Source organism: Anas platyrhynchos, chromosome 1 (genome assembly GCF_047663525.1).
Source record: "Anas platyrhynchos isolate ZD024472 breed Pekin duck chromosome 1, IASCAAS_PekinDuck_T2T, whole genome shotgun sequence".
NCBI classification, from domain to species: domain Eukaryota; kingdom Metazoa; phylum Chordata; class Aves; order Anseriformes; family Anatidae; genus Anas; species Anas platyrhynchos.
Window position 1 is genome coordinate 72067631 of NC_092587.1, and position 144179 is coordinate 72211809.

At 40.5% G+C, this 144179-nt stretch overlaps 2 protein-coding genes across 8 annotated transcripts; one reads left to right on the top strand and one right to left on the bottom strand.

Moving 5' to 3' along the window:
- Positions 1 to 18314: 18314 nt before the first annotated feature.
- Positions 18315 to 93460, top strand: KIAA0930 (KIAA0930 ortholog). 6 transcript variants are annotated; one of them, XM_072041369.1, is made up of 14 exons: positions 18494 to 18635; positions 44450 to 44569; positions 45460 to 45600; positions 50132 to 50254; positions 52204 to 52352; positions 74789 to 74896; positions 76216 to 76293; positions 78192 to 78293; positions 78726 to 78866; positions 79969 to 80076; positions 80582 to 80776; positions 82917 to 83079; positions 85115 to 85270; positions 88482 to 93460. In XM_072041369.1, the coding sequence occupies exons 5-14, from the start codon at positions 52242 to 52244 to the stop codon at positions 88520 to 88522; spliced, it is 1203 nt and encodes a 400-aa protein (XP_071897470.1). In that variant the 5' UTR covers positions 18494 to 18635; positions 44450 to 44569; positions 45460 to 45600; positions 50132 to 50254; positions 52204 to 52241; the 3' UTR covers positions 88523 to 93460. The 6 variants fall into 6 exon arrangements, with proteins under 6 accessions (XP_071897459.1, XP_071897454.1, XP_027306963.1 ...); XM_072041371.1 differs by lacking the exons at positions 44450 to 44569; positions 45460 to 45600 and having other exon boundaries at positions 18496 to 18635; XM_072041358.1 differs by lacking the exons at positions 44450 to 44569; positions 45460 to 45600; positions 50132 to 50254 and having other exon boundaries at positions 18315 to 18635; positions 74792 to 74896.
- Positions 93461 to 98335: 4875 nt separating this feature from the next.
- NUP50 (nucleoporin 50) lies at positions 98336 to 114512 on the bottom strand. 2 transcript variants are annotated; one of them, XR_003495308.3, is made up of 9 exons: positions 114231 to 114512; positions 111430 to 111508; positions 110184 to 110267; positions 107929 to 108124; positions 106807 to 107466; positions 105768 to 105846; positions 104021 to 104139; positions 101232 to 102260; positions 98336 to 99543 (listed from the first exon to the last, which is right to left on the bottom strand). XR_003495308.3 is itself a non-coding variant. In XM_027451054.3 (8 exons), the coding sequence occupies exons 2-8, from the start codon at positions 111496 to 111498 to the stop codon at positions 102058 to 102060; spliced, it is 1410 nt and encodes a 469-aa protein (XP_027306855.1). In that variant the 5' UTR covers positions 111499 to 111508; positions 114231 to 114512; the 3' UTR covers positions 98336 to 102057. The 2 variants fall into 2 exon arrangements, 1 of the variants encoding a protein (XP_027306855.1); XM_027451054.3 differs by having other exon boundaries at positions 98336 to 102260.
- Positions 114513 to 144179: the final 29667 nt, after the last annotated feature.

Sequence of the window (144179 nt, forward strand, 5' to 3'; positions counted from 1 at the left end):
TCATAACAGGCTAGCTGAACTGCTTCAGAGCTATGTACTGTAATTCCTTTAAAGCCATGCCTAGAATGCAGCATGGATGCTATTAGGCAATTATATACCGCTCTGGGCTGCTTATCATACCAGTGATATCAGAGCAGGAAGAGAGCACTTCCTGCACTGCCCACAGGTTAGGCTTACATTACAATATCCTGTTCAGATGCAAGAGAAGTGCTGAACCATCACTGGAAGGCAGCCATGGCTTGAATCTGGATACAGATGACAGGGGAGGAGTTCTCACTTCAACCTCAGCACCAGAAGAGCACATTAAATTTCAGTTTTCTTTGAAACAGTATGAAAAGATGGACATTATCCCTTTCAAATGTATTTATTTAGACAATACTCAGTCAAGACCTGATCTCACTTGTTGTTGATCTCATCACATTTCAAGTTGTAATTTTATAAGCAGCTAATAAGAGAAAACATGCAGAGCTATCGTCCTCTTTAATAAACTAAATGCTGAGTCTGGACTGCTCTTCGTTGTATAGGTCTCGCTACGTTTTTCAGAGAAATGCGTGGCAGAGCAATTTCCAACCTAGCATAAAGTTTGGGTGAACTTGCTCAGGCAGAGTTTCCTGCCAATGCAGCAAAGTCTGGACTAGCTTATTTCAGGCTACTTGTGGTATATGTGCACCATTATACATTGAAGATAAATCATAAAAATCTTGGAGCTAAGCCAGATTGAGCACTGCTTTTATACATTTATTCTACATTGGTTAAATAACAGACATTTTGATTTGTTGCTATTTGTCAAACTTTCATAATGAAAAATTGTGCACAGAGCTGATAAATCCTTTTTTTTTTTTTTTTTTTTTCAGCTGTATGTGAACCAGAAACCATCATGCATTTCTTTCTCAGCATATAGAAAATTAATGTTTCACAAAGAGACAAAATTCAGAGTTCCAGGTTTATTTCTATGTGAATCAAGTATTGATGTCATAAGGAATGTATATTTGAGGAATCTTGTTTATGCACAATCTCAAAGTCTGTAAAGGGATATTAGACTTAACGATTTCTTTGAGCAGGAAGAACAAAGGTGTTTCTCCATGTTTCACGCAGCTTTCTTTTGATTTTCATAGCATCTTTCACATACACTGTGCTTAAAATATGTTAACTTTAACTACAATCCACAAAACACAGAACTATCTTCAGCAGACATTTCAGGGTTTGCAATTCTCTACCATGGGGAGGGAAATTTTTCTTCTGTCTCAGTGTGTCCATTTATTTTGATCAGGTTTGCTATAACATTTGCCTCAGATTTATCTGACAGCAGCTATCAGCATCTAATTTATTATATGATTTATTTCATTACAGTAAAGAAATACATGAATGTATTACATCAGATTAAAGAAAAGCATATATCTACTGTAACATTTAAGAACCAAAAATGCATTATTCCATATTTTTGCACACAGGATATTTACTTCTGTGGAAAGTTTCTTGTTATGTCTACAAACCAATAAAAGCATAAGAGCACATAAGCCCTTCAAAATTCAACTAGATTTTTAAAAAGGCTGAGAATCAGAGCTTTAGCTGACCAACACCAGCAACTTCTTAAGCTTTTCAGAGTTCAGTGACAACAAGTAACATGCTTGCCACTGCTTTTTCCAGATGAAATTACTGTATATATATTCCATATATATATATATATATATATATAAAAACTCAGCTTAGCTGTGGGCAGTTACTTTGAATGTCCTAGCCAAACAATGGTTTAAGCAGTGTGCTGGGTCTCTGTACTGATGTTAACTTCGCGCACTAGTCACAGCAAGTCAAATTTGATTTCTTTCCGGGTTTAGGATGTTGTTTGTCTTTCTTACTTGATTTTTCCTTCTCCTTCCATGCCTTATATTTCTACTGAAATATACTGGACAGGCACAGAAATCCATAACCCAGACTAACTGGAACAAAAATAGTGTTTGTAGGTACAATGAGAATACATGGTGAGGACATAGCCCTGAGTACTGGCACACAATTGTCCCTAAATTAAACTGTTAGTGCAGTCAAATACACACTTCCAGTGCAGGGCAGCAGCATTCTCTCAGACATCACAAGCAAGTCAACACAGCTCAGACCATTACTAGTAAGGGAATTTGGAAGTGTCCATATTTGAAAGACAATTGTTTAGCTTTATTAGTGCAGGCCATGACATAATGACCCTCTAATCCAAAAAGTAGTCCCTGGCCCATATTCTTTGCCAGTACGGATGTAACCAGTAAGCCCTTCAAATCCATAGAACTTGGCTTATGAAAAAAACTCAAAATTGTCAGAGCCTAGGTTCTAAATCTGGGGTGTCTCAGCTGTTAAACCATCTTGACCCATCACATTTGTTTTTTTCCCCATACCTAAGTAGCTTCAGGCAATCTTTTTTGATACTACATAGATCAAATAACTTTAGGAAGGAAATACAGACAAATTCAGAACTTCACAAAATACTCTTGAACATAGACAAGTATTACATGTATGTCTGTTTTTCCTGATACAACACAAGTATTAGACATCGGAACCACCTGGGATTTTTGCTAATTTTCAACTGTTATATTATGGCATTGCATATATTCTGTCCATTTTCACAAGAAAGCCACGTGTATGAATATGGATAAATTCACAGGTGTCTTAATGGTAATTGTGCATTTGCTCATTAGTGGCTTTATTCAGATTCTGTCACTTACTGCAGGTTGGATCTACAGAAGATGAAAGCTCTGCTTTGCTTTTCTTTGGTTATGGCAAGGTGAGATCTAGCCTTTGCTGTTCACTAAAAAATAGTTTAGTTATATGATGGTGTGTGGAGTTGGTGTTGTAGATAGCCCGCTACATGCACCCTGGTAATAAAGTATATAACAATATTAAATATCGAATGATGATTTGCTTAAAAAGGTATCATATGCCTGTTCCCGTAGGGGAGGAAATAAGTGGCTGCTCAGCATTGAGTTTGTCATTTTCTCCAAACAATTCCTGTCTTCCTAGTCATGTATTCAAGCCACTCAGTTTTTGTTTTCATATTCATAGAGCCAGTGAGCTCTCCTGCTCTTAGCCTGACCCTGTCCATTGAACATGTCATGGAAAACACTACAGTGTCACCATCAAAAGGTCTTATCTAGCACCATTCCACCAAAGCTAATCAATAAGAGCAAGGTAACGTCTGGGGACCAGTTCTATCTACAGAACTTCATAAAGGGAAAACCTACTCAAGATCCATATGAAGTTCTCAGTTGTTTAATCTCACCTTTAAAGAAATCCTATGACTGACTGACTTCCTTAAATACAGTAAATACTGTGGGATAAAGATGCAGCATCTTCATAAGCCTGCTAGGACAAATTAATTTCATTATTGCTATGATTTCTGAATTTTACCATGCCAGAATTTCCAATACTTTCTCTGCTCTAAAATTAGTTGTATTAGGTAGCAGGCCAACATGGGAAAACTGAATAGTCAAGCACAATGGATTGTCCTTGCATACCTGTCCCTATCATTCAGTAGCTATCAACAGAAATGCTGTGCTCATTTCTTCTGTTTCTAAAGTCTCTTTTCTAAACTCTAAGGTCTTCAAGCTCAGAATGGCACTTCCTGTCAACTGTTTGGGTGTTTCAAAACCAAGCAGAAAACATCATTATGATGTGAGGCATTCTTGACTCCAAACACACAAGACATATGGATGAAGTTGCTTCACTAATATCAAGTGTCATTTTGATCACTTCATAAAGGCCAAATATAAGGCAGGACTACTTTCTATACGGTTTAGATGGTACAGTTTCAGATCATGCTCTTTCCGGCAGTGGAAGGAGCTGAAAGCAGAGGCACATGGGTGTGAACTGACTCATGTAAGATTGCCCAACAGGTCAGCTGCACAGCCAGTAGTGGAGTCTAGAATTTCTGCATTCCTAGCTTGAGACGGTATCTTCTGATCTTTGCCACATACAGAGTGTTGAGCCTCATTAGTTGCTATAACGCAAAAATCATTACATGCCCAGCAGAACAGCAAATGCTGCTAGGTAGCCAGTAATACCTCGTGAAGACTAGAAAGTTCTCTATTGCTGCAACGAGCACCAACACCAGGTACATTTGCATAGAAGGTGAAATTTCTGTTCCTCATTAGATCTGTGAATGGATCTGCCCTGAATGTTTGTTCAGCCTATGCTAATAACCAGGCTATTAGGTTACCTAATAGCAACTTCAAGTTCTTGTGTAGACACTTGTGGATGGATTGCAAGTGTTTTGGAATGGCCACGCAATTGTTTTGCGCGTGTTCATTTTTTCATGTTATGACTAGATTGCACATTCAGTGTGCTTAGGTGGCCAAGAAGGCCAACAGCATCCTGGCTTGTGTAAGAAGCAGTGTGGCCAGCAGGACTAGGGAAGTGATTGTCACCCTGTACTCGGCTCTGGTGAGGCTGCATCTTCAGTATTGTGCTCAGTTTTGGGCCCCTCACTACAAGAAGGACATGGAAGTGCTTGAGCGAGTCCAGAGAAGGGCAACGAAGCTGGTGAGGGGTCTGGAGAACAAGTTTTATGAGCAGCGGCTGAAGGAGCTGGGCTTGTTCATCCTGGAGAAGAGGAGGCTCAGGGGTGACCTTATCACTCTCTATAGGTACCTTAAAGGAGGCTGTAGTGAGGTGGGGATTGGTCTATTCTCCCATGTGCCTGGTGACAGGATGAGGGGGAACAGGCTAAAGTTGTGCCAGGGGAGGTTTCGGTTGGATGTTAGGAAGAACTTCTTTACTGATAGGGTTGTTAGGCATTGGAATGGGCTGCCCAGAGAAGTGGTTGAGTCACCATCCCTGGAGGTCTTTAAAAGACATTGAGATTTAGAGCTTAGCGATATGGTTTAGTGGAGGACGTGTTAGTGTTAGGTCAGAGGTAGGACTAGATGATCTTGGAGGTCTCTTCCAACCTAGATGATTCTGTGATTCTTTGAGGAAGACATTGCATTGCTGTTCTATTTGTACAACACCTGGCAAAGAACATTTCTGTGAATAATCACCATTAATGGTAACAATCCCCCCCTCCCCCTCCATTACAGCCAGGGAATTACCTGGTATCTCTCAAAACCATCTTTTTGTTCTTTTTCCATTTCTTCACCATGTCATTTTCATTACATATGCACCATCTTTAGTTGCTTATAAAAGACCTTAGGCACTCTCATCCAATTATTTCAAGAAGTATCTCAATCTGTGAGATGACAGCACATTTTCAGAGCACTCCTTAACCCCTGGACACTTTCAGGGTGTATCAAATACCATGTTATGAAGCCACCACCATGGCAGAAAGTGTTGAATGGTTCTGTGACAAAGTTGATTCTCATTATGAAGAGTGGAGAGTGATAAGGGATTTTCTGTGAAAGTGTCAGCTGTCCAGAATAGTCCACTGCAGCCATATTTAAAATCAACATCTCTTGGTAACTAAAAAGAAATATATTAATTTCAAACCAAAACTTTCTGATGAATTAGTAACAAATATTTCAAGTAGGCCACATAGTCACAGCACTGTCTCAGTGCTGGACCATTTGAGAATCAGACTCCTACACCTCTATACCACACTGTTAGTTCCAAACTAAAGTATGACACTTTTAGGCTGATGTATTTTAGTGTTAGAAAAAAAACATTTACTGTGCAACCCCATGTCATTATCCATCCGGCAGTATTAGACTGTTACATATAACCACCACTTGCAATAATAGCTCTTATGATGCAAGATTATGACATGTTGCAATGACATCAGGCCTGTGTGCTCCTTAGGGCTCTAAGGGGACACTCCAGCATTGCATCAGAAATTTACATTGGCTGGTGTTCTTCATGACTGAAAACATCTCCAGGGCCACATGCTATTGAAAGACTCCCACAAGTAGCTCCTGTGGGTGGGTGCAAGAGGAGAGCCATGAGCCATGGGGAAACTCCATGGGGCTGTCAAGGCTGGGTCCTCACCAGCCAGAGCCTGTCCCACCAACCCCAAACAGTGAGCAGAACACGTCGGGGGGCGCCCTGGGCCAACACCAACACAGGGTTTCGAGTAGATTTGTGGTGACAGGCTAGGAAGTCAAGACTGCATGCCTGGGCCCTGATCAGTAGGGTATGTGGTCAAGCACAGCTGCCACAGGGTTGCAACAGAGCACAGACTACTAACTGCAACAGTCTCAGCTTAAAAGAAGCTCACACCAAAAAAACAAGGGACAGCCCTTGCTAAGGCTACTTAGAGGAGATGTTCAGAGGAGCATCTCCTGAGGCTGCTTCCATCCTTTTCTTTCAAGACTACCACCTACATTAGCTTTAAGCTCAGGCACCAAAAACTCCTAGGTCCCAAGAGCTCTGTTGAAGCTTTTCAATACTTCTATGCCGTGTCAGCTCTCTGACAAGAGATACTTTGGTCCCTTGTGGTCTTATGTCTGTTTACATTTTTGATTTTTTACTGTTTGCTGTGATACACAGTGCTTGAATCCAACTTCAGCGAGTTCCCCCGTCTATAAGTGATTCCATGATATTTTCTTGATTAAATTTCAGTGTTCTCCTGTCACTGGTTCTGTTGGTAGACATATTCAGTAAGTCTTACTGCTCACAACTTCGAACTTCCCCCATTGAACTATTTACCCCAAATTCTTTCCAAACTCTCTGCAGCTTCAGACATGCTAATGTATCAAACAGGACAGACATCCTGCTGTCCCCAATACAAACTGGCAGAGCTGACATCCAGGCAGCTAAACTCCTTTATCCTCTACGACAAATCACCAGCCCATGCAATTACCTGGACCACAGCTGGGAATTATTTCCCTGGAGTAAAGCACCACCAGCACAGAAGAGTTGTGGGCCACATTTCAGGACCAACCTTGTGTTTGGTTTGTTTGCTGGTACAGAGGTAATGAAACATCCCAAAAGTGATTAGACAGAGCCATAAAGGGGTTTCTTCTCTCCTGGGCTGCAGGATTCAGCTAGGTTTGAGAAACAAGTTGGAGAATGGACAAAAAGGCAAAAATAACATGGAAATGAGGCCTGTAGCCAGCTGTAGGGAAGGCAGACTTTGGTGGATGAAATGTCAGGTCACATCCAAGTTACAGCAGAGCATCCCAAAGACACTTTCATTATAACAATTTCTTTCTGATTTCTGTCAAGCCTAGTCTTTGAAAACCTTCAAAAGACATCTGACATCTATTTCCAAAGCTTTATGCATAAGATATTACTGTTTAATCTCCCCAGGACAGGAACTCTTGTGTATGCATAATAAATAGACCCCAGCATCATTTAGAGACTGTAGGTATTGCATGCAAGACTGAAACATTCAAAGCTATATACATGGTGTTTTTCCTTTAGTTTAATTTGGAGAAAAAAAAATGTACTTTTTCCATAGAGCCTAACAAAAGAATATGGTCTTCCAGAGTGAAATAGCCTCTTCACCTATTGCAAACTTCTACAGATGCACTTACATTTCTGAACATATCAGTCATACAGTGGAAGTCTTTACCTGAGCTTGTCTATAAAGGTGCAGGCAAGCTACCAATACAGCAACTGACATCAGACCACATCATCAAGAGAAACTCTGGCAGTTATCAATTACTGCTGAATGAAAACATTTATCTAAACTAATATACAAGCAGGCATCCATGAACAGACAATGAAGCATGAGCTAATTGCCTACCAAGTCTTTCCATCTACTTGATTGAGTTTGGCAAGTAGATTCAGCATGGAAAGTCACCGTTCTGCAGGGACTTAATGCTTGCATTTAGAGACATTAGCTCTTCCTGATGGGAAACTACTTTTCTCTCAATGTTTCCACAAAGAGTTAGGAAGATGCAGGAAATACTTCTGCACGTTTGGTATCTGATGTTCACAAAACTTCAGTCGCTATAAGTAGCTAGGAGTCTATGTAAGAGTGGGCAATGCACAGCAAAATCTTCCACTCAGCAGCCATAGCAGCACCCCTTGGCATTCCTGACCTGTAACACTGATTAGATCAAGGATTTCCCAGGAGATAAGTTGATAGCTACAGTATTTGTTGGATGGATTGGAAAGACATCCATAACACACTTCCTTTTGGCTTTAGGAGACAAATTTACTTTTCAAGAGCAAAAAGCTTCTGCCTAACTTCATGACTTCAAGTAATCACTCCACGCTCTATGAATAATTAGGACTGTGAAATGCATTTTTTTTTCTTCAGCTTGTGTTGGTGCTATGAAAAGCATTATTTCCTCCAGTGTAGAAAGGCATCTCACTTCCTGTTTTTTCTGTTACAGTGCATCAGGAAAAAGAAATCCCATAGCCTTCTGTCCAAGATAAGCACATAAGCTCCCTAAACCTAACAGATGTCACTGCATTTAAACTGATTCAAAGAGCACTTTTGTCTAAAACATTTGGCTAAGGAAGAACAATACTGTATGGAGTTCTTTGCTTGGGGGAAGCCCCAGAAACTATGCCTTAGACTCTAAGCCATCTCTTCCCCTTCTGACTCCTTCAGCCTTACATCAGCCTCACTCCTCAGTACCCACAGTAGGCAGAGATGGGCAAGTAGTCACAGCTGTGACAAAGCAGGTTACCTCAACTCAGTTATTTAACCTGTACTTATTTTGCTTTTACTATTAATCCTGGCAAGAAAAACCTTAACATGCAATTCACAGACTAGGATAACTCATCCAAGCTCAGCATTCCCTGGTGTGTGGGAGGGCGTGCAACTGGATGGAAAACAACCTGCTGATGTGACCCAGTTTCCTTACAGAGGGAAATCTTGTCTATGTAAAAGAAAAGCTTATTTCCCTAGAATAGCCTTTGGAAAAGAAGCTACAAGCCCAGTTAAGATTAACGTGTTATTTAATTTTACCAGGAGACTGTCTAAACAACAAGACAAACCATATACACCCTTCAGAAATGAAGTCACAGTGTTCAACCACATAAAGAAGATCTACTGTATTTCAAGTAATTTGGAGTTATTTGAAACTGCATGAAGTGTAATGGCTCAAAATATATAGACAATTAAACATGAATTATTGGCCTGTTTTCTCCTAAACTTCTATATATCATTAAACCTGTGACTACAGAACAGCAAGGTGAACAAATAAAAGAGCAAACTGCTTGATCAGCAGATGCCAGTTGTATATATTTCTAGTGTTAGCCTTTATCCTTCAAAGAATCCTTATCGTAAACATGTTCAATGAAATGAGCATGTCGATGTTCATCCTAAGTAGATGAAATAAGCTGATACAAAAGATTGGTCCACTTAAACCTGGTCACTGTTTAATATTTGGTGATTAAAGTTGAACACCTGGGCAAGTGTATGCAGAACATGGGTCTAGGGCAAAATGACTCAAGACAATCAAGTCCAGGAAGGGGGAGTGAGAAAAGAACAGTGACTTGGAAAGCAACAATTCCTTGCTAGAGGACGTGGGTTTTCAGGAGTTGGAAGCAACTGTCATTCAAAAGAGGGAGCCGTATGGACATAAAGAGTAAAAGTGACAGGGCAAAAGGCGTAAAATGTTGATCAGAAGATTGTTTCAAAGAGGGCTTGAGAAGCATAGGAAGTGAGAGGAAGAAATTAAACCAAATATATTATTTTAATATTTAAAAGTACTCTCCTATAGGTTCCCCAAGAAACATCAGTAGACAGGTGGCAAGACAAAGCAGCCATTAATTTGATTACTTGTTTGCACAATTTACAGTAACAATTAAGAAGTCTTAATGTAGATATTTACTGAATGAAAATGTTGAAAAGCAGGTTTTGTAATAAGACTAGTTCCACTTTCTCCAGCTTTCCCAAGAAGTGCAGCATACACTAAACTGGTCCAGAAAAAATAAATAAATAAATAAATAAATCAGATATTATCATCCCCAACTGAAATACAAGGCTGACAGGAAACACTAAGAACTTAGCTTAGCTCTGTTCATATCAATAGGCTGGGTAAAGGGAAAAGTTACAGGTGAGAACAGGTCATGAAAATCTAGTTCAGTTCATATTGACTGTGCTTCTGGGAAATACAGAAACATTTTTTAAAAGTGTTTGAAATGTTTCCTTCCTCAATAGCCTGCTTCTGCTGAGAATTTGAAAATATCAGCAACCAGTAATGAAGTACTTGATTAGTAATGATACCACATACTTTTACATGGATAAGGAACCCAGAGCTCCCCAAAAGGCAGGCAGCACCAAATACCCTTGTTATTATGATTTATAAAGACATAGTCTATCAGTGTCAAAATGTAGAAGAGTTTATGCTTTGTTTGCCCACCAGTTCTGTTTTCTAGCTCTCTAAAAACACGTCCTTTGCTGTCACAGATTACAGATGTGTAATTCCAGATTCCTTTCATTGTATGCAGATGGTCTTAATGAAGGCTACCGACTTTATTCTATTTTTTTATAGTCATTACTAGAACTTCAGATTATTTTATTCCAGCAAAATAAGTGATATGTGTCACACCAAGCTAAACTGATAGGCATTTTGTGCCATTGATACCATGCTTTGTGCCATTGATACAATGCTTCTTGCATATCCACCTGAAGGATTTGGTGCCAACCACTGAAGTAAAATATTGGTCTAAAGCAATCCAGATTAAAGAGTGCAAGTGACATTTCAATGCCTGTGTCCTTGTTAAAAAAAAAAAAAAAAAAAAAAAGGAATTACACCAGCTAGAGACTTGTCCAGGTAAGAATTTAAGAACTAGGGCATGATATTAGTACATCTGACAAAGGTACTTGTCTCGGAAGCTAGGTCCTAGCCTGGCAGAGATTTCTTGGTTCTTGACTTTTCCCTACCTCAAGGTCACTGTCCTTCCCTTTGCCTCATTAAGGATTGCATAGCAAGGACTAATTTTTTGCTGGTGAGTCCTCTGCTTGAGCAAATAAGGTCCCAGGCTTCTTGAATCATCCAGCTGTTACATTTTTCATCCAGCTTATATTTCACTTACCGGGGATGAAATTACTTTATTTTATAGATGTTCATTTTCATGGAGATAAAATTTAAATAAACATTTTCCAGTCACTGATGGCTGCACATAAAATATTATGCTTCTTTTGTATTATGCAGTAAAACTGCCATAAAATATTGTCTGAAGCTTATGGAGCAATTGTTCATAAACAAACTGGTTGAACAAAAGTTGTTTTGAAATTATCATACATTGTTATTGAGCTCACTAGAAGAATCCCAGTTAGGAAATTATACCTGTATTTCTGAAGTGGCAAGTTTCTCCAAGAATAGCTAATTCCATGTCTTATAAAAACTTATTAAAAAGAGTACTGCTAAGAGCTCTCAGAAGTCACTTGGCACTACACACTGAACAAGCCACTGAATAACAATTGATGTCATTTTTACAGCTTATATCTATAGCTACACTAGCTAATCACATCTTCAGTTTACTGCTGGTATCAACAAAGTCTCATGTAGCCAACTGTGTGGGCCTTATACTTTAACATCTAAGCTTTAAGTGTAGACAAAATGCATACCATCATGAATACAATGCTCAAAAGCATCAACCTAGCATAACAGTTGATGCCCTGTCTTCATAAAGTTCCTAATGTTTAATAGGTTTCTTTCCCTCCTTCACCCTCTTGACCAAAAGAGATTGTTGCCTTTCCTCTCAAATATTTCAAATGCTTTCCTCTAAGCATGTTTATGCTCAACTAAAGTGAGCCTCCAGTTTGTTTTGCTTTAATAGAAATAGAAAATTAGATTAAGCTCTTCATATATAAGTGACTTCATCTTCATAAAAGACATTAATTTCTCTATGACTCTGCAGAACTTTGATAGTAAAGTACTGAATAATTTTCAATATCATGAGATTAAGTCCTGACCTCACTGGCACCTTTCTGCTACGAACTTGAGTCAGTAAGGCCAAGTTTCACCCAAGATCACCTAGTCACATACAGTCTCCTGACTTTGAAGTTCTCTTCTAAGGAGAGAATTCCTCTAAACTTGAAGCATGATTGCCATTATCCATGAAGTATATAAATTTTAGATTATACATATTTGTCTGAGTACCGGCATATTTCACAAACGTGAAGAAATATCCTGATTAGATGTCATTGAAAGAGAATCTGAGCAGAGTTCAGCCATGCAATCTAGGGAAAACTTTTGCCCTAGAGGTAAAAATTAGAGAAAATTAACTGAATTTTCTTGAATGTAGTTGAATTAATCTGAATGGTTACTTAAATATGAATCCAAAGGAAACTCACTGTAATGAGTTCTTTATCTACAGATGCCATTTATGCCGTTTGTTAGAGCAGTCCAGCCTATAAAAGTCTTTTGCAGATTATATTTTGCTCTCTACTCACACATTTTACCTATTTTAAATATTAACTAATGTTATTAAACAATGAAATACTAATATAACTACACAATATAGCATATTTAATATAACTCATTGTAATAAAAATAAAAAGACGTTACAAAAGAGTTTTGCTTAAGATATCCTGCAATGGAATTTTAAAAATAAAATTAAGTATTTAACCATTACTAGATGTATTCATACAATTATTATCCATTTTGCTCCTACATTTCTAGAAGTCTTGAATATCTGTGTGTATACTTCAAAACCACATTTCCAAATTCCTATATATTTTGGAATTTACTGCTGAAATACTGCTGAAAGCTCAGTTTAGAAGCTTATTGCAACATTTCCCAAGAGAACTTAACCATTATATCCTTTATAAACTGTCCATGATTTGTAAGTAAGTCATTTCTTTTACACCCTCTATTACTGTCTGCTAGGATTTAGCTTTCTTCTTAAAGCAGGCTGAAACTTGTTCGGTTGTTATGAACAGATTTCACAGGTCTTAAACATCATTAAATGCCAACAGCAAGCACAAGATCCCAGTAGCAGTAACCGGATAGGTGCAGTCCAGTGTTACACATGGGGTCAGTTCACAGCTCTGACTTATCTTCTCAAACTACTACAGACTTACCATCCAGTTCTGTCTAACCAGACTTGTCATCACACAGGACATAAGCAATACAATTCAGAAATCCAGCACCACTGTATTATCTCTACAAGCTGGACAATTCCTTATCTATTGCTGACCTTGTGATCAGAGTCTACAATATAGTAATATAGGCTAAAAGAACACAGATTCATTGAAACAAGACAGACAATTTAAACACTTCAAGGAGCTTGACAGTACATTAACATCAATTAACACTTCAGTGCTAAGCAATGCTAAGTTTATCACTGCTTTGGACAGACTTCTAAGCAGATAACATGGAGCTTGCACAGGTCAGCTATCTCTGCTGTCTAAAGCAACTTCCCAGCTAGTTCAACTCTTTCAGCAAAGCCCTGTAGTCTGACCACAAAGCCATATTCAGACTGGCAGGAATTACCTTCACTAAGGGACTGCCCATTTCCTCCCAGGAGATAGGAAGCTATGTAACCCCAGAAATTACTATATAACCACAAAATTTAATCATTTCCTACTGGGACTTCAAATTTGCTGAACCAAGGGAAGGTTAGAGAGGGTTTGTAAGTAGTGAGGTATTCCTAGATACAATGCAAATACAGTTCAGGGAGAACAATGAAACAGGGATACTGTGCAAGTGGCTTATAAAACCCAGAAACCTATTACCACAAAGTCTATGGTTCACACCTCAATCCAATTAAGATAATTGCACTCTCAGGAGCAGCACAGGAGCTACCTAGGATACAAGGCTCAGGCACAGAAGACTCGGTTTTGGATAAAGAATAGATGGTTCAAACTTGTTTGAAAATATTCGTATGAGTTTAGAGAAGTTTCCACTCCTATACTGCAAGGCTGAACACCTCTGGCTTCTATTCAGCATATCCCAGGGCAGTTAACTAGTGAAAACAGAGACAGGTATGACAAGAGGACACAAAAGGTCACAAGAAAGCTGAACAGGTCGAACCCTTCTAACTTCAGAAATAAAATGGCCTTAATGCTCTGGTGTACATTCAGGGGATTATCTAGAGTATAATTTTAAGCTGGAAGTTTTGTAACATTCTATAGTGTTTTGTTTTGTGTTTTTTGTTTTTGTTTTTTCTCCCAGAAGCTTTAATTGTAGGCTTGATCTTGGGAACAGAATTAATCTTGCACTTAACATTGGAAAGTTCCAAAAGTAATTTTGAAGCATCTTGCAAGCCACCCAACTTAACACATTTCATTGTGCCAGTCCCCATACTGCTGTTTCCTGAGTGTATATGCCTTGATGCAGTTAGGGAGGCAAGTAAAAGCTGCAGAATTCATGCTTACATATAAACTCACCTAACGGCCCACTGAATCATGTGCATGCCTCCAGCAGAAGACAGCAAAATGTTAAGGATAAGGATATTGCTATATATGATTAAGATATCAGGATTTTCAAGCAAGTTATTTAATTTCTTCATAGTCTATTACCAATAATAACCAGTCCAGAAAGATAGTAAAATGAAGGCACTTTGCATGTTCATAACAGGTTAAGTAGTACTTTCAAAACTTCAGAGTTTCAAGGGAACATTATTTTCCTGCAAAAGTGCTTGCACATACTTAGCTTGAAGTACATGAGGAACTCAGATTTTTGACAGGCTGCAAGTAGGTACACAAGTCTTGATACAGTCAGCACTGCAAGGCATATATAGCATTGACTCACCCACTAGAAATACACGTACATCTAAGTGTTATTAGATAAGCCCATATCTGCTAACTGCCAAGGCCATTTTAATTGTTTTTTGTTTGTTTGTTTGTTTTTTAAACTCACACACCTTGCAAGCTTATTAACATATAGCATAGACTATCACTATTAGCTGCTGACTATCACTATTAGTTGCTAGTAAAGTAAATGCAGTAAGAAAAGCATAGCTGTGCACAGAACTGGAACAAATTATTTATGAAAATGCAGCAAAACTTGACTGTTGACTAATTCAAAAGACATAACTCACGTTAAAACAGCTGATTACTTACAGCAAACTTGCCTATTGTTTTATACTTCTACTGTATAACACATATATCTTAAATCCAAGCCATGCATCCAGCCTACCCGTGTTGTTGAGCAGTACACAGTTTTTACATCAGGGCACAAAGTACATTACAACACCATTAACCACAAGAACCCATTATTGAGACATAGTGCAGGGAACACAGAAGGACAGAGTCCAGTTCATTAGGTACTTCCATAGTGATGGGGGAGGTCTACAGCTAAGCTGAGAAATCAGCCTAGACCAGCAGCAGCAGCCATAGCCCAAAACTCCTCGATTATAAGTCAGAGCCCCCGGCCCACGGGTGGAGGCTGCAGGTCAGTCTGGTCAGGGCCATCAAGGCCTGTTTATTAGTGCTCCCCGGGTCTTAGTATCCTGTTGTAGGATATACAACTTTTTGTTGTGTGTATAAGTGTTCTCAATGGGAGACTGTTTAAAAATAACTTTTTTTTTTCACAACTGAGGATTTTGTCCGTGGGCCTGTTTTGACAGAAGCCAAGAAAAGTTGAAGGTAGGGATATGAACTGTTTAGAGACATGAACACCATTTCTTTATACAGAATGCCTAGGTGAGGGAGCAACAGGTTCACTTAATTGCTGTTGTTAAACTGGGTTGCTGGAACCATAGGGTAAATGGTAAAGGCTCAGCAGAGGGGCTTAAGGGACCACAGGAACAGCAGAAAAGTTGTCTGCTGGCTGGTGATACAACAACTGAAAAGTATTTCCATGCATCTCTAACGTGATATTGGTACCGGAATCAAGCAGTAATTTACAGAGGGGAAATACCTGATCCTTAGGTATCAGGTAGATCCTGATCCTAGATCCTTAGATCCTGTTATAAATGAAGTCTCAACTCAATCTGAATTTAGTAATATTTATAAAATAAATATTTATAAAAGGTATAAAAGGCAAGTAAACAGCACTGGGTGTGCAGGGAGTCTACGCTCCACCAACATGCACACACAAACATCAAACATTCTAAATATATCATCAATATATCATCAAACATTCTAAATATATCACAGAATCACAGAATCACAGAATTTCTAGGTTGGAAGAGACCTCAAGATCATCGAGTCCAACCTCTAACCTAACACTAACAGTCCCCACTAAACCATATCCCTAAGCTCTACATCTAAACGTCTTTTGAAGACTTCCAGGGATGGTGACTCCACCACCTCCCTGGGCAGCCCGTTCCAGTGCCCAACAACCCTTTCAGTAAAGAAATTCTTCCTAACATCTAACCTAAAACTCCCCTGGCGCAAAGAATCCTTTAAATTCCATGACTTAATAGTCTCCATTTTCCATTCCTTTTCTTGACTACAAACAAGTCTCCATCAAGCAACTCGGTCTTCGGGCCTTATGTATCCTAATCTTCCCGGATCGAAGAAAAGCATATCCATCTCCTTTTCAAAGCCAATAGGGCCTGGGTCAAAAGGCACGTCCAGATCAGCAGGGGGCGGAACAACAAAGGCCTGCGATGGCAATAGCGGTGGGGGGCCGATGGTGTAGCAGAAGGGTCAGTAAACGAGCCCGCAGCTCCCTCACTGTCTGGCAAACCACACGTTTCTGACTGTGGTCCCACAGGGCTCTTTAAGGCCTCAGAGACTGCTCGCCAGGTGCCGAGCAATCCCACTGCAACCTTGACGTTTTTAGTTGCAGAGTCCCACACCTTGACCTCAATTTGGTCCCATATTTCAGGATCATAAAGTGTCTGATTGTTAATAAGGAGAATAAGACGTAAGGTTACCAGGATGGTCTTTGTTTCTAAGGACATATGATTCCCCATAATGCACAACTGCTTACCAGCGAGGGGCAGTTGTGTGCGCAGGTCTGCTTCTCTCAGCTTGAGCTTCTTTCCAGCTCCAGTGTGCCATTTTCAGCGACTTTCAGTACAAGCTTCTCTGAGAAGTTTGCTGAGTCTGGCCAAACCTATCTTCACAAGACAATCAATGTGCCTGTTCCCGTCCTGGTCTCCGTTGTGCCAGCCAGTTCCTTTTCATTCCTTCTTTCTGCTTCTTTATTGATGACATAACTTCATTATATCGTGTTGCCTTTTATTATCTTGAGGACAGGCTCCCCTCTTCTCCCCACAGCAGTCGTTTTCAAAAACAACTTTTCATTGGTCAAACAACTTTGCAAATAACAACAACAGCAAACACCCAGAAGCTTTCATGCCTTAACAGCTGGAGAACAAGAAACCCCAGACTGCATGGAGTCTCCTGAATCACCCTTCTTTGTTCCCTCTAAACTCTTTTACATTCCTGATGGCCTCATCGTTAAGAGTCTAATGTTATCTTCAACCACGGGGCTTTCTGACCCCCATGGCCATACTCCCACATCTCCCCCTTCTTTATTAATATCAACCATTTTCTCGACACGATTACCACTCCATATATAAAAACACAATGGCATGAGGTAAAGGATACTGTAAATTCCTCTGGCAGCAGAGAGATTTCGTTTTCCTGTCGGAAGGGTCTCATCTTGGCCACGTCAGGAGCAACCTGGAATCTAAGAGCACAGGATAGTCTTCTGCTCTTCTCCCCTTTGTAAACCCAGGGGATAAATAACTCTAAAGCGTGCATTTGTGGAGCCAGTATGGGACTGTAAACCTTTGTTCTTGAAAAGCTGAGAAACGGAACGACCAGATACAACAATAGCAGAGGTCTTTAAGTCCCTTAATTGTATGTCCACGCTGCCCATTGCATTGTAAAAACTAAATATTTTGCTGAAAAACATGCAGTGACTGCAAATTTCTCTCGTGTCCATTTCAGCATGTGGGCCTTCCACAGAAAGCGTTCTTGTCTATGCCCCTGTAATAGGAAATAAGTATATAGTTGTAAAAAGCTATCATTGATAGCATTGATAACTTATTTGTCTCAGAAGCTGGCTTGAAATTGAAACTAGCAATGCGGCATAAATGTCTGCTATTTTGGAGAGCAATCATTCATCATTTGGAAGCTTTTTTTTTTTTTTTTTTCCTTATTAAGCTCTAGCAGAAAGCCAAGCTCTAAGGTGATGTCTAGCTTAAGTTCTCTGACCTCTTTTCTCCTCCGAATTATCACCTTCAGGACTAAGTTTCAAATGGGACTTTGGAAAGGGGGGAGGGGACGGAATGTTGCACAAGCCTCGTTATGTTTTTAGGAAGTGAGGAGGGAATAAAACAATATCGTTCAGTGACTGGTTTGCAAAAGAAAGGCGATTGTGTTGCTCTCCAGCTGCAGCCACAAACTGAGGAGGGCCTGGCTACAGCTAGGGAGCAGGACGTGCGGGTGCTAAGCTGCCTGTGGGGCAGGCTGGTGACCAAAGCGCCCCGGAACCCACCCCCCGGGCGCTTCTTCTCGAGGGCCGCAGTCCCCGTAGGGTCGGGCGGCCGGAGGCGGAAGGGCTGGGGCTAGGGCTGGGGCTGCGGGGCCGAGCGGCTCCGCAGGGGGAGCCCGGGAGCTGCGGTGGGCCGGGCCGGGCCGAGCCGAGCCGAGCCGAGCCGGGCTGGGCTGGGCTGGGCTGGGCTGGGCTCTCCGCTCCCTCAGCGCCGCCACGGGGCGGCCTCGGCTCCGCCCGGCGGCGGCTGAGGCTGACATGAGAGCGTGGCCGGCGGCACCATGGCTTCTGCCGGCAGCGGGCCGCAGGACGAGCGGGCGGGCGGCGAGCCGGGCCGCTCCCTGCAGCACATGCTGCGGGCGATAGCGGAGGAGCGCAGCCGCGCCGGGCTCCGCCAGGAGATCAGCGGCCTCGGTGAGTGGTGGCACGGCACGGCTCGGCCCAGCACGGCCCGGCGGCGGTGGAAGCGCAAGCCCGGCCTGAGGGCTCCGGGGGTGCCGGCGGGCGCAGCCCTGGGCGGCTCCATTGTGTGCGCTGCCCTTGCGGCCAGCAGGCATCGCGTAACAACTATATATATATATAAATACTTTTTTTTTTTTTTTTCAGCGAAAAGTATATTTTTTTTCAATACGAGTGTTTTGTTGTTCTGCTAGCCTGGTTCCTTGTGAATTTCTTCCCCACCCGGGAGTCCCCCGGGTGAGTGGGTGGCTGCTCGCTGTGGTCGGGGTGTGGAGGCTTCCAGCCCGGTTGCGTACGGCTCAGCCCGTGTTGTAGCCTAACACGCCCCCGTTTAGCTGAGGGTGAAAACAGAGTTATGAAATGGGAGCTCGAAGCAGAGGTTTGGTTGGCCTTCGGCACATGGTACGTACAACAGCTGCCTTAACCCAGGTCCTTCGCTAAGGGAAACTCTCCCAGGCCAGGTAATGCTTGGAAATGGCTCGCTATTACATGCAACGGTGGAGATTGTAACTCTGGGAGACAAGAGACACTGACGTGAGGACAGCTTTCTGCCTTATTCGGGACTCTTGTGTATCCTGTGCTGTGAGGGTTGGATGCCCGAGAGTGTTTGAAGAGGCAGGGCTCTCAGTAGCGCGTCTGTGAAACCAAGCTGTTATTTTTTTCCATGTGGCCTCTGTTAATTACTCAGCCTTCGTCAGCTTGCTTTTCCCAAATGTCTGTTTCCAAGTCTTTCTTCGGTCTCTGTAATGTGGGTTGGCATGGGAAATCCTGCTGGTTCTCCTGGGGCCCCATAGGGAGGAATGGGCTCTCCCCTCTTTATTTTTGTCTTGCATGTTGTGAAAGCTTGTGCAAATAGAATGAAATGATGAGTCTTTCTTGTTTCTTTACACTTTTCCTAGAAGAATTGCATCCCCAGATTATATTGGGGTATAAAAATGTTATAGGGCCAAATAAAGTGTTGTGGCAAAGACCCTGTAAGCAAAAGGGGGAGAAAATGACTGTGAGATCACATTTGTTGAAAAGATGTTGTCAGCTCATGTTTGGCCATACCAAATTTGAATAAGAATAAAAGCTCACTGGAATAGAAATTCTGCCACTGGTTTCTTTTACTGGAATCAGCTGGTAAGAACACAGAAGTGCTTCCTCACCGCTTGTGTTTGAACATGTATCCACAGCTACTTATCCTGAGAAGCCCTACTGTGTTGCTTCGGGATGGCCGTGCGAGCTGTGGGACAGTACTGCACTTCTGTCCTGCCAGCTGGAGACTTGTAAGGAAAAACCCTGGAGAACTGCTCAGCTTGGCGTGCTGAGAGCCTTATCTCAGCTGTGCAGGATCTCTCCTGTGCCCGTGCTGTGTGAGCATAGGTTATACATCACCACAGGAGCGTCTTGGGCGTTCAGTTTTTACATCCAGGGAATGGAGCTGAACTTCCACCTGCAGGCACCACAGCTGCTTGACGGGCTGTAGCTGTTGTGCATTTCCCACCATTGTGGTGTCCTGCAGGCAGAGAAGCGCTGTTGATACGGAGTGGGACCTCTCTTGGGATCAGAAATGCAGGCTCAGATTGTCATGTGAAAACTTACGTTGTCGCAACATCTGACCAGTTTTTTTCTTTTTTAATTTGTACCTACTATTCCTTATGGTTTGGGAGGGATGTATTGGAAAGTTTTGGTAAGGCCTAGCAGGTAAAGCTCTTAGTGCTATGAATTGCCACACTTGTATATCAAAGGGTTTTCCAAGAGTTCCATTTCATAGTCTGTTGCACATTGGTACATAACGTTGTCACTCCCTGTGAATTTGTCCTTTTTCCTTACTCTGTGGTTTGTTACTAGGACAATGGTTTAAGTACTTCTCTTAGGTAAAAATACTGAGCTTTTGGAGTTGGGCTCAGCAGACACTGCAAATGGAAAGGCCATCAGGTGAAACCACATGGCTGAAATTCACACACGTCTGGACCGCAATAGCAAGTGCAAAGCATGAAAGGGAGCCAAAGTAGCCATAAGCTGGCTACATTTGGCCTTGGTAACACTGCAGGCATAAAGGCACAAGCTTTCCCTTGAGCTCAGTGCTCTTGCAACTGGTTGTGGTCCCCTGTGGGTTCACACAGCTGACGCAGAAGCTTTCTTCTGCATGCTATTGTCCAAAACAGCCCTGATGGCTGTATGCTTACCTGGGCCAGGTCACATGCTGGGCTGCAGGACCAGCACAACTGTGGCTGATTTTATGTGGGTGGTTTGTCTTCTTATAGTGGCCAAATCCTTTTCAGCTGTGTCCAGAATCACGTTAGGCCAAATCTGTTGGGAGTTCTATTTGCTCTTGAAATCAGCTGGCAAAGGCCTTGATCCCTTAAAAAAAAAAATCTGGATTTTCCTGAGTGTTGTTAACCCCTTTACAGTAAACAGGGACTCAGGGGTCAAATATGTGAAGCCTCTTCCTTTTTATGTGTTTCCTTTAAGTGATCCATTTCCCCACTTTAGGGAGAAAACTTATTTTTGCTGATGTTGGGTTTTGGTGAGAATTGCTTTTTCTCAAGAATATCATGTGAGTGGTTAGAAAAATATTGTCCAAAGCTGTGTAAATCCCCTCATATGGGATTTTCTGTGTTTTGCTGTTTGTGCAGTGTAGAAAATACAGCAAATCCCCTGACATCATGCTTCAGAATAATGACTCATACATGACTCTGTACCAAACTGCTTAGAGGGAAGGATGATGCCACTGAGAGAGGTCTGGGCTGTGCATCAGTTTCATCCAGTTGTGTGGAGCATTACGCCAGCATTGCAGTCAAAGCTGGCTCTGAAATGCAGTTTGGTACAGCATTTAAAGTTGTTCTTGTTCAGGGGGAGTTATGGGCTTGCTTTGTCTTTTATCATAAAGTTGTAGATGCTGACAGGTTCATTGGCTGTCTGTGAGTACTGCACCTTTCCTTTTAGGACCTGCTTGATAAGAACATAAATAATGTTAACTGTGGACTTTCCAGCTGCTGATTTTCTGTCTGGAATCCCTTCCTGTGCTATATTTGCTCTCCTCAACTTTGTTGAACATAAAGCTCTGAGGGTATTTTGGCCAAAGCCCTGAACTGGGAGGGGTTTGTTTATGCCTGAAATGGCTGTGTAGTGTTCTAAGATGCTTAATTTCTTTGTGTCCTTCTGCCCTCCAGGGATGAATTGCCCTGTCTTCAGCATGGCATAATGTGCTTGGATGGAGGTGTGACTTGCTACATACTGGAATTTATAATTAAAAAGGAGGAAAAAAGCAGTAGGTAGGTCTGAATAATGTCTTGAACTGTGGCTGATTGTTAATGGAGCTGTAGTGAGGCTCCTGGGAGGCAGCTGGTTCAGGAATAGGTGAGCTGTCAAAAACTGCTGTCTGTAGGCACTGGGGATCTGCAATTCTAGTGTTTACAGGTGCAAGTCAAGAGGCCAGACCCCACAGAAAGCCTGATAGTCCTATCTGTAATGAAGTGCTTCCCTTTGGCTTCCTGTCAGTAGAGGAGATGCTTTGTGTCTCTGACCCACTGTTGATAAGGGGAGGGCAGAGGGATGTGTTGTTGGCAGAGGGACAGCAGAAAGAGGAACCTTTATCCTTAAAGCCTGAGGATTGCATGGACTTGTTTGTGCAGCATTGCTCCTCAGAGCTTGTCATGTGAGTAAAGGCAGTGGGATGATTCATGTGCCAAATGATCTTAATGAGTAAATCCTGGAAATACATAGGTTGCTGGCCTTCCAGAGAGAAGGAAAGGACGGGGGCATATGTTCAGTGCTCATGCACATGAGCCTTGTGAAAATATGACAGGAATGTGAAGACCTCAGTGGGAAAATGTAGGCAGAAGGATGAAGCATAGCAAAATAAGTGTTTGGAAAGCCAACTGGGTTAAAACAATAATTAAAAAGAATTACAAATAATTCAGACTTGGAAGTACTAAATTCAGGCCTTAACTTCACCATAGTGTGGTAACTATTTTAATTAAATTATAATATTCAAAAAGGATGCATTTGTTTTTGCAACTGAAGAAAGTGTAACTGCTGAGTAGGTGGAAATATCTTCTGAGGATTTGCTGCACTACAGAACTAGTTTGACAGGAGTAACTTGGATGCAGAAAGAAAATACATTCTTCATTCATATTTGTAACTGGGGCTAGTTGGGTGACTTGTCCCCTCAGAGCTGAGAGATTACAAAAGCTGAGAAGCTTTTTCTTTTGATGTGTGAATAACAAGAAGGTATGAAAATTGCTTCTGTTCTTCTGAAAGCTTGCAAACAGTCAAATTCACTAACTTATCTATAAGTTCCACTGTAATGGGTTAATTTATTATACTTATGTATTGCTAAACTTTCCTTTTATTCAACACATTTAGAAGTTTTTTTCAGTTTAAAATATTCTTTTATTAATTGTACCTTAATATTTGTACAAGTGCTTTTGTCCTGTTGACAAAACCTTTTGCAGCTAAGAATGGGAAATGTTCAATAAGGATGAATATTCAAATTCTGCAAACGTATGTTACTGTAAGTAACTTAAAAATAGTAAAATAAAAAAAAAATAAAGAAGTGCATGAAGTAGCTTCCTAATGAATAAAAATATCGCAGTGTTCCAGCCAGGAAGAATGTTTTTCCTTCTAGGAAATGTTCTAGGAAGTATGAATCCAATGCAAGATAAAACAGATTATTTGGATCTGAGTTAAGTAAGTATATTTTGAAGTCAGTGATGTAACCAGCTTACCCAGGGTATTGAACCTCAGATCCACTGGAGAAATTTGAGCAAACAGCAAGCATATTTCAATGAGACAACATATACAATTTTTTTTAAGGCAGAAGGGGAAGATAAGTTTAAAGCTGCCTTTTTTTTTTCTTTCTCATGTGGGAAATCTAGCTAGGAGAAAATTCTGAAGTCAGGCGTGTCTGTGTACATGTGACCTGACCTGTAGTACTGCTTGGACATGGATGCTGGTGGAGAAGCTGTAGACGATGCTGGAACCCCTTCTGAGACCCCATCGTGTTGGTGCTGGGGTGGGAAGGGGTGTCTGTTTGTCCAGCAGCCCTGTGTGCAGGACCAATGAGGATGTACTCCCTAGATCCTGTGAGGGATCCCCTTGCTCTGTATTGCAGCGAGGAGCAGGGCCAGCCACGTAAGAGGAGCCTGCAGTGCTCATCTGCAACAGACCTCAGCAACCAGCATCTGTGCAAGGAGTTCTGTTTATACTTCCAGTACATTAGGCATGCGAAAATCTGGTGGAGGATAGCTCTGTGTGCTTGCTTCAGGGCTGGAGTGAGTAATCTTATAAACCAGGGTGTAGCACTGGTCTTTAAGGTAGCACCTCTTGCTGTAATGCATCAGTGAGGACAAAGTGGGGAAAGGCAGGTGCAGGGAAGCTTACTTTCATTGAAGGACAGGATATTTAAGAATATTAACTTAGGATCAAGCCTGTAATGTCTGCTTCCTTCTCATCTACTTTTTAAAATATCACCTCATGGCAGCCATATAAGACAGCTTCTGGACTCTCAGGAAGCTGATTGCATCTGTTTCCTACTGACTACTGTGCTGTGGAGAGTGGCAGTCTGGGGTACAATCCCAGGGCTGCAGCCCCCCAGAGTTTTTTTTAAAAAAAAAAAAAAAAAGAAAATTATTATTTAGTTATTCATTAAAATTTCTCTTTTGCTGGTTTATTAGAACCCTGCTCACACTGTTGGAGCTAATAGCCTGTCAGGCTTTCCATTACACACCGGTGTTTTCAAGGGATTTGTAACTTGGCTATGAAAGCTAGTGTCTGGCAGGAGCTTGGCAGACATCATCTCAGATCAATAATATAATGTGGTCTTTCTATTACGGCTTTTACATGTTTTTGACCAGCTAGGTTATTAGTTTATTTTTGTTTTAATGGAGATGGTTTAGGGATTTCCATGTCCTGCTCAAGAATATAAATGTTCAATTTATAAGAGTCAGCCTGGAGATGTTGCAGTAAGGAGGGCAGATTGAAACAACAACAAAAGAAATCAACAGCTAAAACCAAAATATCCTTTAGATCTCTGTTACCCCCAATTAAATAGGCAGTTTAGTTCTTAAAACAAGGCATGCTGGAGTAGTTTTAAAATCCCAATCTGTATGGATGTAGTTCTAGTTAATAACTCCTCAGTTTTGTTGTTCTAGCAGTGTACTGCATTAATCTTGAAAGGGACTACTAGTTGCAAATCTATTTTGAAGTCTGGGTTCCGTTTTGACCTTTAAAATGGATGGGAGGTCTGGTTTTGGGATTAAAGTACAGTTTGCCATTACAGTTCAGGATGGATCTTTTTCCTTTTCCTTTCTATTTTCCTTTTCAAACATGAAGTTAAACAAGGGTAGGAGAACTGTAACTTTCCAGGTGTTCCAGAACTATGTTTGAGGCCACCCAATCTATTGTACCGTCTGGTATCCTTCGTGGGAAATTGCATCATTGGACTCTGTCTTTCCCCTTTAACCATAACATGCTCACTCAGCCTTACTGAGACTGCCCCTGGCTTTGATGTCAATTTTTGGATGATGAAAATCTTTACAGCTCAATCGTGACCTAGCTTTTCAAGAGCTACCACACGGAGGAGAGAGGCCCTATATCGATAACTGCCAGAGGCCTCCTCCACGGCTGGATTCTCAGTTTCAGGAGGCTTGCGTTAAGCATTGCTGAAGCTTTATCACTCTGTTGTGGCTATGGAGTCAGGTCTTCTGTAGAAAGATGAGAAGTGCTAAGCTTTTGTATGCTTGGGTGGTGCTTCTCTTGATAAGATGGATGTGGAGGGTGCATTACTGCCAATTATCCATATTTGGAAATAATACAGGTAGTTTTAGCTCCGGTCTCTGTATATCTAACTACCAAGTATGGTGAAAAGAGGAAAAGTGTTGGGATGTGGCGTAATGACAACATGGACACCAGGGTTCTTTTAACATCAATGACTTGAACTTACTTTATTGATGGCAATAACTTCAACTTCTATCATTGAGGACATAACTTCAGCTCCTTATTGAGGACAGGCTCCCTTCTTATACCACTAGCTCTACAGCAGTACTTTCCCACTCACTATTCATTGGTTAACAACCTTGCCTGGCAACAGCAAACACTTAGCAACTTCCATGTCTTAACGGTTGGAGAACAAGTAGTTTGAGACAGCACGGCTTCTCCTGATTCACCCTTCCTTGTTCCTTCTAAACTCTACATTCCTCATGGCCTCATCATTAAGAATCCGATGTTATCACCAACCACGGGGCTTGCCCATCCCCATGGCAATACTCCCACGTTGGGACTTCTGGGGTCTGTCCCACAGAGCTCCATCTAATCAGCTGGTACTTGAGAGATGGATTAAAATGCCAGTGAAGCTAGAGCTGGTTTTGTACTGTGAAGAGTTTGATTTAATGGCATGTAGATGCTGAAACACCCTCGTGGTGAGGGAAATGTTTTGAAATGGATTTACAGTAGTCTAAGGGACGTGAAAGGTTTCACCGGGAATGTGTTTGTTTGCATGTCTGTCCAGAGAACAAATACAGCAGTTCTTGAATGCCTAACTGTTATATTTTTAGTAAAGAGCATGTTCACTAACCTGCTTTAAAGGGCCTTTGAAGATGGTTTTAAATTTCTGTAAATGGCAGTGATCTGCAATTCATGGGGTGTTTGGTTTGATTTAAGTGATCAGTTTTAAGGAGATGAATTTCTTCCCTCCTAAGTGCCGTTCCTGGTTGGTTGCTGCCTGCACCCATCTTTCCCAAAACAAAGCAGCAAGCTCATTGTGGCATGTCGTTGAGATAAAAGCTCTATGTAAACCCATGTGGCTTTCTAAATAATCATAATACAAAGCTTTATACACTTCATAGAAATGCTTAAATTCTTTTTTGCTTGGTTTTAGTGGGAAGCTTAATTCTGTGTAAATAATGAAGATCTGAATATATGACCTGTGTTTTCATAACAAGGGTAACTAAACTCTGTAGTCAAAGTACCGTTAATTGTTAACAGGCCATGTTTTACATGAATAAAGGGGAACTAATTTCATCCTCTTTATCTTTTGATCCTATAAGTACAGATTACATTGTGCTGCGTTCTTTGGTCTAACTAGTTAGATATTCATATGGGAATTGCTCATAGGCAGCTTTTTTTTTTTTTTTTTTTTTTTTTTTTTTTGCTTTCGATTAAAAATGTAATGGATGGAGAGGTGCTTGTGAATGAAGGTGTCTTTAAAATGTTCCAGGATCAGAATAACTGTTGTTGAATAGAAGTAAAATATTTCACAACTGTCAGGCCAGTTCATTTGTTGAGATGTATGTGTATACATATGTATAATTCTACACGTTGTTCCTATGACAAGATTTAAAAAAAACAAATTGCAGAAGGATGGATTTACTACCTGTTCTGTGTTTCCTTGCTCCTGGCTGCTCCTAGAAGTCATTGAAAAAGCAGTTGATCCTAATACTTGAAGAAAAAAAAAAAAGTGAGACCCAAAGTACATTCTTTGCTGTTTCTTAAATTTTGTGGGTTTGCATTTATTTAAAAATTAACAATACTAGGTGGCTCCAATATGAAGCTATTGAAAGCTTTGGTGTTGCTTGGAATCCTGACTGGTGGCTTACCGTGTTCTGCACTGAGACCTCCTGGTTTGGCTCTGTCAGTGATACTGGAAGGTAGGTATGGCACCCAGAGCAAGCATGTGTCCCTTCTCTGGGAGCTGTGGTGTGCTCTGTGCCACCCTGCCAGGAGCATCGTTTTCAGCCAGCAATATTTTACAGCCAGAAATGTTTTTCCAGTGTCACTACGGGTTTTCCAGTGTCACTACGGGCTGTCATCTACCTGATGTTTGCTTGGGACTCTGAGTCCTCAAGCAACCTGAGGTTTTATCATTATCTTTGTTTTTACTGGATGTTTCTGACCCTACCTAAAGAGGGGGAGGAGTGAGCCATTCTCTAGAACCTACTCGAGGTCTGTAACCCTGTAAAGAACGAGGCTGCACCAAAAATTAACACAGAGCTTCAGAGATACGGGTTTAGTTTCCATGCTTCTGTGGATTTTGCGTGTAATTTTTGGGAACTCTTTGTACTTGTGTTCCCCATCTGTTACGGGGTGATAAGTCATTGCCTCAGAGGGAAAACTCTCCTGTGGTTGACAGCTCTTCCAGAGTCTTAGGTTCAAAGCGTGGCTGGGATCTGAGAGCCCCCTCCATCAGCAGCGCCCTGGAGGAGGGGAATAGTGGTGGAGTATGCTGTTTGTCCGGCATGGATGGTCCTCTGCAGCTGCCTGGTGTGGCAGAAAGCAGAGGGCTAACAGGTTGTATACTGCAGCATTCAGGGATTTAAAGGCTTTATTTCCTGTCTGAGCAAGAACAATGCCTGTAAATAACACTTAATTTTGCTTTATTAACAAAACCCGCAAACATGAGGCTGTTGGTGTCTTGTTTTGTTGTTATTGGGTGGAGGTGTTTTCAAAACTTGAGTTGTGAGCTCTCTGACCTGAATTATTCTGTATTCCTATATGTACATGCCTGAGGTGAAGAAAACTACGGGTTCAAACTTTTGTCTTGAGGTATTTTGAATCAGGCAAAAGGGAAGCATAGGCATGTTCCTCTTCCTAGTTTCTCGGCCAGAAACTTTAAAATGAATCACAAATGTTTCTGCAGCAAAATGCTGTGAGAAACGCAGCAATTAAAAATGTAACACTGACCTTGTACTTGGTTGTCACCGTCTCTTAAGCCTGAGGTTTAGGGTATTTTCTAAAGCTTACAAAACACACAAGGGCTTGGGGGTGGAGTCTGGATTTCAGTGACTGCCTGAAGCCTTTATGCATCTCTTCAAATGTAAGGTCTATGCTGCAGTGCTATGATTGAGTGGAAGAGTATTAAGGTATATAATCTTTACTAGAGAACTGTTGTGACAACATAGAAAGGCAGTGAACTCTGATCAAAATCCCATGGCAGGGTGTTTGTAAGGTAGCTATTGGCTGGTGGTAGGGGAAAGCAGAAAAAGATACTGCCCTCTTGTGCTTTTGCTCAGGAATTTTCTAAATAAGACCTTTCTAGAAAGAAAGAACTCATGTACTCCTACTTGAGACCTTGTAACTGTCATGAGAGGGAGGTAGTGATTTCTCAACAGATAAACGTTGCAACTGCTCTTGGTTTTATAAACTGTGTTTCTTAACTATTTTTAAATCCAGCGAGAGTGGCTGTGTGGGTGCTAAGCAGATGTGATGGCTGGGAGAGAGACCCAGGGTGGGAGAAAAGGCAGAAGAAACAGAGCAGAAGTGTCTAACCACAGTCATGTTATGGGTCAGAGAAAAGGCTAGAAAGTCTCTTAACTGTTTAGTCCAGTATCATATTCCCTGGACTCCAGTTTTGTACACTCGTGCAGGCCTGCCAGTTCCACAGGAATTTGTAGTTGTGCAAAGGCCTGGAAGAGAAATTAGAATGGTGATGCTGGTTAGCAATGGAAAGAGATGGCATGTTTTCTGCAGCTAACTTGTGAATGGTAGGTTAAAATTCCATTCACAGTAGCAGCTATGAAAAAAAAATTCCATACCTAGTAGCAGCTTCATAGTAGCTGCTGTTTATCTGAGGTTGTAGGGTGCTGTACTCAGGGCTTTCAAGGAGCAATACTTTTCTTCATGCTCACAAGTTAGCTGTAGCACAACAGGCTGGTGTGCTGTCAAGGGGATTAATGGTTCACACATCTGCTCTTCTGCCAGTGCTGACAGGCCACCAAGAGGCTGATTTTTTTCCCTTTTGGGCAGTCTTACAGTGAAGTGATACGTTGGTGGAGGAAACCTTTTCCTTCTTTGTATGGATGTGGTGTGCTTAAAGAGGGGCCTACCTCTGCAGTCAGAGGAGGCTTCCTAGGGGGTGTAAGTGGCAGAGACCCTTCATTTTTATTTTTAGTTGAATAGGTAAAAGCGTTATCTGAGAAGTCTGTGTCAATAATAATAGGAAGGCTAAAGGCAGATCTGCCAAGTGAACTAAAATATCTAGGCATTAGCAAAGGCATTCAATTTGTTGGGCATAACATTCAATACCACTTTGCTTTATTATGAAGACTTTAGGAAAGCCACCCTAAGGAGGCTTGATTTTTTTTTAAAAATATTTTTTTCCCCACTGTTTTGCTCTTGGGTGTGGTTATTTGCCCTTTTTCCTCCCCCAGAAATATCAAGTTTCCTGCTTCTGTAAACTAGTTTTCCTACATATGTGTGCCAAGTTGACCACCCAGTTGACAGATCCAGTGTCAAAGAGGTTTTTGAAATCTTGGCTCCAGGATTGGGTGAAGCGTTGGTCATCAGCTTCTTGAAGTGAGCAGGCTTGTGGTTGGGAAGGCAAGTGAGAATTACAGCTTTTGGGATGAAATTACCAAGTGCTTACTCAGAAAGCTGCTGCCAATGTTTCTACTTAAAACCAAACTGAATTTGGATAATACCGGGTTTTGTGTGTTATCATGATTGTGGACAGGTGTAGGAAATTTCTATTTTCTTACAAACTGCTGTCGTAGTAATTCTTTCCTTCTGCCTTGATAGTGTGATGTTAACTAGAAGCATGCTGTAGGGAGAAGATGTTAGGGAAGGCAAGTACTTGAAAACATAAGAAACAAACATACTAGGTAGTTTTAGAAGACTGGAGTTCTTCTGAAACTTGATTTCCTGGTATTACCTCCTCTACCACAATAGTCTCTTAGATAGTGCAGGAATATTGATTATGAAAATGGAAACATTAGATGCCATAAATTACAGTACTGGCAGACTTTGACAGGCATGAATGATATGGCTTAGAACAAAAATGCTCTGTGTATGTATGTAGGATGTGCTTGTCCTGTTCCAGACAGGTTCCTGCAGTCAGTAGTGCCAGCATGCTTTGTAAGTTACCTGGTGGTCTTCAGAGACTTCTTAGGAAGCTTGAGACTGCTGCTGGCAGGTTCTGGAAAGCAGTGGTAGGAAGTATGTAACCAGTTGTCCCTCTTCCACCAGGTTTGAAGTGATTGATTGCTTCCAGTGGAATTGTGGTTGCCTCTGTTAAAGGAGGCCAGTCCTAATTGGTAGTTTTGCCACTTGTTCCCAATTAGGCTCACTTAGGCCTTCAATACACTGAGCTGTTGGGATCCCCCTGTTGCTCCAGAAACACAGATGGGTTCTGCCCTTTCATAGCGTATTGACGTCAGGGTGCACCAGTGTCCACTAGAGACTTCTGTGGGTCTGATGTGCCAGGCCATCGGATCCACGCAGTCCCGTAAATCCAATTGTTCCTTTCCTCTGCCTGGCCAGAGGCAAGGCCGTCTAGTCCTGATCACAGTATCCATCACTCAGTTCTTCCAAAAGCAAAGCAGAAGTCCCTTTGTTAGGGTCAGGAATAAGCCCTTCTAATGCCTCTGGGGGACTGCCCAACAGAAACTGGAGCAGTAGTTTTCCTAGGAGAACAACTTCAGGCTGCTAGTTTTCCCTGCATGTCATGTACCTGAGCAGCTAGGGTTGACATAGGTTTGCCATCCCAATTCCTTGTGTCCTCTCCGTGGTCACGTAGATAAAACCACAGGGTACTGTGTGCTGTGCATCCATGGTCCTCTCTCCCTTGAGTAGAAAAATGCTTACTCTTAATAACTGAGGTATTGGTCTGTATGAGTAAGGAGGAAGATGTGTTCTTCAAGCTGTTGGACTTGTTGTGACAGTTTCTCCCCAGCTGAGAAGCAGACCCATTGAGGAAGAGAGAGCTTTTCTTCATATTGCTGAAGCTGGCTAGTCATAAAATCCAGTGTTGGTTCCACTCCATCGCTCCAGTTCTTCGCTGCCAGCCTGCAGTGTTCCTTAAACCATCTGCCATGTGGACTGCTCGCACCGGACTTTTATCTGCATCCTTGGTTCTGCGCTCTCACTCTCCCTCCTCAAAGGTGTGTGTGGGGGAATATGATCAAAAAGAAAAAGGCTCACAGTTTGAGGTAAGGATAATTTAATTAGGGAAATTAAATTTAATTTAGGGAAAAGAAAGTAAAATGAAGCAAAGGCTCTGCAGATGTGAAGAGAGAACAATTATTCTCTACTTCCCTTCAGTGAGCAATGTCCAGCTGCATCTTGTGAAGCAGGGGCTCAGCACATGTAGGGGTTGTTGGGAAGACAGCCATTTTGATAATGAGCCTTCATCCCCTTCCCCAGCTTTTATTGCTGAATGTGACACCACACGGCATGAGATATCCCTTTGGTCAGCTTAGGTCATCTGCCATGGTGATGTCCCCTCCCCACCCCTTGCCCATTTCTGGCCTGCTGATACCTATACGGTCAGCCCTCTGGTTTAGCTACTGTGTTATGCTTGTCAGAGACCTCTTCCCTTTGAGGGTGCTGAATTGTGTTAACCAGCATTTGATAGGTGCAAGCCAGGTTCCAGCACAGCGCAGCATGGTGTAACTCTGTGGCATTGCCAGGGTCAGGCCATACATCTTTCCAACATTGTCAGGTTTTCAGGGTTCCACACTTGTTCAGGGATGAAGTTCAAAGCCATCCAAGGAGACCACTGTAACAGGTACCTGACCATACCCTCCCTGACACCTTTCCACTCACCACCATGCTGCCTTGGGGCAGAATCCTGGTGGTAATCTTATTCTTATCCTTAGGGGAAGAAGAAAAACAAAAAAAAAAAACAACAACAAAACATTCCGGAGGCCTAGCAATGGGACTATGTTGGTTACCTAAGGATGTTCAAAGTGCTGAAAAGCTGCTGTAATTAGCCCAGAGAGAAAGGAGGAGGTACCATTCCTCATATCCTTCACCACTTGATTCCTAAAGGAGGGAAAAAAGAGTGTAGCTGTTCATTCTCTCCAGGAGATGGTTCCCAAAATATGGAGATGGTAGCAATGCTGGGCATCAACACTGGACAAGGCTAAGGGCCAGTACTTTACAGCACAGTGAACTGAAGGAAACAAACAGCCTTCAACAAGCTCTCCGATGTGGTACATAGCAAAAGATAGAACATGGCACAGGTCACATCGAACAGGATCACAGAACAACATTAAGAGCAAACCAAAGCAGGGGCTCAGTACACATAGGGGTTGTTGGGGAAGACAGACATTTTGATAATGAGCCTCGTTCCCCTTCCTCAGCTTTTATTGCTGAGTGGGACACCACGCAGTATGGGATATCCCTTTGGTCAGTTTTGGTGATATCCCCTCCCCGCCCCTCTGGCCCATCCCTAGCCTTCTGGCTTTGGGTTTGGAGGGAGTCTCGGTGCTGTGGGGCACAGCTGAGCGATAGACAAAACACTGGTGCAATATTGGGGCTGTTTGAGCTGCAAGTGACTGCTGTATGGGATGCTGTGGGGGAAGTTAACTTCATCCCAGCCAGACCTAGCACAGGCATCTATCAGGAACTCTGTGTGTACGTGTTAGATTAGCGCTGGCTCTCCTGGTCTTTAATCATGAGGTTCTGGTAATTCAGTTCCGCAGCCAAACTCCTTGTTAAACAGTTCAGTGTTACACAAACGAGTCATAATGAAAACAGTGCCGTAATGATATCTAATACTGGGAGGCAGCCCAAGATCAGTGTTCCTCTTTGTGGCCTGAGACTGTTTGAGGAAGGAGATGGGGATAATGAGCACTGCGGGGTTCTTTCTTTCTCGGGAAATAAGGCATTGACAGCTCCTCTCCTGTTGCCTTCAGGGGGCAGTGGCGACCTGGTTCAGAACGGCACGGCGACCAACCCCAGGCCGCTTGGTCCATCGGCTCACAGACACCAATGTGGTGGATGGCAAATGGCATTTATTGTCGAGTCACATGGGGTTATATAGCTGAGGCCCATAGCGTCACTTCCGCTTGCTTACATCACAGGCCACACGCTACTGTCTATCAAGGGAGGGGCTCCACCTTTCCACAGAGCGCCACATCTTCCGGCCGCCAAACCCTAACTACCCACACCCTCCAGAGCCTGCTGAATCCCTTGTGGGAGTGGGTGCCCAGACCAGCTGTGCTGATCCCCCAGTGAAACCCCAGGTGTCTTCCAAAGGTTTGTTTCAAGAGTAGAAATGGTGTATGAAATTGTAGAAGGTACTTGTTCAAGGGCCGTGGCAGAAGTTGGGAAAACACAACTAAATGTGACAGCTTCTGGAGAGCAAAGACAACACTCATCTCCGAAGCCTTAGGGAGGTTTGTTTCATCTTTCCTCTTGTGTTTCTGCCTCTGTTTTTGGCAGTCATCACATGCAGATCAGCCAGGGGTATGTGTCAGGACAAGCTGTGCAGCGCTGGGAAGCGGACTGGGGCTGTGTCCCCATGGTGCGTCCCAGTAAGTACTGCTCCCCAGCATGTTGCTGTGGGGATGCTGTATCACAGTGGTGGGGGCTGGGAGGCACAGGCCATGACCCACACTCCTGTGACAACCACAGAGGTGACAGGAGGGACAGCTCTGTGGCTGCAGACTGTGAGTGGCAGAAGCACGTCCAGGCTTTGCACACTCCTCGAGTGCATGGTGGTGAGCAGCCCAGTGGCCATGCTGCACAGGGAAGGGAAGAGGAGTGGCCATGCCAAGTGTGTGCGGATCGTGCTGCCCACCAGGGACTGGCAGGAGGAACGCGAGTGGGAGTGGAGGGAGGCTATGGCCAAGCATCCCTGCCCGCCAGGGTGGAGGAGCCCCAACGGGGCTTGCGGGGCACCAAGGATGTCTGGCCATCCAGAAGATTTCCGTGGTGGAGGAAGACCCCTACATGAGGTAGGGTGGCTTGCGTACGGCCAAGGATGCCACCTATGTGACAAGGCACGGCTTGTATACTGCCAAGGATGACCCCTGCATGGCCAAGGTTAACCCCAAACCCTCATGTGGTGTGGGATTCTTCTCCTTAGGGCGGAACCTGCAGATGTTTAGGAAAAGATAGATAGGCTTCTTAGTTTGTGAACAAATGTCAGCTGTGTCTCTGGTGATGTGTTGTGGTGGCTCTGTAACCCCCATCACAACTACTGTGCAAAGTACTTGTGTCCAAATTGTGCACAAGCCTTCACACTGCACCTCACCCATCCACAACATGCTCAGGAGGGCTTCCTGAGGTGAAGCAGTTGAGCTTGAGAAGCTGAAGTTGTGTTCCTGGGCAAAGTGAAGCTGGAAGATTCCTGGCTGCGTTTTTGTTTTATTTTCAGCTTTTCCATAGTATTTGTTTGCTTGGTTTTCCTCACAGCACCTTTCCACAAGGCAAATTATCGCTATGGCCATGTAGCACACTGCTATGATGCAAGTTCATGCCCAGTGAGAGGGCAGCTCCTGTCCTTCCAACCCCCAAACCCCAAATTGAAAAGCTGCCCTTTATTGCACCAGTGGCATGCTGCAGCCCTGAAGCTGGGTTCCTGTCCATGGTGCTGAGCCTCTGTAGTTGGTTTACGTGGCAAGGTTTTGGTAGTGTAGGGTCATAGGGGTAGCTTCTGTGTGAATAATCTAGAAGCTGCCCCATGTTAGGTAAGGGCCCTGTGGCTGACCAGAACCGATTCAATAAGTGATGTTGTTTGTGCCTCTGTGAGAGCATATTTAAGAAAGGAAAACAAACAAACAAAAACATGCTGCTGCACAGCAGCTGGGAGAGAGAGAGGAGTGAGAAACAGTCTTGCAGGCATCAAAGTCAGTGAAGATGGAGGGGGAGAGGTGCTCCAGGCACCAGAGCAGAAGTCTCCTGTGGCCTGTGGTGAGGACCATGGTGAAGCAGGCTGTCCCCCTGCAGCCCATGGAGTACCACGGTGGAGCAGGGTTCCCTGCTGCAGCCTGTGGAGGAGCCCCCAGTGGAGCAGGTGGACCTGCATTGATGGAGGCTGCGGCCTGTGGAGGACCCCCACCAGAGCAGGCCCCATGCTGGAGCTGCAGCCCGTGGAGAAGAGCCTGAGCAGGTGACCTGGCAGGAGCTGCTGCTAGTGAGGGATCCGTGTTGGAGTAGCGTGCTCCTGATGGATGGACTCTGTGGTACGGACCCATATCTGGAGCAGTTTTTGAAGAGCTGATGCCTGTGGGAAGACCACGCAGGATCAGTTCGGGGAGGATGGCATCCCATAGGAGAGACCCCACTTTGGAGCAGGGGCAGAGAGCCACTGAGAAGGAGCGGTGGAGATGAAGGTCTATAGATTGACCTCAACCTCCCTTTCCCCGTTCCCCTGTGCCACTTGGGGTGGAGGAAGTGGAAGAGGGTGGATGGGGGGGAATGGTTTCTTTCCTTTCTTTTTCACTTCTCTAGTTTTTTAGTAATAGGCAATAAATCTTACTGTCTCCCTATGCTGAGTCTGTTTTGCCTGTCACAATAATTGTTGAGTGATTTCTATGTCCTTATCTCAACCCTTGAGCACTTTTCATCATGTTTTCTACCCCTTTCCCTTTGAGGAGGGGAAGTGGGAGAGTGACTGAGGTTGGGCTTGGCTGCCCACCCAAGTAAAACCACCATAGCCTTATATTTTGCTTTCCCAGCAATAAATTTGTCAGTGGGAATTGGCCAGCAAAGGAGAGAACTTTTTTTTTTTTTAACTATTTTCTTCTGGACAGGCAGTGATGGTAAATTTGCCTTAAACTTTGAGAGAACTTGTCTCCTTGTTCTGTTACTTGTGGTTTCTACAGTGACTTCGTTTATTTTGGAAGGCTTTGAGTGCAACTTATCTCAGGTTTTGAATGAATTTGTCGATTATGTTTAAGACCCAAAGTGCCTATGATCAAGAGGATTTGGCATCCTGAGCAGGATAAGATGTCTAAGGGATCATAGGGCACTGTACGATTCCTGTCTGGTGAGGCAGAGGTCTAGGTAATCTCCTGTGAGAGGCGAATGCATAGATCTTAGAAGACCGTATGTGCTGAAATGTGTCAGTCTATGGCTGTTATTTGAGGATGTTCAGGAGGTTGGAGGGAGTGTCAGGGCTTCTGATGCAATGCTGTTGTGGTGTTATCCCAGCTAAGCACCACACAACTGCTTGCTTACTCACCCCAGGTAGGATGGGAGAGAATTGGAAAGGCAGAAGTGCGAGAACTCATGGGTTGAGATGAGAGGAGTTTAATAGGTAAAGCAAAAGCTGCACGTGAAGCAAAGCAAAATAAGGAATTAATTCTTTGCTTCCCATCAGCAGACAGGACTTCAGCCACTTCCAGAAAGGAGGGCTTATCTGGTGGAACAGTTTCTTGAGTAGACCAATACCACCCCTCTGTTCTCCCCTTCCTCCTTGTTTACCCCAGCTTTAATTGCTGAGCATGACACCTTATGGTATGGATGTTCCTTTAGTCAGGCTGGGTCAGCTGTCCTGCCTGTGCCCCTTCCCAGCTCCTGGTGCACCCCCTGCCTCCTCACTGGCTGGGCAGCACAAGAAGTAGAAAAGTCTTTGGCTCTTTGTAAGCACTAAAACAGCAGGTTTTTATCACCAGTATTTTCATCAAAAATCCAAAGCACAGCATCACAGAGGCCTCTGCAAAGAGAATTAGCTCTATCCCAGCCAAAACCATGACAAATGCCTAGGGGGTGAATGATGGAATATGATCTCCATTGGTTGGAGACGGGGAGGACATGTTGAAAATTACCTGTTCGCTGAAGAAAAGACAAATGATCTGTTTTATTAGGCAATTTGTACTCTTTCAGCCTGTTTCCATTCAAATTAACTCAATAGTTTGGTTGGTATCAAGCCACAGACTTGGTTAAAGGGGACTGGCAGTGCGAGAGGACTTCCTGAATTTTAACTCCACAGGCTTGTAGCATTGTCTCTAGGCATGGATTGCCTTGAAATCAACACTTGCTTGGCTGCATTTAGATTTCGCGTACTTTTTAATGGGTGTCTTGTCTCTGTTTCTGGATGAGCATTAAGCTGGAGATGGTGTGCTTGCTGGGAAAAAATTTACTAGTCTAATTTACTAATTTAGTGCCTTTAATTGGTTGTCTTTCTTGTGAGCTCTAGAACACAGTTTTTGCCTGTAAGTACTACTAATCTATGTGATTATAGGTTCAGGCTGTTAGGGATATTTTGAATAAATGTGGAAAGACATGGTAGGTGATTAGCAGACTCATGCTGAGAGGATTTGAGAGGCTGCCATCCCCAGCTGTGTCCACCCCATTGTTTGCTGGAGGTGATTGCCTACACAGCACAGGTTGCAGCATGGTCACTGGGTCTGTTCCTCAGTTGCTTACAGCATGGCAGACTTACAGAAAGAAACCAATGTCAATTCACATCAATACTTAAAGTCTACAGCTGTTTTGGTGCAAATCCAACACTTGTTCTGTGTTCCTTTCTGCAAGGACAGTCATTTATGGTAGAAAAAGGAACTATCAGCCACAGATGACAACCTCTTTTTTTTTTTTTTTTCTCCAACAGCAAGCATCTAAGTGTATTGGAGTCACCCTTTTGTGCACCCATGGTGAAAAGGTGATACCTGTATGTGTTCCTTCCAATCCCAAGATTATCTGCACTGGTGCTTAGGAATTGAACCAGTTCAGAAGAAAATTTGTGATCCAGATACTGCACTAGGGTATTTTCTGTAGGTGTTGTACTAGAGGGAAGCTCCCCCAAGTTTTCTTCATTATATGTTTTAGTCAAGAGATTAACCTAGCTGTACAATTGTCTCTCAAATGGAAGTGTCTTCCTTATTGAAATTTATCATTCTGATGCTTCAGGTTTATGAATAATTTTGTCTTTATTCCAGGTATTAAAATTATTCTTAATAATACTAATAGGAGAGATAATTTCACTTTACTTTGTTTCTCTAGCAGGGAATCCTCGTTCATAATGATTTCTCCTATTTTCTTTCCCATATTTTAATTTTACAGAAAATGTCTGACAAATGCTTTCAGTGCTTAAACAGAACAACAGCAGTGATGTGGCAGTGATGTGAATGTTAGGCATCTTGACAACTGATACTCTATGAAGAAAGCTCAGCTTTTTTCCTGCAGAAAAAGATGCATGTGTCAAAGGTATTGAGATGTCAGATTTGCTATACAAAAGAAAGCTGAGTGGGAGAGCAAATATGAATTTTGGTTTTTAGTTTAAGAAGCACAAGTGTTGGGTCTCAGCAGTACCTCTTTTTCCACTTCCCCCTTTAAGGAGGGGAAGTGTTTATCCCTACTCTGTCATACTCCTTGTCTTTCTTCCAATTGCCCTACGTGCGCAAAACACCAGCCACTTACTTAGTTACATCTGCTCATGTGTATTTTCCATTGAAGTTCTTCTTTCACTAGAAGCTGGAAAGGTTAGGTTCCTTGTCGGTAAAAATAGAAGTACTTTATTTTTCTTGTCTGCTGATCGTATGCCAAAATGCTATAGAGCAATTGTTACATGTATTTATGGCACTTAATGGTAGATTCCACCCTCCCTAAATTATTTTTCGTGTTCTGGTCTTTGCAGTGTTCTGAATCTTGGCTAAGAATGGTTGACTCAAGAAATTGATTTGTTGCATGTAGCCAGAAGCATCTGTGTCAGAATAGGGTTTGAAGCCTGATGATAGATTCCATGTTCTTCCAAAACCAAACAGGAACATCCATGGTTTCAGATGAAACTGGATGCTAATATGCATGGAGGGTAAATGTTTCATTTTTCACTTTGTTTCAGTTTTCACTTTGAGATGGAGCTGTAAATCTGGGCTTTCTGGTGAGAAAGCTAACAAAAAGAGGTTAGAAAGTATGAGATAAATCTTGTTGTCCTTTTTATTGTTTCTGTTGTACCCTATCCTACTTCATTCCCTGAGGGTGAGTTACAGTTGCTGTAATACAGTTTACCAACAATCCGATGTTGTTGTGCGCTGTGTAATCTGCAATTTGGCTACTAGGCAAACAGCCTAGTTGAGAGCTCTCCCATGACAGTTCCCTGGTTGTGGACAGTGTCGTCACAGTTTGTGTTTAAATTGTATTCTGCTTTGTCTTTTCAGAGTTGAAGTGTGCCCAGGTAACATTCAAGCAGTGTTCAATAAAAACTCAGTTGGGTTTAGGTTTTGGAGCATTTACAGATTAAGTCTGTAAAGGAAACTTGTTTCTCGTCCAGTCCCACAGCCAGAAAGCTAAAAAGAAAAAAAGAAAGTATATATTAAAAAAAAAAACAAACAGGAAGGATATCCTTTCATATCTTTTGCAGCCTGTGTGTAAGGAATTTTACATAGGCTGTGTAGTGTAATTCTGACATGTAATTCTGGTGTCACTTATGCTGTGGATGGGAAACAGCATTTAGTGTGCCCCAGCAACCAGTGGCAGAACATGCAAGCATTCCCATGTTACACAAGCCGTTACTTGGCACATTACTCAGTTACTGACATATAGACAAGTGTCAAATAGTGAGGGCTGAATAAAGCCTATAAATAGTATCTTAACACCTACAGAATGAGATAAGCGTAGGGACGGCATGCATTTCAGTTCTGTCTTGTTTTTTTCAGTCAATGTAGCTTCCATTGTATGTGTTGTTGTAATAGTGGAGGTTTCAGAAACCAACAGAGAAGTACAAAGCCTTGAAAAGGGAAAAACAATACAAAAGAACAACAACAACAGCTGGATATGTTTCTGCAACTTAAATGAACAGTGCATGCCAAATGATAAAGTGCCCCTTATCTTGTTTCCGTGTCAGCAAACAGGGCGGCTTCCTGGGGTAGATAGAGTAGCCCATAACCAAAAGCAAAGCACCAGTGGGCAATGTAGCCTTTTCTGTGATGTTAGCCCTGCTCTGTGCCATGTGGTGCTTTGAAGTGCTGCTGCTTCTTTCTTTCTGCATGGTTGGTTTTTGAATTTGAGTAAGATTTGAGTGCTAGCATATGAATCACAGAATCATCTAGGTTGGAAGAGACCTCTAAGATGAACTAATCCTACCTCTGACCTAACACCAACAAGTCCTCCACTAAGCCATATCGCTAAGTGCTACACCTAAATGTCTTCTAAGGACTTCCAGGATTGGTGGCTCAACCACTTCTCTGGGCAGCCCATTCCAATGCCTGACAACCCTCTCAGTAAAGAAGTTCTTCCTAACATCCAACCGAAACCTCCTCTGGCACAACTTGAGCCTGTTCCCTCTTGTCCTGTCACTGGGCATGTGGGAGAATAGACCAACCCCCACCTCGCTACAACCTCCTTTAAGGTACCTCTAGAGAGAGATAAGGTCGCCCCTGAGCCTCCTCTTCTCCAAGCTGAACAATCCCAGCTCCCTCAGCTGCTGCTCATAAGACTTGTTCTCCAGACTCTCCTCACCAGCTTTGTTGCCCTTCTCTGGACTCGCTCAAGCACCTCCATGTCCTTCTTGTAGCGAGGGGCCCAAAACTGAGCACAATACTCAAGGTGCAGCCTCACCAGAGCTGAGTACAGAGTGACAATCACTTCCCTAGTCCTGCTGGCCACACTGTTTCTGATACAAGCCAGGATGCTGTTGGCCTTCTTGGCCACCTGAGCACACTGCTTGCTCTATTCAGCGACTATCAACCAATACTCCCAGGTTCTTCTCTGCCAGGCAGCTTTCCAACCACTCATTTCCCAGCCTGTAGTGCTGCTTGGGGTTATTGCACCCCAGGTGCAGGACCTGGCACTTAACCTTGTTGAACTTCATACAGTTGGCCTCAGCCCATCGGTGCAGCCTATCCAGATCCTCCTGCAGAGCCTTCCTACCCTCAAGCAGATTTACACATGCACCTAACTTGGTGTCATCTGCAAACTTACTGAGGGTGCACTCAATCCCCTCATCCAGATCATCTTTAAAGATATTAAAGAAGACTGGCCCCAGTACCGAGCCATGGGGAACGCTACTAGTGACTGGCCTCCAACTGGACTTGACTCCATTCACCACAACTCTTTGGGCCCGGCTCCCCAGCCAGTTTCTAACCCAACGAAGCGTGCGCCAGTCCAAGCCAAGAGCAGCCAGTGTCTTGAGCAGAATGTTGTGTGAAACTGTGTCAAAAGTCTTACTGAAGTCAAGGTAGACCACATCCACAGCCTTTCCCTCATCCACCCAGCGCGTCACTTTGTCACAGAAGGAGATCAGGTTCGTCAAGCAGGACCTGCCTTTCATAAACCCATGCTGACTGGGCCCGATCACCTGGTTGCCCTGCAAGTGCCGTGTGATGACACTCAACATAATCTGCTCCATGAGCTTCCCTGGTACTGAGGTCAAACTGACAGGCCTATAGTTCCCCGGGTCTGCCCTCTGGCCCTTCTTGTAGATGGGCATCACATTTGCTAGCCGCCAGTCGACTGGTACCTCCCCCGATAGCCAGGACTGCTGATAAATGATGGAAAGCGGCTTGGCCAGCTCCTCCACCAGTTCTCTCAGTACCCTTGGGTAGATTCCATACAGCCCCATTGACTTGCATACATCCAAGTGTTGTAGCAGGTCGCCAACCATTTCCTCGTGGGTAGTGAGGGCCACATTCTGCTCCCCTTCTGGCAGCTCGGGGTACTGAGTATCCAGAGGACGACTGGTCTTGCCGCTAAAGACTGAGGCAAAGAAAGCATTAAGCGCCTCAGCCTTTTCCTCATCTCTTGTCAATATGTTTCCCCCCGCATCCAGTAAAGGATGGAGATTCTCCTTAGTCCTCCTTTTTGTGTTAATGTATTTATAAAAACATTTTCTATTATCTTTAACAGCAGTAGCCAGGTTGAGCTCCAGATGAGCTTTGGCCTTTCTAATTTTGTCCCTGCACAGCCTCGCAACATCCTTATAGTCCTCCCTAGTGGCCCGCCCTCTTTTCCAAAGGTCATAAACCCTCTTTTTTCTCCCAAGCTCAAGCCACAATTCTCTGTTCAGCCAGGCCAGTCTTCTTCCCTGCCGGCTCATCTTTGGGCACGTGGGACAGACCGCTCCTGAGCCTTTAAGATTTCCCTCTTGAGGAGTGCCCAGCCTTCCTGGACTCCTCTGCTCTTCAGAACCACCTCCCAAGGGACTCTACCAACCAGTGTCCTGAACAGCTCAAAGTCAGCTCTACAGAAGTCCAAGACTGGTCCCCCTCCTGACTTCACCAAGTACAGAGAACTCTACCATTTCTGCCCAAGACAGCTCCCAACTACATCTCCCACACATCTGTGAACAGAGGGTCTTTGTGAAGGTCTACTGGAGCACCTCCCCTGGTAGGCTCACTAACCAGCTGCATCAGGAAACTGTCTTCCATGCTCTCCAGAAACTTCCTAGAATGCTTCCCCTGAGCTGTATTGTATTCCCAGGATATGTCTGGGAAGTTGAAGTCTCCCACCTGAAACTAGATTGGTGTGGGCTTTCATTAGCATCAGAGAGCAAAGCTATAGTTGCTACCTTCAGTTAGCTCTTTGCTTTAAAACTAGCCTTTTTTTTTTTTTTCCCTGTAGTATGTGAATGTAAGGATTCATAAACACCCTGGCAGAAGAGGATTGTTTTGCATCTCCTCATTTTTACTGCTTGCTATCTACGATTATTTTTAAAAGAAGAACATGTTTGCTGTAGGAGTTATTTCATAATTTATTTTTTTTTTTTGCATTGCATCTTATAAAATATTCAAGACTTCTCAACGCTAGTTTGACCTTGTGACATAGGTATTTGCTCTGTGTTTATGACAAATTGCAGTCCATTTGAAATTCCTGTTTTGTAGATGGAGGAAATACATGAGATATATAATGCATTCAAAGGGTTATTTTTTGCACATTGTTAATAGTCTGCTACTATAATGTGTTCTTAAGTGACATTTATTATAAATCCCTATCTATTGGAATGGGACTAAAGTGTAGACCAAGTCAGGTAGTGATGGCAGCTTACAAAATGTTTTGTCATCTGTGGCTCTGTTTTGGCTCAGTAGATCTGTTAGCATTTCCAGTAACCTTATCATGATTTAGTCTTTCTTTTTCTTTCCAGATGGTTATGTTTGCATTTAAGACAAAAACCAAAAAAAATGTTCATTTCTTTTTTGTGGAAAAATCTTTAAAATAAATTATGTTTAATGGAGAAATTCAGGGCTTTGGAAGAGGAAGAAAGTGTTTTCTTATTTCATGCATAAATGTGTTCAGAGTTCAAATGGTCCTTTCCACTTAGACTCATAGTTAGCTGTTTTGATATCCTTATTTTATGCTGTTGTATTTCTTACTCGGGGAAAAAAAATGGGGAATCTGAAATAAAGCCAAGGAATGGAGCAGAGGAAAATAATATGTGTATAATATTAATGATGATAATACATGTTACAAAGTGACACTTAAAAGCCAAAGTCCTTTGGCTTCCCATGAAACTTGCACTTCAAGTGGTTGCAGTTGCTTGGAAATTGGATCTGGATTTCTAAGTTAGATGTGTTTAAACAAAAAAAAAGTTACTATTTCCTATAAGTGTATTTTGTTGCTTTTGAGTAGTCTAGTATGTACTTGTTTGTGTCAATATGTAAATAGTTGTCTGTCACAAAACCATCTGGAGAATATTTTGTCTGTACTCTAAAGTTTGTTTGTCTACAGTCATTGCCCTGGAAATTGTATATTTACCACTAGCTACAGTAAACAGGGGCTGGTATTGCTAATCCATTTCTGTGACAATGCACAAGTTTCCTTTAAGCTGCAAGGAGAATTTTGACTTCTAGGAACATTTTTGCTCTTTTGCAATGTGTTTTTCCAGAACCAGCAAAGTCAGCTTTTGAAATGAGCAGTGTCACTCTTTCTAGTGTACCCTCATCAAGATCAGCTCACGTGTTATCAGCTTAAAGAAGGAGGGAAAAAACAAGGAACTTTTAACAAGTGATAGATAGGTAGTCTGAGTTTCATCTCTCTCGATTCTGCTGGGTATTTTGATAAGGTACATTTTGAGACATTTTAGTTATTCATGGATGACTTTTGAATTGGGAAGGATATGCACTCCTGATAACCTAGGGAAATACTGTGAAAGCTTAATTTGTGTGAATTATTTTCTCTTCTAGGCAGAAAGGAAGAGCTTGTTCATGATGATCACAATGATGCTGCAATGTGAATATGCCATTTCAAATTTTTAGGGAGACATGGAGCTGGTTGTAGTTGACATGCATGCTGTGTTGAAGAAGGTACAATATCATGATTACAAAGATAAACTGTCTGTGAAGTGTCTGCTGTTTGGGTGTTTGGAAATCATGTTATGTTGAAACCAAAGCCTTTTATCATAACATTTATTGCACGGATCTACTCTACCCAGTGAAAGAGACAAAGGTTAGGTAATGGTATGGTTATTGTGCAGGGAATCTATACTTCCTAAAAACGATCTGCAACAAATGTCCCATGACACAGTGATGCATTAATCTGATTGTAGTACAGCTTCTGTGGATAGAAGAGAAAGCTTCAGAATCTAGATGAAGTCTGCATCTAATTATATGAATGAAAGTGTTGTATTAGGTTACAGTGGGATCTAAGAGGGGAAGAGCAAGTCAAGAGATCAAGATGTGTGAGGAGCAGCTGAGGCACAGAGCAGGCTGAGGGGAGGCCTCATGGCAGATCCAGCTCCCTCACGAGGGGAGCAGAGGGGCAGGCGCTGAGCTCTGCTCTCTGGGGACAGCAACAGGACCTGAGAGAACGGCATGGAGCTGGGACAGGGGAGGGTCAGGCTGGGTGTTAGGGAAAGCTTCTGCACCCAGAGGGTGGCTGGGCACTGGGACAGGCTCCCCAGGGCAGTGGTCACGGCACCCAGCCTGACAGAGTTCAAGAAGTGTTTGGACAAGGTCTCTCAGACACAGGGTCTGGCTTTTAGGTCCTATGTGGAGCCGGGAGTTGGCCTCCACAATCCTTGTGGGTCCCTTCCAAATGGGAATGTTCTGATTCTAAACAGTCAGGAGGAGCATAGGCACAGAGAAGGGTCATCACTGTTGAAGGTCAAATATGCTTTAAGGTTGTATTTTGATGCTTAGAATAAAAAGGGGTTTTATTCTGATGTTTTTCTTCCTTTTTTTTTTTTTTCCTCCAGGGTGAATTCCATCACTTTGCAAGTAGAGGATAGGATAGGCATGTGATGTGATTGGCAGACATTTCACCAATACAGACCATGAAGTTGTATTGCTGCAACCATGGCTTGACTTCAGAGTTCTAAAGCTCTGTGGTGTAGGAAGTAAGCTGTCGCTGGGAGGGGCAAATGGTGTTTGATTTTTATAATATATTTGCATTTGTCCACTGTTGTTTTTGTTCTGTGTAATTTATATGTAGTCAGCTCTGAGCCATTTCTCTGCTTTAGGAAATAGAAGTTATCAATTAAAAGTGAGCACAGTTTCTCTCAATCTCAAGTGTTTTGGACCTATTATTCATGGAATTGTACACAGACCTTCTTGGAGATTTTGTAGTCTGCTCCTGAGCATAACAATGTGTTTCTTCCCCTCTCCTCTCAAAGGACCAGGTTTGCATTTGATACAAGTAGCAGCTTCTGCCTCATGTTATTTCAGGCCTGTCAGTTAATTATTTGGTGACAGCAAGCTTTGAATTTGAGGTGTATGCTGGAACTTCATATTGATTCTGGCGATCATAGTGATGCCTGTCCTTAAAGAAGGTTGAGAAATGAGAGAGATGTGCTGTCATCTATTGGGAAATAAGTAAATATGGCACAGCAGCTGTAAAAATTATTGATCTGTTCTTTCATGGCTTTTCAGTCTTGATGGCCTAATGCTTGAAGTTTAATTTTTTTTTGTCTCCTTTATAGATGCACTATGAAACTGAAGTTGAAACAAGTTTCATTGTAAGAAGTCTGTAATACATGTATACATGTGTGTGAGTTGGAAAGCATAAGAGAATATATTCCTTAAAAAGTGCTCAAAAAGTAATGGAAGAGTAGCAACGTTTCCATTTGATTTAGACTATCTTCATTCATTTCTGAACTAGCTTCCGTCTATCCTCCTTGTAAATTACTCTCTGTTAGTAAAGAAGCATGGAGTGTATTATTTGTTACGGCTTTTTTCTTGTCTCTAATTGTGTTCTGCTTCTCTGCTTTGTATGACCTTAATGCATGCGACATGATGGCGTAGGGGAACAGTTATCTCTATTTTAGGATAAGGAAAGAGGAGTTCTGTGTCCGTGGCAGAGTCAGATGTTTAATCTATGGTGTCTGGCTTATCCCTGTCACTGCTGTTACCATGATGCCTTCTTTTTCTAGCTAGAGTTCTGCCAGAAGAAACTTAGTATACTTAGTATACTTAGGAAGTATATATGTATTTTCTTAGTATACTTAGGAAGTATATATGTATTTTCTGACAGATTTAGGACTTATGTGCTTGCGGAAACATGCTTCTTACAGTGCTCTGTCATTACAGCTGGCATCAGTGGAAGTGCTTATTTCACAGCACAAGTATTTACGAGATAAGAGTGTGCTGCAAGGATTTGCTCTGGGGAGCTCTCAGTTGATAATATGCACTCTGCAGTGCCTGGTTGGGAATAGTGGGGTGGTGCTAGTGAACTGCAAGTTTGGTGAAGTCCATGTTTAAATAAGGCCAAACTCAAAGGTTTAACTGTTGGCATTTTATGTATGCATGGGGAGAAGGCTGAACTGATTTTGTAATGATCTAGCTAGCTGGAAACTGTCATGGGACAGAGGACACCCATTCCAATTTTATGCGGTTGTATTACAACTTTTTAATATCTTTAACTACGTAACTTAATCTGTGAAGCACTTCTCATACTGTCCTTGCAGAATACTTGGCTAAACTCAGAACAAAATTGAATTACATACAGTGTGGATTGCTCAGAACTCATTTGCTTTCTATTCTAGGGTTGCAAAGATTGTCATAAGCATTTAATTAACCCTTAAAAATCTAAGGATGCTCATTTTATAGATGATGGTACTGTGACAGAATTGGATGAAATGAGTTTCATGATGTTTCACAGATAAGCGTAGTTCATGGCAGACGAGAGGAATAAAGTGTAGGAAACCCTGTCTAGCTGAAATAATTGTTTCTCTAATCTTTGAATGCTACATGATGAAAAAAGATTAGCTACAAAATGTGATTTTTTTTCCAGTTTCTTCAAAGCAAAGTAATATGCTGACACTTCTTTTTAATCCACTGTTGTTTTTTTTTGAAAGCGTTAATTAAAAAAAAAATCTAACTTATTATCTGGATCTGGAGTCAGTTCCTTGAAATTAATGCTCAATATAAAAATCTAATAGGTAGAAAGAAAGATTTATTTATTTCATAGCAGCTGGCATAAATCTTGTTGCTAATGAGGATAAAATCCATGTAAATTAATCATTACAGTAAATTGTTGTAATTAGGATTTATTCATTACAAAGGTCTCATAATTATGTAATCAACTTTTAGTGTATTGAGATTTATACTCTTGACTCAATTCGATTTTATTCATTTAGAAGCAGAATTCACTGAGGGAGGAGTGTTTTCAGAGGCCGCCTGGCTACATGCTCTCAACTAGAGATGGAATTTTCAATCCTGTACAGATACTATCTACTTCTTGTGTTGCAGAAGGCTTGAATTATCTGGCAAAAATAAAACTGTTAGCGTTTTGAAAAGACTCCCCAAATACTGAAGTCAAAGCCTCCAGGAATTTTAAGTGTCAGGTGTTTCATGAAGTGCCTGTCAGCTTAACAGTCCTGTGTGCGTGTACATGAACATCATCTGCTGAGAGCTGTGCAAACCAGTGGTGGACCGATGTGATAGAAAGTTACTGCCAACACAGGATTGTCTGGGCTATTTAAAACTGGACTCTTTTTGATCTCAGTCCTTGCCAAGTGTTTAGGAGTAGTATCAGATATAACAGAGTTAAGGCCAGCAAACCAGCTGAGAGCTGAATACGCCCACTACTTTGGTGGATGTCCTGTACGGTGGCCAGAATCCTTCTGAGCCCTACCATCTCAAGCCCAGTTGAGGCTTCTCAACAGGGTACTGTGACAAAGTCTGAAAAATTAAGGCCTCTGCTTTCTCCTCTGTATTGAAAAGGAGAATTTTGCCTGCCTGGCCACTTCATTACCCAAAACAATTTTAAAAGCAGTGTCTAAGCATCTTCTTGGCAGAGCTGGAAGGCTTCAAGTGATACGCTGTAAATTACCAAAATATCTGTAACGGTATGCCTTGCTTTGAAGATCTAATAGTTGAAGACGAGATTGAATGGATCGATTGGATATGCCAGTTTCTGGCTTCAAATTGAAATTTATTTCTTGTTTTGTTTTTGTTTTTTTCCTCAGTTAAGCTTTAGGAAGTCTGGGTTGCAATTACAAATTTTCTTGCTTCCTTTTCAAAGTTATTGCCATTTAATAGTATATTGTAAAGGCTAATTCTTCTTATATGCTGCTCCCCATCCTTCCTGCTTCTACTAAAATTTAATAAAAGCAGCTGTACTGACGTGGTTTGGCTCTTTTTGGCTTCAAGAAAAGTCCTCTAGTCAACACTGTAAGAACATCCTCACGTCGTTCTTAATTATACAGTAGTTCTGAAAATATCTCTGAAGTTTGGAGGACAACTTTATTCTGATATGTTGCAGGTAGGGTTTTGAATCGATGGCTGTCCAACATTGCTGTAAGGTCTGTCAGTTTTTTCCCCTGCATTATGCTGCAGTGCAGAAGTAGCTTCATTACTACTATCCCCTGTTTTTCTGTTTAGACTAATGATAGATAAATGCATTGAATTAGTTTATCCTGTGTTCTTCAGCAAGGGCAGGAGTGCATAAAAAGTCCTGGTATCTTCCTCTGTTCCACCATTCTCCTGCACATATTAATGGGCTGTTATAAGCACCCATAAATCATTCAGAAAGAACATATTAACTCTTGTATGTTATTGTGTAAAGATTTTAGCAGCTTGTGTGACAGCTTCTCAGAATTTTGCAGGTACAACCAGAATCTGAAAATGATTCAGCCCTCATTTATAACCCTGGATTTAGTTAACTTGTTGATTTTTCTTCTCTAAGGGAAAAATAAATATTTCCCACTGATAAAAAAAAAAAAAAAAAAAAAAAAATTCTATAAAAATTTAGGAGTGCCTTGCGTAGGCATATTTTGCTTGTCTGTGTCTGAAGCAAAACTAAAGTATGCTTCTGAACACTAGGACTTTTTCAGAGATGATTCTTAAAATCCATGGATGCTTTCCTTTTCTTTTGATTTTCTTAAAACTCCATGTGAATTCAGGCCAAACATCTTTCCCCATCGCCTCATCTCCCTGCCTCTGCCTCCCATCCCCCTAATTTAAATAAGGCTGGGAATTCAGGTACTCGAAACCCTTGAGATTTAATAAGTTTCTTTGAGACTGTTAATGAATCACGATGAATGCATGCCCTATTTCCTACTCTTTGCTAAATATAGAGGTAGGACTGGGTCATGATGTCCTCTGGTGTCACTAGTACAGCCTTCTTAAATGAGTCAAGCTCTTTTTCCAGCTGTAGGGATTTTTGCCTTCACTATTCCTACTTAGGAGGTTGTTCCTGAACCTTATGGCTTGAATGCTTTAGAATCTATTTCTCATTTCTAGCTTGCATATGGGTGGGTGGGTACTTCAGACCAATTCATTCCTGTGTTGGCAGTACATCTTTAAATCTGAGTAGCTCTTCTCTCTTCCTGGTGTTTATCAGTGAATATACTGACTGATGATAATCTCGTCTTTTTTCAGCCTTTTTCTGGGAGTCTGAACACATTTGATTCTCCTCTTGTGCTGTAGGCTTCCAAATATAACTTTGTCATACAGTCCTGTTCACTTGTGCCCAAGGGAGGGCTTCAGACGGAGAAGGAGCACAGCATCCCGGATCTGATCTCTCCAGTGCTTGGTTCCCTTTCCCTGCTGGTAAAAGTAGAACTTATATACAGTGCAGATTTTATTCACAATTGCACATCATGTTCTGTGCTCGCTTAACTAATCACAAAGACTTCAGCACAGCTATGCAAATAAAGCGATTGCAGCTTGGCTTGATATTAACGTGCACTGGAAACTCTCAATCTTGTCCTCTTCCTCTTCTCTCACAGCCTTTTCATTACTGTTTTTTTCCAGATACAGTAAACTATATGCATGTTTTCAAATAATATCCTTTTATTCTGTGTATGTTCTATCGGTGGAATTTCATTTTGTTTTCAGTATTGCTTTTGGATTTAGCTGGAAAGACATAACATTTTTATTTCAATTGCCCATTTGTCTGCTAAAAAAAAATTGAAAGTCTAACCTCCTGCCCACCACAGTAATTAAAGATTGGAAGAATGATTTGGCTTGCAAATATTGCACACATAATGAAGTAGGAAAATGTGCTGAGTTACACTTGTGGATTAAAAGATCGATTGATTTCGTTCATAAAGCCCTGAAGTTGGCCACCATTATCTAAGAAAAATCATATTCATTGCTATGGTATGTAAACTTTCTTTGCTATTTACTGGGAAATCTTCTAAAGCTTAATTCAGATACCACCATAAATAAATGTCACTTATTCAAGACTTGTCTCCCTGCAGAAATACTTAATATGCTCAGTGTACTGCTGAGAGGGAAACAGATGGGAATAGCAGCCGAGGGTTGGGGAGTGACACACGTGTACAAATCTAACAGCCAGCATATAGCTTTGAGGGAAATAAGCCACTGTAAAGGATATCTGGTCTGGAGGCTGTGCTGGCAGCTGCACGTGTACACACACACATGCCTGTCTTGTACATATTCCTGCCATCCTTCATGCATTTCAGGTTTTTACCGTTTCTCAGCAATGTAGGTTTTTTAGTGTCATTCTCCTCACAGATTTCAAAACAGGTAGCCAGCACCTAACAGCTATAGTTATCTGCTAGCAGGGCTCCAGGGGAGGGAATGCAGTGACTCCATGAAGGAGCCTCCAGCAGGACTGAGGAGCACTGGAGAATTTCAGCTCCCATGTCACCAGGAGCAGTACTGGCTTCTCTGCTTGTCTGCGTAACTTACGGACTTGAATTGGCATTTTAGCATGGAAAACATGCAGCATCTTTTCTGTTTTTATTATAGTTAACTATGCTGAAGAGTTACACAAAATGTAATGTTGCCTCTACTGTGCTTCCTTTTCCTGCTGAGAGGTCAGTGCCATGCCATTACTGATGCTGTTGTACTTTGTCTCCGTCCTTGAGCAAGACTTAATTGCATCTTCCTTTCTCATTTTTCCCCTTCTCTTCTTTCATTGGGATTCACGACTACAAAATGCTTTACTTTGTTGAGGAAGATCTGGGTTTTGTTTCTAGTCAAAGGGTGAGTTACAGTAGCTCCTGCACAGGTACATTCTTGTTTCTATGCATTGGTTTAAGAGAGGTAGCAGCTGCTAGTTTCTGAAGGACTGTCAGTACTTCCAGGAGTGTACGACAAAACCTGTTGGCAGCTGAGGGGTTCATGTCATTAACTGGAGCATATGTTGGCACAACATGCCTTTGGGACCATTCCTTGAATGCATCTCTGACAAATTCTGACTCAATTTATTGATCCAATCTGAGTGACACAGGCATAAGCAGGATATATTCATCGGCCCTGATCTGTTTTTGTTATGCAGGGGAGCAGATTGGTTGGACGAAGGCAATTTTGGTTGACAGTGGCCAAAGATGGGTTCTGCATTCATGCCAAATGGTGGCTGTGCTATACAACTTAGAAGATCTTACTTACCATGAGCTGTACAAGAATGTTTCTCCTGTGGTTGGGATTGACTGCACCCTTGCAAAGACATTGTGTGTTGTATTAGGCACAGTCAAATGTGACATGGTAGTTCCATGACTCTTATTTCTCCTTTCTTTTATGCCTCTTAGGGTGTTTCAAAGATGACCGTATTGTGTTCTGGACTTGGATGTTTTCAACATATTTTATGGAGAAATGGGCCCCCCGGCAAGATGATATGCTCTTCTATGTCCGTCGAAAACTGGCCTATGTCAGTGGGGATAGTACAGAGGGGAAAAAGGTGAGTGAGTAATTAAATATTTTAATCTGGGAAATTTAATGTAATGTGGGGTTTGGTGTTTTGGAATACCTACCACATCTGAAAAATTGCAAACTGATGACGAGGAACCTCCAGATCTGCCCACCATGAAACATAGGGAAATACTGTGGTTAACACTGTGAACGTCTGCAGCAGTTTAAGTGAGCTTCACTATCACAGACTTGGCGAGATAAATGAGTTTGCACATTTTTGGAAGCTTTTATGATGGTCTCCATCATAAAAGGAAAAGGAGGGCATCCATACTGATTTTTGTTTCCCTTTTCATTAATAATGCTTTATAAATGAAGAGTTTAAATCTATAGAAAGGGGGAGAAAAAGGAGGAGGAAGATAGTTACTAAAGTGTTTCTAGGAAAAGGCTTCCTAAGATACTGGAGTATTTGAAATAAACAGTTACTAAGTACTCAGTAGCAGAATAGAAGCAGACTCCTAGAACTGGGATGCAGCAGTGACAAACAGTGGAGAAAATACTGTACTTTCACAGAATCACAGAATTTCTAGGTTGGAAGAGACCTCAAGATCATTGAGTCCAACCTCTGACCTAACACTAACAGTCCCCACTAAGCCATATCCCTAAGCTCTACATCTAAACGTCTTTTAAAGACTTCCAGGGATGGTGACTCCACCACTTCCCTGGGCAGCCTGTTCCAGTGTCTAACAACCCTTTCAGTAAAGAAGTTCTTCTTAACATCTAACCTAAAACTCCCCTGGCGCAACTTTGGCCCATTCCCCCTCGTCCTGTCACCAGGCACGTGGGAGAACAGGCCAACCCCCACCTCGCTACAGCCTCCTTTAAGGTATCTGTAGAGAGCAATAAGGTCGCCCCTGAGCCTCCTCTTCTCCAGGATGAACAAGCCCAGCTCCTTCAGCCGCTCCTCGTAGGACTTGTTTTCCAGACCCCTCACCAGCTTCGTCGCCCTTCTTTGGACCCGCTCAAGCACCTCGATGTCCTTCTTGTAGCGAGGGGCCCAAAACTGAACACAGTACTCGAGGTGCGGCCTCACCAGAGCCAAGTACAGGGGGACGATCACCTCCCTAGCCCTGCTGGTCACACTGTTTCTGATACAAGCCAGGATGCTGTTGGCCTTCTTGGCCACCTGAGCACACTGCTGGCTCATATTCAGCTGACTGTCCGCAATCACTCCCAGGTCCTTCTCTGCCTGGCAGCTCTCCAACCACTCATCTCCCAGCCTGTAGCTCTGCTTGGGGTTATTGCGCCCCAGGTGCAGAACCCAGTACTTGGCCTTGTTGAACTTCATGCAGTTGACCTCAGCCCATCGGTGCAGCCTATCCAGATCCTCCTGCAGAGCCTTCCTACCCTCAAGCAGATCGACACACGCACCTAGCTTGGTGTCATCTGCAGACTTAGTGAGGGTGCACTCAGTGCCCTCGTCCAGATCATTGATGAAGATATGAAAGAGGACTGGCCCCAGCACCAAGCCCTGGGGGACGCCACTAGTGACCAGCCCCCAACTGGACTTGACTCCATTTACCACGACTCTTTGGGCCCGGCCATCCAGCCAGTCTCTAACACAACGAAGCGTGCGCCAGTCCAAGTCAAGAGCAGCCAGTATAGGATCACATATGTAAAACTACATTTAAGACAATTTGCGCTACTATAGAAGTACTGTTTCCTGAAAGCATGTAATCAGGTATTATACATGGGTGTTTTTCAGTTAAAGATTAGAGAAACTTCTCAGCACGCTGTGGCAGTTTTCGCTTTAGTTGGGGGAAACAGAAGCAAGAGAAATTTATAATTTTATTGGGAATAAAGCAGATGACTGTAGAGGATTGAAAGAAGGAAGTTAATTGGGGTTAAGTTAAGAGTCTGGGGTTAAGTTCCTGACATATGTAAATAGTGCATACTGATGTTGAGTCACAGATATATGTGTGAGTTACTTGTTTTTTTCTTAAACTGGGTATACCCAAGTTCTTGAGGTTAAAATTTGACCATACAAGGAACTGTAATTGTCAACTCCCTTGAAAACAGGATTCTAAAAGACTTTCCAAAGGTTTTGTTGGAGAGATGGGAAATAGACAGGATTATCTTCTCTTTACCCCACTTCCCCATGTTTGGTCATGGCAGCCAGTATGGAGAAGATGGTAAAATATCGATCTTTTGCTGTCAGATTGGTAGTTTAGTAGTCCTCAGCTACAAATTCAGGATAGCACACTTGCACCTTTAAGACTTTTGCAGGAAACTTTGATCCTAAGTCATGACTTAGGATGACATGTCATGACAAAGGAACCCATCTAAGGAATGACTACAAATTCCTGTTTCACATTAAACAACATTGTGGCATTATTTAGCCTAATAAAAGCATGGATCATTTAACCTCTTGTTCTTCCCAATAAGAAAGGCGAACCTCAGAGGAAACCTGATTGCTTAAAATTCATTCTCAGACCCCTGATCAATCTCTGTTTAGCTTATTAATCAATTTAAAGTGTTTGAACCTCCTTTGGAGAGATGAAACTGAAATAACCCTTGCATTTGCTCTGAGCTTTATTTAAGCCTCATAAATAATTTTGATTTGTGAATTTTTTCATAAGTGGTAGTTATTAGAGAATCAGCGTTAGTGAATTGCTTGCCATAACAACTGACTTGGGGAGCATGCGTTATAGCACATAGTGTTTTGTATATCTCCCTTGTCTGTTTGCATTTTGCTCAGCTTCTGAGAAATGAGCCTTTCCTGTGACTCTGAAGTACTTTACTTCAATCTGAAGTTCGTGAAACTTCAGTTCTGTGGTTCTTTGGTATTTGTGTAGCTCTCCTTCTGTTTTATTTTAACTGACTGCTCTGCAGCTCCAGCTGCTCTTGTATCTGATTTTTGTGCCTGTTCTGTGCAGTGAGATACTACACTGGACTACCCTTATTTTTTGAATTATAACTAGACATATTTTTATTTCACTTTGTAGTTTTGTCAGCTCTTTCTTGTAAGATGGGTATCAAAACACCAAAGTTATATCATTAAAAGGAGGAAAAAGCCAGAGAACAATTGTTTTTTAGAATCTCAAAAAGAACTTCCAAGTATCCCTGCCACCCACCAGACTGTGTGCTCTCATTTACATCCCCAGAGATAGACTGGCAAAGTGGAGAATGGGAGAAGTTTGAGGTTGCTTGGGACCTTGAAGAGGTACAACAAGAGCTACACCGTGGCCTACCCCTTGTGTTGAGATGGTGTTGAACTGTCAGTGGTGATCACCATCAGTGGAGATGATTTCTCCACTGGCTGCACAGAAGCCTGACTGTTAGGTGTTTGTAGAATTTGGTCTATGTAGCTTCAGCATAGAGTAAAGAAGGTTCGTTTTATTTTTTTCTGTAGACATGTATTTGCTCTTCGTTTGCCTGGCTACTGTAGATTTTGACTGAAGAATGCTGGTAGAGAGACATGAGGTGAATCATTGTCCTGTGATATCTCAGTATTAGTTTACATTCATAAAAATAAGACCTGCAGAGCTTTGAGCACAGTAGTCTCCTGTAGGACTGATAACAATGACAGTGAAAACAAACAGAGAGAAGGGCTGTTTGAACACCAATAGTGATGTTTGGTTTCTGACATAAGCTCACACATCATGTTCGTATTATACACTATGATGTGATGATTCACATCAACAAGAAACAAGTGTTGATTTATTACACTCCTGACAGTTTTGATGTCCATCCCATATGATTTAAGTCATTCGTCCTTGTGCTTTTTTCCCCTATGCTAATTGGAATGGGAAAGCGTCAGCAATAATATTTGAATTAAAATGTAGCAGAGAATAAGCAGAGAAAAACTATTAGGAGCAAGATTAGTGAGAGGCTTGGTTCAATTTTAAGGCTGAATGAGAAGGGCTTTGAATTCAGCTTGAGTAGTGACAACAGCTTGAAGTAATACAACTCTAATCAGTAGATGATGATAAGCTTTCCTATTATCTGAAATTTCATTTTAAAGAGCCTTTTTAATGACCTGTTTCATAGGCTCCTTAGTGTAAGGGTCTTTACATTTGCTTCTGTTTTCCACTTCAATTTCCAAGTTGTGTATATCTAGGTGAAACAGCACTTAAGCCCTTAATATGGTTTATGCCATATCTAATTCTAGGTTACATCCATTACAGACTCCTGGATCCCAGAGAAGTGTCCTTTTTTTTCCTTGGCATTTTCCAGTAACAGTCCTGCAGTATTTCTTGCCAAGTATAGAAGATAATTTTTCTCTCTGTCTTTAAGCAAAATCACAGACCCTATATGTCAGGATTGGTGAAGGCAGAGCAATGTGGAGCATAGTTTTTAGTTAATAGCACATAAAAAGCCTATTAAGTAAAAATTAGAAAAATCTTTTTTGCTGCTGCCTCACACACTAGCTGATACGACTGACTGGAAAATGCAGGCCCTGATCCTCACTTACAAAGGGTTCTGTACATTACTAAAAGCCACAGCTTTAAGAGATGAAAGCAGTTGGACTTGGGGTTCTGATTTTAAAATGGCATTAGATCAAGATTTAATATCTCTGCCTCTTCCTCATGCAATAAAGGGTTATGCTGTGTTACAGTTGCAAACTTCTGATCTTTCTGTAGAAAGAAGCTTTACTTTCTCATGGGGATTAAGAAAAATCGTAGTATGTTCTTAACAGAGGCAACGGCTGAGTAGGGGTTTTTCCCAGAGTGATGCATCAGCAGAGCTAGTTTGTAGTAGTGCCTTCAGTCTGGCATCTTGCTTTGTCACATGACAAGGGTACTGTATTACATTGCAAAGTTATAAAAAAATGTATGCAGGACACTGTCAGTATATGTTCTGAGTGTGCCTGGATTTTGGAGTAGATCCTGTTTTCTTCAGCATCCTATAAATATGGAGGAGTGAAGTTGCTGCCAAATGCACGTGGTAATCATTCAGGCTGCTGAATCTTCACAGAGCTTAAGCTACTGATGTTGTGGCTGCAGCTTCGGAAACAGAAGTGAGCGGGAGCGATGTTTAAATGTTTGTGTGCATCTGGACCTCTGACACAAAAAATACTGGCTGTGTTGGGAGACCGATGAGTTTCTGAAACTGAATGGCTTTAGGCACATGACTCCCACTGAAATTCACAGCTTTTCTTAGCTGCATCTCTAATTCACTTTAACCATCTGTCTGGCTGGAAGATTCAACAATCTGAACTCAGCACCCAGCAGAAATGAAAGGTTTTTAAAAATCTCCTGTTCCTGTCCCTATTGTACTTTTCAGACCAGTGCTTTGAGAACACTGTAAGCAAATAGGATGTCACCTGAAGAGCTACTTGATACAGTTTGTGGCTGGTCCACATCACCATTTGAATACAAAACAGGAAAGCAAATGGCCAAATTCTGCATTTTATTTGCCAATAAATTCTCTTCTCGTGCATAGATAGTATGCAGGTACAAACAATGATTATGACGTGCAAGTTGATACAGAGAGACAACTGTTCTGCCTCAGCTCCTTTCTAAGCTCTTGGAGGTATTGCAGTGAGTAGGAACAGTGGCTTCTGCAGAAAAGGAGAACGTAAACATACTGCTCTCATTTTGAAACATGAAAAAGGAACACTGGTGTTACAGGGTTGATACTACAATTTTCTGTAAGGGACTCAATGTCTGAATGCAAAGATTTGGCTTTTCTTGTACAACTAAGTCTCCCCAATCCCTGTGTTTTGCTAATGTTTGGTTATATAAATACACTAACATAAAGGAGTTGCTATTTGCTAGTCTCTGCTCATATTACATTTTTTGAAGACCATTTCCATCCATATCCTGTGTGTGATATGACAGGCTGCTTGGCAAAAAACAAAAATAATATCACGATGAGCGTAATGACATTTTTCCTGTGCAAACTGGATCCAGCTGTCTGTGACCTAGGACATGCATGTGACATATTGGGCAGGCTAATGAGCATTAGGCTTGGAGATGCTTTTACTTTGTCCTTTTTCCTGAGTCAATTTGTGTCTGAGACAAAGCAAGAAATACCTTCCTGGTATCACAGTCAGTTAACTCCCAACTCAGAAATGGGGTGTGGGCTGCAGGGGCATTTCTAGTGAATTGCTTTTCCATTGATTCATGTATCTGAAGAACTCTTCATAACAATGCAAATTGGGTGACAAGAAAGCAAGGATCAGAGGTTAATTTAATATGAATTACACTGAAATTGTGGCAATGCTGAGTCTTGTGGCTGAAAAGGTGCTCTCTGTGTGACAAGGAGAAATTTAATCAGGAAGAACAGAAGCCTCGACCCAGTTTCCCTAACTGATAATATGGTAATGAGTGTCACAAAAGCAGCATACTTGATGCACCAGGGGTCTGAGGGACAGATGAACACTGCTAGACCGGGCTGCTCACCCTGAAAAAGGTACAAGTGTCTGCTTGGAGCTCCCTGAAAGCCTCATCAGGCTACTTCTTCAGCAGAGCACTTAGTGTGTTTGACTTAACTGTGTTTGTGGGTTACACAGTCCATGTTGGCTTGCTCATGAGAGGTGTGAAAATGTCTGTTTTTGGTGTTCACACTTGTATTAATGTGCAATTGAACCGAAGGTCTGGAATATCATAATAGAGTCTCTAATAACACTAGTCATTAGACTAGTATGCCTACTCTACCATTTTTTCATCTATTTTCTCTTCAGTAACCCAGTTTATACATTTCCACATCCAGCTGAGATGGTTTGAAATGCAATGATTTATTAACATTCTGTAATCTTCCTTCTCCTGCATCTTTGCTGCTTCAGTTAATGAAGAAGCACGTCTCCTCTTGTTTTGCTGACTGTATTCTGCATTGGCTCACCATGTGTTGCTTCAGGCACTTGTGCTTTTCTGTAGAGGACTTCAGAAAGGCTGGCAAATAGAGTAATAAGATGGCAATGAGCAAACTGTTGTATTTGAAAATATCAGTTACTCCGTAGTCTGGGGCCACAGTTGATAATGCTTAAATAGTCATGCTTAAACTAGTCTTTCAGTTCTTGAATGTTCATTTAGCACGTTTATAAAATGTTCAAGCCTGGGAATGAAAGTTGATGCAATTCACAGAGTCTGAATGTCAGGTAGCAGCTAGGATTATTGTGTCATTATCTGAAATGTAACGATTTCTTGCCTTTCTGATTCTAGTCAGTGTGTTTTAAATTCCAGCCTTGACTTGCTTAGGAACAGTTGCAATGGCTTTCTTGGTGCCTAAGCTATGCAGGGGAAATACATTTTCTGCACTCTGTGTGTCTCATGATTTTCAGGTTGTTGTTTTCCCCTCATTTGTTTGATAGACATAATCGAACATTCAGACTGTTCCGGTAATTTGAACACCTTCCAGTTTTTTATTTTTGGATCTATTATATATTTTTTTAATATATATAACAATATACATATATGCTTAGTTCTGTCTATACCTCTTTCAGATGTTTTTATAACGCCTTTGCTATTACTGGGATTGCAAAGTGTCCTGGTTTCAGTTAGAATTAATTTTCTTCCTAGTAGCTGGTAGAATGCTGTGTTTTGGCTTAGGATGAGAAGAGTGCTGATAACACCCCGATGCTTTAATTGTTGCAGAGCAGTGCTTATACTAAGCCAAGGACATCTCAGCCTTTTGCTCTGTCCTGCCAACGGGCAGGCTGGGGGTGCAGTAAGAGCTGGGAGGGGACAGACCCAGGACAGGTGACCCAAACTAGCCAAAGGGGTATTCCATACCATCTGACGTCATGCTAAACAATATATAGGGGTGGCTAGCCGGGGGGAGGGGGCCAGACTGCTCGGGGTTAGGCTGGGCATCGGTCAGCGAGTGGTGAGCAATTGCATTGTGCATCACTTGTTTGTACATATTATTATTACTTTCCTATTATCACCATTGTATCATTATTATTATTGTTGTTATTATTATTTTTATTATTATTATTTTTCCTGTCTTATTAAACTGTCTTTATCTCAACTCACGGGCTTCACTTTCCATTTCTCTCCCCCGTCCCAGAGAGGGAGGGGAGAGGGTGAGCGAACGGCTGCGTGGTGTTTAGCTGCCGGCCGGGTTAAACCACGACACAAAGACAGAAATGGACTTTGATTTTTTTACAGGAATCGTGCTTGGTTGAAGTCAACTTTCAGGTGTGTGTGTCCCATTAGCTGTTTTCAGTCTCATAATTTACTCATTCTTACTACTGCTTCAGATTAAGCTTCTTCATATTCACTATAGAGATAATAGAAACACTAAGGTGTATAGGCTTGTTAAGTCCTTATTTTCTGATTATGACTTGCCAATCTAGAATCTCTTGTGCTTATGGAAAATAAGAAAATTGAATACATTTGGTAGGAATTCCTTGTGATTAAGAACTACTTGTTACAAGAGCTATAACCAATTTTAAGGTGTTTTCTTTACTATCGAGACATAAAGTTATGTAAGAATCAAAAAAGGAAACAAGAATATATTTAGAAAACTAAATAGTTTTCTCTGTGCCTTTTGCTCTCGTCTCATCAGAAATAAGTGGGATCTGACTTTAAGGTTTGCCATTCAGTTCGGAAACAGTCAGGAAACAGTCATGGAACAAATTCAGTTCCTCCCCCAGGAGTGCAGTTACTTGGAAAGTGATGATGCCAACAAGTCAAAGTGGGGTGATGTTCACGACTGTGCATTATACTTTCTGAAAAGGGTTGGAATAAAGAGCAATGTAATAAAACTTGAATTTCAGGGGTCAGGACTCCACAAATCAGAGCATTTCTCATTTTAAGATAAACTAAGATGTTGACTTTAGGGCTGTCTTGTGCCTTTAAGCTGTCATCTGCAATCAGATTAATAAATGACGAGAGAACAATTAGATTCTAGGGAATTACAGCAGCACTGAAACCCGTGTAAGTAGTAAGAACGGCTTTGCAGAACGGAGTATCAAGAAGAAAGGAAATGTGAGGGGAATAAAGGCTGCATGTAAGTTGACTTTGCTGTTTTCAAGCTTGGACTGGCACTGAGGTTGCTCGGTGAAGAGTGACTATGATGAGTCAACCAACATGTAGATACAGTCTCCTTTTTGTTATCCTCCAGCCTCAGCCTTTCTGTGCCACTGCAGGTTAGTCAGTGGAAGGCACAAGAGGGTTGTGTAATGAGATGGTGCAAGAGTAGGTTTTAGCATATCTTGCTCAGAGCTTTGTTTGTGGAACCATTCTGAACAGAAATACTAGAAATCTTGTTGTTCAGATGATTTCAAAGGGGACAAAACGGGAGGCGGAAGAAGCATTCCTCTCCTTAGGAATGAAGTTAGGATAAACCCACGATGGGTTTATACCCTGACTTCCCTTTATTCAGCACTATAGTCAAAAGACCAATGGGGTAGGGTACAGAGCTCAGCTTTGCTGGCAATAACAGTTGTGTGAGGCTTTCTCCCTGAAAAAGTCTTGGTTAGCCCAAGAAAAGGTTCCCAAGCCATCTAGTTCATAGTCATGGTGTTGCAGGAAGGATTTCCCAAATGTATCTGTTCAGTTTCCTAATTGCAAGTGGAACCTTTAAGTCACATCAAAATATAAATTCATTTTACAATGCAATATTTTACTAACCTTTATTTTTGTACCAAACAGAAACTTCTTATACAATCAAATGTTTTCTTTTTAGCTTCCTCAGCACTTACTACCTTCTTTGTAATCCTTGCTGTTGCTTTATATATTCCTTATATGAAGGGTAATAAATTTTGTGAGGTTTGCAGCTTTTAGTGACATGACTGCAAATAGGACAATAAATCTAGCAAATAAATTTGGTCCTAAAGAAAAGACCCTGTGTGGTGAATCTTTGTATTATGAATGTTATATGTAGTTATTCCTCTTTGGAATCTGATTAGTTACAGTGCCTTGCCTGTTTTTTAAAAACATTACAATCTAAACTAGTGTAGAGACACCGGTGTCAAATAAACCGTGAAGCATGTGGATAGACATTACAAATACTTGGAAAAATCTGAGGTGAAGTCCCAGATCCTCTGAAGTTAATGAGAATTCTGGAGAATTTTGCCTTTTTTTCCTTGCTTTTTTTTTTTTTTTTTTTTGCTTTTAACTTCAGTGGGTGAGAATTTCATTCCCATTAAATATAAAGTTCTAAAATAAACTGGTCAGTGAGCTGCAGAATTATATAGCTGGGTCGCCATATATTTGGTGTCAAAAAAATCCTCCTCAGCTGCACTTGCTTCTCCTCTTGTCCCTTTCCTGGGCCCCTCCAGTCTCCAGAGTACAGTTGATCTCTGCCCCCAGTGTCCCACCAGCAAGGTCCCATGCCTCTTACCTGTGTATGTCCTTTTTCTATATGCTTTTCTTGTTGCTACCAGAGCAAAAGGTAGCCTTCACCTTTTCTTGGTGGTTCAGAGCAAATGGCTGCCGAAAAGTTAGAAAAAGACTGAGTTTCCCTGGCCCTTCTGCACCAATAGTAAAAACATGGGGTTATCTCACTGCTGATTGTTGTGATGGGATAATCCTTGAGATCTCTGTCAAATTTGTTTGAAGTTGGCCAATCATTTGAAAGATGGGTGGGAGTAGGAAGGAAGTTGTGTTCTGCAAGTCCCATCTCCTTAAACTAAATGTTGAATTTTTTCCACCCATTATATGCAGTATTATATCAGTAACCCTACACCTTTCTATGCATGTAGCTAGTTTGCTCTAAGATGGAATCTGTCGGGTGATCCGACGTTCACATGAGGTGATTGCTGTTATCCTGAAGTCCTAAATACACGCAAGAAAATTAAAGGGAGAGGACATTCTGCAAGAAGTTCAACTGCTTGTTCAAGGCAGCAGAGCTTCTTCAGGACAGGAAATACAGGAGCTATTCTTGCAATATAGTCTGAGTGACTTTGGCATGAGTGGGTCTCCCATTTACAGATAAATGTGCCAAAACATTGTTTACATTCCAATTTTAAAAGCATGTACATTGGTAGCCCGCTCTGAACCCTATGCTCCTGATGCGTACAGGCTGGAGTAGGAATGGTGTCTGTGACAACAGCACCTTTTGTCTGTCATCAGCCAGTCTGCAACTTGTGTGATGAAAGAGAAGGGCAATCCACTGCTGCTCTAAGGTTCTTATTCCATCTGCAAACACCCTTCCATGTCCTTGCCTACGAATTCAGGTAGCATTTATTTGAAGTAAATCAACCAAGCTGATAAAGCTAAATGTCAACACAGTGTTGTCAGAGGAAGGTCATAAATCTTGTCCTTTGAGATGACGTGGGCTGCAAAGTTTCTCACCTGCAGGTCATGAGTGAGTAGGAGAGGTTAATCACTCAGTGTTTCTCATGCCAACAAATGGAAGAGAGAGTCCAAAGCCATGAACAGATTCTCTGGGGTAATTACAGAAAGATGAGAAACTGATGTTGGCATGCAACTTGTCCCATTTTGACATCTGAAGGAACTTCTGAAAGATACTGGAGACTGAAATACCTTTTTGCTGTTCTGATTTATCTAGATACAGTGGCAAGTAAAGTCAGCTTTTTAGATTGTTTACTGTTCTTTCTTGAAGCCATTGATACGGCTTTTGATTATACCGAAATGGTTATGGCAAGACAATTCTAAGTAACATTGCAACAAGTTTTGTTTAGTTTTAATTTGATTTTTTCTGTCTGTAGCTGAACTTTGCCTCTTGCACAAAACTGTTCATAGTTCCTTCATTGCAGTGGGCTTTGTTTCAGCTTTACAGCCACGGTGCCTGTCTAGTTGTCATAGGTACTGGACTATGCTGCCTTTTATGTGGGCTCCAGAATGTGTTCCAGGAGTAGCAGGTACTATTTGTAAAAAATTAATAGTATTTGGGAAAAGGGAATTGGAATTTTGTGTTGGAGGACTTTTTCTTACCATTGTCCTGTGGAGTTAATGCCAATGAAAATTACAGTAGCCAATAATCCTAGAGACTATATTATATCTGAAAAAAATCTTTTTCTTTTTAGTACAATTGCATTGTTAAATACACTTGTCCCCTTTTAAATATTATTTTGAATATGAATATTTTAGGCAAGTCTAATAATGTAATCTGTTACTAATGTCATCGTCCCTTCTGCAGCATCTCTATATGACAGGACTAGGGATGCACCATTCCCACAGGGCTTCTCTGCGTGCTCCAGAAAATGCCTGACTTCTTTGATTTTATTCCCATTTAACAGAGACAGGTCTGTCGGTGCCGAGCAGATGAGTGAGCAGATGGATTTTCATGGGTGACTAGTTCAGATCAGTTCATGCTGTCTTATTGGGGTATATATTCCACAACGATGCTTGGCAGCCTGTTACAAAACACATAAACTGCCTCATATACATGTCTGCATTACTACAACTAATTGCCTGGTAAATAGATAAGAAGCCAAAGTCTTTGGAGGTTGGAGTAGACCTTGCCACAGTTGGAGATTTCGTGTTCTACAAAAATCCCATATTTCTGTGCCAAAGAGTCCCAGAAGCTCCCATCATTCTACTACTGTCATTTCCCTTCAAATTGTACCATGTTGTTGATTTGTTATAGTGCATGGGCAAAGAAGCCAAAGAGTGACCTGTATCTTTGTGCTTTGAAGGTGAGGAATTTTTGCCCAAAGAGGCAAACACTGCTGTAAAGGCAACTCCAGATGCTAGAGAAAGTTTGCATACACTTTGAAAGATTTTTGGCAGGTCGGCTTCTGCGCAGTCAGCCTTGGGTCTGATGAGGAAGAGATAAAGCCAGAGCCACTGCAAGATTTTGGCATTGTCACACAGATCTGTGTTGCCACTGGGTTTCAGGTAACAGTCTCACCTCCCATGTTGTTTTTATCTGTGTGAATTACTTCCACTCCCTTTCCAAGAGCTAGATGAGCTGGACTCACAGCACACAAACCCTCTCTTCTGATACTGTGTAACTTTGGTTCAGACTGAATTTACCTCCTGATATCTGCTAATCTGACACTGGACACTTACTGGTAAAAATACCATGGTATGTTCTGACCACTGTACAATGTTCTGCATTGAATCAGGGTCCTTGAGCTTATTGACTTCTGTTGTTGTGTTTTTTAGATGCAGAAATCGATATAACCCCTTTATCTTCCCATCACCAGTATATTAAATGAGCTTGAAACTTTTTATGAGGCTGATTCAAAACTTAGGGTTGTTACATCTTTAAATTTGATAGTATTCTGAAAGTTAAAGCATGTGTGCACGTATTTTGCTCGTTTTGTTAAAACTGTAAGGACCGTGTCTACTGGCATTTGAAGTCTTTCAGGGGTACAGTGAAAGTCAAATAGAAAAGTACACGCCCTTTATGTTCTCATTGAAGTCCATGGGTTTTCCTTCTTGCATAAAGTCAGAGAATTTCTATCAGAGAACTTGGGCTTGAATTTTGTCCTTAATGCCTTTTTTGGACCCATCTAAGCATTGGAATACCTCATCACAGCTTGAGTGCTGCCTCCAAAGTGTATTTATATCTATGATAACCCTGTGTGAGTTGGTCATTGAGGTGATGTGGAAGTCTAAACCTGTATTGGTTTTTGAGAACACGCTGAAGTAGTGGGAGTGAGAATTGATGTCTCTGAGTATGTTGGGGGAAAAATAGATTAAAAATAGATTTTTTGGTGGAAGGAGCTAAAGAGGACTGTTTATGCTCCAAAGGTTGTTCTGACCAATTGGTTCTAATAAAAAGCCACTGTAAATAATAAATTCTGTCTCTCTTGCATCCATAAACTGCTTTACTACAGTAGCGCTATTGGTGCTGCATGAAGTGTTTCAAGTTACTTTTAACATAAATGTTCAAAGGATCCAGAAGGAAAATGAGTTTTCTGCACAGCTTGTAAATATAACTGAATTTATAGTTAACCAAGTGGACTAACTGCAACATTAATGTAATTTTTTTTCCTTGGCATTGCTTGATTTTATCATTTGGCACCACTTTTTAATTGCACTTTGTTTTCTCTGATTTTTTTTTTTTAAGAGATCTTTCATTCTCCTGAATGAAAAAAAATTGTTGTAGTTTGTTTACACTGGTAAAATTTATTCATCCATCACAGTCTTGGAAGGTAGCGCATAAGGAGAGAACAGAACAAACTAGAAATGTGCTTGTGGGGTGGGGAGGAGGGAATCTGAGGCATGGCAGAGGACATTAGTTCCTTTGGTGAATTTAGAAAATTATTTAATTTGATTAATATATTTAAGAAACCACTTCGGAATCGTACCTGTTTATTACAGGGAAAAATAGTAAAGAGACAAACTAGTAAAGGGATAAATGTGAGAAAGATGTTGAATGTTGACAGCCTCTGGGCTTTGCAATAGACGAATGCACCATGTGATGGACCTTTTAAAACTGCTCTCGTGAATGTGCTGGTGAATAATACTGTGTAGAAGGAGGAGCGGTTTTTGAAATAAGCTTTTCTCTTTTGCTGTTTTTCCCAATCTTTTGAACCCCAAAGTTTGGTAGTGTAAAATCCTATAAATCAAGCTTCAGTCTCTGTATGGCAGCTGGGTCTGAAGATGGTATGAGGGTTTCCTAGCTGAACTTGTAAGCTGTTCTGTAAAAAAAAAAATATATATATATATAAAAATTAAAAAAAAATCTTGGGTTTTGTTTACTGTCTCATCCTCCTCTCTTCACGCTTGCCTCCCTCCCCTTCAACTGTTTTTTTAGTAAATGTGGTCTAGGAAGCTGAAAAGTGGTACTATTACTAGCTAGGCTTGTAATCCTATTGGTTTTCTCTTAAAAGAAAACCAGAATCTACTCTTTTTCGATGGCTTCTTAATACCAACAAAATAGCTTCTTGTAAACTGTGTTCTTATTATCTCATTCTTTCCCTGCTGCCCAACTGACAGCCTGTATTGATTACAGATTTCTTCTGATGAGTTTTTCAAGGGCTTATGAGCTAAGCTGTGCAAACAGGGTGATTCTCAATTTGCACAGGTATCACCAAATAGCTCTAATGTATTGGGAACTACATGGGATTAATCCTGTCTTGTGGGAGGGGTTTTTTGGGGGGGGGGTGAAAGCAAAGGGGTTGCTTAATATCCTAGTGTTCATATTATTAATATCAATTTAAAAGATTGGTCATGTTCTTGTAAGCTTTGGGGAGCAAATGGTCATGATAGTGAAAAAGTAATCATTTTATCACAAATATTTTAAACCTAGACTAGAGTCTCAGATGGATTTTTCTCAGTTTTTTTTTTCTGATTAAATGTTTCAGCTGTATATAACTAATGAATGTAGTATATTGGTTTCCAGTATAAAATCTGTGATTTTCTATCACTGGAGTTGTTCAGCAAGCATAATCAGCCTGTAATACATCCCTCTGAAAGGCATATTTCTGTGAATAAAACTCATCAGTGTTTGTCTGCAATAGATGCTTTGTTCCTTCTCACTTAGGGTGTTACTTCTGTGCAGGTGATCACTCCTGACAACAGCTCCAGTAATAACATATGTTCTCTGCTGCAATAAGCTCATGCTGGCCCTGCCACGCTCCCTTCAGTGCCTCTGGTGTCACACTGGTGCAGGCACAGACATTGCAGTGCAGAAGGACGTGAAATCCTTGAGACAGTCCATAGCTTGCCTAGTATACAAGAGCTGTGCAAGAAGGTAGCCAGAATATTTGCCAGTCATGGAAAAGAAATGGGGTAAGGAATGGCAGGATGATGGAGGAGGGTGTCCTGGCTAGCTGAAGTGGCAGAACAGAGCAGGCAAAGTCAGGGAAATGACACTAGGTGGAGGTGTTTGTAAGGGACCTCTGCAGGGACGAGTGGCAGGGACGGTAACGTTACAGCAGATTCAGATGTGTGGGTGACACAGATTGGTGGCACATGAATTACAGGGAGGGCAGCACCATGGGGCTGTGTGATCTGATCCCTGAGAAGTGTGGATCTGTTTGTTAATGTTACAACACATCAGTGTTAGGAGTGCATGCAGGCTCTAGAAAAGATGCAAAAGTTATTTAGCAGGAGATCATTGATCCTCTGTGCAGAAAGGAAGCAATCCTGAGGTGTGTAAACAGGGGAGTAGTAGCAATGTGTGCCAGTGCTGTGCCCATACCAGGAAACTGCAGTACTGGGGAAATACTGAGAGACAGAAAAAAAGCACAATCTGCAGAGCTGCCCTGCTGTGGGAGGCACAGAGACCTCCTAACAGAATTCTGCATGATCCTATCAGAAAGGTTAATGAAAAACAAATTTAAAGTAGGCACGCTCCTTCATGGAAAAAAAAAAGCGTGCATACACACAGATATAGATATACACACACACACACATTGAATATTAAAAAGCTTCCTAATATAGTGGAAATACACGTGGCAAGAATCAGAGGCTGAAAAATGAAAGCAGCTGAATTAAATGAAGTTGCACATTTTTAGCCAAGAGGATGATTAATCATTGGAACAAGTTCTCAAAACAAGGTATTTTCCTAGGCACTATGTAGTCAATTGTGATTAACTTGGCTTTATGGAGAAAATGTCTGTCAGTGCAAAATGTCTGTGATGCGTAGGAGGTCATCCTGGCTGATTTAATTCTCCTTCCTAGCCTTAGCTTGCTAACTCTGTGAAAACTGTATAAAGGTGTCATAATGGATTTCAGCTTGCTGAAATTGTAGAAGGGTCATTATCTCGACTTGAATGGGGAAATCTAGGTTAGCTTTTGGATATTGCTGGTAATAATTAATTAGTATTTATGCAATTCTTTCTATTAATATTTTTTTTCACATGTGCAGGAAGGTGCCTCTAATCTAAAGCCAAATAAACAGGCGTCAAGGTGAGATATGACCAAGTGAATCAGCAGCCGACCTGGAAAAAGACCCAGTCTGAGACAGGCATGTTTTCATGGGAGGACTCAGCTGTCCCTGAAATCCAGTGTGTTCTTCAGTCTGTATCATTTCTTAACTCTGGAAAGCCAAACATGACAATGTGAATAAAGCCCAGAAAATCACAAAACTGTGTACTGAAAAGCATGAGATCCTAATCAAATTGTATGCATACAAAATACATGTTTATATATTATATAGTGGTTTAATATAATATATTTTTTGTTATATTTATGACATATATATCATGTATTATTTATTTCTATAGAGGTATAATGTTAAACCAAACAACAACAACAACAAAAGATTTACTGCATGTATGTAAATATAGGGCAACACTTCTGTGTTTCTCTTCAGGTATTTCTCTTCAGTCAGGAAACACTGTGCTCAGCGTTGTCAGCATTGGCTTACCTAAATTCATGTAATGGTTTCTGTTGAGATTTTTGGCAGCTCTCCTATTTGTTGGTGTCTGAACACTTACAGGTCAGAACAGGGAATGTGTTGGTCTTCTGTTTTCTGTACTGCCAATCCCAAGTGTCTTCTAGCAGTGCTTAAGGTACTTAAATATAGAAGGTTAGTACCTACCCTTGATTTTCAGATTTTTGCATGAAATTAAGAAAATCCCATGATGCCAATTGAAAGACAGCTAAATGCACCATATTTGAGATCTCTTAACTGTTATTCTTTTGCACATAAGTAACCTGAGAAAGGAATAGGGGCTTCAGGTTTTGATTTTACATTCTTGGCATATATGCTGCTTCTATATAGTACCAGGATAACAAGCATACAGATACTGAATGAGCTTGCCAGGAAAGTGAACAAATTAGGTCATCCTGCCAAAGAATTTAGATTGCTGATATTAAACAGTAGTAATTAACATGTATGAAACAGATATTTTGAACAGAAATTGTGTTTAAAGTTCCTTGTGTATTTTTTAAATGAACATTTTCTTGTGAATGATTGATTTAGATGCCTCCTTTAGTAGCTAACACTAAGCAAATGATTGTAGGCTCCATGTGGGGTCAGCCCCAGTCTTCCTTACATCTTTGGCCCTGCCTGGAACTACACAGTGTGCCAGTGGCAGTGGGATCATTTACTACAAGTTGAACCAAGCCTTATGATTTATTTCCTATAATATCAAAAAGCCACCATCACATGGCTCCATGGCAGAAGAGGGAGATGAAATTATTTTGGGAGCAATGGCACTTGCACAGGAAACTAAGCCCCTGGAAGCTGCCATTTGGGTTGGCTGATCCAGATTTAGCATGTTCTATCCTAAGATGTCTTTTGGCTATTTCTGGAAGGTGATTGTTTGGAAATGAATGAGACAGATGTTGCAGATACTGTGGTTATAGGATACCAGATAAGATTTTCCAAAAGTGACTTGTAATTTGGGTGTCTTCACTATGTAGCACGTCAGCTGGTCAGTGGGAAGTGGTGGTGCTGTTTGTCATGAGGACAAGAGCTCATTGCATTTTGCTCCTCAGATCCCTTCTATAGTGGTGCCTGAAACCACAGGCTGCCACCGCAGGTGATGGCTAGCCAGGCCCACATTGTGGAGAGTATTCAGAAGTCCATTTTCTGCATTTCTCTGTTTGAATTATCACTGCTTCTGTAGCCTCTGCCTTCTGATGCCAGCTTTCTCTCTGGGAAGAGATCGTCCATGTCCTGGCTGGTGTGACCTGTCAAACTAAGGTCTGTGCCTCCTGCAGTTTGTAGTCTGGCAAAAGGACTAAGGAGAATCTCCATCCTTTACTGGATGCGGGGGAAAACTTAGTTACAAGAGATGAGGAAAAGGCAGAGGTGCTTAATGCCTTCTTTGCCTCAGTCTTTAGCGGCAATACCGGTTGTTCTCTGGATACCCAGAGCTGCCAGAAGGGGATGGGGAGCAGAATGTGGCCCTCACTATCCGTGAAGAACTGGTTGGTGACCTGCTACGGAACTTGGATGTGCACAAGTCGATGGAGCCGGATGGGATCCACCCAAGGGTACTGAGAGAGCTGGCAGAGGAGCTGGCCAAGCCCCTATCCATCATTTATCAGCAGTCCTGGCTATCGGGGGAGGTCCCAGTCGACTGGCGGCTAGCAAATGTGATGCCCATCTACAAGAAGGGCTGGAGGGCAGACCCGGGGAACTACAGGCCTGTCAGTTTGACCTCAGTACCAGGGAAGCTCATGGAGCAGATTCTCTTGAGAGTCATCATCATGAAGCACTTGCAGGGCAAGCAGGCGATCAGGCCCAGTCAGCATGGGTTTATGAAAGGCAGGTCCTGCTTGACGAACCTGATCTCCTTCTATGACAAAGTGACGCGCTGGGTGGATGAGGGAAAGGCTGTGGATGTGGTCTACCTTGACTTCAGCAAGGCTTTTGACACCGTCTCCGACAGCATTCTCCTCAAGAAACTGGCTGCTCTTGACTTGGACTGGCGCACGCTTCGTTGGGCTGGATAGCCGGGCCCAAAGAGTCGTGGTAAATGGAGTCAAGTCCAGTTGGAGGCCAGTCACTAGTGGCGTTCCCCAGGGCTTGGTGCTGGGGCCAGTCCTCTTTCATATCTTCATCAATGATCTGGACGAGGGCATTGAGTGCACCCTCACTAAGTCTGCAGATGACACCAAGCTAGGCGCGTGTGTCGATCTGCTTGAGGGTAGGAAAGCTCTGCAGGAGGATCTGGATAGGCTGCACCGATGGGCTGAGGTCAACTGCATGAAGTTCAACAAGGCCAAGTGCCGGGTCCTGCATCTGGGGTGCAATAATCCCAAGCAGAGCTACAGGCTGGGAGATGAGTGGTTGGAGAGCTGCCAGGCAGAGAAGGACCTGGGAGTGATGGTTGATAGTCGGCTGAATATGAGCCAGCAGTGTGCTCAGGTGGCCAAAAAGGCCAACAGCATCCTGGCTTGCATAAGAAACAGTGTGGCCAGCAGGGCTAGGGAGGTGATCGTCCCCCTGTACTCGGCTCTGGTGAGGCCACACCTCGAGTACTGTGTTCAGTTTTGGGCCCCTCGCTACAAGAAGGACATCGAGGTGCTTGAGCGGGTCCAAAGAAGGGCGACGAAGCTGGTGAGGGGTCTGGAGAACAAGTCCTACGAGGGGCGGCTGAAGGAGCTGGGCTTGTTCATCCTGGAGAAGAGGAGGCTCAGGGGCGACCTTATTGCTCTCTACAGATACCTTAAAGGAGGCTGTAGCGAGGTGGGGGTTGGCCTGTTCTCCCACGTGCCTGGTGACAGGACGAGGGGGAAAGGGCTAAAGTTGCGCCAGGGGAGTTTTAGGCTGGATGTTAGGAAGAACTTCTTTACCGAAAGGGTTGTTAGACACTGGAACAGGCTGCCCAGGGAAGTGGTGGAGTCACCATCCCTGGAAGTCTTTAAAAGACGTTTAGATGTAGAGCTTAGGGATATGGTTTAGTGGGGACTGTTAGTGTTAGGTCAGAGGTTGGACTCGATGATCTTGAGGTCTCTTCCAACCTAGAAATTCTGTGAAAAAAAAAAAAGAACGATCCATCTCCTTTTGAATTACAGTAGAGTTTGAGTGCTTGGCACTTGAGGCAGAGATTTGCTATGAGCCATGGTGCCCTGACCTGTGTGTTGTTCTGCCTGGGAATCAGACCCTAAGTTAGTGGAGAAACTTCCCTAACCTAGGGAAAAATGTCAGTTGATTAGAGAGAGGCTGTTCCTTGTTGTTATCTGTAACGGGATGGGATGTGTGTTAGGTGAAAAAGGACTGAGGTAGTCCCTGTTGTGCGCTTCATCTCATTTACCCTGGTATTAGCTAAACCTGGAGTTGTACCCTTTAATTGCTCAGTTAGGCTTGCCTCCATCCAATCCTTCATTTCTAGACATCCTGACTGTCTCACAAGGTATTTCTGGAATCCTGTGACTATGTGTTTCTGTGCTGTTAGACACGAAAATGCAAAAATCACCTGAAGTTTATTTGGAGATGAGTTTAGATGAGATTATTGCCCTCAGCTGCTCCCACCTTAGTCTCGTTTTTTTACAGTAACTCTCAATGCTTTGTGCAATCATGCTGCCAGTAGAAAAACTCATGGTTAGGAGGTTTAGAAATACAGGAATGACATCTGTATGTGTCTGTAATGTTTTTAAAAGATATTTGTAAGTGGGGAAAAAAAATCATAACAAAAAATGTGTTCAGCTTTCATGCTATCCAGTGATGGTATCAGCCTGAAATGTTGTGGTCATAGAATCATAGAATCATAGAATATCCTGAGTTGGAAGGGACCCGTAAGGATCATCAAGTCCAACTCTTGACACCGCACAGGTCTACCCAAAAGTTCAGACCATGTGACTAAGCACACAGTCCAATCTCTTCTTAAATTCAGTCAGGCTCGGTGCAGTGACCACTTCCCTGGGGAGCCTGTTCCAGTGTGCAACCACTCTCTCTGTGAAGAACTTCCTCCTGATGTCAAGCCTAAACTTCCCCTGCCTCAGCTTAACCCCGTGGTGTTTTGTTCATCTTCACTGTACTTCAGCCTGGTAATTTTGTCCTTCCCAGAGGACTTGAAATAAATACGTGCTTACTATAGGACATAATCCTACTCTGTTTGATTTCATTCATGTATTCAGGCTTCTGTGACAATCTGTTTTCTAATAAACTATTTCTACCATTTTTTCTCCGCCCTATTCAAAACAAAATAAAAGGTTCAGGAATTGCCCTGTTTGCAGCTATGCTAACTGGTCACAGTATTCCAGATATTTTAACATATATCTAAGAAATGTTAATGTTAACCAAAAAGATTTTTGACAAAGAAATAAATGTTTTTCCAGGTTTATCAAGACAGTACACAGCTTTGGCATCTAAAAAGTGTACTACCTACCTATTCCCCTATTTTGTTTTACTCACTATTTCAGAGGGTAAGCTGTCCTGCAGATTTTTTTGTAAAGCGTCTTTAGCTGCTTTAAAGCATCTTTAACTGCTTTAAAGCATCTTAAAACTGCTCTTTAACTCTGCACACTACATTAAGTGTTAGTTATTGTCTTAGTTGCTTCAATTTATTAGCATTTGTGGGGTTGTTCCTGCTTTCTGAGATTACTTGGGCCTTTTGGTTTTTGCTACTTTTTTAGTACAAATGAAAATTTCATACTGGGCCCGTAACTGGGTCCAGTTAGTACTGTCAGTGTGTAACTTGTAGAAGAGGGATTACCTAAATGATTTCTGTGAACTTCATCATCCCAGTCTTCCACTGCACTTGTGAACAAGCTCAGTTCTTTCCTCCTGCCTCCACAGTAATGTGCAGATCTGTGTCATTTTCATCTTATCCCTGGTGACATTCAGCTGGCTTTGGGTAAAGGGGATTCTTCATCTATGGGCTCCTTGGGGTGAAGGTTTCTTATTGCTGATAAGATGGCTTTGGATCCCATTTCCCTCTGCATTGTGTTTTTCTTCAAACAGCTACCAGCTGACAATGGTGTTAGTTTGGTGACATGTTTGATTCCACAGGATTATGTTAAGAGAAATGTGTGTGTGTGGAAGGGAAATTTTATTTATTTCACTTACGCTAAAACATAGCCATCATAAGGAATAAATGAAACTTCACTTTTGTGCAAAGTCTTCCACAAGAGTTGGCCTTGCATGGTCAGCAAAATCTGATCCTGACAGAAAAATATATCAGGAAGCTACACAATGTGCGATTTCTGGTGTCAATATTATGTATGCATATAGGTACCTTCAGATAATATTTTTCAAGATGTGATATTTTCTTAGCAGGTTGAAGTTGAAGTTTACCGGAGAGATTCTAAGAAGCTTCCTGGGCTGGGAGACCCTGACATTGATTGGGAAGAGAGCGTCTACTTGAACCTCATTCTACAGAAGGTAACAGTGATGCTTATTTAATTTTTATGAGCTATTTATGCTCGAGAGATTTTGTGGAAGGCTTTGATCTGACCTATTTCCTCTGTAGCTTTGGGGATCTGAACACCTCTGGAGAACAGAAACAAAACATGTTTTTTTATTTTGCCTTTCAGAGTCTAACTGAACAAAACCTGAGGTAGTTTTTAGTAGAGTCCTGATAGCTTTCTTCAAAACCTTTAAGTACACCCAGTGAAGCAAAACTGAATTTTATTCTCTTAAAGTTTTACAAAATGGAAGGCTTTGCCAAGTATAATAGTTTGAAAGTGAATGAGACTGTTAGACTAGCAAGGTTTTCATTAGAGTTCACAACACCAGTACAGCTAAGAGAGGAAACTGTGAAGTGAAAATGCAGTAAAGGTGTTATGTATTGCACTGGGAGTTTGCTGTTCTTGACATCAGAGCTTTAGTAAGCCTTTTCTCTTTGTTGATGGGAAGATTAAACTAGCATGTTATATTTATTTTTTTTAATTAACTTACGTGTTCTTCAGTTATTACATACGTTACATTGGTGCTTTGGGAAGGTGAACAATACTATAGTCATTCTAGATCTCTGAAAAGTTTTGTTGATTATGATTCCAAAATGAGAGACTGCTGGCTCATTGCACACATTCTGGAGAATAACTTGTTTTTATTCTGTCCCCTTCCTCCCAAAATTCTCATTATTCTCATTACTTCTCTGTAGAGAGCAGTTTCTGCACTTATTTAATAATGAATTAAAACAATCTGTTTGCTACAGTCAGAATTCAGAAAATAATGTTACAGCTGGCATTGCAGCCCAGAGTTGTAACACATGCACCTTTTAAGTTTTTTCAAGTTGTTTGGCAGGCTACGGTAATAGTTTCTGATCTCTCTAGTGTATTGCTTGTGTTTATTATTGCTTCAATTTCTTTCTTTTGGAAGGGAGGATATATTTTCCATTCCTACCTTAAAGTGTTCTTCTGTGTGGCATGCGTATTCCACAGCTGACCAGTAAGCTTAATGGTAAACAATGCTGATAGGAGTTTCTTTACCCATAGCTTGTGCACTCCTTCGTGTATATTTGTAAAAGATTTCAGTACCGCTCATATAGTAAATAAACAAAAATATTGTGGACTATCAACAGAATTGCAGGAGTTTGGGGATAGTAATGAGAATGAAGGAAATAGCAATACCAAAACAGTTTACTTTTAGTTAGAGATGAAAAAAAATGAAGGCAGAATGTGTTCTGCTTCGTCCACATGTGTGGTTTTTATTTTTTCTAACTCCAAATCTTCATTTGTCTATCTGGTGTGCTGTTTTAGCTGGATTATGTGGTGACGTGTGCTGTGTGCACACGCTCCGATGGAGGAGACATTCACATTCACAAAAAGAAATCTCAGGTGAGACTAGCCTACGTTTACTGTGGGTAAGAGCATCCAGTATTACGTGATCCTAAAAACTGTATCACTACCAGGACAGCAGTTCCCATGCTGTGTTCTGTCACAGATTCACCCTTGTCAAGCACCTCGAGCCTGCCTGTCAGCTAAATGCACTTTATAGCCCCTCGCAGAAAGCCATAAAGACCTCTCTGTGCTCTCAAGATTTGTGTCATTGCTTACTGCATTTGGGGAGAGTGTGCTGGAGGGAGTATGTCTAAGTGTTAAAAATAACCTGAGGGTAAACCCAAAATTGTACTAGACATGAGTTACAAGAAACCTTCAGAGTTAATCTGTAATGTAGGGATATTAAATGATAGACTACTTACTGATTACTGCTTTTTCTATTGTTTTATGTGATTCTTGTTTTCTCCCTTCAACTGCTCTTTCCTTCCATCACTACACAGAAGGCTTTATTACTTATTTGTGTGCAGTATAGAGTTAATCCAAGTTTTAGCATAGTGGAGGAGACTGAATAATTAAGTATGGGTAGAAATAAGAAATGCTAGAGTTCTTCAGTTTCCAGCAGATCTTGCAACAACTTTTCCTAGCTGGCAAAAATTCTACTTCAAAAGGCTTCTGTTGCATAAACTGTTTATCTCAGGCATTTCCATTCCTTTAGGTCACTCAGCTGCTTGTGTGGCTTTGCCTAAAATAAGCCAATATTTTTTAATCCTTTAATATTGTTTTACCACACTGAACTCAGTTGTTGTTTTGCCTACAAAGAAAACCAGCAATGCTGATTATTTTATTTGTAATTAGTATGTTGAGCACACTATTCCCTTCTGCCATTTCTGTTATGATACCATGTTAGATCACTGACAACAATCCTTTTATTTCTCATTGCTGTTTCTGCTGTGTAAAAGTCCAAATTTCACCCAGAGAACTTCTGCACAGTTCTTTTTAGAAAAAGAAATCTCTAAATATTGCACACCCGTTTGAAAACTAGGAAAATGAGGATAAGAGGCCTGTGCGAAGCATGTGAGCAGTATTCAGAATAAGGAGAAGGTTTTTTGTTCCTCATTTTTAGAGGCTTATGCTGTGAAGCTGCTTACAAATTTTTATTTGTCTCCCCTTTTCTAGGAGAAACCCACATTAGAATTTATCAGTACATACAAATAACATTTCTAGCTGTTATATGAAGAGAGGGAAAAGGCAATTCTAGGTACTGTGGAAAGCATATTTGCATTAAGGCATTTCATTGAAACATGCACCATTGAGGCCATTCATTTTAAATGAACAAAAGCCAACATTTTAAGATCTTTATTACTCTGTTCTTGCTTTAGAAAGCGTATATTACCCTATCCGTACACAACCAGATATTGAATAGGGAGAAATCCTGTGCAGGATTATGACATGCTATACTACTCCAGAGCTGTGACAGAGCTACTGTGCTCATACCAGGAGAGTACCTAGGGCATGAAACCAGTGTAAAAACAGGCTAACTTTCCCCTACATTATTTTTCAGACTATATCAATTTTCTGTTGGCTCAACAATAAGATCTCTACAAACTGTATTTTCCTTTCATGTATGTGACTGGAGATGAGTTTGGGGTGTTTTTTCTGGATTTACGTTGGATGGCATAAGAACAAGGATGCCTGGAAGATGTCCTTGTTTCAGGCAAGCCTGAAACATTGACAAGTCACATTACTTTCTAACGTAATTAAATTAGCCCATGGTGAATGTGTTGAGATTCATCATGTTACTTTAATTCAAAGCTTTGCAAATGGAGGTAGAATCAAAGAAAGCTACTCAGTATGAATTCTTCTCCCTCTTTAACTGTTTAATATTGTTGGAATGATAAAATCTAAAACCTATATATATATATATATATAATTTTCTTTTTCAATATTTTTCTCAGCAAGTGTTTGCATCTCCTAGCAAACACCCAATGGACAGCAAAGGAGAGGAGTCAAAGATCAGCTATCCCAACATATTTTTCATGATTGACAGTTTTGAAGAGGTGAGTTCCTTGCTGCAGCAGGGTTTTGTCCCTGTCTTATGTCCAGAGTGGTTGTTTTCTGGCACCTTTTGAACAAATGTTTTTGGAGGGTTATATTCCATGGGGTTTTATGGGGCAAGTCCATGATGATTTATTTGATATTCCTCATTCTAAATCAGGATTTAGAGCTGGATTTTGGCACACGTTTTTATGATGGGCTGAAGCAAGAGAAGCTGATTGTAAGAGCTGCTTACCCAAACACGACGTGCAGTGGACATTGCCTGGAGTCTGTGGTTTTTGGAAAAGCTGTGATAGAGCCTACATCTCTATTACTTTTCCCCATTTTACATTAAAACCTACATTGGGCCTGAGGAGAATCACGGGAATCTCAGTGTATTTTTTATTTTTACCAGCTGCAGTTTTCCCTGAAGTGTTTTGTCTTCCACTTTGCAGGTTTTCAGTGACATGACTGTAGGAGAAGGAGAAATGGTCTGTGTGGAGCTGGTTGCCAGTGACAAAAGCAACACCTTCCAAGGAGTGATTTTTCAGGGGTCCATCCGCTATGAAGCACTCAAGAAGGTCTATGACAACAGGGTAAGGTGCTTCTGAAAGACAATGTCTTTTGTAACAATGATACTGACTACAGTGTTTCTGTGCTACTGTGAGGCTGTTGGCTTTTTGTCGTGTTAGATATCTGCATCATGACCTATCCTTTTTGGTTTTGAAAGCTGCTCCAAAGTTAGTGCTTTTGGGTGCACCGAGGTTGCAGCTGAGGTTGCTCAGATCAGGTTTCGTTGCTCTTGTGTTTGCCAAAAGGAGTGAAGCTGATGAAGATGCAAGAGTATGACATCAGAATGGATCTGAGTAACAGAATTCCGGGAACCCTTTCATTTTTCTGAAAACTCGTGGATTTTTCTAGTTACTTCAGTGAAAGCATGTTTTACATGGAGATCTTAAACTCTGATAACTATCTTGTTAAATGTAAAATGTGTTTGTGTTTAGTGTGTTCTCAACTTGTGGATATTTCCAAAAGGCCGCTGTAGTTTCACTGCATTGGAAGGAAGCTTTCATTGCTTTCCTATAGAAACATGAAATGCGTTCACTTGTAGCTTCAAATTCAGTACTTAGTCAAGATTATGCATGAGCCAATAACTTCACAAAATATTTACTGTGAAGACAGTGCTGAAGGATTAAAAAAAGAAAAGAATGCCAGTCGCTACCTACTGTGACTGTAAACTCCTTCATTTCCCTTTGTTCCTACCCTCTTCAATAGAGGGCCTGAATAATTACCTTCTCCATTTTTTCACATGTGAGTAGTTTATACTCTTATAGTCGTTTTACCAAAGAACAGGAATATAAAAATTCTGCTTCATATTGTTTAGTTAGATGGAATAGAATTGTTTGTTTAAACACTTGATTATAGCCAAAGGCAAAACTTGAAATCTGATCTGCTTGTATTTTCACTCTTCTTAAGAGAAGAGAAGCAAGCTCTCTGTACTTCTGAAGGTTACTTGATTTCAGTTGTCTGTATTAATTCTTAGTGCAATATAAATTGTTACCTTATAAACAAACCTGGGCCTTTGATGGGATAAACTGCTGAAAGTTGTGATAAACCACTTAAGCTTATACGTAAGTCCTCCTTATTTCACTTGTCAAAACCTCGACTGTTTTCATATTGGTCTGTTCCTTTTTCTAGTTCTCAGTTCAGTTCTCAGTTCAGTTGTGTTCACTGGAAATTGAACCCTTTTCTCTGTTGAGAGGGTTCAAAAGATGTCAGGGTTCTGTGGTGAGCAATGTGATACAGGTTAGTTGTGCATGGGAGCTCTGTCTTTTTGCTTTGGGTTTAACAATGTGACACAAATGTCTGAATTGTACTTGCCACACAGTAATGCTGGAATTGGGCTGTGTGCCTTGCTGGTTTTTGTATGTGTCTGTTACTTTTTGGGCTCAAACAATTGTCCTTGTGTGGGTTGTGTTGAGTTATGTGTGTGCTTTCCTGTGCTTCAGCGTGCCACATTGTGTGGGTCTGAAAAAAGCTTTTGTTTTATCTCAGCTTGTTATTGGATAACTTTGCTTTTTGGATAGCTGAAGGAGTTGATTCTCCTCTGAGCATCTATTTTTGTATCTGTAAAATTGCTTCCCCTTTGGAAATCACTTCAGACTTTGGCTTAAAGTTTCCTAAGAATCAAGATAATGACTATTATCTGCTATGTTTTTGACTTATACTTAGATAACTGCTTTCAGAGAACATTGTTTTATATTTGAAGGTGATATTTTATGTATTTCTCTCCCGTCTTGGTGCATTGTAGGTGAGTGTTGCAGCAAAGATGGCTCAAAAAATGTCTTTTGGCTTCTATAAATATAACAACATGGAGTTTGTCCGAATGAAAGGGCCACAAGGGAAAGGACATGCGGAAATGGCAGTGAGTAGAGTTTCTACTGGTGACACTTCACCATATGGTACAGAAGAGGACTCAAATCCAGATTCCCCAGTGCATGAGAGAGTAAGTAGTAGACAGAAATACTGACTTAAGGTTAAGCATGGATGTTTTGTTTAATTCCAGTGGATGCACTGAAGCTGGCATTCACCCACATCATGGTTCTGAACTTGGTTTTGCTTGTATAGATTTCAGAGCTATTCAATATATGCAGATGGATTTTTGTCGCAGTTTCCATTGATCAAATAATGAGTACAGAGATGAGAGCATGATTCATACTTCTGGAGGAGTGTTTTGTTGAAACAACGGTGATGTTGATGCCAACGAAAATTATGGTTCTGCCTATTTTTATGAAAATTAATAGATCCCATTTCTGTACAAGATGGGTTTTACCTAGAAATGGGGAATTTGTATGTGGTGTAGGTTGCTAACTAAACTTCACAGATTTTGAGGAGTGAATACCAGCAGTGCAAAGCCTGTATAATATTAAAGCAAAGACTGTGGATCAAGATGTACGACCATATTTATGCTTATGCTTAATGTTAATACAAGTGCAGTAAAATACCAAGAGTCTGTCCAAAGATCCTGATTTGGCCCTTTTTCAGTTTTGAGCATTGATTTCAGTTAAAGAATTTTACCTAGTTAATGGGAATTAGGCAGTGTGTCTTTAAAATACCTATACAGATGTGTCCTGACTCAGGCAGAGTGATTACTGATTCCAGCCTGGTTTCCTGTGTAACATCAGTAACCTGTGGAGTTTAAAGGCCAGCATGTCTGCTTCCAGTGGTGTCCATGGAAGTCATGGGATTTCTCTTTCTGGCTTCCTAAAAGGTGAAATGAGCTGTCTGCACAGAGCTCATTAACTCTGTGCAAGCTCTGTGCTGTAGAGGTACAGCCTGAAGAAACCAGGCCTGGAGGGACTTCCTGAGATTTTGACTCCAAGACTTCCAGTGCCTCTGTTTGATAATGTATTATCATTGCTCTTTGCTAATGGCTTTAATGGTGATTTGTCTGTGTCTGGTTTTCCCTGCAGGTGTGATATGAAATGGCTACAGAATTAAAAATAAATTGAGACAAGCATAGGTTAGAGATCAAGTGCACTCAAGAGAGGATCAGTTGGGTGGTAGAATGCTTCTGTTTTTTTTATGTTAATGATAGAGGGATGACATAGCGGGTTTCTGCAGTGCAACATCAGCTTGGCTTGGCTGTCATCCTCACTCACACATCACCTCCCTCCTTATTTGTAAGGACAGATATGAGCAGTGATCTCATCTCAGGAAGCATTATGGGATCATTAAATTAACGGTGTGGAAAAGTAAGAATGAGATAAAAGTTGATCACCTCTGTTAGCCTAGTAGTTATCCTTTTTTTTAATTTGAAAGGAAACGGTTAAAATATTACGAGCAATTACTGAAATTGAAATTGTTTCTGAAGTAGGTATGGCTGACTATAATTGTGGTTTACCCAACAGCAACTGCTGCTCTGAAGGAACGGTGTCTCTGTAGTTCTGTGACTAACCTGCATTTCACCATAGACAATTGTATCCCTATATTTGTCATCACTTGCTGTAACCAAATCATCACTGGCCTTTCAGCTTGCTTTTGTCCGTCCTATAGAGAAATAATATACATAGAGTTGCTCATTGACTTGTCTTTTGCATCAGCATCTTGAGTTATTGTCTTGTGACCCTGCTTCACAGACACAGTGATCTCATGTGGCATCTGTTTAACAAGGCAAACAGCTACCTAATCTTTACCAAAGAAATGAAGATGCACGGTTTTGTGTCCAATACAGTACATTCTTAGCCTATTAAGTCTTCTGAATTTCAACATATAAAAATAATACTGACATTCTTGGTGCCTAAATAAATTATTAATCTGCATTTTTATTCCTTTGTAACTATAAATCCCTTTGAAAAGTGATCACATGACAGCTCTAGAGTTCTTTTCATTATTTACATAATAGTTGAGGGTTCTGATGCACCAAAATACTTTCATCTTGATGAATGTCTTGAGATGACTGTGCAGTTGACACAGTCAGTTTATCAGACCACTCTGATAAAACTTGCAGCGGGGCACCAGTCGTGATTCTGATTTTCACATGTGATAACCTTATGGTGCATATCTGAAACTGTTTATTTCCTACAAGAAGCACAGAACTTCTTAAACAAAACTTTCCCTAGCATTTCCTTTATTTTTCCTTTCAGGTCACTTCTTTCAGCACACCACCAACACCAGAACGCAACAATCGCCCATCCTTTTTCTCCCCATCCCTCAAGAGAAAAGTGCCCCGAAATCGAATTGCTGAGATGAAAAAATCCCATTCAGCAAATGACAGTGAGGAGTTCTTCAGAGATGATGATGGTGGAGGTGAGAGAAATAACACCAGCTAAGCAGACTTCCAGAGTGGAGGGGGAACACATTTGTGGAAAGGGAAAATCCAGTGCTGGATTTTCCAAAAGGTTTACAGTGTGAAAAATCTAGCTCCACAGAAACTTCTCTGATGGTGTGTCTCAACCAGTCCATCTCTGGTGCCACTCTGAAACTGGGGTTATTTTTTCAAAGCATCCCTCTGAAAGCTGGAGACCAGCATGCCTCCATGTTTAGTTACGAAAAGGCTAGAGCTTGGGTCATTTACTATGCAGTGTAGTGAGAAGAACTGCTTTCCCAGATGGAATCTTCTGTCTTTGATGTATTTCTACTGGAGGCTGTGCAGGATAGAATGGAGTTCTAAGCATTCATCCAGAAGCCCTCATTGGTGGTGGTAGTGTCTACTCAGTAGTTTCGCAATATCAGATCCTAGCATACTTAGCCATAATTAAGAACATCCTTTTATTTTCCATTTTCTTTTATTTATGTGAGTGAACAAATTCCAGGTTTTCCAAATGTTTTATAGCATACATATAATATAATATACATATAAAATACTGAGAAGTGTGGTTTTATTTATGGTTATAAATGTTTTGACTTTATTGTTCCTGGACCTTATTTAAAAAATAATATTATTTTAATATATATATTAATAGCTTACACTAGGAAGTTTAATTTATTCAAGAATGAGCTTTCTAAAAGGGGAAGTATCTAAATTCAATATGACTGCAAATTAGAGAAATCTGAGTGTCCTACCAGTATTTGCTCAGGAGCTGTAGTAATGAAATTCTTTTTTTTTTTTTTTTTTCTCAGCTGACAAAAAGATGGGCTTTTTGTAGAAGTAGGGAAATGCTGGTGTATATTGGCCTTGTGGTTGGAGAGTAACTGGCTTGTCTGAAGGTCGGCAGTGTCCTTGGTCTGGCCAGTGCTGCTGCAGACCTGACCCCAGTGCAGACAGAGCTGTTGTGGACAGCAACAGTCTATTAGGCTTTGCTCGCTTTTGCTGTGGACATGCATGACACAGCAGGAGAATTATGCTTATTCCAGCTACCAGAGTCAAGTCCTTCTGACCTGATCACCGCAGTGCTCTTGACATAGTGGTGAAGTGTGGAAACCGGGAATAGACTGTTTGGCCATACATACTTACAGGAAAGGAAGGAAAACAAGTGTTGTTTTTTTTTTTTGTTTGTTTGTTTTTTTCCCTCCATATAGTATGTACGTTACCAGAGTAGCTGCCACTTTTTTCCTCAGGACTTACTTTTAAACAAATGACTCCCAGAGCTTGGATTGCTCTGGTCCAGAATTATCTTCACTTCAGCATCTGCTTTAAGCACTGTGAGGCTGGACTGAGTTTTACAGAGGAATGGAGAGAAAGCCTAGAAACACTCAACAGATGTAACATATGCATTCATGTCTGCAGCTATAAATATCTCCTCTAGTTTAGAGTAGATTCAGTGTCCTTTTGGTTTAAAATACATTTTGGATCTCTAAACTAATTTCATGAAGAATAAATAACATGGCAGAATAATCCCAGGTTTGGTTGGAGGAATGCATGGAGATTTGCAGTGAACTTCCTTATTAATACTGACTCTTCCTGTGTCTTGTTAGATATTAATCTTCTTCATAGGATAGATTTTTCCTTCTGTTATACATTTCTGCATGAGTAACTACTTAATTGTAGGGATGTTATTTTGTATATAAGGGAAGGCTGGGTTAAGATTTTGCTTGTGCAAGTGCTTCATTTCCTTTCCTGGCTGGTTGATAGTAGATGATGATTTGATTTACTACGACTGCCAGTTGTTGATATAACTCATCAGTTTCAATGTAAATGGTGAATTCAGTACTGGGCATGATCTGACTGATTTAAAAAATAATAGTAGTAATAAGCGACCTGTGTGCAATTTTTCTCTAGAAAATTAATAGATGGCTTTCCATTTTATATATATATATATTATTTTCAGAAGCTTTCGTTGAATCTTTCAGTAAAATGCAGAAAGTACAATCATTTTAAACATGCTGTCTTTTACCCTTACAGATCTACACAGTGCAACAAATCTGAGGTCACGGTCCTTATCTGGAACAGGACGGTCTCTGGTGGGCTCGTGGCTGAAGCTGAACAGAACAGATGAAAATTTTCTACTCTATGCACACTTAACTTACATCACTTTGCCATTGCATCGAATTTTAACAGGTGGATTTTAATGTCCGTTACCCATAAACAGAGTCATTTGGTTCCCAGGCAGCCTTCAATGTTGTGGGATTTTGCTATTAAGATAGAGGAACAAGCCTTTCTCTGAAAGCAAACATGACTTCAAACCTTATTTGCTGACTGTAGTAGCAAATCAGTTTGAGCAAGTGGAATGATGTCTAACTGTTCTCTGGCTTTGGGCTAATTTTGGTTGGTGAGAGTTCAAACAAGCTGGTAGGTTTTGTTTCTGGAAGAGTGTTAGTGGCTTTAATACTGGAATATAAAGTTCATCCATCTCCTGAGTGGAGGGCAACTCATTGTGAGCCTGCCCACTGACAGCAATAGTTGTAGCAGAGACCTGTGACTGAAGAGGGTTATGTGTTTTTTTTTTATGCAGTTTTGGATTTGGAATGATCTCCTTTGCCAATTTTGAGTCCTAGATTTATTATCCACATGAATTGCTTGGATTGATCAAAGTGCTCACACTGATAGCTATAAATCTCTCAGGTGCCCAATTTCTTTAATCAAGCTAAGTAGTGGTTATGTCACACCAGGAGCAATCAGTCCCATGTTGTTGTCTAGGTATGCCAGTTACTACATTGATGATGGCCAACTCTGCATTTGTTCAGCTGGGCTACAATATCACAATAAATTACATCTTACAGCAGGCAAGTACTGAAGTATCAAATATGACATCCATGTAACCCTTGTCTGCCTGCAAATATAGGTGGGCTAGTTTGAACAGATGCCTGCATCAGCAGGAATGCTAGCCTTTCAATGGTATAGTTCATGGTATGAGGTAGTTCATGGGACTCTGAGATACCTAGGAAAATTGGGAAAGAAGTAGTGGTTTCTCTTCTCTGTCTAAATACAGTGGCGGTTTCTTTCGTATAGCCATTACTAGTGTTACTGTGGAAAGTGAGGTCCTGAAATGCATTCCCTCTGAAAATACATATTGATTGTCTCAGGTACAAAGAAAGTTTGGTCTAAGTGCATGATAGTATCTCAGGCAAAGCTGTTGCTCAGCTCCAAATTCTATACTGGAATAAAGTTGTCATCACATGGAATAAAGTTATGATCGCAGAGCAATTTTTAAAGTCCTGTCTCTAACCTTTGAAGATCCTTTTAATTTACCTAAGAACTTAATCTTTTTTCTTTTCATCTACCAGATCAGATGACTTATGAATAGCTTTGTCTGGATTGTGGACTTCTGATCAGCGCCAGCTTTTTCTTGTCTGGGTCTGAAAAGAGAACTCAGTGGTTATTTCCAGATTGTTCCCAAAAAGTAGCTAACAGGACAGGAATTGAGAAATCTGTTGTTAAACAGATTAATCTACTGCTAAAAGAGATAGGAAGATAGCATGGGTGTGTTCTTCATGTCATTAGTTGTACTGTGCTAGTGTAACAGTAATAGCTACTGTCTTGTCCTCCTTTTCAGGCTGCGATCTCAGACCGTGTTGCAAAAGTAGGCTGACTCCTTCCCTACAGATAAGGAAAACTGTAGCTGATAAGATGCAAAAACATACTTAGCAGAGAGATGTTTCTACACCATTTGGCCTTTCACTCTATGTAGAAATTGATTTCAGTTTAGAAGAAATTACAAATTCCAGTCAGAATTGATCCTCTATAATTAAGGGTGGATTTTGAACAAAGTTCCAACAAAATATACAATTACTCCTTACAACAATTACGTTGATACCATTACAGCTGGTTAGCTAGAGCTCACCACAGGCATTTTTGAGTTCACAAAAGATACATTGTTCCTGCTGGCATTTAATACTTGCTCAAGTGGGTAGCATAAATGCCTCCATGCTCAAATATTTGCTTTTAGCTTGAATGCACTTTCTTAGACTTAATTTGTTTAACATACAATTGCAGGAGTCAGTGTATTTATTGAGACACAATGAAAAGAGACATAAAATGTCTGGGCTGTAAGGCAGAATTTTAATCTGCAGTTTTTTCATTATCTGCTTTAGCTTGGTGCTTCGGATAGAGCCCATTTCCAGTGCCTTTTATTAATGCATTAATTATTATTATTATTATTATTATTATTATTATTATTATTATTATTATTATTATTATTATTAATGCATTTGTGCCAGTGGCAGCTTTCCAGCAGAAAGGAGCATTACACATGGGGCAGGATGCAGTGGGAAAGACATTCATCTCCTTTGAGTAGTTTAGGCAAGTCTGTACTACAAAATTAAAATGCTAGGGATAGTGATCAAAATATTCAAAAATATCTGGAGTTTGTACATATTGAGAAGACTTCCTCTGCTCTGAGTTTTGTCTTTCTCCATGCTAAATGACGCAGGTCTAAGCCTTTCCTTGCATGTCAGATGGTCCAATCCTTTTTAATCATCTTTATGGCCCTTCACTGGATTCACTCTGCTATGTTTCATTCTTTACAAACATGTCTAGAACCCTCTGAAGGTGTGGATCAATTTTTACTCAGGTCATGCCCTTTGTGTGCAGCTATGTGTGACCTGCTGTTAATTAAGCATATACTCCCTTTTCCGACATTCTTTATTCTCTGTGTAGCCTGGAAAAAGACCTAGCAGCCCAGTTTCCAGATACTTCTGCAGACTGCTGTGCCAGTGCGCTAGTTTTATTATGCACATTTGGAAAGATGCCCATTATGATAGCTATCTTGCAGGTTCATATTCTGTCACATTTGGGTAATATGGGGCTGAGGAGCTAACAAAACGAATGTTCTTATTGCAGCCTTTTGAGTGCAGAAATGTAGGCTTCAGGCTATAAAATAGATGAAACTGTTGAATTGTTTGTGCCAACATCTTCTGAGCCAAAAACCTCTGTAAGGGACTTGGGGATGATTCCTTTCGGGAAGGAAAAAAACCTTTGGCATAATGTTTCTTACACTTGTTTCTCTGAAGATTGCCACCATCCCCATGCCTGACTCATGTTGTTTCATGCCACTATTAATGACACTTAAATCAGCTCTCATTTCTATATGATGGTTATACTTGCAGTTTACCATCCTTCAACTAGGATGCACCTTGGGAGGGATTAGAATAGATTTCATTAATAGGCAAAGTCTCATTGCTATTTGTAATTTAAATTCCTTTAGTGTTGTAACCAGGGGTCTATGCAGCAGTCTAGAAATGAATCTTCAGTTCTTACTTCCTTGTGCAGTGGCTACTTTCAGGAACCTCCTAAATTTGCTGTTTCTTTTTTGTTTCTTTCCCTTCCCCAGATATCCTGGAAGTGCGTCAGAAACCAATTCTGATGATATAGCAGAGTGGGCACAGCCTTGGAGCCTTGTTGCCAAGTGCCTAACCACAGTGGTTTTCTGTGCTAACACTACCATCTAGTGTCAGGAACATAAACCTCCACTGGAAAAAGGGAAGTCAAAGAATACCAGCCGATCAAAAGTGCCTCTTTCTTCCTTCCTCTGCTGTCATACGCCGTATGCACATTTGCAGTACATCACTTGAGTGTTTCCGATTGGAAGTGGACTTTCAGCAAGATAAAACAAGAAGGGGCTGCGTTTAAAAGGAGTCAATGCTTTATGAACAGTTTATTACTGTGTTTACTTTATAACTAAGAAACCAACAATATGGACAGAATGTGTTAAACTTTATATTCTTTGAGAGAAACAATTTGAGAATTTCATAATGATGTGCTAATGAACGTTGTTCCATAGACTCTCGCCCATACTCTCCTTGTTGGATTGACTTAATTTGTGTGAGTGCGTCTGTGCGTGTTGGGATTGAAGGGATGAGAAAATTTCCTGCTGAAGGAGGAAAAGGAAAATGATACCATAAAGATATATTGCCATTTGGATATGTGCAGTCGGATAGGTCCGAGCTTAAAAAGAGGCTTAAGATGTTCCCATTTGTTCATGTGTCAGTGTTAGGACAGGAGAACTCTGCTGACAAATTTCTGTATCTACCAAAGAACAGCAACATTTTCATCCTCAAGACCTGGCAAAGAAACTGAGCCAGTGAAAAGAAGGCTAAAATGTGCTGCTATACTAAAGCTGAGGTTAATATCCACTACTAATGCTGCTTATCTCTGTTAGTTGATTCAGTTTTAGTTTGAGGCTGAAATGGAAAAATAGGAGGCCACAAATGGACTCCAAAAACTGAAAACCTTACCAATAACCAACACGCTCCTGCACACACTGGACCAAAGTAGGTAAAGTTGTCCTTACTGATAGTGTTCAAGGCCAAGGAGGGCATAAGAGCTGATTAATGTCTTGGCAGCTTTCCCAGATTCATCTTTTCCTGTTGTTTTGCTGTACTGTTACATGCTGAAGCACAACAAGTTTTCTTTTGAGACAAATGTTTTAAATGTAATTCTGCTCTGAAAAGTGACTAAAAATAGCATTAGTGGGAGGTTTTAAATTTGTGTTTTGGGAGGTCTCAGGAAAAAAAAGCCTTATGTTTACAGGTAAAATGCCGCTTTCTCAAAACAGAAAAAGTTTGCACTCCTTGACACGTGAAATCTAAATGATAAAATACTGAGACTACTGCAGTTTGATTCACTGCTTCGATGTGAGAGCTAGTCATACTTCACATTATTTACAGCCACCTAACAGGCATAGCAAAGGGTGGGGTAGCTTGTCACTTATGGCAAGTGACACTGATACACGCACAAAGAAATCTATGAAGAGTAAAGGTGTCTTTTTTTGTCACTATTCAGAGTCTGAGCACCTAAACTCTCTAATGCTGGTGCCACACTTACATGTGCTCTGAGCCTGGACCTTTGTCTCCCTCACACCCAGGCCTTCCTAAAGTACTTTGTTACTTTCTCAGTAGCCTCTGATGACTTAACCTCTCAAATAGGACTCTGCCTTTTTTCCTCAGGTCATGTTCCATGGGAGTAGCTCCACTTCAGTGTTAAAGGTAGACTAACTTTATCATTCAGCCCTACATGATGAATCCAGTATAGTAAGGAGGTCTTTTTTGTTTGTTTGTTTTTGAGGCTAGCCCTGGAAGTAGTCACCATAGTCCAGAGTGACGGCATTTCTAATACTGGCAGCATGACTGCATAACAGGGACAGCTGACCAGTAGTTAGTTTATTTCATATGTTTTGCAACAGCATTACAAAAAAGTTCACATGGTCATTGCCAGCACAGCCACTTCTCATGTTGCAGACTTTGAGTCTCGTTCCATGGGAGTGTGTGCTTGTGTGTGTGTGAGGGTGTTCACGCTGTCTAACCTGAGGCATGCAACTCAGGTGCCTAGGTTTCCTACCTAATCCCAGGGAGAGAGACTGACTCCTAAATGAGCAGCTGAAAAGCTCTCTCTAGGAACTTCAAAGGCAGTCCAGGTGCTTACCTGAGGTCCCTGGGTAGTGTGCCTAGTGCCAGACAGCACAAAGATTCTCCTTCCCAATGTCCATGGCAACAGTTAAACCACTCTTCAACTAGAACACCAGTCCTACTCTGAAGCCTCTGAAGATGTTTTATTTTTTCTATGTTTTCATATTGGGGTGGGCAAAGCAGTGCTGTTTTCCTTCAAATATTCATCAGGGATGGAAGGGAGAGAGATCTAATATTTGTCGTACTAGTGGCAATTGATACCTTTTAGTCAAACAGAGAAATAGCAGACATGGAAACGAAGCAGATCCAGATCGGAACCTGAGTCATGGGTGCCTGAGTACTGCCTAGTTGACAGTAATTTTTAATGCTTTTCTGACATTGGTATATTAAATTTAGGTAGCTTAATTTCATGCATTCTGAAAGACTGGAACAGATCTTACATAAGATTTCAGAGGAAATGACAAATGAAGAAAGATTCTAAAGTAGTACAGTAGTAGAAAGGCAATGTTACAGAAAAGACAGCACAGATCCCTTGTCTATTATATGAGAAATATTGTCTGCTTTGTTATATGTACACAGATGAGTTCTGATGTCTGGTTTTTGAAGGGATGAATATAAAATTCCTATAAAAAAAAAGCTAATTGGTTTATTTTATCCTGCTAGCAGGTATGCTATATCTGTATTGAAGACAACTTTTTTAGTAGAAAAGGGCTACAGGTATGCCCAAATGGACATCCATAGAAAATGGAGATGAAAAAGTCTACTGAATGTCAATAGTGCTTTTTAGAAACAAGTTAGATGTACAAGATTCTCAACTATTTCCTCTCTAAACAACTGATGTGCAGTTCCTATGTGTCGCACATGTTTTCTTAGCTTGTTATCAGGTAGGAGGGAAAAAATGCATATTTTGTTTTGCTTTTAAACCCTTATAATTTATTGTCCTCATACAGACAGATTAACAGAGAAGGTGATCCAAGTTTTGCCTGGGTCAAGGATGCACGGCTGGTTCCTTAACTTGCAATTGCACTATACTAAAAAAAGAAAAGGGAATGTTAGATAGAAACCTCTCACACTTTTAATTTGGAGGGGGTTTTAATTCTGTAGCTCCAAAGCAGTAAACCATTAGATTTGAGCCTCTGTTGACCATTTACGTTGCTGAGGAATGAACTGGAGTGCAGGAAAGTGCAGCTGTCCACATCCTGGCTGTTGGAGTGCAGTGGTTTTCATTTCATTTCATATTGATGTTGATACTTGACATCAGCTCTGTATGAGAAAGCAGCACAGTTAACAGATTCGGGAAGCTTTGCAGAACCTTTTTATTTATTTACAGAATCCCACCATACCTCATTCCGAGTTAACTTCTTCCCTCGCTCTACCCATTTGCTCCCTCTGGAGACCTGGGGATTATCACTTCAACTCTTCACCGATGATATATGTTGACAGATGTCAAATGCAAGACTGTAAATTTTTTCACCCTACGCAGGTTTTTCTTTGTTATCAATTTAGCAAGTAGAAAGCCTTCGGTTTTTAAAGAAAGCTCTTAAATCACTTATTTTGTATTAGCGTATTATTGCTTTGCCTTAGAGACCACAGCATATGTGAAATCATGTTCTTATTGCCAGCCAGTGCAGGACGGGTTCCAAGTCTTCTTTTAAAAGAAGCCTTTTTAAAAAATGTAACAAATCTTTCAGCTGTCTTGGCTAATGCAGGCAGCTGAAAATCCCAGTTTGTGTGGGTTCATGTTCCTTCTCTTTTTGTTCTCCCAGTCCTCATTGTTTATAAGGCTTGAGCATGTTAGGGATGTGGATCACTTGGTTTTGCATTTCTCATCACAGTCGGTGTGGTTGGTTTCCTAAAAAGAGAGTTGTTTGCAAGGATGAGTTTTCACAGTAAAATGGTTTGCGCAAAGTATGTTATCTTACCATGTTTTAATTTAAATAGTCAGGTCCTTGGCTCTGCAAACACACTTTTCTGGCAGATCCTCATGCACAGAATCCCATTCTAGTCACAGAGGTCGGACATGGAGACCACATAAATAGTCTGCACTTTAAGATTGTTGAACTGCTGCTTGCCAATCATGTGTTTGTTTTTTTTTTTTCACTTTCCAGATGATTACTTGTCCTGTATTTTGCAGTCTAAAGATTCCCCGTATTAAAGGTAGATATAAGACACAGTCTTCAAAAGTGCCTAGGTCCTGTTGTTAATCCAATGGGGTTTAAGAACGTTTTTTTTTTTTTTTAATTTAGGAAGTTAGTACTCTTAAATTCTGTGTGGTGAGTAGCAGTGTCAAGAAATCACAAGTTATAGTTCTTGGAAGAACTGGCCATCTCCTACAGACTCACACTTCATGTTAGGTTCTCATGGTCCCAAAGATTATGACTGAAAGCTCTAGAAATTGGATTTCTTCTGGTCACAGCAGTCAGTTATCTGCCAATGCCTTATCTTGTTTTTTGAGGTGTGACTGAAAGTGTGTGGTGTTGGTATATAGAAATTCTGTGTCAAAAATTGGTGCAGCAGAATCCAGTAAAAGGCATTGTTAAATAAGTAGCTTTTACATCAAACCTTAAATGAAACAGTATTTTACACCAGAATGTAGCTGTTTGGACCTTTGATAGAAATAATACAAGACTGCAAGCAGGTTACAATGTTGAATGTGTAAATATATAAATACTTTCAACCTAATTTCATCAAACTAACACTTGTTGCATGGTTTGTTTTTTTGCCTCATTGATGATTAGTGTTGATAAAACGATGATGGGTTGGAAATGATGCTGACACTGTACTGAGCCCTTTGAACAAAGAGCAAGGAGAACCTTTGTGCACCAAAAATGGAGTTGATTTTGCATATGGCAGCAGTGAAGAAAGCGTTGGACCCTGCAGCCAATAAACAGACCTCTTAAACGACCATGAATTTTGTTAGCAGTTTTTACTCTCTACTGTGCCTGGTGGGATTTGAGTTTGAATGTATTCTTTACTGGTGGCAAGCACGAACAGTGGAATAACACTCTGTGGTACTCATAATAAGCATTGCCAAATAGACACTCATGAGAAAAAGTAGTCTGTTTACTCTTTTCTTTTTTTTTTTTCCGCTTGGGCAAAACTTAACTTTCTGACTGCTTGCTGAATCTTTCAATGAACAGCCTCGGGCAACTTCACATTGTATATATAATAGGGGAAGAAGGTAAAAGTCAGTGTACTTCTGAATTTGTTTTAAAAGGCTTTTTGATGTTCCCATTAGGTGCTGGCATTAAAAAAAAAAAAAGTCCTTCTAAACAGGTGTGTTTTCTTTCAAATTAAGTTATATAACCATTAGTATTTAGGTTTGTGTAGAGTGGAATATTGAGACTGTTGGCTGTAATTATTTCTTCATGGTAAATTCAGGAAAAAACTTCAATATGGATTTGTATAGTATTGTTAAATTTTGATTACTTTTTAGCACTTCCATGTTTATACTACCATAACTTGTACTTATCAACATTGAATCAGTTTTGGTTTAAAGACTTGCAAGGCACTACATCTTCCCTCTCCACTTGATTTATGTGACTAACATTTCACAGTAGGCTTTTTGAGGGGATTTTTCTATATAAAAATATAGAAAAAGAAATACCAAACACACCAGTTATAAAGTGGACCTGGTGATGGTTCCATTTCAAAGAAACAGAGACCAAGACTGTTTCACAAACTGTGTGGTGTAACATCTCTTCTAAGATATGCATGCTAGCTTTGTAATCAGCAATAGGTGAGGCAAAAATTAAAAATAGAGGTTAGGGAGAAAGAGAACAGGGCATTTAGGTTCTTTTAGGGTTTTCACTATAGACATTTGAGTAGACTGTTGGCAGTGTCATTCTGTGTGTGCACGTGCAAGTGGAATCTTAACTGGTTAGAAAATGCTAAAATACATCTTGAAAACTAACAAAGACTTTCCTTGAATGCTCTACATTGAAAGCTTTTGAAGGCAGCCAGACTAAGAGAATGCATTAGGTGAAATAGTACAAAAGACTAAGACAGTGGAAGGTTACAAATCATGGTAAGAAAGCTCACCTGTTTGTTTTAGTAGGCCTTTCAACATCAGTTTGTGGAAGGAAAAGGTGTGCCTTGTTTGTTTGTTTCCTTTTAATCAAAATGCTGTAGGGACAGAAGACTGATGCATGCATCTTTGAAAAGTGTTCATGACTTTCATTAATAACTTCCCTAAATACTGAAAGAAGATTGTTTTAACAACGTGCCAGTATATCTTGTTCAGCAGAGTCCCTGCTCTGGAGAGGCAAGTTAACTTGCTTCCTTTCATCCTGATGTAGTTTCTGTTGTCTGCCCTCATCTGGAGCAATGCTCCCAAGAAGTACCGTAATATTGCTTGGCGTGCAAGTTTATCATCAAGGGCTGATGTCCTATAATACCCAAAGATAAGTACAAAGTAAAATCACACATGGCAGACTGAAGAAAAATATGAAAAATAAGAAAAATCTTTGCTAACAAATGGTTACCATGCTTACTTACTCCTGTCAGAAATGTTTCTGAAACTTGTAATAAAAAGTTTGTAGAAAGCAAAGGAGTAAAATTTTCAAAAAGACCAGGTTACCCTATGCAAATCAGGGTAGAGCTTCTACTTTTAAAAGAGCTTTTTCTTGAGGTGTTAATTCCAGCTGCTTTAATGTTTTCCCTGTCATCAGTTTATGCCAACATTCAGTTGGTTCTGGTGATTCATGACAGTATTTCACAATATGCAATTGCTTGATCCATTCTCTTCTCCTTCCATCTCCTTACAGCATAAAAGGATGTTTATGTCTGGCTCTGCTTCTTCTGCCGGAGCAGTATTACTGGGGAAGTCCAGTGCAAGCAGTTCTACTGGTCTCCAAATTCTTCAAAATCTCATATGCACACTTTAAATCAGATGCAACCAATGTGTTCATCAAAACCTTATGCCACTTAGAAGTGGACTGACTGCCTTATGCCTGCACTACATCTAGAGGCATTCCTTTGCTCTTGAAGGAAAAGGTTGGCAGAGCCCACTCTTTCATCCCTGCTTTTCCATGCAAGTGTCAAATTAGATAATGCTTGAAAATGGTTGAGTGATAGATGCTGTGTCAAGGAGCAAGAAGAGTTATTGTGCAAGCCCCGTTCCCAGTAAGAGGAATTCTGAATCACATGCTTTCCGGTAAATACTCCCATAGTTAACCTGCCTCATAGATACGGTCATCATCGGTGGTAATTCACAGTGATCATTTCTGACTTTGTTTTAAAGGTAAGGAAACACTGATTTCATAAACTGTCAATATTGTTGAATTTGGTATATGACCTATGGTTTTCTCTTCAGTGTTAGGAACTTACTTTTCACAATGGAGAAACTCCCTGTAAGTTTTTCCTGGGACTGGAGTCAACAGAGTTACTGTTTGCAGGTAAGAAGCATGCATTGAGTGCCCACCAATTAGGGTGGGGCTCCAAAGCTAGCACTGGCCGTAACTGAGACAGAAATTTGTACTGTATTATGTCATTTATGATAGAAGATAACAAACCAAAGTTAGAAACTTCTACACAGAGGTAACTGCCTGAGCAGACAAATTCTAATCATGTCTTTGAAGCCTATGCAGATTTCCAGAGATGATCAAATTACTACGCTACCTCTCAGTAAAGGTTGTTACGTTCCTAACAGTAATACTCACAAAACTGGTGATAATGACTACTTACTTGGATTATAATGCTTACTAATAATATTCAAGACGTTTGGGTGCAAATAAGAATTTCTAAATGAGTATATCTTTAAAGAATGACCGTGTGCTACCCTAACAGAAGGCTGCCAGAACCTGGAAAAGTGTATCAATGACTACATCAAGCAGTCTAATTTTCTTATAGCTCTTTACTCATCTTGTGTTGCACCACCATCCTTTCTGTGGGTTCTTGTGTGCCACTCCTGTGTTTCATGCAGCTCCGTATCATAACTTGTGGGGCAGTGCAGAGGTTTGTAACCCAGTCAGCAGCTACTGAATATTCAAGGAAGTTTGTTGCTCTTCTGTGCCTGAGCTTTACTTGTCTGTCTGTGTTATGACAGTTCTGTGAAGTAAGCATTTTACCAAAGCAAGCAGTTTACTAAACTTTGAGTCTGAACTCATACATGTACACAGCTTCAAACCTTGTGTCATCTGGAAGGCTATGTTAAGCAAAACTACTTGGCTGGCTGTTGCTCTTCACTTGGCCTTCAATTCCATCTTTAGCACTAGATCATTTAGAGCCAGTCATCTGGTGATGCATTGTTAGGATCGTGGTAAAGTTATCTTCTCATCTTCACTCGTTTTTATAGCCTAGGTCATGTACATAGCATTTAGCTTATACTTAATGTGCTTTTTGGATGAATCAGACTTCTATATGTCTCAGTTACTGCAACTAATCTGTGAAGAGCAGCATTTTCCTGCTGGAGTAGGAAAGCGACTGATTTTGATTAATACGCGCTGTTCCTGACGTGCTGCATTTGTAGTCTGGACATTCAGGAGTTGCTGTCTTCTGGAAGATTACATTTGCTTTTTCTGTTTTGCAAGTGGTAAAATCCTTGGTTTGATTAGAGTTTCTGCAGCCACAATTTTTTTTTTTAAATGCAAGGATACTGTCATCTTTCATCTTCTATTTCTTACATTTGTGAATATTATGTGTTAATATTACATGTACTATTTGTATTTTCATGCAACCATTTTATTCTAACATTGCACACTTTCAACTGGAAACGAAACAGTAGTAGAAACCTAATAATTTCACCTTGAGCAGATACTATATTACTTCTGCTTTCTTATCACTAAATTATCTAAAAGTTTGTGGCTTTGTTTTGTTTTTTCCCTTTGTGGCATGTTGCAATATTTGTGATTATAGTTGGTGTCATATAATCTTGATTTGAGTTCTCAGCAACATCTGGGGTGGGAGGATCAGGAAAAAAAATAGGAAATTGTATTTTATGAATTTTTTAAAAAACTACCATCAGATAACTTGGAAAAATTAGCATGAAATTCTGTGCTGGTTTAGGAAAATCATGCCCCAGCATTAGTTCTAACGGTGTGTCACTTATACTTTGTTATTTGCAATAAAAGCTAGTAAGAGCCTCATCTTTGCTCTTGAGAACTAGTATTACCTTTCTTTATGGTTGCCCAAATCTAGGGAGAAGCAGTGCTGTCTTTCTTTTTTAAGCAGAGGGCAGTAAGGTACGTCCAAGATGTGGACATAGCACAATAGTGGCTAACATGAGTTAGACAGCAGCCATTTTCTTGTGGTCTGAGCAGGTCAGAGTGCAGTGGAAAGCTGATCATCCACTCTTGACTCTTCTTGACACAGCTGTTGATTTTATTTATTTTTGCTATTTATCATACTGTTACAAAACCAGAGAAGAACCACCTTATGGCCTAGCTTTTGGGTAGTGCTTTTAGGCTAGATCTAAAAACCTCGTGTTCTGGATACTTTGTCAGGCAAACACAGGCAAAGTGTTTTTAATCTGGAGTCTTTTAATGTTTAAGTTGCAGGGATTTTTAGCTGTCAGCCCCCACAGTAATTCTCCTAATGTTCAAGAACCAGTTTTTCTCTGTCCAGTAAAAGGTCACCCAAGCTCTCCCCTCTGAGCTGATTCAGCTCACTCTCCTTGCAACAGGAAAGCGTTTTGTTGAACTGGCTGTTACTGATGTGCCAGCAGCAGTACAGCCATGTGCAGGATTTCCAAGGCTGGAGTTCACCTGCAAGCAACTGAATGTAAAATTCATTTTATTCATATAGCGTTTAAAGTCAAAGTGAAAGGAATACACACAAGACATTTCTCTCATTTGTTTATTCACATTTTCCATGGATTTTTGTACACTTCCTCAATGTGTTAGAACTACTGAAAACATTATTACATGACAAGTTATGTGAAAATTAAATATCCACTGAAAAATTCAGACCAGTTTGAAATCTATTAAACTCTACCAGATCGTCACATTCAACATTTTAATTGAATTTATACTAGCTCATGCCACTTTAAATTGTTTAATGTCAGTTATTTCTTGCCTACAGGCACCAGTTACAAAGTTTTAGCAAATACAAATAAGGCATTAGAAAGATTTTAAGGACATTTTAAGTGTTACAGTGCTGCAAAGGGAGCTGAACAGGAGTTGTTACTAAAGCCTACCTCTTAATTGTTTTATGTTCCACAACATATGGAACTTTAAATTTCACTTGAACTTTCATGTCTATCAGCCAGAGATTATTGGAAGACACTCACTGTTGTGTTCCCAAATTGATCATTTAAGTATATTACAAAAAAAATAAAATAAAATACATATAGCAATGTGGTATTTTAAAATAAAATTCACATCAACTGTAGTAATTTCCCGTAGTGATGACTGAAAATTAAAAGAAACTGAAATCTTGATTTACTTTTTTGGGGGAGTAGAAAAGTGGGAGTGAAAAGATCTCTAAGATGCTGAAATTTCACAATCACAGCAAAAGGAAGAATGCATATTATCCATTAGATGCTTCAACACCTACGTACAGTTTTAGCAGTCAAGGCATTAACTCAAATTAGGGAGGACCCTTACATCTTTAACATCAGGCATCCGATGTCCAGCTGTTAAATATAATATGCACCAACCAGGAATGCTTAATTGAGTTGAAATCCCAATCAAAATTCCTTCCTTGTATAGCATATGGCCACTTTGTTATGAAGGCATTAATTGATTTCTGTGCTTTAATAACTTGCTTTTAACTCCTTTTAGGCCTTTTTTTCCCCCCTATGAAATAATCCCTGGCTTTTTGCAATAACAATGTATTTCAATATTTAACTAGAAACTAAAGCATCAAAGATTTGTGATTTTTTTTTTTAAACTGTCCTAGAGAAGGATTATGCTTTATACCTGACCAAGTGCAGCTTGACTTCCTTCTCTTGCTTCATAGTCCAGGTAATTGCAGAGTCACTATGAATGGTTTTGATTCAGTCTCTTATTTGCAGTAAAACTCTTTCCTACTCTTAGTGGCAACTTCCCCCTGTAAAAGTTTTAAAACCATATGTTTATACATATATCTGACATTCTTATTAACACAGGATTCCTATGACTTTCCGTTAGGCTTTACTGATAAATATGTAAATTGCTAAAGAATCCTGATTTCTCATCTCAATTAGTCTTCTGCACAGCTAATAGAAAATAGTACTTGCTGACATGGATGTTGTTTTCCAACACATTTATTATTCTATTTATCTTTCTTTAATATTCTGTGCTCATGCTCAGAATGGCCACCCTTGAATACAACAAAGATGCACTTGCCAGTTTTAGAACCAGGCCAAAGATGTGCATGCAAAACACCAAGTCTGCCTCAATTTGGAGGCAAGTCACTAAGGATACATAGAAAGTTCAGCTTGTCTCTAAGTGGTTTCAGTTAATTGGTCCACACCTCAATAAATATATTAAATCTATATAGCCATCAGATTGAGGAAGTAAACAAACACAAAACTAAGGCCCCTGAAACACTCCATACTGAATTGTTCTTAAAGTGAAATACATAAAAAAAAATCTGCTTACCCCATCCAGCAACCTAATCTAAAGACACCTCTTCATGGAAGCATGTTTAGAACACTACAGTCAAAAGACAAATGCACTATTAACTGAGCCCTTGGACATAAAATCTGAGCCTATAATAAACTTTCAGGCAATGTTCTGTTTTTCATTCATACACAATTAACACGCAAGCTGTCAGCTTTTGTGCCTCCAATCAAGGTATCAGGAAGACCAAAAAATTATTTTCAATGGTTAAACACTAAGCTGGATGAAAAAAAAAAGGCAAAAGGCACCACTTTCAAGTAATACTTCAAATGGTATCTCCATTCCTTTTGCACTTGCATATATTGAAAATGCAATTCCTGTGACCTCAGCATAGCTAAAAGGGAAGCAAAGGCCTTTGTTTTTTAACTTTGGTCTAGCAGGCTATAGGTCTTCTACTTTAGTTAAGGGGTGGAAGGCCTTAACCTGAAGCATGCGGTAAAATAGGATCCAGGCTGCCATTTGTTCTCCCATGGAGAGCAGCAGAAAGCAGGTGTGCTGCATCTCATCAAGAAGTACTGCTGCTTTTTCCCTACCATTAGGCATTGCAGAGTCCCTGTGAGAATTGCATCATGCTGCTGCTTTCACCTGCGTTTCCATGCCCCATTAGCCAGAGGCAGGTTGGCATGTTTCTTTCACCACCCCAAATCTGGTCAGTGAGACAAATACGAGGGTAGTTTAAGTTAACCATTAGCCTCTAGCTCTTTGATATTTTCTAGAGCTGGAAATGAAGCAGATAAAAAAATATTTAATAGGGAAGGAGTTTTCAGCCAACTAGGACAAGGTTTGAAAAGAAAAGGATAAAAAAAAAAAAAAACAAGGTCTGCTAAAGCCCAGATGGAAACTCAAACAGAACAATTTTCTGATCTGTGAATTATTGCCACATGGTTTAACTCTACTGAACAGTTACATATCAAGTGCTCCCTATTTGTGAGGGAAAGCTTGTTCTAGAGCTGCAAACTACTGCTGTGTTAGGTACTACAGTAACACACTATTTTTAGCACAGGGGAAGGGTAATTACTGAAATACAATTGTGCACACGGTCTTAGTAGCAGCCCAAGACAAGGTTTTATAAAAATCCTGAATTTTGTCTGTGAAAAGCTATCTTCAATTAAGTAGCACAACACGTACACTTACAGCTCTGCCTCTGCTGTGTTTCAGTTTTAGCCCAACAGATTAGGGAAGAATTCCTCTGAGTGACCATAATGGAGACAGAAGCCTTTGCCTCAGACTTGTCAGATAAATGCCATCTGTGCTTCTGGTCCAAGATAAACAGTCTTCCAGTTGTCTGCTTATAATATTGCACAGTGTTAGCTTGTTGCTACAGTAAGAACAGAATAGACAGTTCTTCTCTAAGAAACACTACTGACAACAAGACTATGCAAGCAAACTTTGTTTTAAATGGCTAGAGATGCAGTCTCCAAGTCCCCAAAAATCACACAAGTCTGTAAGAGTTAAAACAGTACAATATATATCATTATTGTTTGGGTACATTGTCATCAGTGACAGTTTAAAAAATTAGTCTCAACATAATATGTTAAAGTTAAAAATCATAGTACAGAAACCATTTAAACAGTTACATTTGAACATTCTCTCAAAACAGGAGGGTTTTGCATTGTACCACAGTCTATGAAGAATCTCTGGTACCATAATTTTCTATTCTGATTTCAATCCGTTCAGTCACGTTGGCCAGTGTTAAGAACATGCTTTAATTTAAATCAATGTGGTTTATCCAGAAGAGGTCCTGTATTTGGATGTTGAAAGAAGGGAGCACAGTCCAACACTTGTGTTCTATTAAAGCTTTTATTAGCTAGTTGAGATTTTCCTCACAGATTTTTCCAGAGTTTCTATAACAGTTCTTAACATCAGAGTAAGATTTAAGCGTTCAAGTGAAGTTATGGAAGAAAAACAAAGAACAGCAGCAGTTTGGCAATAATTTCTGAAATCACTGACTGCAATATACTTAAGCCTCCTTCTTCTCCAGTAAGATTTTGTGCAACTCATCTGCATCCTCACTTGTTTTCACCCTTATTAACATAGTGACAGGAACAGCTGGATTGTTCTCATCAACTGGTGGATTAGGAACACAAACTATAAGAACATTGTTTTTTCCAGTTCTTGTACATGGCATCTTGGGTGGAATTAGAACATTCAACAGTATGTTTCCTGCATAGGCAAGAAGAAAAAATTAAAGTTAAAAAAATTCCATGTTTTACTGTAATATGGATGTTAGTATACTTACTAAATAGGGATTTAAGTTTGTTTTGAAGGAAGGCAATTGACAAGTGCCATATAAACTTGTCTTATTCTTTTCTAAAGATCTGTGCATAGCCACTGTTCCTGATTTGTTTCCTTAGTAGGAATGAGGAATCTCTATACTATATCCACCCTTTTTAAAGGGAGGAATCTGAAGAATATCAGATGATAGTAGGGCCACTCGTGGAAGAGGAAATTAAAAAAGGGAGAATCAGCAAATAAGGAATTAAGTCACAGTACTTAGTTTATGCTTACTCAAGTTATTCATTCTTAAGCATAGACCATAAGCAGAAGCAAAAAGTTAGCTTTAACACACATACAGACAAAAAATGGACAAACCACTGTAGAATAAGTACTTTGTATCCTCAAATCATACACCACAACTGCTGTTGATACCACCAAGTTACTAATAACAGCTTTATGTCAACTTCTTAAATTCTGTCATGAGTATAAGATACTCAGTATTACTGGTGTATTAAAACAATTGCAAACAAGCTCAAAATCTACTTCAACAGAAGATGGACCCATTCTGTAACCCTGGTAAGTAGTTCAGAACATGGTAGTAGTATTTAGGAAAAAGTCAGTCTTTGCCTTCCTCTCCTGTTCAGTTTTTCAAACACAGATTTTAGGAAATGATTACAGCACTGTGTGAAGATAGTAAAAAAGGAAAGTGTGCATCACTATTCCTGTAGCAGCTTGTACAAACCAATGCTTGAAGACACCAAACTAAGATGTCTTAAAAGTGTATGAGCTTAAAAGGGATTTCCTGATACATCACCTCAGGTGAAAGCAGAGGGAATTAAATCAACATAATGAAGATTAACATCACCTAAGTGTCAAAGACTTCTGTTATAGGGCATGCAAGTTGAAAAAAACAAGTTTTCACCTGCTCTACTCATTCAAACCCCTAAAGAAATGCTGAGAGCAATGACAGCTCTGCCATTCATCTGCCTTCAGTTTTATTGCTAAGAAGAACTGCCTTGATGGAACCTCGTCTCCATCAAAACAAGTAAATGATTTAGAAGTGACTGACACAGGAATCCCAATCTCACCAGACATTTGAAAGCTTCACCTAATGGGTCTGCAGAAGGTTTTTATAGGCTTACCAGAACACTATAGAAAGTGAAACTGAGATGAGATTTACCAGTGACCTACAGATACACCATGGCTTAAGTTCTCACATCTTTTATATGCATAATTTATTCTGTTTTGCTGAAGTTGTGAAGCACTTGTGAACTCCATATTCACATTTGCTGAAGCGAGGTACTAAGAGGTAATAAAGTTTCTCAACAACTAATATCAAAACAAGTGACAGTTTGCTTGCATCTCAGCAGGAAATATGTTGATCTTCATTCTTCAAACCTCTGATACGTTTATACATGATTGTGGCATCTTAAAGCCAAGCTTCAAAGCCTTTAAACAAATCAGGAATAGAGAACAGCCTCTAAAACATAAAGGGGAAAAAAGTATCCAAACAGAAACCATAACCTATTTCTTCCTTGCAGTGCTTAAAGTGTGTTATTTCAGAATACTTGGAGGCATACAATTGCTTGAGATTATTCAGAAGAAAAAAGTTTTTCATTAACCTTGTCAGTTACACTGTGTAACAAAATCTAATGCTTTGCAGGGAATTTTATATCAGGATTTATTAGTAGATTGAATTTACTTACCTAAATTGGTATCTGCACGGACTAGGAGCTGCGTTTTTTCATTTCCTGCTGGTTTCAAGTGTAATGTTCCTACACCTTTTTCTTTAAACTCATTATCCTTTTTGTAGAACAGTTTGCATCTATGCACAAAAAAAGCAAACCTAGTTTGTGTAGATACGCAGAGATAAAATACAAACATCTCCAAATATATACATAGGTATATATATGCATGTACCTGACTCCCAGTAAGCCATTTAATAATAATCAGTTAACATGCTGTGAGTAGCATAAACATTTATTCTTCCTGATCTTGACTGTTTCATTGTCTAACAGATGCACTAGAACAGTTCAGTTGGAAGGGACTTTCAAAGATTCAATCCAACTGCCTGACCTCTTCAGAGCTAACCAAAAGTTAAAGCCTGTTACTGAGGGCATTATCCATCCCAGTGTCTGGAGCACCGACAGCCCTGCCGTATCAACCACCTTTCTAGGAAGCCTTTTCCAGTGTCTGACCACACTTGCAGTAAAGATTTTTCCTAATATCCAGTCTGAACCCGCCCTAGTGCAGCTTTATAACACGGCCTACCATCCTGTCAGCAGCAACCAGCTCCATTTCCCCTCCTCAGGGAGCTGCAGAGAGCAGGAAGGTCACCTCTTGGCTCCTTTATGCCAGGCTGGGCAACCCAAGTGTCCTAAGCCTCTCCTCACAGGACGTGCCTGTCAGCCTTCCTACCAGCTTTGTTGATGTCCCCAGGACACTTTAAAGGACCTTAACAACCTTTTTATATTGTGAAGCCCTGAACTGCACACAAGATTCAAAATGAGGCCACACCAACACTATATATAGTGGGGGAATCATCTCTTTTGATCAGCTGACTATGCTGTGTTTAACGTGCCCCAAGATGTGGTACAATGGTACTTATCAGTTGAGAAAAAGGTCAGTCTTTCAGTACTGAAATGAAAGATGTTACTTTCAGGTGAAAAAAAGACAACATACAGCAACTTGTATTCAGGATCTATCAGGAATAATTAAGGAGTAGCAGCTGTAATTACTATTAGGCACTATTTTAAAACAGTGATTGCAAAACACTACAAACTTACCGTATTATCTGGACTTATAATAGGACCTCTACATAAGATTTGGAAACACTGGAGCTTGTCTTAAAACAACAAACCTAACACCATTCTTAATTAATTGGTTTGCAAGTTCTCATAGATGCACTAAACCGCTTTTGTACATGAAAATTCTCTGCCAAGTGTTAAGCAGACATACAATTACTTGGACTACTAAACGTGATTTGAAAAACTGTTTGAGGTGGAGTTAATCTCACTTTAACATTAGAAGTACAACTTATTCACTCCTCCATACAACAGTTTGTATTTTCCAGCGGAAGAGTTGTAGTTTAGGCTACACAAATAACTAAGCATCCAACTGGTTTTGAAAGTACTGTAAGTTATTTCTGTAGTACATGCCCTACAATGTAAGCTTACAAAAGCTGATGAAGGCAGAAATTTTTTCGATCACTTAAAAAAAATGATCACAAATGGCGATCACAGCTGTGTCCAAGACACAGTATTACTAAGATCCTACTTATCTTTGTAAGTACCTTTTTACAAGTGGAACTTCCTGTTCTACATAGCTTCCTAAGAAGCTTTATTAACTAGGAAGTGAAGAACAGGTCATTAATTTTTACACTGCAGTGGTTAATAGCAAAACATAGATATGAATTATATTTTCAATTTGCTATTCTAAGGTAACGTCACTTACTTCTTTGAGTAGAAAGCATCATCCTCTTTTATTTCATTAACAATGACTTTTGGTGGCTCTTCTTCCTTCTCTTCTCCATCTTTAAATAAAAAGTGTTAATACATCCCATATGTTAATGTTATAAGCATATAATCTGGAAGGTGTTTTGGCTTGTTAATTAGAACTAGTTTATGCATGCTGTATGTTACATAAGCATGCAGGGCCTGTCAGCAATTGCCAAAATACCTTTAAGTCAATGTGGGCTCTAAAGAAGCTTTACCTACAGAAAAAGTCCTTATTTTCATTCAGCCGCATGCCTCAAACAACTTCATGCTCACCTTCAATTTAAACTGAATGAAAATACCCAACCATTAAACGATCAAAAAACAAATTAAAATACAAAGTTTAATGAATAAAATTTAAGTTAAAGCCTCTTGATAGGGAAAAACAGTTGTAAAATTTCCAAGAGTAGCCTTTACAAATTATACATACCCCCAGAGACTAAGTTTAATTTGGGGGAAGGGTAATCAGGTGCAGGAGTGACAGCCAAGAAACAGGGACATGATTATGCCTTTCCAGTCCCTACAGCTGCTATAGCATTTCTATAGCTGACTATACCCAAATTAGCTAAAAACTTTCAAGTAGCATGCAATTTTATTGTCTCTTGTGGTCTGGTAAATAAGATGTATGAAATCATGAGGAATCTTTTAATTAATCTATTGGGGAAAGGCACCAGGTATGAAGTGTCCCACAGGCTCAAAGCTGAACATACCAATTGTTTTAAGTTTTCATTGTTTCAAGTCTTATATTCAGCTAAAAAAAAACATTCTATTACAGAGAGTATAAATTTGACAGACATGCACAGGTCTTGGTAATCATATACTTTGAGTGTTACTTAAGCAGCATGCAATACTTAGAATTCCACATTGCTAGTAAAATTTTGCAGTTTTCAAAGTCAGTAACTTAGTTCAACTTCGTGTTATTTCATTTTTGCAGATGAAATAACAGTCACAATCATTCACCGTTTACCATTAAAATGTTTTTTGAAAATAGATTTTACCTTTATCATCACTATTCACACTTTCTGTCTGAGCTTCTAACACATTGGTGGATGCTGCAGTTAGAGACTTTGTTGGGTTTGTGTCTTTTCCAAACAAACCTGAATTCCCAGGAGAGAATGAGAAACTACTAAGTGTTCCTGAGCCAAGGGAACCCAAAACAGAACTGTTGACACTCTTGCCAAAATTAAATGAGACAGTTGATGTAGCTCCTAATGATGGGCCTCTTCTTTCTGCTGTAACTTCAGGTTTTTTGTCCAAGGTATTCTCAGTTTTGTTGTTAAACAAAAATGTTGATCCTTGCTGTAGCTTTGAATTCCCAAATGTGGAAATAGACTGAGTGCCAGGCGTCTTGCTGCTTTCATTTTCAGATCCACTATCACTACTGCTTCCATGTTGTTGTTCAATAGTTGCTAAATACTTCTCATAGTCTCTAAAGATGGGTGTCAGATCACACAAGGGGTTTGCGTTTACATGCTTAACTATCCAGTCACGCACAGAACAGTTTAAAGCTGCTAACTGTTTGTGATAAACACTAGAGCTGCAGACTTTACTTTGAGTATAGCCAGAAGATGATGGTTGGCTGCCACCATTAGCTTTTGGGCTTGCAGTCTTCTTTTCAGTAAATGCAGTAGTAGCCGGACCATTTGATATGGTTGATCCTATTAAAAGAAAAGCATGGTTTAGAGTTGTGTTTGTATTTTTTTCCTACAAACTGCATTTCTCATGAAACCCTAAGCTTATATTTCCATTACTTCTGTATTATATCTATTAGTTCTGTTCAGTTATTACAGTATAGTGTTGCATCATGACACTGTATGCTAGATAGCACAGTTTCAAAGTGTGCGATAGCAAATGTGTTCCATCACCTCTACCTCTAAAAAGGTTTTATCTCCAGTATTACATCAAGAATGACTTCAGTTTCCACCTCTTAAAACTGCATGTATTTGATACCTTGTCTCTCCACTAGTATAAAAATCTCTAGGAAATTTTACAAAGATCAAGTCTTGAAACCTTAAAGCAGAACTACAGGGCTAGTGAAAAATCAAATTCCATCATTACCTTACCCTACAGAATTTATGGCTGAATTTTCTGATGAATACACATGGTTATTTAAAACTTACCAAACACAGATTGCGTTTCAGAGGTTGTCTTCAAACTGCTGAACGGAGGAGTACTAGAGATACTACTGCTTCCATTAGACAGGCCTTCTAAGGGCTTTATTCCTGCACCATTACCAAACCCACTGAAGCCACCGCCTCCTTTTCCAGAAGGCAACATAAAGCCTTTAAACCCTTTAAATGCTCCTCCACCTTCAGGCTGGGGAGAAAAGAGAAAAAGACAACCAGTTACATGCACCTCTATACTTCTATCCTCACTTGATATTCCATTTATTTTACCCTTGTTCAGTGTGTCATCTCGTGCCTTATTTCATGTCCCTTACTCTAAGTCAGCTACGTAAACAGAGTTAATAGCTTCCTTATGACACATACTGCTGCTATTTTTACAAGACTCAGATGTTTGGAATGAAAATAAACTAGTTATAGGAAGTGGATACCTAGAAGCTGTTTAGAGCAGTGGATGTGTCTGACTACGTATTTAGAGATTCAAAGCATTTTGTTTTCTTTAAATAATTACCTAGCAATATATAATTGTATTTTCAGGCTTATTTTCAGGAACTTTTAACATATACAACCACAGTTAGAGTCCAACACTTCAAACCACTCATCAAAACACTGTATTTTGTAGTCACCTGTTTAACATTTAAGTGACTTACAAAAAATATTCCTATGTCACTGATGGGAAAAGCAAAGACAGACTGTACTTGATAAAGTAACACGTATGCTTTCTGCAACTTTTTCATTACCTAGTTCTGAACATGATCTTTATGACCATAATATTTTATGGTGTAGTTTCTTACGTGTATTTAGAATAGGGTCATACAGCACGATTAGCAATCAAACAGGTACTGCTACTTTTAGCTACTACATATAACATCTTTTGAGGTAATGAGCACATATATATTACTGGAGTAGAAATTCTCTACTTCCAATGTCTTTAGACAGCAGTCAGAGGAAAAGGAGAATCGTTTCCAAGTTTCATCTGCTTTTGCTACTTAGAAGTAGCAGAACTTCGCAACTGTAGGTTCATTTCCAGTATCTGGCCTTATGGGTCTGGGCTCTGCTTCCCTTTGTGCTTTACTTTTTCCAATTAAGTCCTCAATTCCTCATTTTTAGTTAGCTATTTTTATCCTGTCTTTGTTCAGTCCTACCTCTCTCTCTGGACATTCCAGTTAAATAGGAGTCTCTGTAGCATTCTGCTTGCTTCATTTAGGAACTTCAGTAAATTTCAAGTTCGTTTTTGTAAATGTTTCACAGATTTATCATGCAGACTCAGCTGTTCTGCCGTCTCTACTGCTTTTTAGACTTTGTCTAGCCTATCCTACCTTTCAGCTCTGATCCGTAACAGTTAACTCCCTGCCTTCTGACTATTTCTTCTGCAATCATCTAGTCCCCTTTCTCAACCAATTGTTTTTCCATTTGCTATTGTCTCTGAATCTCTCCTGTTCAAGTTCTGGTTTTTGTTTTTGTTGTTTTTTTTTTCCTTATATCAGAGTCCTCTACCACCTCTGTGGCTAAAACTACCATAGGCAGAAGTGGGATGGGACACAATTTATATTGGCTAGAACAGAAGGAAAGCGAAGAGCACAAGAGAAAGTAACCTAACCTGTAACTGTGCCTAGTCCTGTTCTATCTAAAGGAAAGGTTGGATGTGGTGCTTATGGACATGGTTTAGTGGGTGATGTTGGCAGTAGGGTGATGGTTGGACCAGATGATCTTGAAGGTCTGTTCCAACCTTAATGATTCTATTGAAAAGCAAGTCGGATGATAGGTAAAATTTCTGCCCTGTTTCTAACACGGAACGTGCACTCTTGAAAGAGCACAGAAAGATATATATGACAAAGCATCTGTCGAGGATTTTTGAAAGTACCCACAACAAAGTCCAACTTCCTTTCTGTGTTCATTTGTTATTGCAAAGAGTAGGAGGCACTAAAGCTCTTCAGTGGGAAAGAACATTATCATTCTTTAAAAGAAACATCTCTTTCACTCTCACGTCAACGTAACAATTTGGCTTTTACTTGTTTAATGCCTGCCTTGGACATCCTCCAGCCCTCCTGTATGGTTAACTAGTATCTTTTGATTTCCAGGCTTTTACCTCTGCAAAGACTGGAAGCGCAGGGAGTTGAATAGTTGCATATACCCTTTAAATGATAATTTTATGTAGTACTGTTACAGGCCCGAAGTAAAAAATTTGAACACTTATGACATATTTTGCAATTGAATCAAACTATGACAATCATGTTCAGTGACTACATTACCTCTGATCCAACATTTCGGCGCTTTGCTTTTTTAATAGCTCTGTTCTTCAGGACTTCCTCACTAGCCACTGAGAAGGTTCCCACCTTTGAGAAGAAGTTATGAAATCATTAGTGAAATTCTCAGAATGCATAAAAGTATCATAGTCTGAAGAAATGGCTGAGATGCTGAGGTAGGGAAAAGTGTTACAGATGTGTTCAAAAACTAACAACTGAGGAATGAAAAAAATTACAGTACTGTGATTAGTAAAATATAAAAATATTATAGTACTGTTGATACTGTCACAGTTCTGTCTTCCCTGTTCTACATCTAATTTCCTTTCATACAGACTGCAACTTTTCTAAGACAAATCATTCAAGAAATTTCGTGTGTCTTTTTTAAACAAGAAAATAGTATCTCTGCTGAAGGTAATCTGTCAGTGTTGCACTGTTACAAACAACACTCAGCTTGGAGGAGGCACATTGAGATATATTAACAATATTCCACAATCTTGGAAGTTCAGTTATTAGTGAAGATAGATCATTATTAATTACTACCCCCAAAATAAATGAGGAAATTAAGTTTCTTTATATTCATATTTCTGGAAGAGTACTATCAGTTTTCTTTCTTACATTCTATAAGCCTAAACATTCAATATTTTAGTAGCATAGAAGCTAGCATCATTTGTTTAGAGATGAAACACAGGTCTTAAATAAATACGAGACACTAACATGAAAGTCTGTTTAAAACCAGATGAAGCATCTCATTTGACTGTTTACTTAAGCTCCCTGGCTGTGTAGGGGCATTCTGCTAAGCACTCCAAACTAACATACTTCTGAAATTAACTACTACTGACCTATAAAACAGCTGGTAGAGATATGAAGAAAAATATCCAGACTGGATTATGTCAGTGAAACTTAAAATCAACTATTTCAAGAAATTTCAAGAAACCACTTTTCTTGTGAACTGAATAAATGTTCATCACACAGCTGGAGGGTTCATTCTAACATGACTGGGTTTCCCTTTAAAAATGTGAAGTTGCTTTCCTTTAAGCCACTAATGTCGTTTTAACTGTTAAAAGCTGCTTTGCCACATGGTCTGCATATACTGGAAGCTTTATTTTATATAACTTAGTTATTTTTAATAATCTTTAATACGCTTTCAACCAATTTCACTGTAGATTTCACCCACAAGATGAGTAGCACAAGTAAATAACTATCCTGCTACCTGCTGTGGGGAAAAAAAAAAAAATCAAAATGTATCGTTTACCTCCTCAGCTTCATCTTCCTGATCCCAGTTTCTGTCAGTCAGTTCCTTTTCTGCAATTCTTTTTGCCATTTTTCCACACCTGTATATAAAAACAATCAGAAATGCAGAGAATCAACTACACAGGAATTAAATTCTAAGCAACTCTGATTTGCGTTATTCAGAGCAAGTAATGAGAATCAGAATTCATACAGAAATCAGTCAAAATTGGAATGACCGTTGAAAACTGAGTGTTTTTAAAGACAATAAATAGCACTGGACAATACTGAACAAAAACTGGAGTTGTGGTTATTAGCCAAACTTGATATTAAATTTAAGCAACAATAGAAACATGCAGTTCAACTACAGGTTAACTGTTTAGCAGCTGAGCTGTCTAAAAAAACATCCTTTCAGTCCTATGACCTATTCCTTGTCACTGCTTACTCTGAAGGGCTGGGAAAAAAAAAAAAAAAAAAAAAAGAAAGAAACACTGAACACATAAAAAAGGATCTGGCTAAAAGATCCCATATCCCAGTCCATCTTCCTTCAGGATACCCAAGGTAAACATCAAGAGTCTTGCAAGAGTAAAGTTGCTTGACAGCACCTAAAATGAGTACTGGTAAGGACCTACTGAAGCAACTGCCAGCCAGCTTACTTTGGTTAAAGATGAACATATTCTGCTATGAAAAACAGGGTTGCTAGGACATTAATGAGAATGTTGAAAAAAAAAAAATCTATTGCAAATGAATAGGTGACTTTTCCTCTAAAAGACACCTAAGATGTGTTACTGGTTTTAGATTAACTAATGTAAGCAGATGACTGTTGCTTGCATTACTTACAGAGTTGTAACTCTGCAATGTAAAGCAAAAGCAACTCTGGAGAAGTAATGCTTGTAGTTTTAACTTCCAACTTCCATTTTAGTAAAGTACAATTCATTAGCTGTGCTCAAAACACAAGAACGAATCCAGCTATGTTATTTTATCTGAAAGACTTGGCAAACAATTACTAAAGTTTTATATGGAAAGAAGTTATTTTGACTATGATTTTATCATCTGACATTAATATGAAAGCTTTTCAGAGAATGTAGTTTTATCTACATTCTTTTTTTTCAGAAGATGTAGTTTTATAGCAACAAGTCTTAAGTAAGTGCAAGAATTAAAATTCCTAAAAAAAAATATATATATATATAAATAAATCTTAGGTTTATGCCTGAGACCTGGACAGAAGATAAATCCAAAAATAGTTGAATTTCAGAGCCAAAAATGACAATACATGATTACAGAACATCTTGCTTAGCCAATTAAATATTTTTAAACAGAACAGTAAATCTGCACAGCAGTCTTACAAAGGTCGTAAGTCAAAGCAGTGAGTTTTGGTCTGACACACAAATTTCACAAGCAAAGTTATTAGGATCTTTCATAAGGGCAGTGACAAAGACTGGTTTATATAAGTGGTTTTAAATGGCATAACCCACACCATACATAAAGCAGGTGTCCTACTATGCAACTCATGATTCTCTGCAGACTGGCTGTTTAAATCTACGCCAATGAAAAAACTAAAAATACTTTTTTTTTTTTTTTAAATTGGTTCTGTGATATAGCTTCCCACAAGAGTATATACAAACACATCAGAGGAAGGCAAGATTGCATCTCTTTGGCAGCAGCCACAGCTCAAAGGCTAGCGAGACTGTAACCTAGAATTACTCCACCAGACCCCACAGAAGATCAAATTACCACTCTTGACGCTAGCTACTAAAGCATTACAAGCACTATGTTTATCAGAAAGCACATTCTCAACTAAAAGGAAAAAGCACTAACCAAACTGGCCTAGGCTCCAGGTTCTTTACACCTACCTCTGTTTACATTTCTCTAGATCAGTACTGAAAATAGGAGCAGACAAGAGTGCCTAACATACACAAAGACAGCAGCAAGAGAATTCTAGACATTTCTAACCTGTGAAAGAAGCAACACAAAGCCATCTCTATTTGATGTTTTCTACATATACAGGACAACCTTTAAGAAGTTTTTGTACCAAGTGTTCTGAACAGGTCGAGATGGGAGTATTTTGAGAAACAGCTTTTTACTGTAGAAGCACAACAGAGAGGTTTTGTTGAGCTACTGCAACCCACCTAGTAAGTTATTTACTACATCTTACTTCATGTAACATTCTGACAACAAGTCTGAATTTTAACATCTGCATTCCACAGAACAGTTTACCTAGTGTAAGGCTTAAAAACCTGCCCTACTGGAATCTGGAATGCACGACCTAAAACCGGGGAGCAGAAGTCATTAGTCCCTCATCCACACTGAGGAGACCTCAGCCACGCCACGTGAAGATGCCATGTGCACTGCAGCCACTTTTTAACTCCTGCTCCAAGGCAGGACGCGCCCGGGGCTCCTGGCAGTGCCAAAAGCCCCGAGACCAGGCGGGCGCAGAGCCGGGTTTCCCCCTTCCTGAGGCACTGCTCCACTTCAGCGCAGCCTCCTGCCGCACGCGCGGTCCCTCTGGCTTCCTCGCCAGGAGTCCTGCAGCCGCACCGGGGAGGTCCATCCTTTCCTCCCTTCCCCCAGCCGTTAACGGCAGCTCGCACTCCCCCCAACCGCCGGTACTGCCCTCCCCAAGGCGCCGCCCGCCCCTCGCAACGCTATGCGTGTCCGTGAGGCCCCTGGGGCTGCCCGACAGCACCCTCCTTTGTGACCCCAAACGGCCTCGTTTGGGTGCTGGGGGGGGAGCGGCACGTTTTCAGGCCGATCCTGCCCTCCGCCCTGCGGGAAACCCGCGCCTTCTCTCGCGGGCCAGACACAGGGGACGGTACCGCCACTTACCCCCGGGACGCCTCCCCTCGCGGGGAGCGACGCTCGCTACGGGGCCGAGGCTGCTACGGGTGGCTGTCAGAGCCTGCTCGCGGCCTTTCGGGCTCCGGACCCCGCTCAGCATCCCCCTGCCGGGCTTCCCGACGCCGCCGCCCAGCCTCAGGCAGCCGCCGCCGCCATTTTGTGCCTGCGGGAAGCCTGCGAGCCGCGCGCCGAAACACCAGGCGGACACCGTCCCCCTGGCCCTGCGACAGCGCGCATGCGCCCCTCCCCCGGCCGCCACGCTAGTGTGGCGCATGCTCGGTGTCACGGGCGGGCGGCTGTTCGAAATGGAGGGTCACGTGCGCGCGCGGCAGTTGCGGCCGTTGGCTGAGCCGTTGTTGGGGGGGGGCAGCCCGCGGGTCACGGTGGCGGCAGATTCGCGGCCAGAGCCCGGCTCGTCGCCTGCCCTCAGCCCCGCGTGATTAAAGCGTGGGGTTGTAGCTGGAAGCCACTGAGGAGAAGGTGATGATCTCCCCTGTAGGTTTAAAACAGTGGTCTCCAGGCGCTTTTGCACGATGTGCAGTGCTCGAGTGGCCGCAGGGCAGTAACGGTGACAGTGAGTGCCGTCAGAAGGACCTGAACACTGTAGTCTGAATCTTAGGATGCCAAGCCAGCAGATGGAAATACCCCGACCTGAAATTAAAACAACGAACTTTTCACAAAGAACACGCTCTTATAAAGCTTACCGCTTCAATATATGGGATGGCACTCCCCCGCCAAAAAAAAAAAGAACACTTTGTATCACACAACAGAGTGGTTATCATCCTATCCGGGACCCTAGGATTCATGAAGCAGAGAGCCCTTCCTCCGCTGTGTTACTGACTTTCAGTCTTCAAATGCTGTATTTTCACGTTACCGTTTTTCTTTATAAAACTGTAAAAATATTTTGAACCATTTTCAGGTAATACTTTGGGAAAATTATTTTACCTGCTCTCTTGGGATTCCAGATAATACTATTTTAAAATGTGGATCACTGCACAGTGATGGCATAAATGATCGTTAATGCCTTGAATTTAAAGTTAAATATTTCTTAAGTATCTTGTTATCTTTTACTGTAGAAATAGGACTGTGGTGGTGCAAGCAAATTTTTCTTTAGTTGGCACTCAGCTGGTTATGCTTAGATATCATATATGTTTAGATCCCATCAGTGATGCCATATTTTAAATCTTCACATAAATGCAGGAGCACACTAAACATTCTCTTGCATTTTATAGTATTGTCTATGAGGTAGTCCTTTTGAAAAGCTCTCTCCTTAAAGTAGTCAAATCAAAAGTGTGAAACATTCCAACTTTATTTGCTCTTCTGCAGGTTCATAGTAGTTTAAGGATATCCTTTCCCAGAGTTTGTGTGCACTCTGGTTTACCCCTTCATAGTTGCAAAGGCAGTCAGAGACAATCTTTAGAAAGAGTTTCTGGAATAACTGCACTTTGCTTCTGTTTGCACAGAAGATACTCAAGGCTCTTACTAACAAATATTAAGACTCTATTGTCCAATTTTCACAGTTTTCAGATCAGTGTTCCTAGACTTTTGTCTGTAAACCAGGTTTTTTTCCACTGAAGTTCGTGTTGTTTGTTTGGCTTGCTTAGCCCCAAAACCTCAAAGTTGCTTCCGTCTGTTGGCAAGTTTTCTTGAGTTCCTCTTTAGTGAGCTTTTCCTCTGTTTTTTAAAGACTGTTTTGGTGCTAATATTTGGTGCTAATATTTTCTGTTTGGTTTTTACTCTGTCTCTTTGAAATGTGGAGAGCACTCATCTCATTTGGGCTGTAACAACTGTGGGAATAGAAATGTTGTTTTTGCAGAGTTACATTGTTTAGAAGGAGGGAATGTGGTATTGAGATATGCTTATAGTGATAAGAAAACTTAGCAGGTGACCATGTAAAATGCAGACAACCAGACCCCTTAGGACAATTAGGTGAAAATCACGGTGTCAGGTCAAGTCAGATAAGTGAAGAAACATTACCACTTCAAGCAGTAAAAATGTCAAAAGAAATTTGAAATTTAACAGGCCAGCAACTGAAGGCCATGCATTGTTTGTGAAGCATCAGATAGATTCTGAACCTGGATTACCCACTCGGTGGGGAAACAGGGGAGGGTCCTGTCATCAAAAAGTATATAAACTGTGTTTTGGAACTAGTAGATGCGCCCTCTTCTGCTTGTGGGGTGCTCGCTATTGCAATCGCAAATAAATTACTACCTCACTGGAGTTTTTCTCACACAACTATTTTACTGAATCACTGCTGACCTCTTCAGTTGCTGGGAGCTGTTAAAAGCTGCTTCATTTATACCCCTCTAAGGAGCCTTAAACTCTTCACACAAGTTATTTCTTTAACAACAAGCAGATAGCAGTGCAACTATGAGCAGATAAACCTAATCAATATGAACTTTTGTAAAAATGCAGTATTCCGTATTCTCCCTATGAGTTCTGGGTCAGGTGGCCAGTTCTTGTTGCTCTCAAAGAGCTTTCAGTTTTCAGATACTTTTCAGTTGTCCTTGCTACTGATTAGGCTCAGTGTAATACAAAACAAGATGGGTGTCTGTGGATGAGGTCTGTTGGATTTACCAGGTGTTCTTGATTATTTGCACTCAGAAATGCTGAGGCGACAAAGAAACCATAGCAAGAGGCAATAAAGTGGTCAAGAATATGATGGTCATGGTAGAATAGATAATCTTATTTTTATTTAATTCCATAACATAAAAACGGGTTCAACTTCATGAGATATTACAGTCTGTTGGCATTGTTCAGATGAAGTGCAATTGTCAGTGGAAATCCTACCTGGTAGAAGGCAGTGACTTAACAGATGCAAGTGAGAAAAGTTTTAAGTATGACCTGAAAAATTAAATGAATAGGCCCTGAACAAATGGGAAGTGTGGAATAACTGGTACAACAGAAGCAGGCTGGAAAGGTTCAGGACCGTTATTTTAGAATGTTGTAAGAGGAGTGCAATACTTAAGGCTTGGAAGTTTACTGTTGAGTAATGTCAAAAAATTACAAGCCCTCAGGTGAAACGTTTAAAAAAGATTTGGGCACTAACATTTCAGATTGATGCAAAATATCCACATGATCACAAGAAATTATAAAATTGAAGAACAGATGGCTGATGAAGCAAAGTCAAAATCATTGTTTGTCTGATGTAGAAAAGTAAAGGGGCAAAGGATGATTTGTCCTCCAACATGTTGCCAGGAAAATAGTAACCCTCCTGTACGTCTGCTGAGGGATGAGGAAGTAGTAATACACTTTATTTATAGCAAGGGAAAATAGAAGTTGACATAAGAATTTATGTAAGTGTAAATAAGTACAGGCTACCAAGGACAAATCACATAATCAAAAATTTTGAATATGTATTAATGACAAGTATCTTCCTGTTACATTTTGTATAATTTCAGAAGGTCTTGTCTGGCATTGTCCTTCTATTGCATTTAGTTAAAATGTACTTTGAGCAAAGGCATGTGGAGGATACACAGATACAACTCCAGGCCAATCTGGTTGCAAAGCAAAACAACATGTGTGACAACATAATAGCTGTCAAGCAAAATGCCTATGGAAACCTTAAAATGAACAAACTTACACCAAAATATATCTTATTCTGTTTCAGAAAGAATGTACTGATTAAGAAATGCATGAGAATATACAACATTTTTCTTACCAAACAACAAATTTCTAAGGACAACCCCCATGTGATTTATACAAACACTAGCTTTGTTGTTATGCTGTCTTCCCACTTGCTTCTGTTTTTCTGTTCATTTTCCTCCTGGATGCTGTCAAAATGCTGTACTCCGTGTTCTCTGAGATTGGGACCTGTACAGCTTATTTACATGTGTAGTTTCTCAGTGATGTCTGCAGTGAACATTATCAGTTCATATTACAGTGCCTCTTAAACAGATAAAAACATTATTAGTTCAGATTATAAAGCTTTTAGTTTTATAAAACTCTGTTTTTCTTAGCTTTGTACAGCACCCAGCACATTGGAATCCAAACAGAGGAAGTGCTCATCTCTGCATAATAAATGCACACACAATAGGAATATTCTCTGCCACACATACTCTTCAGGACAGGTTTTTAACACAGCTAATATGATGCTATATAGGATGCCATTTGCTCATAAATGAGTTATGCTACAGATTGAAGTGGGCCTTACAGAACTTGTTTGTCTTAAAGACTGGAACACAAACTGGAGCTAAAGTAACATGGGAAAAGAAGAGCTGATATTTTGGCATAGATGCATAAATGTGTATTTTTCTGTTCCTGCATATTGATCATTTTGACTAAATTTTCAGGAATGGTTTTGCATGAGTTGCTTGCTGGGTCCAAATTTCTGGTATACTGAACACTCAAACACTGACAGAGATAGTGACCTGTCTGCAAGCAAGTCATTTGATGTCTCTAGTCATCTTTGAAATATTCATTTATGAATATATTTTGCCTGGTTTATACATGTATACTTACCTTGCAGCACATTGTGATAGAGAATTACATAAAATTATAAAGCTGTCTGTTTCTAAATAACTTTTACTGTAAATTGAGTCATCTCTGCTTTATGTAACTTTGCTATTGTTACAATACATAAAAGTTACATTCTGTTTTCTTCTCAGTGCTTTCTTGTACCAGGTCTTGAAATACTGCCACCTGATATGTAAGGCAGTTTTCACTGAATGCAATAGCATTATTTTTAGGTCTTGAATCTGCTATGCTAGCACATCTGAGCAGTCTTAAACTCAGTAGGCCTTTTGACAGGTGTGGGTGTTAAGAGGCTCAGGGTCTTAGTTTGAGAGGTTCTGAATTGAAGTGAGCTGTGTTTCTGGTCTGCTATGTCCAGACAAACATCTACTAAAATTATTGTTGTAGTTAGACCTTAGAGGGCAGAGTTAGACCTGTGGATAGAATTTATTTAAGCTTTCAAGTGAAAGTAAAAACTAAAAGCTGAAGTACTTATTTATTTATTTATTTATTTATTTATTAACCATTAACATTGACAGTAGGGCTGAGCACCCCATTTGTTTATATGCTTCAAGAAATCACATGCTTTTGAGAAAAGTGATGTGTCTTAGAGACCTTGCAATCCTTTATGTAGTAAATTGAGCCTCTCTGATTTTCATGGGAGAGCAGACCTGTGTATCAGTTTGTAGAAGTCATATAAGATTCCCACTCAGTGAAAGCTATCCTGTGCTTTTGTAATGACTGATTACTTTCCAGCATGGGAAATCAAAGTACAGTAAATGAAAATACTTTTTTGCTTGCTAAGTGAGATGAATTGTCTCACTAACACCGACAGGAACTCCAATGTTTACAGTCCACACAGTTCTCTTAAAATCTGCGTATCCTGTTAGAAAAGCCTCAAAATCCTTCCCATTCATTATTGTAACATTCTGAGGTCAGAGTACCTCCAGCATAGCCCCGCTGGGGCAGCCCAACCTGTTCAAATAGAGATTGCATCCAATTGCTGTCTGGCAGGTAGGCGCTAGCACCTGTCTTCCACTGAGCAGAAAGTGAGAGAAAGGGTGTTTAGGGGTGCCTGCACCCCAGCCAGCCCTAGCTGCCAGCTGGCCCTCTGGGTCCCTCTGCGAGCTGTCACAGGCAAGAGCAACCCCATGACTCATGTGTGCACTGTGGACTCAGGGAACTGTAAACCGCCCTTAGCAGATTTTGGCACAATTCTGACCCACAAAGGGTTTGAACTAGCTCACCGAAAAGCACAAATGGGCAGATACAGTCCTAGTGATATGGGAAAATTTCTCTGGAGAGTTTGCTTGGGAAATATTCAGGATAGATCCAATTAAAACCCTAAATGCAAACTTGTGCTGGAGAAATATTAATTCACTCCAACATTTTTAGTAAAGCTAAAGTTCAGCCAGGTTGAGCCAAGCCTCAGGTCTGCAGCTACTCTAGAGCACTGTGAAAATGTAAGCCAGGTTTCAGTAGAAACGGTTGTGATTTAAGCCCCGTTCTAGAAAACACTATATAATGTCTTGTTCTGGCAGCAAAAAGTCATCAGAAGTAACCTTATGAGACAAGAAAAATACATGTATCATCCGCAGGCAGGGCTTTGTGTCCAACTCTGTCTTCAGCCTGAATGCTGAAAAGAAAGATTGTAATTTTGTCTCAGTAGGGGGCAGAGAGGAACTGTAAAGTTCCATGTAAAGAGGAACTGAAAGACATATCCAGCACTGCCCTTGCAAGACGCTCTATTTAAACCGAAAAGGTCACTGCCCACATGATTGCATCACTCACCATGCCATGTTTGCATACAGTATGAGGCTTTGACAGGTCATCTGTTTTTACAGAGGGTGAGGCATTTCAGGTGTAGTTTGCTGAAAAAATGCCAAAATATTAAATACAGGTATCATGTTGAAAAGTAATCAATGGGAAGGAAAGAAAAGGAAAAAAATCTTTGTAATACATTTTTATTAAAATAGATGTTTTCTCCACTGTTTACACATTTTATTATTCCAGGAGTGTAGCTTTTTAAACTGCTTTGTCTGTCAACTCTCATTCATTGTAACTAAAGTACCCATAGTGCTTAAGGAAAGGTCCATTTATAAAATGTTCTTTCAATATGATTTATTTATTTATTTATTTTTATTTTCTGGGGTCACTTAGTAGGATTCTAGGCATTTACTGCTTCTGTTTTTTACACTTATATGGTTGTGCGTTTTTCTCTGGAAGGTCTCTGAGGAATCACTAGCAAATATTTTAATTGGAAATGTATTTGTTAGGCAGTATAAGAACTCCTGGTCTAAACTACGTGAATGACTCCATGATTAGAAAATATTCAATGCTGTGTAGTTATACAGGGGTTAGAACCTACAGTTCTGTTGGCAGGTAACAAACTCGGTGTTGATCCAGGGTTAGAGTGTCATTCCAGATTTTCTTCTTGTCATTTTCTCTGTTTTGTAGTGTTTATCTGTTAAACCTGCAACTACCTCAATAGAACTATCTGTAAAATGGGTTTGCTTTCTTGGTTGTTTCTTTCAAGTCCAAAAATGATAAAGAGAGAATTAAAGAAATATCTTCCAGCAGTGAATTGGATTTGCTAAAATGTCACCATCAATCTCATAATTAGCCCCTCAGAATATCATGTTGTCTCTTGGTCTTCAGTAAGAAAGAATATGAGTGGAAATGAAATGCAGTTCGTATTACTTCTAAACAACAGAAATCATAATTACAAAGTCAGGGCCCATGTGAGAAATCTCTTACAGAAGCTGCATTTTAAAATATTGATTTATTTAGAAATATGAAAGTTGACAGAAATAATGAGAAAGAATTATAATTCTTACAGAAAGATTAGTGCTTGTGTTTAAAAATAAACTGCACTTGCATGTGAATACCCAAACTTTTTTTCCTGAGTATGGCTAAGGAACTGCAACATTTCTTCCAGTGGTCTGTAAGGTGTGTTGACTACAGCTGTTAGCCAGTAATCTATTTACATTTATTTACACTTAGGCCTGAAACCTGTGTTTTCAAAAAAAAAAAAAAAATTAATTTTCACTTCTGCTAAAACCAAAGTGTCTTAAACACAGCTGTTCTCACCAGTGAGGAAGACCTTAGAGAATGAATGAGAACTCACCTTTTTTTTTTACAATGCTTTTGGAGGGAATGAGCACAGTGGTCATTCCTGTAGACTACTGGTACAATTGTCCCTGCTATAAAATATTTCTAATGTGTTGTGTTCATCTTCAGTGCTACCAAGCACCAAAGAAGGCTGTGTGGATTAGTTAGCACATAATTTAGGTTTCTAAGGGAGTGCAAGTCACATTCATCACTGCATGAAAGAGTTCTAGAAGATATAGCACCCATTTCCCCAAGGATGCAGAGCTCTACATCTTGAAGAGGGTCAGTACAGCAGAGGAGCTGTCTGAGTTGTTAATAGTTTAGTCCCTAAAATATTCTAGTTGACATGCCTTATCTGAAATGAAAATAAATGTTTTTATTAAATTTTTTGTGTGTGTTTTAACAGAGAAGGGAGGGGAGAGTGGAGGGGATTCTTTGCATTCTTCCTTTTTGGGGGAAGCAATTGGCTTCTGCTACCTCAGCTAGAAAAATGCCTGTGGAAATCCCATCCTTGTTCATAAAGAGATTTCTTTGATGCTATTATCAAGATTCTTCTGTTATTAGAACTCTACTTTATCATCATCATTGTAATATTAATTACTTACTTCAAAGTGAGGTCATTAACCCTAATTAATATTTACAAACACATCACTATTGAGGTGAAACATTATGAAGAGTGGAATATTTTGTCATAATAATGTATCTCAGCACTCCAAGAGTGCTTACAACACTCTTCAGCTCAGTCTTAGCTGCAAGATTGTCCCAACTGTCATATTTTCTCATTCTCTGACTCTACAGTAAATACTGCTCTACCAGACTTCAAACAAATGATTAGTTTGTACCAACTTTGCAGATCTTTGCAGCAGTAACTTCCTTCGTTAAAAAATGCTAATTACTTGAACTAATTTTCACATGTAAACTTTTTCCCATTTTACAAATCAAATTTTACAAATTTATTTTTCTCTGCATTTCCATAAACTTTCAGGAAACCATCAGGTTTATTAACATTTTCTATATTTATAGAAAACTATTTATTTATGAATATCGTATTATGTTATTATCTACATACAACAGTTTGTAGAAATACAGAGCCTAATTCTACCCACAGTGAGATTGTGGGCTAAGAGCCATACTGTAGAGAAGCATTATTTCTGCATTTCAGTGTCCAGATGGCTAGAATGTTCATATGGGATTTTTTTATTGTTGTTGCTGCTTTCCATCTTCTCAGTTGGAAATAAGAGTTGTTATTCTAAGCCTATTCTAAGCCTACAGCAATTGTTAGAAAAATGAAATTGCATCTGCTATTGACTGAAGGAAGATGGGGGAAATCAACAGAAAACCCAATTTGCTAGGGAGCATTCTATGCTGCCTAGTTCTGAGCCAAAAAACTCAAGCCACTCTGGGTGAAGAACTTTGTATAGCTGATGATTTAACCTGCTGGACAGATAGGCAGGTGCACATTTATTGAAGAGTCTTTAGCTGTTCATGGTTTTTTTTTTTTTTTTTTTTTTTTTTTTTTTTGTTATGTTCTAGTTACTAGCCACAAAACTTCTACAAGTTTTAGCAAAGTAAGAGCAAGTTTGCCATTCAACAAACTCAGACTTTGTGTATTCATTTAGGTAAAGACATGCTAAGTCAAGACAAGGCTTCTCACTGCATACAAATATCTTAGCTGTCATGTATGGCCAAACTTCCAGAAGCCCCAGGTATATTGCAATTAGTTCAGTGGAAGTTGTGCTGTTGGATGTTGTGTGGTTTTTTTTTGTTTGTTTGTTTTTTTTTTTTTGGTCTTTGTTTGTTTGTTTGTTTGTTTCCCATTAAATATGGCCTTGCTTCCAAGATTCTGAGTGCATATGTGTGTAGACTCACAAAACCCTGGGGAGTGAGAATGGCAATGATACCTTTTGTCAGTAAATTTCCCCATGAATATCTTTCATGATCACACTGGTATATTTTATGTCACAGTGCTAGTCCTAGACTGAGCCCTGCTTGTCCTTTGTCAGTCTTTTCCTAACTTCCTGTGACTAGAACAGTCTGTAATGTTGACCACATAAAACTCGCATGTCAAATTTGTTGCTGGTGTGTAACTTTTTGTGCATACCATAAATTCTATAAATCTTCCTTCATAATCATTACCCTATAAATGATACCACTGTAGAATTACATATTTGTATTTTTGGTGCTACCATAATCCTTGAAGCCTTTTATAGAGGTCTTAGGGATATTTAAGCAATTGGGCACCTTAAGGGACTCAGTTATAAGTCCCAGACCTCGACATGTTTGCCAGAGCTCATACCTCCTCCCGTATTGCCCAGAATTCTAAAACTTTAACATAATCATCAAACAGTCTGACAACCTGTCTTCATTCTTTCCTCTTCTGCACCATTGTTCCTTGCTACCAATTCATCCTTCCCTAGCAAGATTCCTGTTGAATCCAAGCTCAGAGAGGGCCACTTACATTGGTTCTGTGTTCCCTGCATAGATTGGTGTTAATGAAAATTTGGAGGAAGATGTACGATCTTGGCTGGACTCTACAAGCAAACTTCACCCGAGTAGGCTTCCTCAAAAATAATTACGTACTGTGAGGCATGCACAAATACTGACTATCAGAGAGGTCCCACCATAGTGTTGTATTTCCCTGTTCTTCACACCTAGTCCACATGGGGGCCCTCTGCTATTAGAAAGTTGTCTCCTGCTTTGCTCAGCAACATGAAGGTCTCTTTGCTCCATCCCATGCCATAGGGGTTCCACCTGGTCTAAAACCTAATCCATTGATTGTGATGATGAACAGCTCTGTGGAAATAACAGCTGCCACTGAATTAGGTTGCCAGAGTAAGCCATTTCCTTCATGGTTGGATTCACTCTTTTATTGCAGTAAATACATGTACGATTCAGGCTCTCAAGAATTAGCAGCCTGGGCCTCTGCACATGCTGCAGGCACATAAGCCTGTTATAAATGGCTCAGGATTCAAGCCCTTTTCAGCTCTAAGTGCTTACAGAAGCCAGATACTGACTTGGGTTGCTCTAGAGTAGTCATATTATGGTCAGCTCAATAGGTTTCTAGATGCTACTAGGCAATATTGACTGTATCTCCATTTGATTATAATGCAACCTTATAGGCAAAGTGCATACTTAATCACCTGCATGCAGATACCTACATGTATGTGTCTTCATCTCAAAACTGAACCCTGCCTGTAGCCTCTCTGTTACAGCCTTTTATAGCTGGTTTTGTAGCAGGTATGGAATTTGACACAGTGAAAACTCTCATTCTTCCTCTTGTGATGGCAAAATACAGTTTATGGTCCTCCTGCAGCTTTCTATAGAATCTCTTCTTTGAGAGACCAAACTTGCTTGTCTGTTTAAAAAATGTGCACTTCTGTCTGCCTTTGTTCCACTGGAGATGTAATGTGCCTGCAAACACTCACAGCACCCACAGATTGTTGGCTTTTGTCTTGCTTGACTTGAATCTATGTTTCTCTCCCAAGCTAATAGAAGAGTCCATGGTAAGGGGCAATATAAGGCAGAAAGTGGTACCTACCCCTTGCAGAGGTAGTCTGAGTTTTTTGGTATTCCAGAAAATTTGTAGCCTTGTCTTTTTCTGGGGCTTTCTAACAAACTGGTTACAGACTGCCTTAAACTTTAGAGTGTTGGTACACTATTGACCACAACAGTAAATAGCCATGCAGCTTTTGAAATGTAATGAAACTCATAGTTTTTTGTTGTTGATGATGATGTTTTAATGCTTATCATTGTACTAATTCAAAATACCATTTACTCCAGGGGAAATCAGCAAAGGCAAGAGCAAAAAAATTTAAAGTACCAAGTAAGCTATATTTTTTTTTCTGATTTATCTCTTAACTTCAATACATTTTTTTTTTTTTAACTGAGTTTACATGGCATCTTAGCAATGAATATGAGATTTTCAGTGACTCCACAGAAAAACCTCTTGCAAAGCTGAAACAGCAAGAATAGATAGCATAAGAGAAGTTATGAACTTTAAAAATTTGAGCTATTAAGTTTCTTACAAATGAATGTTTAATTTTGTCCTCATTGGACTTAGCTCTGCAAAATCAGTGATAAATATTTAGAAAGGTGTTTATGGATATCTTTAAGTCTCAAAAATCATCATAATCATCCAAGAATACTGTCCTGGTTTCAGTTAGAACAGAATTAATTTTCTTCCTAGTAGCTGGTGGAATGCTGTGTTTTGGCTTAGGATGAGAAGAGTGCTGATAACACCCCGATGTTTTAATTGTTGCAGAGCAGTGCTTATGCCAAGCCAAGGACATCTCAGCCTTTTGCTCTGTCCTGCCAACAGGCAGGCTGGGGGTGCAGTAAGAGCTGGGAGGGGACAGACCCAGGACAGGTGACCCAAACTAGCCAAAGGGGTATTCCATACCATCTGACGTCATGCTAAACAATATACAGGGGTGGCTAGCCGGGGGGAGGGGGCCGGACTGCTCGGGGTTAAGCTGGGCATCGGTCAGCGGGTGGTGAGCAATTTCATTGTGCATCACTTGTTTGTACATACTATTATTAGTAGTACTATTATCACCATTGTATTATTATTATTATTATTATTATTATTATTTTATTATTGTTATTATTATTATTATTTTCCTGTCTTATTAAACTGTCCTTATCTCAACTCACGGGCTTCACTTTCCATTTCTCTCCCCTGTCCCAGAGAGGGAGGGGGAGAGGGAGCGAACAGCTGCGTGGTGTTTAGCTGCCGGCCAGGTTAAACCACGACAAATACCATCCAAGAATAATGTACAATACCATCCAAGAATAATGAATGTTTTCCCCATAGTAACCTACTTATCCTATCAATAGGATCCCCAGAGCCAGAATCAAATCAAATACTTGTAAGACTCATTTACTATGATAGAGAGCAAATTAGACATTTTTCTGGGGGAAAAAAAATGTCACTGAAAGAATTGGTGAAAGATTTAGAAGTTAGAGGAGTCTATAGGTAATGTTTCTACTGGAATAACTGAAGTTTCTCAATAACTGTCAGCATCATCCATAGTCTTTGCATTGGTGTACAGTCAGTCCACCTTTGTTTTATCCATGGGTGGATTATACGGGTTCCTGGGTAATACATGTTGCAGATGTGCAATACTCAAGCTTATGAGGCACCTTGCATCTAAAAGCAATACACTTTCATATTTCATTTCACTGTCTGCTCCAATCATCTAATTTATATAGATGTCATGTCATCTGTGTTGCTCTACTCTGTGCAAGGGTATGCTGCCTAATGACCAGTTCTGATGATGAGTTAAGAAACATGGAGTTGGAAGGAAGAGGAGAAGTGATTTGCTAAGAGAGACATCTTGAAACTCTGCTTTTAGTTTCTTCGGTTTTCAGTGTTTGTTTGGTTGGTTTTGTTTTTGCTTTTACAGCTATTAGTATTATTCAGTAGTCATTTATTTAGGCACAGTAATAGTTGATTTAATTTACAGCCACAAGTGTGTCAGACATCTGTAAATCATAATCTTGACTTGGACTGGTGCACGCTTCGTTGGGTTAGAAACTGGCTGGATAGCTGGGCCCAAAGAGTCGTGGTGAATGGAGTCAAGTCCAGTTGGAGGCCAGTCACTAGTGGCGTTCCCCAGGGCTCGGTGCTGGGGCCGGCCCTCTTTAATATCTTCATCAATGATCTGGACGAGGGCATTGAGTGCACCCTCAGTAAGTTTGCAGATGACACCAAGCTAGGTGCGTGTGTCGATCTGCTTGAGGGTAGGAAAGCTCTGCAGGAGGATCTGGATAGGCTGCACCGATGGGCTGAGGTCAACTGCATGAAGTTCAACAAGGCCAAGTGTCGGGTCCTCCACCTGGGGCGCAATAACCCCAAGCAGAGCTACAGGCTGGGAGATGAGTGGTTGGAGAGCTGCCAGGCAGAGAAGGACCTGGGAGTGATGGTGGACAGTCGGCTGAATATGAGCCAGCAGTGTGCTCAGGTGGCCAAGAAGACCAACGGCATCCTGGCTTGTATTAGAAACACTGTGACCAGCAGGGCTAGGGAGGTGATCGTCCCCCTGTACTCAGCTCTGGTGAGGCCGCACCTCGAGTACTGTGTTCAGTTTTGGGCCCCTCGCTACAAGAAGGACATCGAGGTGCTTGAGCGGGTCTAGAGAAGGGTGACGAAGCTGGTGAGGGGTCTGGAAAACAAGTCCTACGAGGAGCGGCTGAAGGAGCTGGGCTTGTTCATCCTGGAGAAGAGGAGGCTCAGGGGCGACCTTATTGCTCTCTACAGATACCTTAAAGGAGGCTGTAGTGAGGTGGGGGTTGGCCTGTTCTCCCACGTGCCTGGTGACAGGACGAGGGGGAATGGGCTAAAGTTGCGCCAGGGGAGTTTTAGGTTAGATGTTAGGAAGAACTTCTTTACTGAAAGGGTTGTTAGACACTGGAACAGGCTGCCCAGGGAAGTGGTGGAGTCACCATCCCTGGAAGTCTTTAAAAGACGTTTAGATGTAGAGCTTAGGGATATCATAGAATCATAGAATCATAGAATATCCTGAGTTGGAAGGGACCCTTAAGGATCATCAAGTCCAACTCTTGACACCACACAGGTCTACCCAAAAGTTCAGACCATGTGACTAAGTGCACAGTCCAATCTCTTCTTAAATTCAGACAGGCTCGGTGCAGTGACCACTTCCCTGGGGAGCCTGTTCCAGTGTGCAACCACCCTCTCTGTGAAGAACCCAATATGGTTTAGTGGGGACTGTTAGCGTTAGGTCAGAGGTTGGACTTGATGATCTTGAGGTCTCTTCCAACCAAGAAATTCTGTGATTCTGTGTGATTCTGTGATTCTGTGATCTTTGATCTGGCAATGCAAAAAGAGAAAGATGCTAATAGCGATCACTTGCAAAAAAAATCTGCATTGAGTACTTTGAGTAAGATTTTACAATTTTCAAATGGACTTAAAGCCTCAACATTTTTAATATTTAAAATTCACTGATAAGTACTTTAGAGATACTTCAGAGCACCAGAAGTTGCAATTGGTCCCTAAAATCCAATACTACTAGAAAGACGCAGGGAGGCTGCCCAGTTCAACACTAGCACATTCCACAAGTCATACTCCTTGCTAGTTTTGCCCCCTCTCTTGGATGTAATGCCACAACTCAGCATTTAAAATGAGTGGATTCTTTTGATTTCAGGCCTCCAGCAGCCACTCTTTGTATTTACTAGATATTTGTGAGAAGTTTGCGACTCAGGAGACAACCAGGCATGCTCTTGTTAAGAAATATTGAAGAAGGGAAAAAAAAAAAAAAAAAAAGCAAGGAGAAAATTATTTTATTTTTAGAACAGGATTTGAATTTCTATGATTCTATGAATAGGCTTGAGTCTCTCACAGAATGAGGAAAAAACACAGATTTATGAGAGTATCAGAGTATCATCCACCTTGTGTGTAGAATGAGGTGGGTTTCTGTTGGAAGCAAATCTAAAGATGATGTCAAAGGAAACTATGAAATGTTTCCTAACATAAGGTATCCATAGTACACAGTAGCAGTCCTGTGATACATGACAGCTGTTTTCTACAGGGCAGAGAACTTGAAGGTGGTATAGAAGACACTGGGATGCACATGTTTTTGTGGATAGTGTCTGCTGTTATACAGATACGCAGTATACCTCATAGACTAGTATGGACATGTCCTTTCAGCTGATTAAACCCCCCCTCTATCTGTCAACAAATACCTGATAAAATATTTATGTGTGCTGTTTCTTGACAATATTATTGTACCTGCAGCCCAACATGAACTGTCTCTTAATTCTGTTTTATAGTAAAATTATTTACACTCATCTTATCTTTGAGGCTGAACAATGTTTCATATGACACAGTTCCACATGTCTTTTTTGCAGGGCTTTTTGTGCTGTGTTTACAAAGAGATCAACCTTTGTTCTGAATTCTGTAGCTATGGATGTTTTGTTATGATGAAATAGACATTTATTTACACCTAGAAATAACAGTACATCTATGATGTAGGCAGCCTTAGATTTATAGTGTCCTTAAATACTCATTTTCTTGCTTTTAAGTACTTGGCTTTTCTAAAGGAGATGATAGATAACTCTACTGTTCACACAGATATAAGGGGAGGGATCTGGACCAGTGCTTTGCACTTCACTGTAGTATTTTTATCTGCATTTAATCTGACTGCAAAGATCTCCATGCATGTGAAAAATGTATATTTGTGATGTTAACCTGTTTTATCATATGCCTACAAAAATACAGAGATTTCAGCAAATGTAAATGCATCACACTATATATAATCTCTATACATTTGTTTCCAACAGATAATACCTTTTTGACCGTGTTCTTTTTTAGCAAGTTTCTCAACTACCAAAGAGGGTGGGTGTGTGCGTGTCAAATTTCTCTTATCAGATCTTGATATTTCCTTCCTTCTTTTTTTTTTTTTTAGTCTTGAAAAATTTTATTTATAAGTTTATGATAAAATGCTTTCTAATAAATTTCAAAGTGTAGAAAATGATTTAAAACATTTTTATCCATGCTTGGGAAACTAGCTCTTCTAGGTATCATTATCAAGATACAGTCCTGTTTTGTGGTGTGATACACTGCAATATCAATAGATGATAGAAGATCAGAGATATACAGAACACAACAGATTAATAATGGGAGAGGTATTGTAATATATTTTAAGCTTAAGAAGGTATTAAATTTTTAGAATACTCTCCAGTTGTCACAGTACTGAAGATACATGCTGGCTGTTTGTAGTTTTTGTTAGATCTCTGTATGTGCTTGGGATACCCATATGATCCCCATAATAGCTCCCCTATGTACTAAATAATGGAAAACCTATCACCCATGGGGCTGTAAGTCCATTTTTTCACTTTTTTTTTTTCTTCTTCCTTAAAGAGAGCAAGGGAAAATCTGTCTTTTTAGTCATAACATAAAGGAATATTTTTGTGTTTAAACAGTTGCACTTAACAGCTATACACACACTTAGTGGTAAATATTATATTAAACTAATGGGAGACTGTATTCCCATATCCACCCAGTATTCATCATTCTAAATGCTTCTCACTCACATTTGAGGATGTTGCTAGTAACATAAAATGCTATAAAATGAAGTCACTGAAAAAAAAGTGGTGAAAAAACCCTGATACCACTGAGTCAACTTGGATTGTCCATAGAAAAATTCTTAATGGTTTTGTCTTACTCTATTGCCTTCAATTATAGCTGACAGGTATGATTTTAAGGAGATTTAGTTGAGATGGTGTGGAGGGAAGAAAGGAACATTAACTTCTAAGTTGATGGAAAAAAAATGATTTTAATATTTCTTAGTGATGATTATTTTATTACTCAGTAGTGTGGATTCAGACTTTGCAAAAGCACTGTCATCCCCAAAACTATGGTGTTTTTCCATTCATGTCAATCTTTCAAGCTGAAGGGGCAAGGAAGTTAAAACTGGACTTCATAAAAGTTTGTAGCTGATTCAGTGGTTACATATTATCACTGTTACCCTTTGTAACACCAGTTTTCCCTGGAGTCTCATCAAGAAAGTAATGATTTAGCCTACTATGACTTCCTTTAGATCATTAGGTAGCAGACTGAAATGTTGCCCTTCTATTAAGAAAAAGAAAGAAAGTACAAGATGTTGGTCATAAAATAATGAGGAAAGAACATTCATCCTGATATTTCTCTGATATAACTCTCTTCTGGGAGTTTATTGCAAGATGATATTTAACATCTTGTACTTCTGCAGCTAGCTTCACAAGTCTTGATGAATATGGAAAGCAATAGTTTTTACAAGCACTTAAACTGGTACTGCTGCCAAAAAAAAAAAAAAAAAAAAAAAAAAAGCAGTCCTACTACCCATTCACAGTTCAAATTGTTCTTTCCTCTACTTTGGTAAATGTTTTTTTTTTTTTTTTCTTTTTCCTCTAGGTCTGTAGCTGAGGTTAGAGAACTGGCTTGGATTAATACTAACTGTTACATCTCTTTGACAGGATGGTTTCAATTTAGTTGAGTTTCCTGATCAGGTTCAGCACCTGGCTGCAGAAACAGTTCTGCCAGCTCAAGGGAATAGCAGCACAAATAGCAGCATAAAGCTCTAAATTGGAGCTATTTTAGTTTAGTGGCAACTCTGCTTTAGTTGCTATGAGAGTTTATGAATCCACTCATTAGAGTTGGATGAATAACAGATGTATAACAGAGGCTATGTGTAATTTGCTTTGCTTGATGCTGTAAAGATCACTCTTTGGGATGGATAGGTCATGCCTGTTCTGTACACCGATCCCAGTCCCCTGCAGCTCTGCAGGTACCTTATAAATGCCTGTGTATAATTTATTCAGGCTTCTCTAGCATGAACATGTCTGCCTCTGTCACTGTTTTCAGTGACCATATGTAAGCTGGAAGTTATATAAAAGCAGCTGGATTATTGGCCACTCTTAGCCCATCAAAACATCCTATAGGGTTTTCTGTGTCCCAGTGAACACAGGACAGTACAAATGACCTCTCTGTGGGGCAATATCAGGCTCGTGGGGACATCAACAGGTTTTACTGGCCCTGTCCAGCCCCACCTGTGACCACCCCATGGCCCAGAAACCTATTTCAGTCCAGCCTAGGGCCATCAGTCCATGCCCCAGCCACCCTGCAGTAGTGCTAGTATGCAGCTCTGCTGATCTGTCCCATCTCTGTCCCCACAGAGGTGCTGATGCCAAGGACTAGATTGGACCCTGGCTCTCCCCTAGTAGCAGCCTGCCCTGCTCCCCCTTAGGAATTCCCCCTTGCTCCAAGTGAGCACCCAGCTGATGTGTTTCTGTGGCACCTTTCAGGGCTCAGGTGCAGAGTATGAAGTACACATCTCAAGTGACAAGGCAGATGATCAAGTTAAGAAGAAGGAGTAAATAAAACTGAAGCCATTAAGAAAAGTGAAAAGAGAGGCAATCCATTTTCTGGCAAGATTTGAAAAGATTGTAATGAGGCAAGGAATAAATGGTTCAGTGAGAAAGCTCAACATGGGGCAAACCTTAGTGGCTGCAACTCAGCTGTCAGTAAGAGGACAGAGCTGTAAGTGTTGCTTTGAAAGGAAAAGAAATTAGGCAGAATCTCCATGGGCTGATGTCAGGCTCCCAAAACATGAGAGGGTGGCAGTGAGCATGGTTGGTCAAGGGTCTTTCCTGCCTTCCTTGCACAATGGCCTACAATAGCTGAAGTGCTGATATTAAGGATGGATCTGAAGGTCCTGGAGTTTATCAGTGGCAGCTGATGAGACAGGAATGTAAAGTTAAATGAAGTGTGAAGGCTACAGAAAGACTGAATTATATTTTAAGGAAAATACAGATAATGTTGCAAGGGAAATACAGAAAAAAAATCACAAAAGTGATTTTTTGGTTGTGGTTATATATTTATAACTGGATCCACTTTCAAAGCCAATAGAATACATGTTTAGTATTATGCTGTCATTCTTCAAAGCCCCCAGACAGTGTTTTGTTTCCTTCTTTAGGAGGCTGGAAGGATTTTGAACTCCATTATCAATATTTTTTCCACCTTCCTGTGCTCAGGACAAGTGTCCTTGAAAGGGCAGCAGTTTCGGATTCACTGATTGTCATGTAGACAAGGATGTTTTCAAAATAAAGGCACACAATCCATTTGTAAATCTTCCTGAATATATGAAAGTCTAATCAGGCTGACTCAGACAGCCAAACTATGGCATATCTCATTTGAATTCTCTCTTCCCCCAGGCCTCGTCTACAGGAAATATGCATACATTGTATTGTAAGTAGACAACATGAATGATAACAATACTCAGCCCTGGTAGAGTTCTGAATGTATTTTAGTTTTAAATGCATCTGAGCATTTACCTTTTTCATATACTGCATGTAGCTGTAACAAGCTCTATATCATGCCTTTTTTTTTGTAGCCAGACAATATAGTCCTGAGGCAACATAACTTTCCATTGCCCTATTTTTCTTTACTGTTGCTAGCTGACAGTATTTCCTGCGGTATTTCATGCAGTTACGTATTTATTGATTTGATAGAAGAACAGTGCCCTAGGCATGTGAGTAGTTCATCCTTGCAGGAAAGATTCTGTTGAGTACAACTGTATCAGTTGTTTATGATTTGTGGGTCTTCTGTCCGTTTTAAGACATCTACTTTTTTATTCAAATAATCATTTGCTTGTTATTTTATATACTGGACTTCTGGCTGTTTTGGATTTTCAGTGTTACCTTTCATCATCTCAATGTAAACCATGACCACTTCTCACAACTTTGAAAACAGTGTTCTTCATGGCTGGCTTTCTTATAGTACCTATTTTCAACATCTATCTTTGCAGTGAAAAGAAGCACTTGAAGAAAAAGTGCTACAGAAATAAGCAGCAAGTTCAAAAAACGTTTGCTGCTCAGTACAGGCAAAATTAAGTCCTGCTGCTCTCAGGATGAGGTGCAAAGTAGTTCGTGTGATCTCACTGCTGGCAGCAGCAAAGGTCATTTTTGTGGTTGTGGCTGAGTGAGACCTGGACTAGGTTGCTTTTGCTTTGGAGAAGTAAGTGTAGGAAAAGTGATCCTAGGAGGACTGTGAAAGTCTGTAGAAACAGAAGTTTGTTTATTTCTTCTGCTATAGTTTGAGGGTTGCAACTTGTTTCTGGAGGGACTTCATGGTGGCTATCATGATTATACTTCTCTGGTCCATGTCCTTTGGTTGTATATTGCTATCCTCTGAAAAGTGGGCTGCAGACAGAATCACAGAATCATGTAGGTTGGAAGAGACCTCCAAGAGCTGTTTCCTCCCAGTTCCTCCTCCTCAACTATCTCCATGACTTAGAGACCCTGCCATCTCTTCATGTCCTGTTGTAGGATCTGAATGTACGTATAGATTTCATTCTGTCTACCACTGCTTCTATCTCGCTTGTGCTAAAAACCCTAATCTGTGTGAAGACTGGGAAGGAGGACAAAGATGAATCACATATTGCATGTATTGCCTCCCTCTCCTACCCCAGAAATGGGAGGAGCAGCTGGAGACAGACTGCTCTCCCCTTCATCTCCACTGCTCTTCTTCAGAGAGCTCATGGTTTCCACACAGGCAGAAAGCCATGGCTGCCCTAAGCGGACACTAACCTGCAAGGCACCTCTGTAGAAGGATCATTTGTATCTCGCTTATCATCCCTGCTGTGCGGTGTGATTATTGCATACAACCTGTTATCAATGTAGGCATTTTTCCCATTTACTGAACATTGCTTTTCTCTAAATTCATTAAAATAAAGTAGTTTCTTAATTTGACATATTATGTAACAGCCCAAGGAGCCAGCAAATAGTCAAGAAAAAGTTAGTTTTGTTTATTTATTTGTTAAATACATTACTATGGTTGGTATATTTTGTACTAGCATTGTTGGGTCATGGCTGAGGTGCATATTTTATACCCGTTTTTTATCATTGTTGTTAGTTTTTCTTTATGCTGACTTTAAAAGTCAGTCTCCTGCTCTTTCTTTTATTGAAAAGTCCTCCCTTTTGCCCTCATGAAAAGGGGAAGACATCTGACATCTAAAATATGTATTGGATGGGAAAACATTGGTTCTGAATTTAGTAAGATATCAGTTTTTCTCTTATCCTAGCAAGTAAAAGCCATTTGAGTACTACTTTGCTAACATTTCTGCTTGTTTGTCTTTCTCAGCAAGTAGATACTATTGCAAATTTCCATTATAGAGAAGGAATGACAGAAAGTTTGAAACACTATCATTACGTAAAATAATACCAACTCATTACTGTACTCTTCAGAGTAACCTTTTCCTTACCATTAGATACGATTAAGCCAGATGCAAAATATGAGGGAGTTTATATCATGCACTCATAAAATGTTCTTTATCATGTCTCCTAAAAACATCATTGACTAGCTGGATCTTTCTGCTGCAGTGAGCTCATTTAACACCAGCCAGGAAGAAAGTCTGATAATATGTCTTCACTTTTCTCAGTTTGCAGCCATTCCATGTGTTTGTTTCTTAACAAACATGAGCTATACTACAAACAGACTTTGTCTGAATTAAAAATAATTAAGATAAAGTCAGCTGCAAAGTCTGTCAACTTTTCATTCCATCCATCCTCCAGAGCAATGAGAGTACTTTTGCTGCACAATAGATATGATGTGATTCCATTGCCTCTCCATGAGAGAAGACAGAGGCCTTTCTGGTAGTTGAGCTGGTCGAAGATTCATTCCAGTGTGTATAATTAATTACTGTCAGCAACGAAACAAATGATCAACTTCAGAGTTCTTGAAGAAAAAGAAAAAAAAAAAAAAAAAAAGCATTTTTGAAAAAACAACTTTAAAATCAATGTTAAAAAAAGGACTCTAAAGGGATCAACATTTAAGGGGGCCACACATAACACCTGAATTACTTGAGACTGCAATTCACTATTGTTGGAAGCAAATGTTCCAAGAAAATGGTACTGAGAGCTATTGTACAAGATATTTTTAGTCCTTATGATACAAGTATAGAAAAAAATGTCAGGAAACATTATGATTTGTTCTCATCTTTTCTTTTTCAAAATCTGAGATAATAAAGCCCTCATTTCACATCTAGAAAGACTTGAAATAATATGCTCTTCAGGGGGGAAACAGTCTGAACTGTTAAGCTATTATTTTCACTAAACCAAATAATAGCCTTTAATAAAAAGCTTCTTCTTAGCTGTATTGTCCATTAGTAATAAAACTACATCAGACCTATAATAGTCTTATTTCTAAAGGACTCTTGATGCTGTTTTTTTTTTTCTCGGGAGAGAGTGGTAATCTATATATTAGTAGCTGATGCATATTTCTGATTGTCCAACCAATTATGCCTGCCTGCAGAAAGCTGTTTTCTATGTCCAGCTGCTTTTTGTGACATCAGGACGATGTCTCAATCAGCTGATGCACCTTGGTCACCTTAGTTAGTTGGGGCAGTCATTCCTGTTTAAAGAATATAGCAACTTTAATAACCTTTCTGTAAAGGGGACAATTCACTTGAGGTTGCAAATGCTTCAAATTCACAATGTATTTGAGAGGATTAAGTGAGATTTTAATACTAAACCAAAGGGATTACTACTTCTGGGAGATGGGGTTGTCTGCGTTCAACCATAGCTGAAACATATTGAATATTCTGAAGGTAAAATCTTTCATTTGGACTAACATTACTGTCTCCACACATCCCTGTAATGAGGAGGCCCAGGACTTTGCATGTTGAAGAGTAAAGCCCATTGATTCTCATCCTCTCTGAGTTCAGCAACCTGCAGGTCAGAAAACTTCCACAGCTTGTGCTCAAATGCCCAATGGCTTCTTTAAATCAACATATATTGATCTTTACAGCTGTTACCAAACAGAACACAAGAGAATGGCATTTTAATGCAATAAAAGAGCTATATGCATATCTTTCTTACTCTAAGGCTTTTGCCCTGTGATACTGGGTCACAGAAGTTTTGCTTATCCAGATCCTACAGTAGAATCAATGCACTTTATTCTCCACAGAACTTCTTTGGGGAGATTATTTTAGTCTATCTTCATTTTTAACTGTTACTATTCTTTTGGATCACTTTGTTCCCAGATTTGCAAAAACAGTTGTGTTAACATTGCTTGTAGTCTGTCAGAGGCTGGAGATTATTACATATTACTCCATTGTCAGGGCTTGATCTTATTTCGGTAGTTATTACTTTCTTTCTAGGAATTATTTTCAGCTAGATCCTTCTCCAGACCTGGCCTAAACTGCAGTCTCAAAACTATAGAAATGTTAATAACCTCTAAAACTAGTGAAGACAGTGTTGGAAAGAATAAACAAAAGTGAGAACAGGCACAGATACTAATCTCTTAGTCATCAGATCTACCATTTCCTGAAAAGAAATGTATTTAGTCATCTTGAAAGCAGCATCTTCTCAGGTAAGTGCAAAGATGTTTCATTGACCTTACACTCTTTTTATGAGGATGATGCATATCTAAATCTATTGAATAGTATAAGTTGGCTTTCTAGTCAGTCTGTCATTAACTAAACCAACATACAGATATATTAAACATTCTGATTACCTGGAACAATAACTGATGTTTTAGAATTAGCTTTATATCCTTTGCAGCCTATACAAGCTCAAAGGTTATTGGCCAATCTGGTGCATACTCTATTACGTGTAGCTTAGTGCCAGTAAGGACTACTCAAAAGTTCCATTGCGTTTTGATAAACACCCTGTATAAACAAGGTGTTTCTTCCAGAATTTTATTTATGATATTTTTTCCCTTTAAAGAAATATCCCATTGCAAGTTGCTGAAAAATATTATATTTTTGCATCAAACGTGAAAATTTCAAAGTCATTGGCAGTGTGCCTCATCAGTGCCCATGCAGGTTTGAAAGCCACAGGGAGTTTCATGCAAGGAGTATGTTTTCTATCAATGCAAATTTCACCAAGAAGAAAACTAAAAGCAGGAAAAAATTCTATAATTGCTATGTTTTTGTGTGTGTCATACTGTACCACCATAGAGCTACATGAATGCAAGAAAAAAAAATATGTTGTTTTTCTTCTCATGGAATAACAGATCTAGCGTGTTGAGGAAAATGGATGCAGGACTTGGACTTGAAGTCAGCAACAAACAACATGATCACGGTTTTTCAGCCCTCTTCTTAGAAGCCAAATCTTTAGGTGTATGGGCTGAGGCTTGTGTTATTGTCAGTCACTAACCTATATCGTGGCTTTTCCTGACTGATTTTGGCTAGCTTGAAGAGTGTGTTTCCAATATACACTATACTATGATACTATGTGGGTACTAGCCAGATACTGTGTGGGTTACTGTCTATTTAATGGTGGTCATTTTTCTATCTGGGGCCTGCTCCTGCGGGAGCTCTTCATGGGCCGCAGTCTCCTCCAGGCCACATCCACCTGCTCCACCGGCGTCTCCTCCACAGGCTGCAGCGTGGAGATCTGCTCCACGTGGGACCCATGGGCTGCAGGGGGACAGCCTGCTCCACCAGGGGCCCCTCCACAGGCCGCAGGGGAACTGCTGCTGCCTGCCTGGAGCACCTCCTGCCCTCCTGCTGCACTGACCTTGGGGGCTGTAGGACTGCTTCTTACTCCTCTCTCCCAGCTGATGTTTTGCAGAAGTTTTTTCCCCTTTCTTCTATTTGCATCCACAGATGCACAACCAACATTGTTCACCGGCTGGGCTCTGGCCAGTGGCAGGTCCCTTTGGAGTTGTGTGGAACTGGCTCTGATCTGACAGGGGGCAGCTGCTGAGCTCTGCTCACAGAGGCCATCTCTGCATCCCCCCTGCTACAAAGGCTTAAAGTAGATTTTTTTTTCAACTTAGCATTGCTGCTCCTAACCTTAAGTTTAGAAGCCTAAATGTTTCAGGGAAGGAATAGACCTCTAGTTATTCCTTTAAGATAATTTTCTGTGTACTCTTTTGGTTGAATGTGACCATAGTTTAGCTCACAACTGAGTCCTCTGCCTGTATAGCAAAGCTTACAGATTTATGGATTGACAGAGGAAAGTTATTTTTCCCTGCCTGAAAAAAACGAGCACATTTGTTTCAGATAGCTTAGAGTCACTTACTTCATATCTAGAGTATGAGTGTACTGTAAGTGTCCTTATGAAAAGGGAAATTCCTCTCACATCTGAGGGAAGATTCTAAGTAAACTTTGAATTTAATTAATTAATGAAATAAAAGAAAATCCACTGGTCAAAGAAGAAGACAGCACAACAGAAACTGTGCCATTTTCCTTACCTTTTCCCACAATTGGTCTGGGAACAGATATAAAGGATGATTTATGCATCCCATTACTATAATTCATTTTTTTTTCCTACTATTTATCATTTTTCTGGAATACTGTATACTAATAATCATGCTACTTTATTAAAGAGAGGTTCTTTAACTAATTCATTTCACAGAGTTGCTAAGATATTTAGAGCAACTCAGTTCTGTGCTCTTAGCACTTGAGTGGTAGGATTTGCTACGATGAGCAAATCTCTTGGCAACCCCTATACCAAAACATACAGTATGTGGGCTAATATCTAAACTACAAAACACTTCCTTCAAGAAGGCTCATAGCAATGAATGAAAGATACCCTTTTCATCCTTGCTGTTGGATGGTTATAAATTCCAGATGATATTATAATTGTAATGTGCTGTCCCAGATATCAAAGTCTTTCTCACTCCCAGGGGACGCTTTACTTAAATATGTTTCCTGTAGCACAACCAAGTGAGTGCTACATGGTTTGGGTTTCTTTTCTTTAGGATCAGTTACCAGGGGTTCTTGCATATGGTGGCATATCTGTGACTGTGGCATGTCAGTCTTTCACACTGGAGAGACTTCTTCCAAACTTTCCCTGCCTAGGAGGCAAACTTTTCAGATGTGCATGAGTAAGTTACAAGAGTAACATTAGTGTTTGACCCTCTTTGTCTCCCCCATAGGGAAGATAGACATGAAGTGATACCATCTTTCCCGTATTATAGTCACATCTTCAATGCTAGCCCTATTTTATTGCATTTTTAAGGGAAATGTCAGAGGGATTACTTAACAAAAGGGAAGGTGATAAAACTACCAGGAAGACAGTGACAACACACGCAGTTAGGTGCTTCCAGATTTAGAATGAAGTATCCACATGAAAACTGAAAATCAGAAGTGCAAACAGCAGCCAGACCTTTACCAGATCCTAGTGCAGGCAAGCAGACTTTGATGTTCAGTAGCAGTGGCTATTACTGAAGGGAGTTCCTGCCCACAGTATTTAAAATTAAATTAATTTGTGTTATGATGGAAATAAGGAGAGGGTGTTAAGGTAAGAGAGAGAGGGAATGAACATGTTATCAATACCCTAAAGGTAAAAAAAATGGATTAATTGCCTTGTTTCTTTTAGCATTCAGTATTCTAGACTAACCACCAAGAGAGGATTATGTGCTAGATTCTGTTAACCTGAATTCTCGGCAGGTAGGTACCTTCCAAGGCCATCCAAACTGTTCCATTCAGCCAGAAATTCTAATATGGCCCATTAAGTTTATGCAGTCTCTCCCCCTATGCACCAATGGCACATCAAATTTTCATGAGATTAGAACTGCAGGCTTTATGTGGCTAATAGCCACTTTTAGTTGCAATGTTAGAGCTTTAAATTCTGTGAAACCTTAGGTACTATTCTGATCATACCAAATTCAAGTTTGCAAACCCTACTGAAAATACATTTTGAGTGTTATAAAACCTACAGATTCCATGGGCATAGCCAGAAGAAGCTTTTATACTGATATTTGCCAAATAAGTACTGGTCAGCTGAATACTGATAAAATAAAAGCCATATTCTGAAAAAGATGATTTGGAAGTCAACTGATCAATAAATGGTGCTCAGGTAAACACTTGTACATAGTCATTTATTCCCTTCAAGCACTAACAACAAGGAATGTTCTAACAATTACCCAGTGTTACAGTGTAGTGGGTTTACATGGCAAGGTTTTGGTAGCAGGGGGCCATAGGGGTGGTTTCTGTGAGAAAGATCTAGAAGCTGCCCCATGTTTGTGAACGGCCCCATTGTTTTCCAGATCTGAGCCAATAAGCGATGTTGTTTTGCGCCTCTGTGAGAGCATATTTAAGACAGGGAAAAAAAACGCTGCGCCACACAGCAGCTGGGAGAGTGAGAAATGGCCTTGCAGGCACCAAGGTCAGTGTAGAAGGAGGGGGAGAGGTGCTCCAGGTGCCAGAGCAGAAGTCCCCTGCAGCCTGTGGTGAGGACCATGGTGAAGCAGGCTGTCCCCCTGCAGCCCATGGAGTACCACAGTGGAACAGGGTTCCATGCTGCAGCCCGTGGAGGAGACCACGGTGGAGCAGGTGGACCTGCACTGATGGAGGCTGCCGCCTGTGGTAGACTCCTGCCGGAGCAGAATCTGGGCTGGACCTGTAGCCCGTGGAGAGGAGCCCACGCAGGAGCAGGTGACCTGGCAGGAGCTGCTGCCCGTAGGGGAGCCAGATTGGAGCAGTTTTCTTCTGAGGGATGGACCCCATGGTACGGACACATATCTGGAGCAGTTCTGGAAGAGCTGCTGCCTGTGGGAAGCCCATGCCGGCTCAGTTCATCAGGGACTGCATCCCGTGGGTGGGACCCCACAGCACAGGGGACAAGAGTGACCGAGAAGGAGCGGCAGAGAAGAGGTGCTGTAGACTGACCATAACCCCCATTCCCCTGCGCCACTTGGGGGGAGGAGGTGGAAGAGGGTGGATGGGGGGGAAAGGTGCTTTTGGTTTCTTTCCTTTGTTTCTCACTTCTCTAGCTTGTTAGTTATAAGCAATAAATCTTACTATCTCCCTATGCCGAGTTTGTTTTGCCCATTACAATAATTACTGTGTGATCTCCTTGTCCTTATCTCAACCTTTGAGCCCTTTTCATCGTATTTTCTCCCTGTTCCTCTTTGAGGAGGGGGAGTGAGAGAGCAGCTGTGGTGGAGCTCGGCTGCCCACTCAAGTGGAACCATGACATACGGTGTCTAAGAAAAAAAAAAAAAAAACAATAGGCTGAGTTCATCCCTATTGTAACCACAGTTAAATTTACCTTTTGCAATTATTTTAAACATCTTTTAGGGAACAGAAAATTGGGTCTTGCATTGTATTTGTTCAAAGAGTACATATTAGGAAGCCTTTATTTAACTCTCCTCTAAAGCCTCCTGAAAAATTGGCATGGAGTATCAGGGGTGTAAAATCATTAAATCTATTTCTAAACACACTACATCTATTTCTATAAACTTTCCCCAGTTCCTTTTTGTTTCTTTTTAATTTGAGTCCAAATTGCAAGAATCTAATTTCTGGATCTTTGTTTCTTTCAGCAAATAATGATGTTAAAATTACATGTATTTTACATGTAATGTAATATTACATGTCATGGGTGACGCACTGGGTAGATGAGGGAAAGGCTGTGGATGTGGTCTACCTTGACTTCAGCAAGGCTTTTGACACCTTCTCCCACAGCATTCTCCTCAAGAAACTGGCTGCTCTTGGCTTGGACTGGCGCAAGCTTCATTGGGTTAGAAACTGGCTGGATAGCTGGGCCCAAAGAGTCGTGGTGAATGGAGTCAAGTCCAGTTGGAGGCCAGTCACTAGTGGCGTTCCCCAGGGCTCGGTGCTGGGGCCGGCCCTCTTTAATATCTTCATCAATGATCTGGACGAGGGCATTGAGTGCACCCTCAGTAAGTTTGCAGATGACACCAAGCTAGGTGCGTGTGTCGATCTGCTTGAGGGTAGGAAAGCTCTGCAGGAGGATCTGGATAGGCTGCACCGATGGGCTGAGGTCAACTGCATGAAGTTCAACAAGGCAAAGTGCCAGGTCCTCCACCTGGGGCGCAATAACCCCAAGCAGAGCTACAGGCTGGGAGATGAGTGGTTGGAGAGCTGCCAGGCAGAGAAGGACCTGGGAGTGATGGTTGATAGTTGGCTGAATATGAGCCAGCAGTGTGCTCAGGCGGCCAAGAAGGCCAACGGCATAAGAAACAGTGTGACCAGCAGGCTTGCATAAGAAACAGTGTGACCAGCAGGGCTAGGGAGGTGATCGTCCCCCTGTACTCAGCTCTGGTGAGGCCGCACCTCGAGTACTGTGTTCAGTTTTGGGCCCCTCGCTACAAGAAGGACATCGAGGTGCTTGAGCGGGTCCAGAGAAGGGCGACGAAGCTGGTGAGGGGCCTGGAGAACAAGTCCTACGAGGAGCGGCTGAGGGAGCTGGGCTTGTTCATCCTGGAGAAGAGGAGGCTCAGGGGCGACCTTATTGCTCTCTACAGATACCTTAAAGGAGGCTGTAGCGAGGTGGGGGTTGGCCTGTTCTCCCACGTGCCTGGTGATAGGACGAGGGGGAATGGGCTTAAGTTGCGCCAGGGGAGTTTTAGGTTGGATGTTAGGAAGAACTTCTTTACCGAAAGGGTTGTTAGACATTGGAACAGGCTGCCCAGGGAGGTGGTGGAGTCACCATCCCTGGAAGTCTTTAAAAGACGTTTAGATGTAGAGCTTAGGGATATGGTTTAGTGGGGACTGTTAGTGTTAGGTCAGAGGTTGGACTCGATGATCTTGAGGTCTCTTCCAAGCTAGAAATTCTGTGATTCTGTGATATGTATGCTGGGAAACAAGTTGCAGTTTTATTAAAGCAATTTTGCCTGTATCTAAACTGCTAACTAGAGCTTTGAAAAATAATTCTGGCAGGTCAAAAATAATTCTGGCAGGTTAGTCTGTGAGAATTTCCTGTTCAAAACCATTTTGTGATGTTTTTACCTATTTCCTAAATTTGCTTGACTCCTTTTCTCAAATTCATGACAAACCAAAGGTCATTTGAAAGTTGCTTTTTTCAGTGGCATCTTTGACTGCCTTCTATGATATGTGTTAAGAAACCCAGGTCAGTGTTGCACTATTTTTCCTCTCTTATTGGACTAACAAAGTTTTTATTGAA

Excerpts from the sequence above, each read along its gene's own strand:
- KIAA0930 (XM_072041353.1), top strand. The coding sequence starts at position 18,503 with ATGGCTTCTGCCGGCAGCGGGCCGCAGGACGAGCGGGCGGGCGGCGAG. Across the intron at positions 76,294-78,191 it reads TTCACAAAAAGAAATCTCAG|CAAGTGTTTGCATCTCCTAG; the intron begins GTGAGACTAGCC and ends TATTTTTCTCAG. Across the intron at positions 80,077-80,581 it reads TGGTGAGCAATGTGATACAG|GTGAGTGTTGCAGCAAAGAT; the intron begins GTTAGTTGTGCA and ends GGTGCATTGTAG.
- NUP50 (XM_027451054.3), bottom strand. The coding sequence starts at position 111,498 with ATGGCAAAAAGAATTGCAGAAAAGGAACTGACTGACAGAAACTGGGAT. Across the intron at positions 105,847-106,806 it reads TGTGAATAGTGATGATAAAG|ATGGAGAAGAGAAGGAAGAA; the intron begins GTAAAATCTATT and ends TTTTATTTAAAG. Across the intron at positions 102,261-104,020 it reads CCGTGCAGATACCAATTTAG|GAAACATACTGTTGAATGTT; the intron begins GTAAGTAAATTC and ends TTGCCTATGCAG.